This window comes from Pseudonaja textilis, chromosome 7, assembly GCF_049901715.1.
Source record: "Pseudonaja textilis isolate UNSWEBS1 chromosome 7, rPseTex1.2, whole genome shotgun sequence".
In the NCBI taxonomy this organism is placed as follows: Eukaryota; Metazoa; Chordata; class Lepidosauria; order Squamata; family Elapidae; genus Pseudonaja; species Pseudonaja textilis.
The window spans coordinates 47,518,141-47,662,319 of record NC_141996.1 but is presented as its reverse complement, the minus strand read 5'-3'; the positions used below and the strand labels follow the sequence as shown (position 1 = coordinate 47,662,319).

Genomic DNA, 144,179 nt, shown 5'->3' with positions numbered 1-144,179 from the left:
AAAATATTTGTTTCTTTCACTGCTTCTCGTGCATTTGCGACAACAACTTATATTTGGGACAAATTCTATTTTACTAATAACTAAAATTTGTGATACATGATATGAAGTAAAATGACCCTTCCTTTTATAAACCATTATAACATTGCAGAACAATCAGACATTAAGAATAATGTTACATTCTGGGTATTATCAATATTATAAAGCACAAGTGATGTGTTGCCTATACTTGTAGAAACAGTATATATATAATCTGGAAGATATTAAAACAGCAGCTTTACTGTTTCCAAAAATGCATTTAACATTTTCTCAAGTTAGATGTGCCTGTGAACTTCGGGATACAACAACTCATAATTCTAAATTACTTGTTATTGTTGAAATTAATATCACAGTCAACAATCATATCAGGTTTGGGCTCAATAGATTTTTTCTTTTTTTTACCTCAACAAAACATAAATATAACTGGCATTATTCATTTATTACTGCTGGTACTAGAGAGATAAATGAAACCTTGCTGAAAATTAATGTATTAACTTTAAATACATATTCAGAAAATATTTTTTGTAGAATTTTTCTCTTTGGATAGACATTTTATCAGCCCTGGATGGAGACATATTAATAGATTTTCTGTTTGTATATTGCAGTAATAAGAAATTTAATTAAAAACCATGGCTAATAAAAGTGCAGGAAAGCTAGAAACAATAGCCATAAAATAGCAGTTAACTTTTAATCAGATGATGAATCAAAGAAGGAAATGAAAAGTCTTAAATAACTTTAAAATGAAATGACTTTGTACAGAATACTAAATTTTTTGCAAAATGATGGTCTGGGTATTTCTTGATATTTTTACATAAATTGAGAAACAGATGTAGTTTGCATATACTTTAGCAGACATACTTTTGTATTAATTACTACCGTGTCATCTGAATTTACATCTGGGAGATACTAAGAACTGATCACCATTCTGCTTAAAAGTTCTGTGGAAATTTCATTTGTCTGCCTATGATTGTAGATAAAATGAGAAAAGGTAAGGGTTTGTACACAGATAACTTTCATTGTCCTAAATCCTCATAGCACTAGCTATCTTTTATTCAAATAAGTGAACTCTTTTCATATTCTTGTAATGAATAGTTAGAGTTCTAAAAGTTTGGAAAACAACTTTCTATGGAAACCACTGCCCTTTCGAATACTCTTCCCCCTTAGGTTTGGCGGGCATCTATCACTTACTCTTCCAAAAAGCACAGAAGATCTGGCTTTTCTCACAAATGCTGGAGTAGAATGAAGTGACTGCATGTCAGAAGTTTGATTTCACACCAAATTTTTTGTTTTTAATGTCTATGAATTTAATAATTTTTAATATTTTTATGTTGTTTTAATTCTTGATTGGAAACTATCCAGAATTTGGTACAAGGTGGGTGAATTATAAATGCAACAAATAAAGGACAGCTAGGTATTCAGGGGATAAGGATGAGAAAAAAAACAATTCTTGCATTCCACTTTAAAGTTTAATTGCTCCTATGCATAGGAAAATACTGAATAGATCTGTATTAAACTTACCATCCTTAAATCTCATAAAAATATAAAGCGGACTTACTAGAGCACTGAGTATATCTCATCAATATAAGAAGCACAATACTAAATCCCAGAATAATGGTATATCCTAGACTAGAGATTAAACAAGTGGATGTGAAAACTAAGCACCCTAGAAAATGAAAGAGGGAAATCAAAGAGAAACTATGCCACCTATCAAGGGTAAGGTGCCCTGAGATCAAAATATTTTTGTCTTCATGCTTTTAAAAATGTATGACCTTTATTTTGAAAAAGGAAAAAAAAAAGACTTTTAGGACTATATCTTCAATTCCTGATCAAGAATGTGCTATGAATTTGAATTAGGCTACACAAACCTTTCTGCTGAAAATTGTTTCTGCACTTCTACTTGCAAGCTACAGTAACAAATGTAGCAGCGAAGGGCAAAGCATGTTTTGGCAGAAAACTGGTATAGAAAATCATACATAACTCATTTCAAATCATCCTTATTTTTTTCTTCAAAATCAATAATACAAAGGCTTTGTTTTGAACTTGTATGTCTTTCATACTAGTACTTATCTTCATTGATATGCTGATACATAACTTTCTTGTTTTGTAACTAATCTAACTGTATTGGGAAATACCTATAGTTCAGTTTTCTGATTCTGATTGCTCTTCTCTTTACATTGTAATTGGTTGCTCTTCTCTGTACTTTTTCTAGAGTCTCAACATCTTTTTTATAATGTGGTGAACAAAACTGGATGCAGTACTCAAGGTGTGGTCTTACTAAGGCTTTATAGAGTGGTATTAGTACTTCCCTTGATCTTGATTGTATCCCTCTGTTAATACAATTTAGGATTGCATTAGCTTTTTTGGCTGCTGCTGCACACTGCTGGCTCATATTTAGCTGGTTGTCCACTAAGACTCCAAGATCCCTCTCACAGTTACTGCTATTGAGCCTGGTTTCACCCAGTCTATATGTGTATTTTTGGTTTTTCTTGCCTAAGTGTAGGACTTTATTTTTCTCTACATTGAATTTCATTTTGTTAGATATGGCCCAGTGTTCTAGTCTGTCAAGATCCATCTGGATCTTGAGCCTATCTTCTTGGGTATTAGCTATTCCTGCCAGCTTAGTATCATCTGCAAATTTGGTAAGTTCCCCTTCTATTCCCTCATCTAAATCGTTAATGAAGATATTGAAGAGTACTGGGCCTAAGACGGAATCTTGTGGCACCCCACTGCTTACATCCCTCCATATAGACTTAGACCCATTAAGGACTACTCATTGAGTACGGTTTGCCAGTCAGTTGCGAATCCATCTAGTGGTGGTGCTATCTATTCCACTTTTTTCTAGATTACTAAGAAGTAGGTTGTGGTCTATTTTATTGAATGCCTTGCTGAAATCTAAATATATTATGTCCACAGTATTTTGCTGGTCTACTATTTAGTCACTGTGTTGAAGAATGAAATAAGATTGGTTTGGCATGATCTGTTCTTAACAAACCTGTGCTGACTGCTAGTTATTACTTGACTTGTTTCTAGATGTTGGCAGATGTTTTTTTATTATCTTTTCCAGTATCTTTCCAGGTATTGATGTTAGGCTGATTGGTCTATAGTTTCCTACGTCTGTTTTTTTTCCTTTTTTGAAGATGGGAACCACATCAGCTCTTTTCCAGTCCTCTGGTAATTCCCCGGTGCTCCAGGATTTTTGAAAATATGGTGCAGTGGTTCTGAAATGACCTCTGCCACCTCCTTTAAAACTCTGGGATGTAATCCATCAGGACCCGGTGATTTGTTTTCATCAAGATCAGACAAGTGTTCTCTTATTATTTGTTTGCTTATTTTAACTTTTATTTCTGGTCTATCTTTTACAGTTATGTTTTTGCTGGGTTGAGCTATAGCTTCTTTTTGTGTGAAGACGGATGCAAAGAATGAGTTAAGCAGTTCTGCTTCCTCTTTGTTGCCTGTTACTTCCTTGCCATCTTCTCTCTTTAGTGGACCAATTGTTTCCTTGATTTTTTTTTCTTGTTATTTATATGTTGGAAGAAACTTTTTTTATTATCTTTGACTTTTGTTGCAAGTCTTTGTTCGTTCTGAACCTTTGCTATCCTGACTTTGTCTTTGCAGATTCTGGCTATCTGCTGATAATTCTGCCTTAGTTGTATGTCCTTCTTTCCATTTTTTGTACTTGTCCTTTTTTTCTTTCAATTTGCCAGAGAGATCTTTGTGCAGCCATGCTGGTTTCTTCTTGGATTTCTTGTTTATTTCTTATTTTATGTTAAGTAAGTTCCTTATTCTTGGACTTAACAAAAGTATTGACAAGATTGCCTGTAGAATCTACAAATTTTAATTCTTCTAGGAAAGCCACTGAATTCAACTGCCTTTTTGGATGCATCAGCCTCCATCCCTGTGGCTATGCTTAGTGGCTGTAAATTCAGTCTTTATAGATAATGGTCTGTTTATGACAATGGGATTGCAACAGGGATATTCTCCATTGAACTCCATCTGAGCCAGGACAACAGACCACACGTGCTGTTCTTGAGTTTAATTTATTTTCATGGGTGCTATAAGCCTCCAAACTGGCCCGGAAAATTAGGTCTAGGAATAAATAGTCTAGCAATTCTAACTCTAATTATGTTTGGTAATTTTAGCCAGGAATCTGTAAGATCAGTTAGATATTCAGCACCTGGCAGAATGCATAGATTCTCCTTTATTTTTGTACAAAGTACAAATATTTAATATAAGGAAAATCTCTGTCTGGAATTCTGGCATTGGTATATTATTGAACAAATGGGATTTTTGACAACTAACATAGATTTTAAGATACAATATTAAAATACATCTCACACTTAATTCATCTCTCTAGTTTGTTATATAAGTCAAGTCAACTTCCTCATCCAGAATGAAATCCTGAATGAGGCCATACCTAATTCCCTATCTAATTATTTGGTTCTGTTGTTGATACTCTCCTTCCTTATTTTAGCTATCTTCTTCAGACTACGAGTATTCTTGCATTATCTCAACCTATCGGCTTCATTTTAGCCATTCACCCTTCCTTAAGAATTTAGCTTCATCCATCTGAGTTCCATACATTGCAGCTGGGAAAACCATAGCCTTGACTACATGCACTTTTGTTCGCAGGGTGATATCTCTGCTTTTTAGCATGCTGTCTAGATTGCCATAGCTTTCCTCCCCAGGAGCAAGCATCTTTCAATTTCTTTGCTGTAGTCCCCATCTGCAGTGATCTGGGAGCCCAGGAAAATAAAATCTGTCACTACCTCCATTTCTTCCCCATCTATTTGCCAGGAATTGAGAGGGCCAGATGCCATGATCTTAGTTTTCTTAATGTTGAGTTTCAAGACAACTTTTGCACTCTCTTTCTTCACCCGCATCAAGAGGCTCTTCAGTTCCTCTTCACTTTCTGTCATTAGAGTGGTATTATCTGAATATCTGAGGTTGTTGATATTTCTCCAGGCAATCTTAATTCCAACTTTTGATTCATCTGCCTTTCTCATGATGTGGTCTGCATATAAGTTAAATAAGCAGGGTGACAGTATACAGCCTTGCCAGACTCCTTTCCCAATTTTGAACCAATCAGTGGTTCTGTGTCCAGTTCTCACTGTTGCTTCTTTAGAAGAATTCTTTATTGGCCAAGTATGATTGGACACACAAGGAATTTGTCTTGGTGCAAATGCTCTCAGTGTACATAAAATAAAAGATACACTCATCAGAGTCAAGAATCATCAGGCACAACACTTAATAATAGTCATAGGGTACAATAAACAATCAAATCATACCACATACTTCTTGACCCCCATATAGATTTCTCAAGAGACAAATAAGATGATATGGTACTCTCATCTCTTTAAGAAGTTGCCATAATTTGAGCATAATGCTGGGAAAGATTGGGGGCAATAGAAGAAAGGGACAACAGAGAATGAGGTGGCTGGATGGAGTCATTGAAGCAGTAAGCATAAGCTTAAAATGGACTCCAGGAGATGGTAGAGGACAGGAAGGCCTGGAGGAACATTGTCCATAGGGTCATGATGGGTTATACATGACTTTGCAACTAATAACAACAACAACAAAAATCCAAGTTCCAAACTGAATTTATATGCTATTTTAGTGCAATTTCTGAGTTTATGAACTCAGAACTCATACACTAATTCAGTGTTATCAGAGGCACCTCTCATGATTAACAAGAAGGAACTATTCTTTCTTTCTTTCTTTCTTTCTTTCTTTCTTTCTTTCTTTCTTTCTTTCTTTCTTTCTTTCTTTCTTTCTTTCTTTCTTCCTTCCTTCCTTCCTTCCTTCCTTCCTTCCTTCCTTCCTTCCTTCCTTCCTTTCTAGATTTGTATGGCCACCCATCTTAAACAACTCTGGGCAACTCACCAAAAAACAGAAACTATAAAGCATAGTTGTAAAACAGTAAAACAATCTAACAAACAGTAAAACAATCTAACAAAAACACAAAAAAATCTGCAGTTTAATCACCCTCTTAGGATAGCAAGCTCCAATCCCTCATTCCATTCTTTCTACTCTATTCTTTTAAACTCAGATTGGAATGCTATTTCAATTTTGTTTTCTATTGTTTGCTCACACCCCTAGGAAATAAAGTAGCATCAGGGAAAGAAATGCCAAATATAAGTATTGTAATAACCTTTACAAAGAATCTCAATAACCTTTATTTAAAATCTGCCTGGTTTTCTGATTTTCTGGTTCTATTTCAACATGTTATCTAAAAGCTAGGAGCTATCTTACAATGAAACTTTCATCCCAGACTTAATGCATGTTTGCTTGTTTTTGAAGTTACTTATTTACACACACACACACACACAAACATTCTATGTAAAATTATTTTGCTTAATGAAGTGATGATTTGCAGAATTTCCTGCAGATATGTTTTCTTTATTTCTGCTAGACTAAATGAGCATCTATAGGAAGGTATCAGATATCATTGCATGTGGTCATAGCTTTTGTGTCTTTATAATATATAGTACCCACACTGCTGCTAGAATGGCTATGACAGGGGCACATCAAGTATAAAACTAATCATTAGTTTATTGGCAATCCTAAAAAATAAATCAAGGGTCTGGAAGAGAGATTATCATGGTGAAGTTAAAAATGGTACAATTGTTTCAAGTTTAATTTTTTCGTCTATGGGCGAAAAAGGGATTGGGAAGCTCTGTGCCTAATTAAAATACCATCCTTCTAGCTGTAAGCATGTAAAAGAGCAGAAGGATAAGGAGGAGACTGTGATTCCTGATCTCTCACCAGCTTTTGATAGTGTCAAATATGGGATGGAAACCAGTTCCACCATAGCCCTCTGGTGACCAGGTACCCCCATCAGCTGCCATAGGGAGGTCAGCTGTGTTCATACTGACAGGTAGTTGGAATTAGCTTCTGATCCTACTGCTTTTTTTCCTGCCCCAGTCATTCTGTTTCTCTGTTTCGGTAAGGAAATATCTCTGAAAGGCTGACTCAATGGGTATGGATTGTCCAAGTATTACTATTATCATGATAAAGTTTAAAAAGCAGCATTCTAAAAAGCATCAGAATATTCTTAACAAGTCTGTTATTCTAAACAACACTGAGAGCGTAATGTGTTATTTATTATTTGGGTAAAATGGTAGCCTTTCTATAACAGTTGGCAGCGAATCAATGTTCTCTGCATCACCGTGATAAAGTTGAACAATTGCACTGATGCCAAAAAGACCTGTATACTGTAAGATCCTTTTCTTCATGCTTATGTTCTTTTTTAACTATTGGTAGAAAAAGCCAATTTAATTGAATATTAATTTTGAATTAATTATGTAAATTTGAAAATGTTGCTACTTCTTATAAATAAAGAATTAAGAGATGATCAAAGGATTCTCGCTTTTCTTCTCACTATGTCTTGTATTCAGGTTTTTTCCTTACATTTTTTTTTCTTTTTACTGTATAATTATCAGTTTATCTGAAGTAGCCCTTTTCCCATGTACTCTTGTGTGAGTGAACCAAAAGGCTTTTTTAGTTCATCCACCTCACAATCCATAGTATTTGTTCATAAATGTATAACAGTCTGGACAGTTACAAAATTGGCTATACATTGAGATATGTACTGGTGGATCATTGTGGTTTTGGGGATTGGGGGCTAAGCATTTCTTCCAAAGTAATATCTGGGTATTCATGGGTTAATCATGGATAAATGCATTTGGGATAGTCAGATTTTTCTGGATTAATCTTATTTTTACACCTGAGAGTCAATGCATCTGGCAACTCATTTAGGGAAAGGACAATTATTAATCACCTCCCATTATTTTAGTTATGATGTATGAAGTCTTTCACACTTGTGAGATTTCAAAAGTATTTAAAGCTGATGCTTCCCTCTTACCAATTTAAAGTCTATTACAAACAGCTCCCCTGAGGAATACCACCTGTGTTCATTTAACAGCTCATGGTCACTCCAAAATTAATTAACGCTCTGCTAATTTTTCCTTTGTTTTCTACAAAGGAGAGTTTCCATCTGATGATATTCAGATGCAGTGCCCTTCAACGTACTAAGATGCATTTATTTTGAATATTTCTTTTTAGAATTTAATCGCATGATTAGGAAACGAACATCACTATATATTTTCTCTGGCTCTCCGTTGAAATATGTATCCCATGCATACATAAATATTCCCTTTTTGTGTAAATAACATTATGTGCTCTTCAGAAAAGAAATAAGAAGTACTAAAACAAATAAATGAAAGGTGTGAGATAAGAAAAAGAGAAGAATACATAAAATTGATTTATGCCAGTGTCATTCACAATACCTCTCCAGGCCTTTCTGTCCTTGCAAATTACCTTGCTTTGAACATATTCACACAGAACATTGCTTCACAGTGTGTCTTTTTTCCTTTAAACACCTCACTTCTGTTCTTTTCAGAATCTTATCAATTCCACTCAACTATGAATTTCTCTATCTTCCTTTCCATTTAATTCATTCACTCTTCCTTCATATACTTGTTTTGCAATTCAGTACTAATTCCTATTCCCTACAAGTCCATATCAAGTTAGATTACTTTTTTTTTGCACTGTTTACTAATTTTGCTTTTATCAAAAACATATTTATATATGTTTGAGACAGCATGATTTGGTAGAAACATGCGGGAAGGAGATTATTTTTTAAAACCTTCAAACAAAGAATTCAGTTAATTTTTGTTAAGGAACTTAAAATAGGTTGAAAACAGACTCCCTTAATATTTGAATTCAAGTTCATGTCCTCCTTAAGGTTTGATTTTGTAAGAAATAGAATTTTGTTTTAAAAAATGAAAATCATACAAAAGCAACTGCTTACGGTTTCTTTTCAAAATAAAATGAAAATAGTGATTTACATATAACTGACTTATTATAATGGACTCTGTAATATTAGGCATTAGTAAAGTAAGAGATAAAAGTAGATTTAGTAATACTTTTTTAGAATCTGTTCATAGAATAACAGAATTGGAAGGGACCTTGGAGGTCATCTAGTCCAACCCACTGCTCAGCAGGAGAATCTATTCCAAATATTAACCTCTATCTAGGATCAATCTCACAGCCTCCTGATTGTGAGGCAAGAACTCCACCTCAAAACATCTACAGTTATTACACTTTCACAACCTATTTGTGGTAAGTAGTTGGCAGAAAATACTATGCACAAAGAGGCAAATAATATGAACTTAATCTTGCTTAATCCTTTTGCAACTGTTTCCTTATTGCACTTAAATTAGACTGATTGGTGCAGTCTAGAACTTTCATATCTTATAGATAAATTGAATGTTTTTCATCTAATCTGTAATTGATCCCGATTCTTTTATCACTAGAGACAAAATTCCTCGAATAAATATATGCAGTCAGTACTAGGTTGCAAAATAAAAAATTCAAACTCTTTGCTGTCATTGGGTAGATATATGATTCTTTTCAACCAGACAATATAGGACTATTAAGAGGTTCATATTTTTCCCCCAGAAAACAGAGACTATGTCTTGTGGTTTTGAAATATAATACAGCAGTATTTAGAATAGAAAAGACTGTAACTTTATAAATTTCACAAATTTTAGGGCACATCATCATGCTTTGTGATATAAGGCATTGGAGAAATGACATTTTCTATTCTAAGGTTGCTTTTTAACCATTTTTCATTGGTCTCTTTCAATTCTGTGCATACCTTTAAATAGCCAGATTCTTGCTTCACTGAGGTATAGCTGGGAAATATTTTTTATTGTTCATCCTTTTGCCTTAAAATAGCTTCATTTGGGATTAATACTGTCAAACAGTTTCACTATCTTCATGGCTTTCGGCCCATAAACTTTAATCTTTCCTTAACTATTCCAACAATGTTGCTGGAACATTTCTGCTATTTTCAAATTCTTTAATTAAACTGTCTAATATACTGTATTATAGATTTATTGTGACTTTTGCCTCTGAAACAGAGCAAAATCTATGAATTAATTACTTTTCCTGAATGCTGTTCATTGTAAACTGTCTCCAATCTTGTCTGAACTCAGATAAGAGAGGAACTGGCAAGACAGTGGCCACCAAGGAGGTTAGTAGACAGAGAGCAATTAATTAATGATAGATGAAGTCAGTGGTGGAATTCAATTTTTTTTACTATCGGTTTCTGTAGACATGGCTTCGTGGGCATGGCAGGGGAAGCATACTGTAAAATCTTCAGTCAGAGGTATTATTTGCTGGATCTCTGAACTTCTTAAAATTTCTGCTACCGATTCTCCAGAACTGGTCAGAACCTGCTGAACACCACCCCTGGATGAGGTGTGCCACAGATTGAATAAACAAATCTTTAAACAGAAGATTGTTTTGTTGTGGGGATATCCTGGATCTTGTGCTGTAATCTCCTGGGTTGTTTGTTTTGTAGTGATCTTTCTTCCATTAGCCTCTTGTGTTTTAACGGCTTGGGTAATGGATTATGTGATGGGCTTACAAGTTCTTTTGTTGTGGTATCCTGGGTCCTGCATTGTAATCTTCTGGGTCATTTGTGTTTTGATCTCTTTTCCATTAGCCTCCTGTGTTGTAACGGCTTGGGTAATGGGTTGTGTGATGACCTTGTGAGATTTATTGCTGTGATATTCTTGGTCTTGTGCTGTGATATCCTGGGTCATTTGCTGTGTTGCAACTTCTTGAGTTCTTGTGGTGTAATTTCCTGAGTTTTCTGATGTGATATCCTGAGTGGGTGGCCGTGATGTAGCATTCTGGGTTTTAGTCTGGCTTTGAGTTTGGGGTCTAGGTCTGTGTTCTTGGCGTGTGTCAGCTTGTTTGGTTTTGGGGCCGGGGTGTGCGACAGCTGGCGAAGCAGCCGTGGTTTAGTTTCTGAATGGTGGTTATCCTTTGTTTATAGGATGGGCTTAGGCCTGGGTCTGATGAGAGGGATTGGCAGTGGTGTCCAGTGTTGTTTCGGGTCTGGTATTGGCTTTCGTGGCTGGGACTCGTTTGTTGGTGAGGGCTAGCTTCCAGATATCTGGTAGGCAGGAGGTATTGTCCCGTCTATTTATTTTATGGGGGTGTTTCTCTATCTCTAAGATATTCTCTATCTTAATTTCAAAGGAACCAAATTAATATCCAACATTGAACACTCCAGCAAGAGAATAATCAGGGAAGCCATCGTGATAGAGAAACAGCTTTGTGCTTGTGTGAGCAAAGCATGATCGGAGCTGCTGTCTCTCTATATATACTGGTGGGGAGGTTGGCTGTGTTGTCATTTCTTGATTGGTTGATGGAGTTGATGTTTGCAGATTGGCTGGCTTTTTCATAAGAATGTGTGGCTGAGGTATTGGCTGTGTGTCTATCAACCTCCTGTGTTGTAACGACCTGGATAATGGGCTGTGTGATGACAACAAGTTCTATTGTTGTGACATCCTGGGTCTTGTGCTGTAATCTCCTGGGTCGTTGGCTGTGTTGCAACATCCTGAGGTTTTGTGGTGTAACATCCTGAGTTCCGTGATGTGATATCCTGAGCAGGTGGCTGTGATGTGACATTCCGGGTTTTGGTATGGCTCCACAAGCATGAAGTCAAAAGCACCAGCCTGAAGATGGCGAGTGGGACCTCGTCGAATCGTTGCCAAGATACTCTCAATCTTACACAGGAAAAGACCCGAACACACCAAGACCTGCATTCCTATACCTGTAAAAATCTACGAATATATATATATATGAATACTACTTTTAGATGCTTTGCTATAATTAAAATAAAATAGTACTGTTTTGTTGGATTTAATATAGGTCTACATAGTCTCCAAAGTAGCAATCCATAATAATGTGCATTATCTGCTTAACTGCTGGCCTTTTAATGCCAGCAATGCATAATTTCTGAATGATCCAGTTACAGACACCATGAGCACTACAGTTTGTCTGTTGTTTCAAATATTTATATATATGCAAAAATACCTAAGGACCGGCATCTGAAATTTTCAGTATGGGCTAATGGCCTACATTCACTTACCATAGATCATTATATAAAAAATGTATAAGAACCTGAGTGCATAATTATCTATTTTGTAAAAGGGGAAGTAAGACTCAAACTTGGGTCCTATTCCAGACACACCCCTCTCAAGATACTTTTGTAGTGCATAGGGTATAAAATCTGAAAAGGGAAATTTATACACATGCAGCAACAGATTTTCCTTACAATAAGGAGTTCCTAATTACACTACACCAACCATATGGAAATGGTGAGTTGTACAACTGCAGCAGTGTTCTTCAATGTTTGCCATTACACATCCCTTAAGTATAATATTAATGTAAACACCTTCCCTAAAAACCCAAACACTGTATTTGCTTACGTTGCGACAAATAGAATGTTTTGATTTTACTGTATTTATATAAATTTATTTAATAAAGTATTTTTACAAAAAACAATCCAAACACCAAAATGAAGACAAATAAGCAATAAAAAAAACAATAAAATGAAACTTTGGGGAAGGCGGATTTATTGAGATGATGCAGTTAAAAGGTTCTTCATGCTTCCTCTCAAATTCTTTCTGCACTTCCCCAGAGGAGGTACATGGATTTCACAGTTTGGAAAACCCTGATCTGTAGTCTTATATATTTGTAGATCTTCTTTTTCATATATCTCTAATATTTGGCTTTTGAGAATTATGGAGAATGTGATACCTGTTCCATTTATTTTATTTCATTTCCATATGTATAAGGAGATCTTTAAAAAAAGTCTCAGTATTTCTTTCCTATAATATGCAGTATATAAGGTCAAAAGGGGGGATAGTTTAATATTATATATAATAGCTCTGTAATGACTTAGTATATTATATATAACAGCTCTACTATAATACAATTATCAGCCATAATTGTCTGATGCTGAGTTATTTTGAGTCCAACCATGTAACTAATGACAACCCACTAAATACTATTTCTCCTCAATCAAAAACAAGTCACAACACCCTCTCTTCAGTATGCTGAAACAATTCTTTCTTTCTTAAATATTTACTTAAATACAAGCCAAAAAGTGCATTAACTAAAACTTAGTGAAAAGATTGAAAAATAATTGACTGGATTTTTCACATCTGATAAATTTACTTCATTTTAAATATTTTTAGATCAGCCTACTTTACTTATTATGGTTCAGATATTTTTTACAATGTATCACTTCTATCAAGTGAAGTAACAGAATGATGGCTACAGAATAGAATCCTCAAAGCACTTTACTTACTTTAATGTCTTCTCAAGATCCAAAGAAAATATTTTCATTTCTCCAAGTTTTTAAAACCTGGTTGTAGCATTTAGTTTTACTATTTTCACTCTTTTCTGTCTATGCCTAAGGTCTTTTTTTATAAGAAGAGAGTGACATTCAGGATAATCATGTCTTTTGAGAATGAAGAACATCTCAGTTCAATGGCTTTCCAGATGTTGGATTACCATTCTCATCCGCTTGGACTTTTAACCATCCATGAATAATAAAAGTTAAAAACTAGAAATATTTGAAGACCACACTATTATCTACACTGTGCACTAAAGATATAGCAATAAATGTTAATCACATAGTTGAAAACACACATAGGCACAGACAGTAGGGCAGGGGTGGGTTTCTACCAGTTCTGTCCACCTCTGTAGAACTGGTAGTTCTGCATACATAGAACCAGTTCTATGTCTGCTGATGTTTTTGCCCACCTGCCCACCCTGGCTCTTAACTGATCTTTATTTCCTGAATTTTCAACTTCAGCTGCCGAACGAGGCACAGCTGCAGTTAAAAATGCAGGAAAAGAGGGCTGTTTCAAAGGATGCTTCTCTGCACGCAGTGTGCTGATGACAATTTACAGGTGCTCACTCGCAGCGTGCAGGGAAGCACATCATAAATCACAGAACCTCGTAAATCCCCAACTTGTAGTTAACACTGTCATACCCCACCCCTGCAGTAGGTACAAATTAGGGTATCTGTTCTGGAAAAACAGAAGATTATATCAGACAATAGCTATTAAAAGTCCGTTTGGTTATTTGGCTTGAGCTTTCCTTTCTGCAGCATTTCTATGAAATATGTGCTTCAATATATTTGAATTCTCCTCAGGAGCTCCTATGTCTAGCATGAGTAAAACAATAGAGAATTTCACCAATGTGCTTGCTTCTGCACATTTTACTCTGACTTTTTTTCCATTTTGTGCTGGAAACATTGCACTCAGTCTCATAGAATTTAAAAGTATCATCACTAATCCATTTTGCACCCATATTTGCAAAAGCTCACATTTTCATCTATGTAAAAAATGACACCTACTAAGTCTTTCAGTACTCCATACATATTTAAGAGTTGCTAGTTTTTTTTCCCTCTTGTCAAGTCAAAATCTTAATTACTGCAGTGTGCGTCTTTAATGAGCTTCATTACAGCTGCTTTTTTTTTTTACCAAAAAAGAAACATAATAATATTATGTAAGTATTTATGTGATTTTGTCCAGAAATCTGTGTAAGATTCTGACAAGCAAAAAAAAAAAAGCCACCTTCATAAAAGTAATAAGTACAACACAAAATCCTTCAAAGTAGATATGATGATATTTGGTTAATACTGGTTGGAAAAAGTGGCTACAGTAGTCACATGTTAGTGGAATGAGAATAAATAAATCAATTCAGTGATCTTAAGGTAATTTGAAAATTCCGTGATTTTTCTGGTTTTGTGGATGTTTCAACATTGCCATCAGGTTTCTTTCCATTTGTGGACAGAGCTGTTCTCTTTTGTAAACTGAATTAGTTGAAAAGTGTACTTTATTGATGGGACTTCTGAAACATGCTGCTATAGAGCAGCAGCTCCCAATCCTTTGGGCACCGGGGATCAGTTCCATGGAGAGAGATTTTTCTGTGGATTGGAGGGGGCATGGTTTAATGTGCTGCCTGCATCTGGCAGATGGGGCTTCTCTTGTTTGCACAGCCCAGTTTCTGGCATGCCACGGACCAATGCAGGTCCATTGATCAGGGATGGGGACCCCTGCTATAGAGAAGGAAAATCAGTTGCCTCCATCCTTGTGTGAACAAAAGTGCTCCTTGCAAATCACCTGAAGACAGAGCCCAATATAATTTCATCATTTTAAAGTGATATAGCAGATTATGGAATAAACAATTTTGAAATAAATTACAGTATGCATTAATATTGTGTAGACAATTTAGTCAATCAGTGCTTCTCTGGTGTTTCCAATATTCCAATATTTTATGTACTGACCTAGCATCTAGTAGCTGCTTAGGTCTGGATGAGAAGGAATAGAGTTCAGCTCAATCCTGATAAAACTGAATGGCTCTGGCTGGTTCCACTGTTGGCTCTGGATTTTCTTCCTCTTCAGAATAACAGAGTTGGAAGGGACCGTGGAGGTCTTAGTCCAATTCCCTGCTCAAGCAGGAAACCCTATACTATGTCAGGCAAATGGCTGTCCAATCTCTTCTTAAAAAACTCCAATGTTGGAGCAGCACAATTTCTGCAGACAATTCGTTCTACTGATTAATTGTTTAAACTGTCATGGAAATTTCTCCTTAATTCTAGGTTATTTTTCTCCTTGATTAGTTTCATCCATTGCTCCTTTTCCGGCCTTCAGGTGCTTTGGAAAATAGGCTTGACCCTTTAGGTATTGGAACGCGGCTATCATGTCACCTCTAGTCTTTTTTTTCATTAAACTAAACATACTCAATTCCGGCAACTGTTCTTTATATGTTTTAGTCTTCATGTGCCTAATCATCTTTCAACATCTTTTTGTATCACAGTGACCAAAATTGGATGCAATATTCCAAGCAGGTCTTACCAAGACATTATAAAGTGCTATTAGCAAATCATGTGATCTTGATTCTATTCTCTGTTAATGTGGCCTATGTTGGCTTTTTGGGCAGATGCAACACACTGCTGACTCATAATTAAAGACTTTTTCAAGACCTGTTTATGTCCAATTGAGAAAATAAAATGAACATTTCAAACAGTACCAAATTTCTTGGACAATCCATAATTATACAATTTTTCCTATATATTTTAAGGAAGATAATACAAACTGAAATGCCTTTAAAGTGGGCATCAGTGTTTGCCCTAGTAAATGGAAGATTAAGGAAAACCTTAATGACAGTCTTCAAATACCTGAAAAAGTATTACACCATGTGTGTGTGTGTGAATTTATTCTACTCTGTTGCTTCATAGAACAGAATGCATGAAACCTATTGGAGATAAATTTTGGCTAAATATTAAGAAAATACAAACAATAATAATTAGTCCTGGAACATTTCTTTCTTTCTTTTTTTTGTCAAGTTTTTATTTTATTTTATATTGTTTATACATATCAGTGCGTGAACAATGTGATACCTGGATATCATACATTTTGATACCAATAAACATATTATTATTCATAGTTATTACATTTCATTTTCATTGTTTCATATTGTTTAAACATATCTAATACTACGTCATCCAACTTCCAAACTTCCCTCTTATTATTACATATATCTTATTATATTGTTGTTCCCCTATATATATATATATATATATATATATATATATATATATATATATATATATTGTTGTTATTAATATTTATATTATTATTAATTTTATGATTTCACTACTAATCATATTATTTTGGCATAGTAATAATACCATCATTCATTCTCTAATTTTCCAATTAATGCTTAGTTCTAACCAGTCTATATAATTCTAATATTAATACACATGTTTTCATTTAAATATGTTCTTAAAGAATCTTTTTTTCTTTCCCCTCTCTTTATTCTATCCATCGTCTCTTGACCTCATCAATACATTAAGTCTTAACCTTTTTTTAAAAATTTGCCTCCCATACTCTTCTCTTGGATCTTTATCTAAGTCTGCATTCTGGTTGTTCAATCCAACTTTTTCTCCCTTCCCTACCCTTTCCATAGTCTAATTTTAAAGCTATCGGTTCTAACCCCCATCTTCTTTCCCAAATTATCTTCCTGCTTCTCCCATTCTCTTTTTAAATCTTTTAAATTATTTCCCTCCTGTTTGAATTCTTTGATCATTATTAGTTTTGTTGATATCTCTTCTTTGTTGTCCTCTTTTTGCTGTTTTCTCAGTTCTGCTTTTTCTTCCATTCCTTTTGCTGGTTCCTTCCTTTCCTAAAAATCCTGATCTTTAATCGTTGTCCCTTGTATAATATTTTCCAGTTTTTGGTCTATGCCATCAAATAGTTCCACCATCACCTTGTGTTGTTTCCGTATAAAATCCTTAATGCTATGGAACATCAGCTCCATCTTGATTAAATTTCCATTCATTTCCGCCTTGTGTTGCATATTTTATTTTAGTAGATCCCACTTTTATCCAAAGGTCCAGGAACCATTTTTTCAAAGCTGAGTTTATACAAATCATAATTCTATGTGTCTCATAAATAATAAGTCAAATCCATTTAAATAGACCAGAGGGTTATCCAAACTTCCTTAAATCACTTTTATAGATTCAATCATATGGCATAGCATTCAGGGTCTTTTAATTGAGAATCTTATTTAAATATTCAAGTCTCCTGTGATCTTAGGATAGGTGAATGTAATCCACTAAGTGCTTTCACAGTTCTTCAACAGGGTTGTATATTTTTTCCTCTTGTCAGCAGATGATATTCTCTACTTCGCAATATTGTTACTGGGATGTCTGATCTTAGTCATTAATAATTATTTCAAATTATGATTCAAGTACAAAAGCAGTATTAATATTTTAAATCCATAATTCCAGCAATTTAAAATGCCTTCTCAGTACCATGTCTTTTCCCTTTGAGAGTCCAATTTTCTGTGTTTTTAAAGAATAAATTGTTTCCTGTCTCTTTAAGTCTCCTCTTCCTTCCAGTGTTAATCTCTTAATCTCTTTCCAAAGTGCTTGGTCACAGTTTGCAAATAGTTCGAGGAAGTTAGTTCCCCTGAATTTCTTTGGGGTTAAAATTTGAATAAAAAGAATTATTCTCACCCAGTTCACACACTCTTCACCAAAATCTGCTCCTGCACTGTGCTTAGATTGTCATCTGCTTCCCAGCTTCTTGGCAGCCATCTTAGACTGCCTTTTCTATAATAATTCTGTGATACTACTTTAAAAACCAATCTACTTTTTTTCCTTAGTGCATAGAGTTTATAGAACACTGAATCTATAGTGCCTGCCCAGTTCAAAATAGCCCACCATTGAAATGTTCCAGGACAGGAGATGGGGTGGAGCTTCCCAGCATTAGCAGTCACAGAGAACGGAGATTCCTGTGCTGGCTTCTCCCTATTTGTGGGCTCCAAAAGAAACTAAAGCTGCCTTGTAGGGCAGTGAAGCTAAGGAGGAGCACTCTGTGAGATCACAGGAGAGATCACAACTCTCCTGCTGAACCCTGGGGCTTTTTTTCTCTCTTTGCCATGACGAGGAGAAAATACTGTTTTAAACACAGTGTAGTATCAGCAGTGATCTTATACGATTAGTGATCTTATACATTTTAATCCTCATTGAACTTCTACAGCTGAGTTTATACTTGATGTAGTTATGCAGTAATGGTGTCATTTATAATTACATCACAATTTTAAGATTCCTGGCATATTGGCTCACAATGAAATTTGGTAAAATAAGATTTTTGTATTATTCCTTTCTATTCCCACCCAATTTTTGAATGGCTCTTTTAAAAAAGGTTACACATGGGTCTGAAAAGATTATTAAACTCTACTGGCAGATTTAAAGAGGCAGATTTTTACCTTCAAGTTCTTAGTGCATCACTCTATTATAATTAAATTTTGTTTGGCACTATTGCCTTGCTTATTTAAAAAAAATGTTGTGGAAGGTGACCTATGCCCACTTTTTTTTAATGGATATCATTTGGATTGGGTTATTGCATTGGGGAATTGCTTCATTTAAAATAATTGGCTGTTAGGAAGTTCCTTGGGCTTTATACATAATACCTATGTCAAAAAATGAGAATTAAACTGATTTTTCAGCCAAGTAAGTCTTTGTACAATCTTAAAAGAATGCAGTGCAAAATAATATACATTCTTAACCCAACCACATTTAATCCTTGCTTGAACAAATTATTTAGAATAATTTCTAGACAGAGTATACACATATATTTATATTGTATTCTATAGTGCCTCACATATTTATACTATGGTATAGTGCACAAGGAAATATAAAGTGTGTGTTTGTGTATGTTTGTATGACATATATAGTTAGTAGATGTTTTGCCTCTTGTTTTTCAGCAGGATTGTCCATCTTTTGTATAGTTAAAGCATTGCTTCCCTATTTATAGTTAAAATTTATCACTGACATATAAACACATACAAACACAATTTATAAATTCAAATGTAACATAACAACTGGTATTAAATCTTCACAATAATGTAATCTTAGCCTTCTTATATGCCGTATGTCATATATGACCAGAGTCATAAAAGTGGAAACTAAGGATTCTTATTGACGTCTATTTTATGTGAACAGATCATTGTAAAAGGTTAAATTTTAGGCAAATTTATTTTTTTCTTTTTGTCTTATCAGTCTAAAATTAAGTGTTTTAGCTGAGCATGTTTTAAGATTACTCCATGAAATATTCTTAGCAACGGTACACAATTGGTTTGCCATTCCATTATCCTGGATGCTGAGTTGTATTCATTTATTTTTAAAATGCCATTGTAGTCCTGGGGATTTTTCCGAATTCAGAATTCAAGCATTAGTTAGTTGTGACTTTACTTTTTCTTTTTTGTGGCAGAAAGGGGAGAAATTGCCCAAAATGCTGCTATCTGCTATGAAAATACTAACCTTTTAATTTGTTTAGTGGGTTATACATCTCATTTTGAAATTGAATATTACAAAGGTACTAAGAATACATTTGAAATAGTACATTAAATGCACATAATAATCTCCATGTACATTTGAGAATGATGTCTCTTTAAGAAAAATGCTTCATAAACTGCACATAATACATTAGGTTAATTTTTGTGGTAAATATTTAAGAAGAGAAATATGATAGAAATTGGAATCTTTCTGCATTGATATTCTAGTATGACACTAAAACTCAACAGAATTCATTAAGGACAGTTTTATTGTTAAATATGTTTGCTAGTTGCATGAAATAAATTGGTAAATGCTAATACATTTCATCTATCATTAATGTACATAGTCCAATCTGCCTGCTTTTTAATAGACTAATATCCCTTAGGTTCTGTGGAAATTGCCAGTTTAAAAGCTTGTAGAAATGTTTTACTAAAAATTGTTCCATTTAGTTCACATGCACAAAAACAGTTTTCTAGAGACAAATACAATAAAAAGATTATCTGTTCCATTAACATTAGAGGAGGCAATTATCACTGGGTCCAAAAGAGTTTTGAAAGGAAGTAATTATATTTGGAGTTGGGTGGATTGCTCTCTTTCCAATAAGGCACTTTTACATTTTACTGGCATCCAATAATGGGGGAAAAAAAATCTAGACAATTGCTGTTCTCTGCAGTATACTAAAATATTTTGATATTATCTTTGACTCCCCTCTCCCAAGATTGATTAGTTTGCCCAACCATGCAGTCTTCATTCTTTTAATATTTTATACCCTACTTTGAAAATGTCTATTTTGGGGGCATTTCATGCTTCATAAACTTTGCTTTCTAATGTCCTTTCTTTGCTTTTTATAGTGTTATCCTGTAAACACAGTTGTTTTCAGAAAGATTTATTCTCAGGCATGTGATTATATGATGCAGCATTCAGCATTATCTTAACCTTTTCTGAGTGAGGTTAAATAGAGGTACAGGAGTCACTCCATCGGGGAATAAAAGATGGCTGCTGCACAATTCAATTTCTAGCTGCCATAGAAAATTCTGTATGTATAACTATTGATTGTGCTATTTCTGCAGTGATATTCCCCATATATTGTATTTTAGAGTGAGAGATGCATATATAAGCAAGGCAGTTTTAAATCTTGTGGACTCCTCATCCGCCCCTAATAGGAGGCATCACCAAGGCTTGTAATATAAAGCTTTAATTTGCCTTAATTATCTGGCATGAGTTATTTCTTTTGCAGACAGTTAGAATCCCATTAATCATAACTTTTACTTTAATAAATGGAACATCATTAAACATCATATTACATTTTTGTATGTACTCTTAAATTATCATATTGAAATGGTCATGCGACAGTGCAAGTCATGGAATAAAATATTTAAATTACATAAAGATTCAAAAAATACAAAAATGTCTTCCTGTGTTTTTAATTATTCAGGAAGTTTGTGAACTCTTCTTTAAGGATATTTGAGCCCCAATTTGTTGTGGACTCTCCCAAACAGGGACTTCAACAGAATGAATTAAATCCCAAATCTATGATTCTATAACTCCTTTTTAATCTTTAATTATATCAATTAAATTATTGCTTCTTCCTATTATGTCTTGTTTATATATTCAGAGATGATGCCGGAAAACCAACACCTAAACCAATGGTTTAATTAAACCTAGTTTGCCCGTATAGCATGGCAGGAGGAAGGCCATGATAAACCACTTCTGAAAATGTTATTGAGAAATCTGCATGAACCTGTCCAAGCAATTGCTAGGAGTGAAGACTGATTTGAAATTTGAGAGCAGATTTGATGTGGTAGTTCAAAGCATAAGACAAAAAAATCAGGAAAGAGTAAGGTTTCACCCACCACTAGACATGAATGATTTTCACCCACCTTCTCTCTCTCTCAACTATAGGAAGCAGGCAATAATAAACAACTACTGAATCAATTGCCAAGCAGTTTGTGACAGTTTTTTTTTTCTGGTTTTGAGTGTTCCATTAAGATCTCATTGGATCTTATCAGGATTTATTTATATATTTTTTCATTTTCTAAAGGATTATATTTCCTCCAATATTTTAAACTTTAAAGTAATTTAAAGAATAGAAATGACATATGTAAGGGCAATATATGCTACTAATTATTGAAACTATTGGTAAGCAGTATAAGTAGAATGAGCATATTTTATTGAAAAAATAAAGAACAAAGTTGAAAAAGAGGCAACTTTAGAAAAGGTTAATAAGGATAGAAAACAAATTAATTGAAAAGGAGAATTCAAGATCAGATCTATGACAATAAATAAGTTAAATACATCTAAAGGATAGCTATGAAATAAAGTACTGTACTTTATAATAAAGGTCATATGGTTTTTTTAAGTATAAGCTACTGTATGTACAATAACTATTTATTATATTATCTGGTGTACACTACATGTTTCATTTCATATTTTACATAATTACACTCATTGCAAATAAAATGTAATTTTCCTGATGCCTCCCCCAAGATGGCTGCTGAGAGCTAGGATAATTGCTTTCTCCTGTCAATGATCTGCTGATTTAGCTGCCAAAGCTGGTTCTTTGGTAGTGCTGCTCCCTGGATCTGAATGGGAGCACTTAGGAATGACCCAAGATGACATTTGGACACCATGGATCCACCCAGGAAGAGGATTCTTGAACATTTTGACTACCACCTTCTTGACTTCTTTGACTTTTATAGGAATTTATCATACATAGAGAGACACGTAACAAAAATAAGTACTGTATATCTGTGGGTACAGATGATGCTCCCAATCTCTTTTGTACATGAAGGAGTCATTGAAGTCTGGAAGTAATCTTAAGATATGAGGACTACTATTTGTTTTATTATAGCAAACCATATAGATTAGGCTTGGTATATTTAAAGCCAAAGAACAAAAAATATAAGGCAGAAGCCAAAATGCTTTACTGAACAAAGGAAAACAAAAGAATATGTGATTGCAAACATAACACAGAAGGGAAATGTTCATAGGCAAGACAGTAAAACAAGAGAGGAAATTGAACAACAGAGTGCAGATACAAAATAGAATTTCATAACCTCCAGCTGTTGGGAAACACATTCTTTTTAAAAGCAACAGTAATATTGCCCTAAATTATTCTGGCTCTATTGGTGCTCCTAGAATGACCCTGGTGCGCATCCCTAAAATAGATGTCAGAGTTTAGCTAATATCCCATTGCAATTATTAATATGTCTTTCTTTGTGAGTTCTTTCCTGAGCAGGTGGTTGGCCTTAGAGTTAAAATGAAAATACTCTTGATCTGCATGAAAAGCATATCAAAGTTGGAAATTCAAAGACTCATAGTTTCTATATTTAAGGTTTTACCAAGCTATGCTATGCCCCCAAAAAGCTAAATTAGGCATTTTACATAATACAGAGAAAAAGAAGAGCACATTGTCTAAGTCTCCTTTCTGTTGTAATTGTCTTCTATAATAGAACAGCAGAATTGCATATACTATAACACTATTTGATATTTTTATCATACTTATTTAGTGGATTAGTAAGACTTTTTAATCTCAAAAGACTCATAATATACTAGTTATAATTTAATGCTTTTAAAGGTATTACAATCAATTTTTCAGTGTATCTGAATATGCCAGTTAACAATAAATCCATGACTTCATAATGTTTCTAAAGTAATGATAACTAGATATAGATATCCCCAGAGAGATTTGGATGACCTCTACACTAATAGCCTTCCATAAGGCACTTAAGAACTGGCTATTCCCACAGGCATTTGGGCTGAAAGATTAATGGGTCTGCTAATTGGTTGGTTTGCCAATTGATTTATTGTTACTTTGAAAAATTGGGAATATTTTTTTTGATCCTAAATCCTGTTCATTGTTTTATGTTTGATTTTTAACATTTTGTACACCATTCAGAAGCATTGTTAGATGAGCAGTCATAGAAATTATTTAAATAAACAAAGAAATAAATAAAAGTTCATAAAAAGTAAGTTTTCTTAGTAGTGGAAGTCATGGTAGAATACTGGAAACACAAACAAAAAGGAAAATAATTGTTAGATTCATAATTGTATTCTAAAAGTGGAACTAAGTTCACTAAATTCAACAACATTTATACTTTGGAATTTCATTCCAAACTACCAAAGAGATTAATACTGTATTGGTTCTTTTGCTCTTTGACCTTTCTTCCATTCACAGACTTATAGATATTCAAATTGGGTTATTTATTTATTTAATTTATATTGCCGCCTATTTGTCCATGGCAACTCGAGGCGGCTTACACAATATAAAACCCTATTTAAAACAAAAATAAAAACAAAAACTAACAAAAAGAATCAAATAAATTAACTAGAAAGTATTATTTTTTTCAATACAAATTAAAATTATACTTAAATCCCTTTGAAGCAACATCACTTGGGTACAGAGGGGAAATATATGAACTACATTTTAAGATTATGTTTCTTGGTAGAATGGTAATCTCTTGTGTATCAAAGCTCCTGGATTTTGTGACTCCATTTTGATATACAGATAGTCCTCAAATTACAATTGGGACGGGAATTTCAGTTGCTAAATAATATGGTTGTTAGCGTTCTGTTGGGACAACCCAATGGACTTCAAAAACTCCCTCCAGCCATATTCCACACTGCCAGTGGTCATTAAACAAGTCATCAGAAGACTGGATCCAATTTTATATCCATTTTACCATGGTTGCTAAGATAATCATGTGGTCTTTAAGTAAAATATATGGTTGGTAAGTGACCCCAACTTCCCCAATTGACTTTGCTTGTTGGAAGCCAGCTGGGAAGGTAATAAACTATGATCACATGACTGCAAAATGCTGCAAACATTATAAATGCGAGCTGATTGCCAAGTGTCCAAATAAACATACATTGCTATGATTGCTGTGATCATGGAAGTGATGCAATGGTTGTAACCAATGGTGGGCTGCTGCCATTTCAGACTGGTTTGGGCGAGCCAGTAATTCCAACAATCAGCTGCCCCCCCCCCACTCCTGACCTATCCTGTTCTTTATTTCCTGCTTTCTAGCTCATCTCAATCATGTGGCATAGCTGATTTCCCCACCTTTGCTGTTCTACTTACTATTGCTGACTTGGAAGGTAAGCAGCTGAGCTTTTAAATGCTCCATTTTCAGTGCTGCATGCAAGTGCCTTTGGTGTGCATGTGTTCACTGAACTGGTTGTTAAACCGGTTGCAGCCCACCAGTGGTTGTAACTTCAAGGATGGATCATAAGTAACTTTTTCTGTGGTCATCAAAACTTTGAACCATTGGCAAATGAAGGTTGTAAAATGAGGACTACCTATATGTGATAATAGCTATAATAGCTGTTATAGCTGGGTATTCTTTGGAAGTATTCATTCACTCTGTTTCCTTTTATTGGTAATTTTGATTTAAACACAACCAATGTTTACAAGACTATTTATATTAAAGTGACAACATTTCTTTTACAATGAACCTCAGAAAGCTTTATAGAAGCATGAAGAAGCTAATCTTTTCCTTAATAGAAAATGAAAATTGCCTGCTTGCTCTAATTTAGGTCAGAGCTAAGAATAATTTCCTTTCATCTACTTTCTAAAGGTTTGGTTACCAAGGATACATTGCAGATCCCAATAATCTGGATTTTGTTTTTTTCTTTTGAAAATATTTCAAAGCGTTCAGTGTACATTGCCTTTGGGCCACCCAGACAAAATGAATATTGATTTCTATTAACACTTTTTAAATCTAGAGCCTAAAGTCTATAAGGATGAATACAGATTTTAAAAGTCAAAACATCAGTTCCAGAGAATTCTTGTATAAATAAGAATCTGGCCTCAAAACTGATTATCAGTAGTTTCTCTTTGCTGCTACAGATGTTTGCAGCAGCCCAGGTTTGTAACCCCAAATAAATATACTCTTTCATAACTTGAAATAAAAATTCTATCTCTCCCAGTGCAGCAGTCTATCTGATTATAGTAATTACTAGCATAATGTTCTAAAGTAGTGTTTTTCAAATTTGGCAAGTTTAAGATGTGTGGACTTCAACTCTTTGTTGGCAGAATAATTTTGGAAGTCCACACATCTTAAAACTGCCAAGTTTGAGAAACACTGCTCTAAAAGAACTGCCAAATTAATATAATTTCCTTAGGTAGCATATTCTGGTTTTGAATGTGATTTTTGAAGGTACAGTGGAAGAAGGGCATGCTTCTGGTATAAGCGGGTGTTGCTATTAAACTAGAGTTCAAATGATTTAACATTTAAAGTGTGTTTGGTTAAATAAGCATTACTGAAGCATTAGTTGTATGCATGTTTGTATTTATTAAACAAATTTATGCAGTTGCCGAACTCCCACACAGTGAGTCTTGGTGGCATACAATATTAAAAATCCACAGTTAAAAATCCACTCCACCCTATGGTGACAATGACAAAATAAAAGATCATTCAATAGTTACAAATAGGATTCACAAACTGGCTGCCAAAACATGTCTTCAAAGCCCCATGGAAAAGCAACAAGGTGGGGGTAAATTTTACCTCCAGATAATAATGTTCCAAAAGGAGGCACCATACAGAAGATCTATTTTCTAGGCCTCCTAAGTGTGCTTCCTTGATGGTTGGCACCTGGAAAGTGTCCCTTTTTCCTGCTCTGGTGGGCTGGGTAGGTGTAATTTTGAAGAGGCAATCCATCAAATAACCTGTACTCTAAGCCATGTAGAGCTTTAAAGCTTTAAAACCAACACCTTGAACTGCACCCAGAAACAAATTGGCAACAAATATAGATCCCACAAGAGAGGGGACACATGTGCAAAACTGGAGTTGCATAAAACTATGGACCACTGCATTTTGAGCCAACTGAAGATTCTAAATGCTTTTTGAGAGCAGCGCCAGGTAGAGAATAGGCAAAATGGAAAATGACCTGGCATATGCCCATTGGTCCAGTAGTGAACATAACTGGCACACATCACACGGTTTTACAAAGGCCGTCTGAGCCTTGATTGCCACTTTTCCTTGAGCAGCAGCTGTAAGTCCTGGAGAACTCTCCAAATTATGTACAGGGTCTGTCTGGGACAGTGCAACTCCATGTGTGAGCAAAGATGGTAATTCTTCAAGAACCCCATCCCTGAACCCAAAGCACCTCAGTTTTAAGCTGTTGCTTCCATTAGAGACTTCAGTAATTTCCAGGCACTGCAAAACAGCAGTTCTAGCATTGCTTAACTCACCACAGCAGATATATACAACTGACTACCATCAATATATTGATGATATCTCAGTCTATGGTGACAGATGATTTCACCCAGCAGTTTCATGTAGATGTTAAACAGGAGTGGAAAAGCATTGATCCTTGAATGACCCCCAAAAGAAGGGGTTGGGAGTCAGACTTTTCGCTCCCAATCAACACCAACTGGGATTGGCCTTGAAGAAAGGAGATAAACCAGGACAACATTGTGCTTCTCATTCCCAGTCCCGAACCTGTTCCAGAAGAATATTGTGGTCAATGATATTGAAAGCCATTGAGAGGTCAAGTAGAACAAGGATGGATTCACTACTTTGTCCTGTTCATATCAGATAATATCAGAAGTGTGACCAATGCCATTTCTGTCCCATATCCAGGATCTGGGTCCAGATAATCCATTTCTTCCATGATCCTCTGCAGCTGCAACAGGACCACCTTCTGAACAACCTTAAAAAGTTGGGACAAACCCTCTCCATTCCCCTTGTATCTGCCTTTGCATTATGAAAACTTTTCATTCTGAGGCCCAGTTAAGTTGATAAATAAAATTATTGTCTAATTGAAATTGAATGACTTACTTTGGACTGTAATCACATTCACTTAGAAAGATTAATATGAGACAAGAAATGAAAAACTATCATTTTTGCACATTAGCAAAAACAGATGTATCTGATCTGCAATTCTAAAAGATGTCCAGAAAGCAGTGTAAAAGTAAGGATTTTCCATATCTATTTTCCCTCATCTAGTGGTCACCTAAATGAACCAAACTGTTCTACTCATTCAGATAAGAACATAGGAGCCATTTTAAACAGAGATGACTATGATGCGATAGAACATTACATATTATGTTTCTAATAAAAGTTGAATGAAAGTCAGACCAGCATATGTTATTGAAGTTTCTCAATATGTACCTATTTATAGTTTTTTTTGTTAAGTAATTTGGTGAAAAAGCAGCCATTCATAGGAAAATATATTCCTTTTTTTGTATTAAGTTTTTATTTTATTTTATAACATGGAAAAATTTCAATTGAACAGTATGTTGTCTGGGTACAAATCATTTTAGGAAATAATTACAGTATTTACAACAATATTCATTGTATTAATATCAATTATATTAATGTTAATAACCATAATAATCATACTATTTGTTTAACAAAGTTAACATAAATTCCTTATATCACCAATCCTTTCATATATTTCCATTTCCAGCTCCTGTTTTTAGTCAGCTAACCATTGATAAAATAAGTCCCAAGTCAGTTTCTTCCTTTTCCTTAATTGTGTTAGCTTATCCATTTCTGCACATTCTAATATTTTTCTAATCACATCTTCATCTGTTGGAATCTCTTCACTTTTCCATTGTTGTGCAAATACTATTCTTGCTGCAGCCAATACATGTAAAACCAGATATACATAGAATTACACAAGAAAATTATTGAATTGGAATATCTGTGAGGTAGGAGATTTTAACGCAATTGCAGATGCAGAATTGGACTATAAAAGACAAATTCCTTGTGTCCAGTCACACTTGGCCAATAAAGAATTCTATTCTATTCTATTCTATTCTATTCTAAAAGTAGTAAAGTAAGCAAAAAAGCTAGAAAAACACTTCCAAAAACGGTTTTTAAAATACTCATTTTATTCAAATAGGCATATGTCCTGGTCAATATTAGATATGATATGGATGTCACTGGAGTTAAAGTCAAATGTGCAAGAAATAGAAATAGAAGCAAGCACTTGGGCAGATCATAATCCAATTGGAGTTAAGTGGAAAGGACAAAAGAGAAAATGGAAATGGATGTTGAAGCAAGCAATATTAAAAGACAAGGAATTTATATAAATTATGGAAAAAGAAATGGTCTTTTTTTTCAAAGAGAACAGAAAAGAGGGAACTTCATTACAAAATGTATAGAACATAGCTAAGGCATATATTTGGGAACTAGTTATAACATATGTAGGGGGAAAAACAAGAAAAAGAAACAAAATCAAAAGATGTTAGCAGAAGAACACAGGAGAAAGGGATTTGAAACCAGAGACATTTTTGTTGGGCATTTTACAGACAGCTATAACAAAGGGAACATAGATTCCTTTATGATAGGTCCCTCTAGAAACATAGGTAAATGTTGGAGTTTGAATCATAGTAACTTAATTATATGCTAAATGACTTCAGTGCATTATGACTTGGAGAAATATAATTAGAATGATTTAGGAAATAAAATTTTTAATTAAGGATCCTTAACCATAGAGGATTTTCTTTGTTTTCTTTGTTTTGTCTTCCTAAAAATATATTATTTCACTGATGCTTCCTTCTATCAAGTCAGAGATAAATTGGATGTTAAACTACTCCAAGTGACTTCCTGTAATATGTGCTTAATATTATGAAAAGCAATAATTGGCTAGCAATATTTAGGGACTGAGAAAGCTAAAACATGTCTTACAATTTGGTTTTCAGAATGCCATAGCTTGTAGCTTAATTATATTATTTTATAAGCAATGGTGAGGTTATTAGCATAGGGCTTGGAAAATCTATCATTTATCCAGAAAAACAAAATCAATCAAAGTAGATATTTTTAGGCATGAAAGTTTTGGACCAAATTATGAGCTATTTAAAACAAAACAAACAAAACATCAATACTATAATGCATCACACCTCTGATACTTAACATACATCATTCTTTTTAGGAAAGAAATGTATTACTTCCTTTCTGCCAAGTGGTCTGAAGCCCAATACCTCTGTCACTACAATGACCTCGATGTAAGTGGTTTATTGTTTGGTGTATTGAGAAATAGGTGATTTTCTTTTGGATAGCTTTCTTTAGATTCAAATCCAGAAACTGTAAGGTTGGTCTAATAAAGTCTGTCTACCCTTTCTCACTGATTTTACAGATAGAAGGAAAAGGGAAATGCAATCATTTGGGTGACAGTTATCCATTGTGCTTTCTTTGACCAATTGAATGTCAAATTAAACATTTTAGTTGTTTTTCTTTCAATTGGTTTCCCAGTGATGTATCTTCTGTTTTTGTGCTCAGTAACTTGTCTTCTGTCCTTCAGGAGTCCAACTTCCTGAAACTGTCTTCAAAATAACTTCCTTTATTGCTGTCTGCTGCTGCTGCTGATACTCTGTTTTCATACTTGAGAGTAGACATTTATCATTACTGCATATCTACATATTTGGAGTATTGTTCTATGAATAGCTTATTCATGTTTTATGTTCATCAAAAACTACAAAGAGTATAAATGAGTTCTAAAGGGTAATGAAAGAGCAGAAATCACTCATAAATAACGTGATGCTAAATGCAAAATAAAGTATCCTGCTCTAAACCTCAAAAGCAGGCAACTTATTCTGTTAATTGTACTTGGCAAGTCATCCCAAGAGTTTTTAATACATGGTGGCTGCTTTATTTCCTTCAGTTATACAAACATTCAAAATTAAGCTTGGATTGAACTTATTTTGAGCCTGCTGATAGCTTCAGTATAAATATTCTATATTTACATCATGTATATGCATGAAAATGAAAACTATTGGCAGCTTATTACAGCTTTGAATGAATACCTTAAAATGATGTCAGAGGGTCACTTTTTAAAAGTCTCCTACACACAAATATACACAAACAAATAAACATCTGGTTCTTTCATCAATTGTGGGGTTGAGATATAAATAGAATTAAGAAATCACCAAATCATTACAGCTATCTGGTCCAACTGAGCAGCAAAGAAGAATATGTTGTTGGTCCCAAGAAAAAAGGTCTTCTTTGTGGTGACTTCCTCCCTATGCAATATTATTTTCCCATGGATAAGAATGGTTTTACAATAGGTCCTACAAAACATGGTTCTATAAGCTTGGGAACCCTAGGTCGATATCTAACTTATCAAATGGTTGGTTTCACTGCAGCCCTCTGGGCCTTGGGTGGAGGTGGGGGGTGGAAGGCTTATGTATCTTTGTATTTTTAATTTTGTAACCTGTTCAGACTCACTATGTGTGAGTTGGGAGGCCATATTCATTTGCTAGGTAAATACATTTAGATTTTCTTCATGAGAATTAGTACAGATACAGTAGTTGCATATGTATTGCTTACAGGAACATCTCTGTATTTGGAGGGTACAATCACTTGGATGTATATGTATTGCATTGGTCCATGTTTAAATGTTTCTATTATCCATTCATTTTATTCTGAAGTACTTTTGAATTGATAAAAGCACAGGGAAGCACAGAGTGGGATGGCACGGCTATTTATGGTATGATAAGGTTAAAGTAAATGTTGATTTCAACAATCACTTTGTTAGACATGTCATCCTAAGTGTTTGGAATAAGTAATAAGGTTCTCTGTGAAAATGCCCCTTTGGGTATCACTCCAGAAATCTTTTTAATTAAAGAAATGGTGGCAAGGCCGTATTGGTGGACTTATGGTCAAATAATATCTTTTAATTATGGAGACTATCCTCAAAAGTAAAGAGGAATTGGAATTAGAAGAATGTGTTTGCCATTGGTTTATATATTTACAAAGGAAAAAAAAGATTTAAATTAAATTTTAAAAAGCTATGGATTTGATTTTGTAAAAAATGAATAGGAAATCCTATTGTATGGTACTGATGAACATATTATTGGTAAGGTTTGTAAATTGCTACTGAAATTGAACTTGGAGAATGACTATGTAAAACATTGCACGATTCAGTGGGCAAAGAATTTTGGATATATTATATTGCTTGAACTGTGGGAAGACATGTTGACAAAAGGTTTAACATTTACATTAAATTATAATTTAAAAGAAAAAAAATTATAAGATGAGATACCATTGGTATTTAACAGTGGGCAAATTGTTAAGAATGTATAAAGATGCCTCAAATGAATGTTGGAAAGGTAACTGTAAAGAAGAAACTTTTTACCATTTTTGGTGGACATGTGACAAAGCAAAGACATATTGGAGTAGGATTCACATCTTAATTCAGAAGATTCTTAAAGTAATATAAAGTTTGTTATATTATGTTATGCATATGCTGGCAGCAGCAATAATAATCTATACACAAATAATGGAAGGATCCTTTGATTCCCAGTCGACAAATGACTTCAGAAGTTGATTGAGTTAGCAGAGATGGTTACATCCATTGCTTTGATTAAAGAAAAGAACACAGTTAATTTTGTTTTTTCTTGGAAATGTCTTTTGGACTTTGGGGCTTGAGGTAGAAAAATGAAATTTTGATTTTAGGTTTTGCTAATTAAATAGGTTTGGTGTTATAATAATGGCTAATATATATTATCACAAAAAAGTAAAAATGGTTATTATCTTAATCCACTGTGCCAAAAGGAATCGGGAGTCAATGCTTTCCTTTTTCTTTTTCCCTTTACCCTACACTGTTTTATTTTCCCTTCCCTTCCCCCTTTTCCCCAATATCTTCATTTTTCTGATAAACTAATAAAAAACTAATAAAAATGAATTCATATCCATCTGTCTCTGCTAGACAAAAGAAGAATTTATTCTTTATTAAATGAAATGTTATTTCAGAAAATTTTTCTTTATAGACCCCTGTTTTTAAACATGGTAATATTTGTTTTTCCCAGTTTCTTCTCATAAAAAAAATGGGTTCTTTTTTTTTTAGAAGAATTTTTATTTTTTAAGACAAACATACACATACAAAACATAAAAACATAAAACCATCTTCCATTTTATATGCATACAGTGTGTCAGTTGGTTACAAATCTTTTGTGCTATCCTTTTGTAGTCATTACAGTTTATATCAATTTTCACATTGTCAAACTAACATATGTTTATATATTTATCAGTTATTAATCATCCATGACTAAACTATTTATTCCATCATTTTATATGAGATGTTCCAAATTTTATCTTAAAATTTATGTTATACTTTCAACCAATGGTTATATATGTCTATGTTATGTTTTATATCAATCTATTAAATTTCTATCACAGAATTCTCTAGTCTGATACATTACCATGTCTTTTTGTCCAACCATTGATAAAACAAATCCCATATCATATAAAATTGTGTATCTTCTTTTTCTCTAATTCAAATGTCAATTTACTCATTTCAGCACAGTCCATAATTTTCTTAATAACTTCCTCCTGCATAGGTATTTTATCATTTTTCCAATTCTTAGCAAATACCATCCTAGCCACTGTTAAAACATTTACAATCAAATATTTCAGCTCTTTGTTGTATATTTCTGGTATAATTCCCAATAAAAAGATCTCTGGTTTAAAGTCTATATGTTGTTTTATCATTTTTTCCAACCATGTGTGGATTTTAGTCCAATATTTTTTTTGCGTCCGAGCATGTCCACCACATATGGCAATATGAACCAGGTATTTGATGACATTTCCAGCATTTATCCAATTTATTCTTAAACATTCTCGCAAGTCTCATCGGGGGTAGATGCCACCTGTAAAACATCTCATACAATTTTTTTTTATATGCAGTTGACATTGTCATTTTATAATTTTGAGACCATAATTTTTGCCATTTCTCTAAATCAATCCCATATCCAAAAATTTTCCCCAAGCAATCATTGTTTCTTTAACTTGTTCCTCCTCCAGTTTAAATTCTAATAAGTGTCCATAAAGTTTTTAAATTGCCTTTTCATCAGTACCCATCAAAATCTTATCTAAATCAGTCAACTTATCATAAATACCTTATGTTTTAACATCTTTGTCAAATCTAGATTGTATTTGCAAATATGAAAACCAGTTCATTTTTACACCTTGTTCTTCTAACCCTTGCATAGATTTAAGTTCACCCTTTTCATTCAATATCTCACCATATCTAACTGTTTGTTCCTTTTTATATATTATTGGATAAGAAAAAGCTTCAATGATAAATATCCATAATGGAATTTTTAAATAGTATTGTCTTTTTATCCTCTCCCAGTTCAAAAACAATGCTTCTCGGATGTAATGTCTTATAAAATACCCCTGTGTTTTAGTTCCCTTGTATCAAAGGAAGGCTTGCCTTCCCAACAGCAAGCCATGCCCTTCTAAGGTCAATAATCTGCTTTTCCTTAATGTTATCCATTCCTTTACCCACATCAGATTTGTCATTTGGTAATAAAACTCCAAATTGGGCAATGCAAACCCTCCTCTTATTCTTGCATCTTCTAACAGTTTTAGTTTTATTCCTGCTTTTTTGCCCTTTTCAGCACAATTCTATTTAAGTCTTCCAAAAACTCTTTCTCTAGTCAGATTGGAATTGTCTGCAATAGATATAAAATTCTAGGCAATACATTCATCTTAATTGTAGATATTCTCCCAAACAATGATAATTGTAAATTTCCCCATTTTATCAAATCTGTCGCAATCTGCTGTTTGAGTTTAAGATAATTCTCCTCCTTCAGTGTGCTACATCTTGGTGTAATGTATATCCCTAAATACTTAACCTTGTTTATGACCTGTATTTCTAAAACTCCTTCCAACTGTTTCTTTCGTCTTGCTAACATATTCTTTGTTAATATCTTTGTTTTATCTTTATTTATTTTCAAACCTGCTACTTTTCCATATTCTTCTATTTTTTCTATTAATTTAGATGCTGTTTCCAATAGGTCTTCTAATATGAATGCCAGGTCATCTGCAAAGGCTTGCAATTTATACTCTTGATTTTCATTCCTTTTATTTCTTTGTCTTCTCTAATATTCCTATTCAACACTTCCAATGTTAACACAAACAGCAGGGATGACAGTGGACAACCTTGCCTTCTCCCTTTTCTTATATCTATAGATTCTGTTAGTTCTCCATTTACTATAACCTTTGCAGTTTGTTCATGGTATATCGTTTCAATAGCTTGAAAATTCTTTTTTACCAAAGTCCATTCGTATCAATTGAAATAAGATGAATTGCCAACTCACATTGTCAAAGGCTTTTTGTGCATCTAAAAACATCAAGGCCATTTGCTTTTCAGGATGCGCCTCATAGTATTCCAGAGTATCCAAAATAATTCTCACATTGTCTTTGATTTGTCTCTTTGGCAGAAATCCACTTTGGTCAATATGGATAAAATTATTTAAATATCTTTTTAGTCTTTCTGCCAAAATTGAAGCAAAAATGTTATAGACTGAATTTAATAGGGATATAGGTCTGTAATTTTTAAATTGCTGCAAGTCTGTATCCTTCTTTGGTATAAGTGCTTCTGTCCATGTTTTGGGTATTCTTTTCTTTAGCATAACTTCGTTCATAACTTCTAATAGGTGAAGATTCAATATTTCCTGAAAAGTCTTGTAAAATTCTGCTGGTAAGCCATCAGGACCTGATGCTTTTCCAACATTCTGTTTTTTAAAGGCTTCTGTTAATTCCGTCATTGTTATATTCCCTTCCAGCATTGTTTCAATATCTTTAGGTATCTGAGGTAAATTCCCTTTCTGCAAATATTGCTTAACTTTTTCTTCTTGAATATTCTCTTGAAAGTACAATTTTCTATCATAATCTTGTATAATTTTTTTCTTCTCATTTTCATAGCAAACATGTCCTTCTTCATTTATTAATTAGCTAATCCTTCTTGATTCTCTTTCCTTTCTCAGTTTATAAGCTAGCCATCTGCCTGGTTTATTTGCATCTTCAAAGTAATTCTGTTTAGAATTTTTAATTTTTTGTGCTAGTTCCTCTTTTTCCATTAGTCCCATTTTAGGTTTAATTATATACATTTTAATTTTAATGTCTTTTTTGTGGGGACTTCTGTAGATCATTTTCCAATCTTTTATAATCACCTGCCAATGTTTTGAAAGTCTTTTTGTTTTATATGTCTTTTCCTTGTATAGTCTATTATCAAGCCTCTTGTATAGGCCCTCATCATGTCCCAGAGGTTTTGTAGAGATGTATCCTCTTTTCTATTTTCTTTAAAAAGAAAGCAAGTTCTTTCTCTATTTTCTGTTTAAAGTCTTTTTCTTTTAATATTGTATTATTTAAGTTCCATCTAGATCTCCTCTTATATCCTTTCCAAATAACTGTCACTGGATTATGGTATGCCCAGGTGCTTGTTTCTATTTCAATCTCTTGTATGTTGGCCAGTAATTCTGCTCACATCCATATCATATCTATTCTGGACCATGATGCATGTCTGTTTGAGTAAAAAGTGTATTGCTTACTTTCCATATTTCTCTCTCTCCATGCGTCTTTTAAGTTAAATTCTTCTGTTATTTGAAATAAATATTTTGGTAGTATGTTTCTAGCTTTCTTTGTTGATTTCTGTGTTTTATAGTCCAACTGATCATTAACTATTCAATTAAGATTTCTCATCATACAAATATTAACATAGTCCAATTCAATTATTTTCATATGTAATTTCCTGTAAAATTCTTCTTGGTTATCATTCGGAGCATAGATTGCAATTAAAAGTGTTTTAACATTATTGTCCATTATTTCCACCATCAAAATCCTTCCATCGTCATCTGTGCAAATTAGTTCTGCCAAAATTGTGCCTTTAATATATAAAACCACACCTCTTTTTTTTATTGTGCCAGCAACATAAATAATTTCCCTATTTTTTTTTTGTTTTAATATATATTCATGTTGTTTTTTAATATGTGCTTCTTGTAGGTAAATTATATCAAATTTTAATTTCTCTAATTTGTGAAATACTTTCCTTCTTTTAGTAGTCAAATTAAGTCCATTTATGTTAATCGTAGTGAGTTTTCTTTCATCCATGTTAGGCTTTGTGAAGGAGTTTTATTGCTCTAGTACATCTTAATTCTCATTGCTCTCTGGGTACACCACCTACTGCACCTGCTTTTTTTTCTTTTTCAATTACTGCTATACAGTCCTCTTGGAATTCAGTTAATGTCTCTTCCTTTCTTGCTTCTTCCTCCTTTCTTGTGAAATATTCTAAGCTTTTTAGCTCAGCTTTTTCAACTGTGTCAATTATATGTCTTTGTTCCTGCCAGGTGAACAAGAGGCCTTCTGGCATCAGCCATCTGTAGTTTATTCCTCTTTTAAGTAACTCTTTGGTCAAGAATAAGTATTGTCTTCTCATCTCTCTTACTCTTCTTGGTACCTATTTCAGCACCACAATTCCTTTATCTTTATATTTTAAAGTTTTTTTCTCTTGCCACCTGAAGTATCTGTGTCTTGATAATCTTTTTGGTGAATCTAACATGAACTTCTCTTGGTAGTCTGTTTCTCATTGCATATCTTGTATAGACACGGAACACTTCATCCATCCCATCCATCATCTTCTCTTCCAATCCATCCCATCCATCCATCGTCTATCTCTAATGCTTCTGCCAATATTTCTGTCATTGTTTCAGCAAGATTTTCACCTTTTCCTTCTTCTACATTTTGAAATCTTAAGTAGAATTCTGATCAATCAATTTACCATCCTAATGGTTCACACCTACCCTTCTCAACATCGCTCAATCGAGTATCAATATCTCCAATTTTCTTGTCCCTTTGTGCGTCTTCTTCATTTTTTAAAAATCTGTCTTCATATTTCATCATCATCTGTTGAATATTTTCTACTTTCTCGTCTGTCTTTTCAGTTCTTTGCTCAATATTCTCCATTCTCTTTTCAATCTTCTAAATTCCTTGCATAATCATCTGTAATGTCACTTCCTTCTCTTTCTCCTGTTGTAAGATTGTCTGTATTGACCATTGTCCTCCAGATGGTGAAGAGACTATTGGTATTGAGGAAGTTGGGGCTATTTCTTTATGCTCATCTTGTAGTGCTTATCTGTAAAGATAGAGAAAAAAGAGAAAAGAAAAAAAGGAAGGAAAAAAAGGAACGCAGGCAGGCAATTGCCACTCTGAAAAATAAAAAGGGAAAAAGAAAAATCTTCAGGCACTTATGTACCTTAATCCAATTATTTCTCTTAATAAGAGAGAGAAAAGGAAGAGGACAAAAAAAGTAAAAGTATTACATTCTAATTCCTGGAATAGAAGGTTGAGATCCAAATATAAAAATCCAGTTGCGGGGAGGGAGTAAAAAAGGAGGTGAAAAATAACCAAATGTGAAGCCAGCCACTGCTACTGAGTATCCAAGGCTCTTTAATAAATCAACTCAAAGTTTCTAGTTCCAGTGTTTTCAAGGTCTCTTCAATCTTCTTTCTTTCAACTTTAACTCCAGGCTCTAATTATTTATAGTTTCACAGATGGGCACCTGCGTAAACAATCTGCCATTCTCATCTCACTATCTTTTCCAGTGCAAAGCTCAGAGTCCTTGAGTATAGCACAAATACATAAAAAAGAAGAGAAAAAGAAACAATATATCCAAGCCTCTAGATGGCAGTGCTACTTTTTCCCTTCAGTTTCACTCCTCCCTCATGTATCCGATACCAGGGACAAAAAGAGAAAATGAAATCCTTCCTTTTTTTAAAAAAATAAATAAATCTCAAATCAAAAAGAAGAATCTTAATCAAAACAGACTTTCAAAAAATTGTTGAGAAAATAAGAACAAAAATAGAAAATTTAAAAGAAACCAGTCCAGTTTAAAATTCAGAAGTGTTACAAAATTCAAAGTTCTAATAAAAAGACTTTCACTTTAAGTAGCTTTATTTTGCCACTTAAACTCTTTTCTCTTCACTTTTAATTTCACTTTAAGTCTTTCAGGGTGTTTTCTTCAAGCAATAATAAGTAAAAGTTTATCTCACCAAACTGACACACTTTCTTTCAATCTCTTCCTTTCCGGAGCTGTCCCAGCTTCAGCAGCTTGAATGGCTGCCACTCCGCCACTGGCAAAAGGGCTTTTCCTGAATCAACAAGGGATTTTGCGATGTCTCTGGGATCAACAGAATGTGCCCTTATCGATCACCATCTCTACGGATGGTTTAGGTCCATCAGGACCATCCAGCAGTGGAGGTATCGATGGTGATCTTGGAGGATCAAGATCATGCACCAGCAGATAAACACAAAAAGAAAGGTATTGCAATCTATGTGAGAGATGACTTAAAAGCGGAGTTAATCTGGGCGGACCCTGAAGGAAGAACTCTGGTGGTACAAATCTCGATTAATGGCATTACACTCTTACTGGTAGTAATCTATGCCCCAAATGATGACCAAGGTAAATTTTTTAAACATCTCCACCAAAAAATAACAGAATTTGAAAATGGTAATATTATCCTGATTGGCGATTTTAACTCTATTGCTGACTACCGGAAGGATCATAGTGATAGGAGTAAGAACAAAAAAGGAAATAGAGAATTCTCTAAGCCATGTAAGGATATGTTGAATGAAATGAATCTGGTAGATATCTGGAGAAAATTAAATCCCAAAAAAGAACAATTTACTTATTATTCTAACCCACACAAAATTTGGACAAGAATAGATATGGCTTGGATAAACGGTGAATTAATTAATGAAATCAAAGATAGCGAAATCTTACCAAATGACTGGGCTGACCACAACCCAATTCAAATAACCTGGAGAGGTAGAAGAAAACCAAAGAAAAGATGGACTTTTAACACTCATTTAATAAAAGAAGAAGAATATACTAATAAACTGAAAGAAGAACTGAACTTCTTCTTAAAGGAAAATAATAATGATCTAACTTCGAAACAAAATATATGGGACACATTAAAGGCATTTATAATAGGAATAACAATCTCTTACAATGCTATGAGAAATAAAAGAAAGTATGCCCAACAAAGTAACTTACAACAAGAAATTAAGGATTTAGAAACCCAACTACAAAAGAACCCCAAAAACCAAAGAATACAGAACCAGTTAATAACAACTAAACACAAACTAAATTTACTGGAACAAGAAAAATTGGAGATTAGTCTGAAAATGACTAAACAAATCTACTTTGAGCATGCAAACAAGCCAGGGAGATGGTTAGCCCACAAACTTAAGAAAACGAAAGAAAAAAGATTGATACACCAATTAATGGACGAGGGGGGCAATATGCAAGAGGAGATAGAGAAGAAAAAAGAGATCACTTTTAATTACTTCGGGAAATTATACAAAAAAGAAGAAGTCTCTGAGGATAAAATAATGAAATACCTGGAGGAAGCGAATGATAAAGCAATTGGAGAGGAAGAGATAGAATTATTAAACCAAAATATAACATGGTCCGAACTGAAGTCAGCAATAGAGAAGCAAAGTAACAATAAAGCACCAGGACCGGACGGGATACCGGTAGAACTTTACAAAATTATCATAGAACAAATTGGACCACTGATGCTGGATGTATTTAATGAGGTACTCTTAGCAGCCAAGATGCCGGACTCATGGAGGGGAGCCTTAATTTCGCTGATCCCGAAGAAGGACCTAGACCACAGACTTATTAATAATTATAGACCAATTTCACTCCTGAATGCAGATTACAAATTATTCTCTTCTATAATAGCCAATAGATTAAAACAGGTTTTAAACACTTATATCCATGAAGATCAAAATGGATTTCTCCCATTTCGACAAATTAAGAATAATTTAAGAACAGTGATAGACATTTCAGAATACTATGAAGTCCACCCGGAAAAACAATTTTCATTTATGTTCTTGGATGCTGAAAAAGCATTTGACAATTTAAATTGGCATTTCTTAATTCAAAAAATATATAATATGAATCTTGGCACCAGATTTGAAAATGTCATCACTACAATTTACCACACTCAACAGGCAAACATTCTAATAAATGGGGATCAAACTGGCCCAATAAAAATAGAAAAAGGGGTAAGACAGGGTTGCCCTCTCTCCCCTCTGCTTTTCATATTCGCCCTAGAATCTCTTCTGACGTACATTAGGCAAAATTTGAGAATTAGAGGTCTGAGGATCAAATCAGAAGAATATAAAGTACAGGCTTTCGCTGATGATTTGGTTTTTTTCTGGAGGAGCCCATAGAAAAAGGACACAACTTATTAGAAGAACTAGAACGATTTGGAGAAGTCGCGGGATTTAAAATAAACAGGGGAAAAACAAAATTAATGACTAAAAATTTAACAGGAGACCAGAATAAAGAGCTAGAGACAACAATGGGAATACAGGTGACAAAAAAAATTAAATACTTAGGAATTTGGCTAACTCCACAAAGCAAATCATTAAAAGAAAACAATTATGACAAACTTCTCCAACAATCTAAGAAAGATTTAGATTTCTGGAGCAATTTACAACTTTCCTTATTGGGCAGGATTGCTTTGATTAAGATGAATATTCTGCCAAAATTTCTATATTTATTCCAGACAATTCTAATCAAACTAAATAAATTTTTTTTTATGGAACTAAACAAGATAACGTTGAATTTCATTTGGCAGGGGAAAAAAGCTAGGATTAACGTAAAAGCCCTACAAGATTCGAAAAGCAGAGGAGGGTTAGCCTTGCCAAACTGGGAAATATATCATACGGCAGCCACCCTACTATGGATAAAGGATTGGGTGAACCTAACCAACAAAAGAACACTAGTATTAGAAGGCCACGATATGCAGAAAGGATGGCATGCCTTTCTGTGGGAATCTGGGAAACCCAGGCAATCATATTTCCATAGGCATCTTATCAGGGACTCTTTATTAACTAATTGGAAAAAAGTACGTAAAAAACTTTATCTAAAAATACCGATTTGGCTATCTCCAATGGAAGCGATAGTACACCCTAATAATTTGGATATAACCAAAATGATTAAGTACGAAAATTTATTAGACCCACAAGGAAAGTTGAAAACGCGACAAGAATTACAAGAGCGAGGATTTATAATTGATCAGTGGGTGTACCTTCAAATTCATAGTAAATACAAACAAGACATTAAGGAATTTGGAATCTACAATAAATTACAGACTCTAGACAAAATTCTATTAGGACCAATTAAAAAAAATATATCTAAATTTTACAAATATTTATTAGAAACAGAACTAGAACAAGAAATTGTCAAGGGAAATATGATTGCGTGGAGCAGAAATGTGGGTCGGAGCATTACCCTAGCAGAATGGGAAAAGATCTGGAACAGGAACATTAAGATCACGAAATCAGCAGCTTATAAAGAAAACTTATATAAAATGTTTTATAGATGGCACCTGCCCCCTTCGAGATTGGCGAAGATGCACCCCAACACGAGCCCCAAGTGTTGGAAATGTCAATACATAGAAGGTACCTTCTTCCACATGTGGTGGTCATGCAAGGAAACCCAGAAGTACTGGCAAAAAATTAGGCACTGGCTAGAGGAAATAACCATGGAACAAATTGAGTACAAACCAGAGTCCTTCCTTCTAGGAATTTTTGATAAACAAATATCCAAAAAGTCGAAGTATATTACAATCCATATCTTAACCGCGGCCAGACTGGCATTTGCCCAGTGCTGGAAACTACCCTCTATCCCCCCTGAACTTATGGTTATTCAGAAAATTTTACAATGCGCCGAAATGGACAAACTAACAAAAGCATTAAAAGATAAAGAATCTTCAACCTATTATAGCAATTGGAATCCTTTGTACATTTGGCTTAATCAAAGATAGATCACCTCTAAGAAAATTAAGGCCGAGGCCTCTGAAGCAGAGATAAAGAAAAGCACTGCCGACGATAGTTTTGAAGAAGAAAAGACCTTACAGACAGTCACAAAAATATGGTTTTATTATAATTGTTTTCCCTACTTTTGTTTTCCCTACTCCCCCCCACCCCTTCCCTTCCCTTTCCCTCATCCCTCTCTCAAGCTTTCCTCTCTTTCCCTCTTGGCCTATGCCAAGACCTGTTCGTCTTTTTGTTGTATATAATTTGTAGCTGTGTTGTTGTTTTTTTTAAAAAGTAAAACTAATAAAGTTTATTTTTTTAAAAAAAAGATCATGCGTCCTACCACCGTGACACCAGCTCCGCCCTCCTGGGTTCTGTTCCATTTTGTTTTTGGAGAATTATCCTGCTGATTAAAGCACAGACAGACAACCATTTTCCAAAAAAGTTTCTAACAGTCTGTATCTATTAATGGGTGTATAATATAGACCAAGAATACTTCTGTAGGGGCTATATTTGAGCAACACTAGTACTTACGTTATGGAGATGAACTCTTCTCTGCAATCTTGTGCTGTTGGAAAAACTTTTTTGGACAAAAGAAAAAAAAATGAAGTTTCTGAACCATAAAAGAACCTGCCTAGCACACATTATCTAAAGTGATTGGTAGTAGCTTTTCTCCTTGTTGTTGATGTCTGAATTTCAGCCAGGGGAAACCAAGAACCAAAGCTAACTCTCTAAAAATTGCCAGTTGCCAGTTGCCAAAAGATGTCCCAACACAGGAAAAAAGCATTGCAAAAGTGCTATGTAGATGAGCTCAAAGTATTTGGTTTTTCTCCTTCCTTTTTTTGTTATCTTTTAGAAGTAGGTAGGTTTTCTAATACATTCTTTGCAATTGCCTCAAATATATTCCAGCCATATTTCTATTTTTTAAAGTAAATATAAATTAATGGTAAATAACATTATTGTAAAGTATTAATTAGGGAAAGTCAAATTCTGCTACTCAGGAAAACCAATCTACCTTAAAACTATTATGGCATATTATGGAAGGCACTACTGAAAACAAAGGGAACATAACTCTCAGATTTGATCACCCTGGGATATTTGAATTTTTTACCCATGATATCATAAATGGACACTTTGAAGCTATCTACTCAGTTGCATATTCATCAATTTATATTATTTAAAATATTACTTTATTTTAGCTACATTTTATTTCTACCTATAGATCAACTCTACTGGTCATTTATTTCCAAATTACAAAGTGCCATTGTGGTGTTTTATCAAATGGATATAAAACAATTGTACCTTGGGGGCTATTTGTTAGTTTTAGTTTTCTAAAATAAACTATTTTCCTAATAAGTTACCACCATTTTGTAAAGTAATCAACTGTAATATTTGTACTATTGTATTGTACAATACATGGCGCAACTGCACTGGATCAGTTAGCTTTTTGCGTACTAGGTTCAGAATTGTGTCTTCAGAGAACACAATCAATCTAAGCTATCAGGAGGACATGATCTTCAACAATTGCACAGATTGTGAGTATCCAAATTATAACTCATTGGCTCTTTGTGTTCATCCCTCTTTTCCAATATAAACTGCCCAAGGATATCACCTTGCTTTCTTAATGTGGTAACTAGAGAGTGGTTTGTATTTTAATCAGGGGGAACTGTTAGAGATGTGTCTTAATATTCTACTGTTCTGAGGAGATTGCATGTTCAAATAAGTGTAGATTAATAGAGAACAGAAAAACAGTTAAGTCAAGGTAACAGAATCGTTCAGTCTGCCTTCATTTATTCATATACTTTTGCTTGCCTCCAGCTTATTATGGTAAATTTATGGATATGGATATCTCTAGTTGTAAACCTTTTCGGGGTCATCATTTCTCTTCCCTATTCCTGATGCTACTCATGCATAACCTACAGCACTTACAGCAGCAAGGCACAATCCTTACTTATGCATTGGTTTCAAGTATAACAGATGAAATTCTTTATAATAGTTAGTTATCATTTACTTGCATTCATAAGTCACACTTACAAAGTAATGACACTTTACAAATCCAAAGCCACTGTTCAATTGTCTTCAGAATTATCAAAGTCATAAAAATTATCTCAGACATAAATGTAAAAAGAGTAAGGGATACAAAATCATACAATAATTATTCTTTCTCTCCTGCTAGTAGCTTTTTTTAAAATATCAGCACCTTTTGTTTCTTTACAAAATTCTAGGTTTCTCTCCAGAGGCCATTTTCCCCAAGTTTTGACTGATTTTTCTGATTTGAGCTGTCTTTAAGGATTGACCCTCATAAATGCAATCATACTTTCAAATCATTGGGATTGTTTCTAAAGAGTTTTGCTTACAATTTAATAAAGATATCTTACTACAGCCGGTATATATTATCTTTTCCATTATGATTTGTTTATATTCTCTACATCTTTTCTGTTTATATACTGTACTCTGTTTACCTTCTCCACATCCTAATGTTATCTCTTCCATTTTGCCCATGGTATTGAAGTTTCTGGAATAGGCAATAGAATTAAGGGGGGAAAAGAATAAACCTTAGCTTTGAGTAACTATAACACTGTACTCTTCACAAAATTCTAAACAACACAAAGAAAAAAAGATCATGGTTTTAGATTCATATGTTGTTACTATCGTTATAAGTGAAAATATTATAACATTGTTCAAATATTAAATTCTAACTAAATATACATTCTTGTACATATGTAATTAGAAAACAATAGTAAGTATCCAGTTTAGCCAGGTATTCAAATGCCCCTTGCAGGTACTCTTTCAAGACACAAGACAGCATGGTGTATTTAAGAACACTAGTTAATTGCAAATCACTTTAAAAGGATCAGTGATTTTGTACTTGCAATGACCATTAGTTGAGTTTTGTTTGCAGCAGAAAAAAATATGTGGAAACAGATTTATTTATTTACTTACTTACTTACTTACTTACTTACTTACTTACTTACTTATTGTTCTTTGAAACTGTTCACATAAGAAGAACAAATGTATAACTTATCCAGTATTTATTCTGATTGACCTCAGTAGACATGTATTTAATTACAATGCTGAATACTTATTAAACATATCTAAACTCTGCAGATGTTATTTCTAAGAAGACAAATAATGTCCTTAATCTGTTACATGCAATAAAGCATTCTTTATTATATTGTAATCAATATTCAGAATACTATATTGTATGTAGCAGATGCCTTAGTCATCTTTATAATATATTCTATCAATAAGTTCTGTGTTGAGTGACAGAAGGATATGCGCCTGATAGATTAAAAATCATAGTTATTGACTTTTACCTACATAATAAATACATTTATTGTTTGAAATTCACATCTGATTCTTAACAATACTTTCCTATTTTCTATATCATGATTTATGGAAATTATCTTTCTTATTAAAATGCTATATCCATACTAATAGGATTTACTCTGCAATAATACAAAGAGAAATTAATTTTAGGAATGTAAATGTTTTCTTTGAATAATGGAATCCTTGATTGCCAGTATGATTGTTTTTAAATTAAAAATTAAAAAGAAACTCTTGCAATCAAATCACAGCATAACCAAACCTCACTCAATTCATCTTGTTTGCTTGAATGACATAATTTGATGTTATATAAGAACCAATTGCTAATTATTTTATTGAATATTACATCTACAATCTTCTTTTTCAGGTGGATCATATTGGTATTATTAAAGCAGTGTTGCTGGTGCTTGTCCCTCCCCCTTCATTTCTCTAAAAACATTAAGGTGGTTGGATAACCTGGCATGGACATAGCCTGGTTATCCAGCTTCTGTCCTCTGGAACATCTTGCCTTCTGATGGCCCCAACCTCCTATGCTTTTGTAAGGCCTTAAAGACCTTGTTCTGCCAATTGGCCTAGGTTCCAAAGGAGGAATAGCACAGTGGAGGAGGTTGATTAACAACAGATCCCACCTTCCCAAATTCCATCCCTGCCCTCTACATGTGTTCTTATAGTTTAATCTTTGATTTTAATTTATTTATATTTTAATGTACCCATTGATTCTTAACTCTTGATGAATGTATCTTTTCTTTTACGTACACTGAAAGCATTTGCACCAAGACAAATACCTTGTGTCCAATCACACTTGGCCAATAAAGAATTCTATTCTATTCTATTTATTATTGTAAGCTGCCCAGAGTTACCAATAAATTTTATAAATTAAATTACATTAATAAAATAAAATAAAACAAAATATAGGAAGAATTACATAGCTAGCATAGTATGTAGGAACCCTTTTATTTCACTTTCTGCTAATAATGTGGCAGAATTGTTGTCAGTAATGCAGTATTTTACAATCTTACATAGCATGTGTGTGTGTGTGTGAGAGAGAGTGTGTGTGTGTATCAGAAGTATGGGATGTATTTGGCAGGTACATAAGTCCTTACTGAATGTGATAGCATAGCCATAAGTTTCTTTGTTAAAAGAATTCATACCATTTAGTTCTGAGAAAATATTCCATGTTTAGCACTTCTGCCAACCTTCATTTCAGAACTGAGGTATTTTTCCAGAAACTAAATCATCACTTCAGCATCTTGGAAGAAAGCCCAGGCCAGGTAATAGACATATGTCAAGATTATCAATATCAAGGAATTCTTCAGCTGTGTCATAATATCCCAGTCATTTAGAAATTTAATTGCCAAATCAGCTGTTCTTTAATATGTAACACAGGTTTATGCGGCTCTGGACATAATGTTTTATGTCTTGTTTATTTTACTTGAAATCAGCATTGTTCAGTTTTTATTCATCTGAACATAAATGGCATGCACATATTTGGAATTCTTACATTACTGTCAGCAGGTGGCATGTTGTATGTGATGAGTTGTGTAAAAGATACAAGGAAATGCTTACATTTTTCACTGGACTATTACAGCTATTATTACTATGGTGGTGGTGTTGCTTCCATTGGAAAGCTGTTTAAGCACAGTGGGAATTTTGACACATGTATTGCTTATGAATTCCTGTTGCAATCTCAGAAATGAACCAGCAAGAGTAAGATGACATAAAAATACGGAAGAGATTATTTAAGGAAATAGGGGGTGGTAATGAAGGTTTATTGCTATTGGCATCTATGTATCTTAGTGATGTTTGTAAAATTGTGAATTCCAGGATGATTTTGACATGATCTAGAAAGTGTAAAATCTTCCTCTTTTGACATATACATTGAAAAGAACAAATATGATCTTATACTGGCTATAAATGCATTGTTCTTTATACCTTAGGAGTATGATATATTGTTCAATTTGGCACTCCATTGGGTAGGAAAATTGTAGGGTAACAATACAAAATAAAAGTAGCATCTTCAATTCTATCCAGTTTTGGAGTTCTCTTGACTTGCCTTTAACATGCAAACAGGTGTTGTAGACTTCTGCACTACAACTGATATTACTAGGGGATCTCATGAATTCTGTTTCCAGAGACGATCTTAAAGTATATGAAGATCCATATCAGTGAAAGTAAGTTCCAATAAAAATGGAATATGGAATTCCTATCTACCAGAATATTATTCATTTCCTGCTTTCATAAAAAACTCTAACTCGATGGATAAGACAATTGTTTTTGAATCACCAAGATCTAGGGTGAGGGAGAAGAACACAGATATATGAGAGGGAAGGAGAGAGGGAGGCATGAATAGTTTTAAATAGTTTTAAACTATTCAAGACCTCCGTATGTATAGTACATAAGGGAGAATAGTAAAGCAGGAAGTATATAAGTTAATTTTTAAAGTTAATAGCATTTAAATAATATTTCTTTTATTGAATTACACGTAGTAATAAAATATTACTGGATTGTACAAGCTGTTCAGAATTTGTCTACCTTACAAATTGATATCTAGAATAGGTGGCTTATACAGCCTTATACTCTTGAAAGCAATGAATGCAAGGATGGCATAAATATTTACTATAGAAGATATAGTGAAGAACAACTTGTTTGATGACCAATTTCACTATCATGAAAAGGGTGCAAAATATTTCCTTAAATAAACCTTTCTGTTGCCTTTAGGATAATTGAGGAGACACTGCTATAGTGTCTTCTTTATATGTACAATTCACTGAATGAATTCACTTTTCACTAATGGGAAGTTGTGGAAATTGGATAAGGTCAAATTGTTGTGCTACATTCACTTTATACTAGTCTGGGCAATTCTTGATTGCTGTAAAACACTTAATGTTAAGTAGCAAAGAAACTTCCAAGCACTGAAAGCTGTAGGGTTCATCTCTGTAAAGATGGATATCCAATAGAATTGAAAGGATTAGTCCTATTTTAAAGAAGAAATCTTAATCAAGAACAAAATATTAATAAATGCACTCTAGCCACTAGCTTCTTATAATATTCTAGCATTTGAGGTTCATTAAGACACATGTAAAATAGCACTTAAAAACGTAAATGCAGGTATCTTAAAAATGAATGATTTCCAGAAAGGGAAAGTAAGAGAAAAGGGTCAGTTGAGATCTATAAAAATATTATGCCAATGACTTAGCTCAAAGAGTTTAGCTGCATGCATGTAATTGCATCTTTTAGTTCAAAAAATCTTTAAAACAGCAAGTGCAATCCTCTGGGCATTGGATTAAATAAATAGATCATTTCTTCTACAGGGAATACTGCTGTTATAGTAACAGCAAGTGAATCATTTTCTGCATGTGTGCACTTTTCCCATAACAGCCTTAAACAAAACTCTGCTATCTTTCTAGTCATTCATTCCTTTCTTAAAAACATTTACACCTGTGGATGAAACCCTCTCAAGTTTTTCTTCCCTCCCCAATATGTGACTGAAAATATTTCTACTCCACTATTATGTTAGATTTTAAAAAAGGCTTTTAGGTGTTGTGGCTCAGAGGTTTGAGCCTGCTTTGTCAGAGGTCGAGGACTTGGTAAATGAGGAAGGGGAGGATTTGGCTCTGAGGTTTGAGCCTGCTTTGTTGGAGGATTTGGAATTGCCTTCCTCCCCTGGACTGTCCTCCTCGGCAGGATCTTCCCCCCTGATTGTGCCTCAGGTGTCGGCAGATAATCAGGAGAACGTATCAGAGCCTCTGAATGAGGATCAAGCCGAGGAATGCTGGCTTGATGCGAGGCAACAGCATAGGCAAAAGTGTAAGTTGCAACATAACAGGAAAGGACGAATTAGAGACTGAGATGAGGGACTGACACGCCCCACAGAGAATAAAAGTGGGTGTGTTTGCTCTGAGAATTTGTTCAGGACAACGTGTTAATTTATGAGAGAAGCTTCGAAAGACTCTGTGTGTGGCGATAGCCTGTGATTTATGTTCTTGCTTTATTATCGGACTTGGCAGACAGCTTGTGTGAGACTGCCAAGGACTTGCCTGGCCAAAGGAATTTAACCCTGTCATTACTGGTCTTGTCTGCTTGTGTATATTCCTTTGGAAACTTGGACTTCTCACTTAGTTGGCTCAGGTGAGACATAACATTTAGGTATCAAGTAATATATTCCTATACAGAATATCTGATACAGATATCTAGTTAGGTCTTTTGTTGTATATCTGAAGCAATATATTTAAAAATTGAGAAGTGAAATTGTAATGTGATATAATGTAGCACTCTTCAGCAAGTTGTATATTGTGTAATACCACCTCCCACCCATAAAAAAGTTGACGAATCATTACCATTGCCAGCATTGGCATTGTGTTTATTGTGGATCTACATTTATTCTGTTTCTGAATGATTGTTATTGAGATAAATTCATCCTAAGGAAACATGTAAGTGTGTGCTGAAGGGTGGGGGGAGAGAGGGAGGGAGAGAGGGAGAGGGAGAGAGAGAATTTAAGAAAATTATCTTTGCTGTTAGGTTTCTTCAGGCAGTTCTTTAGGAAATATTTCAGTGGCAGTGATTGTTCAGCACCTCGCCAACTTCTGACCACAAGGGGCAGTGGAGTATTGAGTTGAATATTTATTCAGTATACAGTATATTCTTTCTATTTAACTCTGTCCTCCCTTGCTGCTCTCAGGTCACTTATTCTTTGTTTCCAGGTACACCTGCATGGAACAGGTGCTCTCTGATTTTCCTCCTGTAAGGGATAGGTGCTAGCTGCTGAAATAAATCTCATTTCTGTTATAGTTATATATTCTGCTTCATTAATCATTGCTCTAGTGAAAGCTTACATGCAGAAACAGAACATTCTATTTCTGACTATGAAGATAAGAATGACCTGAAACTGTTCACCCTCTGCACTCTACATCTTATCTAAACTTTTATTTTATAGTATCTCAATTACCAAACTTCAGATTTGTATCTTTTATATCCTTGCAGGTGCAAATACTTCAGGAATTCTCAACAAATACTAATGTTTATGCAAAGACTTTATCGCTGCAGTTCATATTTATAACAGTGTTCTGAAATGCTTTCCATGATGTGCTGAATATGTTATCAAATTGGGATATACAGAGGTCATCTACCACCTGGATGAAATGCAGGCTGTAATTATATCTGCAAAATTAATCCCTATGTATATGTATTCATATTCATGCTGTAAAATGTTTTTAATGTTGGTAATCATGATTAATATGGCCAGTGTACTGGTGACTTCAGGTTTTTAAAATGCATGCAATTCCAGGTCTGTTACACTTAGAAATAAAGATATTAATTTGTATTTCATATAATATAATTATATTAACTTCCCTTAATGTACAATTTTGTTTACAACAAAACATATGGCATGGCATTTAGATGCAACTTTTCTTAAAATATGCTTTTTGAGACCCAATTGCTTCTAACATATTGCTCTTCATTAATAACATCACCAACTCTGCTTCTGAGAGTATTTATTATGGAATCTGGTATAAAATCTTTATGAAAGATTGTATTAACATCACACAGTAGGAAGTTCAAGCATTTTTTTTCTGTCTTATATGTTGTAAGAAAGATAATGTGGATGATATACAAAATGAAAAATGAACAATTTTCATGGATAATTCTGGTGGTGTACAGAATTCAACAATTTCTTGTTATTTTTTTTAATTAGCCTGAAGTATCTTCAAAATGCAGGAGATCAAGATCCTGCTGATAACTACCACTTGTCATTTTCACTTTTCATTTCTGTTTCTGCCAGTGATAGAGATTCTGAGGAAAATACTAAAAATGATTTGGCTTTCTTGTTGGAGGGATTACACTAAGTTGTATGCTTAGTGACAGATATTAGTATATCACAATTGTAGACAAATAGTTTTAATACTTCTACCAACAAGAAATACACTAATGCATATCAAATATCATAATGTAATTTATTAGTAATATTCTGCTCGAATATTATTTTATTGAAAGAGTGTGGTATCAAGATTTATAAGAATGTAATAAAAAGGGGGAAATGATAAAACACCACAACAAAATAATACAAATAGAAAGATATAATTATTTATGGCAAGTTATTAACATTGAATATGATTATTTTTATCAGTGCAGTCTCTTATTTGTAAATAATTAGTGCAACAATTATTCAGAGATAAGTGCTAACAGTTCAGCATGGATAGGATTTTAACTGAAAGCTGCTATACTGTTGTCGTGTACTTGGAAGTCCCATTGAAATCAGTAGCTTTTATTCTGAGAAGCCATGGAGAATTTGTATTGGATTATGCTGTGGAAATGTATTGGACTGCACTATTAATTAAATGTCCATTCCAGTATTCCAGATATCATTTTCAATTATGCAAATCACGTAACCAAGACATAGATTCAGTAAACCTTACAGCATTTTTGTCATGTCATACAGTTAGCTGCCAGTGGTTATTATTTCAGAGTCTTGTATGCAGCAAGCCTGTTAACTAATCTTTCTTTTTCAGACATTATTTTTCAGTTTGCAAATTATATATTCAGCGAAAACATTTCCCCTTCTACCTGAATTTACATATGTTGTTCTGCTATCTGCAGTGATGCTTGTTCTAATATCCCCTTACAATTCAATTATGTCTTTAAACAATTTCTCATTAGGTTTCTGGGAAAATATAAATTCATTGGCCAAACCTGTGCCTATACTGATATGAATGCCAGGGTAGGAAAAGAAATCTATTTTTTTCTCTATTGAGCTTGTATTAAGCAGAAAAAACTTTTCCATCCAATTAAATGCGTATGCTTTCCTCCCCATCATATTTTTTTATTACTTTCATTTAAGTTTGTACTGAAACTATTCTTTTGTGGGGCCGTAAAGCTGATGGAGGGGAGGTTTGGGGGGTTTGTATATATGTATGTGGTATGTGTGTTTGTGTGTGAATATGTTGGGGCAAAATTTGATGAAATTTTTAGAACACATGGTTTACATTTATTTATATGTGACAGATTATTTTGCCACAATTGTCTTTTCAGCTCCATGCCTCTTTTGTCCCATATCCCTCTAGACTTTCTGACCCACTGCTGATGAGAGGAAAAAACCCTCACTATTATGATCTTTAATGAACGCATTGCAAGAACTTTGAGAAAATACAATTACGATTATATTCCAAGTGGATATTCTGAAATTATATGCAACCATGTCGATGCTTCCTTTTACTTTGAATATGCACTAGACAACCTTTGTTTCTCAAACAGAAGAAATATATAGGGAAACTTTCAAAATATGAGTGACATTCATAGATCAGTAAATTTTCTTAAACTCTAATCTAAGTATGTACATGAATATAGTAATATATACCAGTATATGGTTTTACTGTTTTTAAAGTTATATGCTGTGCAGGTCACCTTGTGGTGAGATGGGTGGCAAAGAAATTTAATAAATAAAAGTAAAGAAGGATTAAAATTCCTTGATGATCACTTCCTGTACAGTAGTTTCCCTTGGATTGTGTCTTTGAATGGTTTCTGAACCTCAGACAGATCACAAATTAATGAGCAGTACAGAAGCTGCCTAATCTGTTTTAGTATCATTAACTATCCTTCCTTTGGATTGAAACCCTCTTCAACAGCTACAAGAACTGCCTACAAAAACATGAATATGGCTGAAAGCAAGTTTATTATAAATGCTATTCATATATTTTAGCATCATCTGTGTTGCTATAGATCTGTTATGCTATCTAACTAGCTTTTATATATTATACATTTAAGTTCTTTCTACATTTGAGCCAAAATTAAGTTTCAAAAAAAGTCACAGAAAGGGCAATCTTTTATTGTAAATTTGAGGCACTTCAGATGACATAATTTTTAATTTTGTTATAAGATAAAGGAACCAAGTATATTCTTATATCAAATGAAAAAAAAAAGCCTCTTTAATGTTAAGTGCCCGTAGAATTAAATGTTTAATAGGATTTGACTTGATGCATCACACTGCAGCAAAATCAGCTTGCTCATCCACTTAAAGTCCTATTATTATTAAAGAGAGCAAAGAATTTATGGTAGAGATTTTTCCTTTAAAAAAAAGAAAAGAAAAAGATTTACCAGTTACTCATGCAGAACAACCCATTTTCTGTGGGCTTAAAATGAAAGCTATTTATCTTTTCTCTTCTACCCAAATCATATATCACAGATTGTGAGACACAAACAGAAGAACCATTTGATAAAACATTTGTAGGATTTTCTCACAGTAACAAAAAGGCCCTTGTATAGTAATACAGATTGTAAGCAGAGATAAAAGTAATCTTGTAGCATGAAGAAATTATGCAAAATGAGAGCAGACTGGCAAAAAATACCACTCTTATGCTAAATATAGTAAAATGATTTCTATGAGCCAAGAAATGTTCAACAAAATGTAGATCTATCTTATTATATACATTTATTCTTAAAATAATATTTTTTAATATATGTAAAGAAAATATATCAGTTTCACAGGGAAAACCTTTAAACATTTCTGAACATCCAAAATCTGACTGCAATGAAGTGGTAGCATATGTGTGAATGAAAATGATATGTGTTTATCCGTTCTGTATGAATCTGTTACATTAACTAAGTTAATGAATAACTACATTAACTATTTTTAGCTATATAAATAGAACCAATACAAGAAAACAGCTATCTTAGCACTTACCTACCAACAGTATTACTTTCTGAGACTTTTTGTAACAATGGCACAGCTTTATACTTTTCTTCAACTTTTGCTAATTTTGTTGAACTCTGCTCTCAAATAAAAGTCATTTGAACTTCACATCCATCTTGCCATTTATTGGCATCTTTCTACCTACTACTACAGAAAAGAATATCACTATTCCTTCAAATTAAGGAATAATTCCCTTCTTATGGAGCAGGAGTTGATTTAGGTTTGTCTTGACAAAGACCTGCACTCTATCAAAGTTTCTTGATATTCCATTTCAAACTGACTGAAGATCTTTTGGACTCCTCGCAATTTGTGGCAAGTGCTGTCAAAAGTCATGAAATAAATTTATCTGAAGGATCACAGAAGAGCACTATATGGAGGCAGCTACATTAAATTCCTAAAGTTAAATAATGGAGTCTGATACAACATTGCTGGACAATTTACCCTGGTGGCATATCCTATTGCAGTGAAAATACAAAAGTCTCAGTTTCAGACTATGTGTACTGTTTATAGTCACTTCAGGAACATTTTGGATTTGACCTAGCAGTAGATTCTGATTAGCAACCACCTCATTTTACAAATTGAGAGATTGCTTAAAGAAAAGTTGGCCAAACTCCAGGTAGTGATCTTATTCCATCTGGTTGGAATTCTGTACTTATTCAGCCCACCTTCGTCATTATCATTCCACAGTTCCTCACTACAATCCCATGATACCAACCATCCATAGCCCTTCTTCATATTTAACAACTTCTCGGGGCCACTTCTTCATCACATTACAAGCATTCGCTTCATTTTTTTTCACTCAAAGTTACCCCCAACACTTGCATACCAGACGGGAAGCGAGCCTCAGTAAATGCCTTCACGATAGGTACAATTACATGCAAAATATTTCCTGATCCCCTTCCAGCAAAGATTTAAAATCTTCTACTCCACTACCTTCCACCCACCAAAACTGAAAGCAATGATATGCATGAAGATAGACAAGGGTAGAAAAAATAGTACTATGGCATCATTTGGCTAGTCCTGCCTCTTTTCTATGAGTCATAGTGTTTCATACAATTTTGATGTGGAACTTTAGTGCAATACCATGATTCTGCTTTTGTCATTGTAATTAAAAGCAGAGATTTTGCAGGTACTTTCTATTAATTATCAAAATGTTCTCATTACTGTGCCCTGTCATATTCATACAAATAGCTCAGTAAATCTGGTTTATCATCAGAGATGGTTAAATTATATTGCTGTTATTTTAAAACATATACATATTTGGTTTCACTCAGTTTTTGTCATGTTTTGATACACACTTTAACTGTGTTTAAACAAATATTTAAAAATAGTCATTTAAAACTCTCTAACCAACCTTCCCCCTCCTACACATTAAAGAGATTTAATAGATTACAAATTCTGAAACTCTGAATCAAACAAAGAAAGTTATACCCTAACTTTTTTAGTGATAGCCAATGGTGCCACTTAGCCATTTACCCACAGGAAGAAAAATATTGTCAGTTGAATTAGAGTTATACTAATTCAGTTATGTCCTTCAGGGATAGAAGAAAAATAAATCCTTCAGCTCTGGAGTGAGCACAACAAGCAATCTGTCCATGGCATTATCTGTGCCAAGTAGTTGCTAAAAGTGATCCCATTTATCAAAGGAACTACTTACAAGATTCACAGGAAAATCTAAGCAAAGTTGCTGCCCAGGATAAGTATCTAGAGATTTAGTTTTGTGCTTAAACAAAACAAATAAATAAAGGCATTAAACCCCAAGTAAAATGATAAATTTTGTTCAGTATCAAAGAAAACAGAAACTGCAAATACAAGTAGTTCTCGAGTTACGACCACAAATCAGTCCAAAATTTCCATTGCTAAGCAAGACAGTTGTTAAATGCCTCAGTTTATGACCTTTCTTTCCACAGTAAATTGTTGCAGTTGCTAATAACATGGTTAAGCAAATCTGACTTGCCCATTGACTTTGCTTGTCAGAAGGTCACAAAAGGTCATCACGTGACTCCACAACATTACCACTGTCATAAATAAGAGCCTGTTGCCAAGGATTTGATCATGTGACCATTAAGATGCTGCAATGATCGGAGAGGGCAGAGCTGGCATCACGATGATACGGCATGTGATCTTGGAGGTCTGAGATCGCTGCCAATATCTTTGCTCCTGGACAGTCCAAACGGATCTAAACCATCCCAAAGAGATGGTGAATATAAAGAGCACACCCTGCCAATCCTAGGGATACCGCAAAGTCCCTGGTAGATCTAGGAGAAGCTCTTTTTGCCAGCGGCAAAGAGGCAGCCATTAAAGCTGCTGAAGTTGGGACAGCTCTGAAACGGAAGAGAATAGAAAGAGAAAGTGTGTCTCAATTGAACAAGAATCCAAATGTTTTTAAAACTCACCTGCTCATTTAGATAGGTATTTCTGGGCCACTGTACTTCACATACTTAAGACACCTTGAGTAGAATTGGAACAAGCTTACAGTTCCCAACAGTTCAAGAATTTAATTTAAGATATGTTGTCACTGTATTCAAATATAGCACAAGTAAATAGAGAAAGGTGGTGTCATCATATATGATTAGGTATGCTCATTCAACATCTACAAAAATGCTCACTTGTATTCAGCTAAATGCATAATGTCCATCCTTGTTTACTAGGACCCATATAAAGGATTTATGTGTGTTCAAGTGAACTTGAATATATAGATTTGTAAACATCATTCTCAAGCATTCCTTTGCAGTACAGTTTAATCTACTCTGAAACAAACTAATAAAAAATATCCTATAAACATAAAACTTTATTTTCATTATGTCCTAACTGAAACTACTATTCAGTTTGCCCTCTCATTAGAAATAATAGAACATAGTTATAACATATCTAACCATTCCTGATTATTTGATTTCCATTTTTATGTAGTTCTCTGTCTTCAGTTTTTTTTTTAGTTTGAGCCAGTTTAGGAAGCAGATATCACAAGATGTTTATCTGTGGTGCATGTGTCCACCTTCAAGTCAGTTTTTGACACCTGGAGACAAATTAGCTACTGTAGTTTTCATTGCAAGTTTGCAAGGTTTTTTTGGAAATTATTTACCATTATTTTCTTCTTAGGACTGAGAGAAAGTCACTGGCCCAAATCCAACTAGAACTCACAGTCTTTGGTTTCTAGCCTGATGTTTCAACCACAAACTGCAACTGGCTCTCATCATGACAACTACTAGAATGTTAATCACAACATGACAGGTTTTCATCTTTCTTCTTGGACAATCTTGAATTTCTTTCTCACACTTTCTTGTTTTCCTGGTTAAGCTCATATTTTATCCTTTTCTATACGCCACACCCCTAGAACGCTTCGGATATATTCTTGCATCCCTTACAAAATAAATAATTATATGCATGTAATTTGCATATAATTAGACATATACACAATAATTTTGAAACTTCTAATCCCAAGTTTTCTCACCTCCTGGAATATTGTCTCGCACTCCCAGGGGATGCGAACACCCCAGGTTGGGAACCCCTGATTTAGACAATGTATATAGGTGTTGCTCACTCATAGCAACTCTAGGTGCCTTACAAACAATAAAAAACACAGTATAGAAAAAATAAAACTAAAAGCAAAAACTAAACATAAAACATAATACAACCTCCCCCGCAACAATACAGAATCAAATAAGGCATTTGATTCGCTCCATCCCACTCTAGGTTCCTCAGGTCCACTGACAAAAGCAAGGCTTCAGGGCCATATGAAAGAGTGTCAAAGTGGGGGTCAGTCGAATTTCTGAAGGGATGATATTCCAAAGGGAGGGAGCCACCGCAGAAAAGGCCATTCTTCTGGGTTCCATGGAATGTACCTTAATGGTTGCCACAAATTTTCTTCAATATTATTTTATTTATTTTATTTTATTTATTTGATTTGCCAATCGCTTACAAGATAATAGGTATAAGTATAAACATAGTTATGAATACATGAAATGGATACATATAAGAAAAAAAAAAAGAAACAATAGGACAGGGATGGTAGGCATGTTGGTGCGCTTATGCACGCCCCCTACAGACCTCTTAGGAAAGAGGTGAGGTCAATAGTAGACAGTCTAAGGTTAAAGTTTTGGGGGTTTGAGGAAGAAACCACAGAATCAGGTAGGGTATTCCAGACATTGACCACTCTGAAGTCATATTTCCTGCAATCAAGTTTGGTGCGGTTTATCTTGAGTTTGTATTTATTGTGTGCTCCTGTATTGTTATGGTTGAAGCTGAAGTATTCATTGACAGGTATGACATTGCAATGTATGATTTTATATACTATACTTAGATTGGACCGAAGGCGGTGTATTTCTAGGTTTTCTAGGTCTAGAATTTCAAGTCTGGTGGCATAAGATATTCTGCAACAAGTATAGGAGTGGAGAACTCTTTTTGTGAAATATTTCTGGACTTTCTGTATTCCTTTACATACAGGTGTTAGTGTTTAACAGCTTCAGGATTCAAGGGCAATTAATACACATCAGGATAAATAAGCTAAGCAAGAATGGGTAATTGTAACCAAAGATTACAGAATATTACAGAATATAGGATACTTCTTTATTCTTTCTGTTCATTAGGAAACCCAAGAGTTACGTGGATGAACCCATAAAATATATGTTGCACATGTTCAGAATCCAGTTTATACTGGTGTTCATGTGTACTGATTGTTTTTACTTTTCAGTATACATTAATCACACCTCATAATTATCTGGTGATGATCTGTTATCAATAGTTAGTGTTTATATCCCACATCTCTTTATCACTTGAGCTAAGTATCTTTCAGTCAGAGATACTATCCTTGGTTTGTGTTCAACTATTCTTTCCTCTCCAGATTATCATCTTCAAGGTACTTCTAAGAAATATATTTTAGGTAAACATAATAACATACTATGTTGTATAATGATTTAAATTACAAAATATTATCTCAGAAAGAGAGATTACTCTACCTTGTTTTATTGTTCTATTTTTCTGGAAGAATTTCAGTAGAAGAGGTCCATAGAACAAATTAACTCTTGTATTTTACTCATGGAATGCATGGGGTGAACAACACAACAATTGAAAAGGCACCTAGGTGGTTTAAAAATGAGAATAATTAAGAGACTAAAGATGAAGATACATGAAAAAAGATTACAGGTCTAGACATGTTTTATCTTTTGAAGAGAATATTAAGAAGAAATATGAGAGTATATTTTAAATATATAAAAAGACATCAGAAGCAAATTAACACCTATAACCTAGCATACTATAGGGTTAAACACAGAATAATAGACTTAAATTATAGGAAGGCAGATTCCAATTAAATGTTAACAAAAAACCTTCCTAACAGCAAGAGAAGTTCAACAACAAATCTAATTATCAAAAGAATGAGTAGGTTCCCCTTCATTGGACCTGTTCAAGCACAAATTACACAGCCATCAGTCAGTTTTTTTAAAAAAATTCAGATTTCTTCATTCAACTCTGTAGCTTAAATGCCCCCATCCAAAATTATGATTCTATGATTTTATGTTATGAACAAAATAAGTTATATATGCTGCTGTATTTATGAACCTTATTGAACAATGTTTCAATTTTAGATGGTGTTTTCCCATAAGTTTCAGGCCATCCATATAAAGCAGGTAAGTAGTTTAGTAGATTTTTTTTAATGTTTGATAGCCATTGACCTGACCTTTTCACTGCAATGACCATTGCATAGATTTCATAGATGGTGATAGTAAGTCTGCTTGAAAGACTCCTCTCTTGATATTAACTTTTACTGATCTATCCCCATTGATCAGCAAATGTGTCTTCCATTGTGTTATTAACACCAAGCTATATTCAGGATGGTTTTCCTTTTCTTGTGGTTTTCCAAAATCTTCTTGTCAATTAGGACTGATGTTTTGTTCCTCTGCAGTCTTCTTTCTGCTCAGGTTGTTTTGAACTAGATGCTGTTGGACTAAACCAGCTAACATACCATTTAGCAATTTGAACATTGCTGGTAATCAGGCAATTGGTCTGGAGTTGTCTGATGATGCCCATTTTGTGGGATATTTCAGGTAGGCTTTGCCAGATGTTAACCAATTTTCAATTTCACTTCCTTGCTAAACTGCTTGGCAATGAATGGCTGTAGACCAATCAGATATGAACCAAAAACCATGTAGTTCATCTTCACCTGGTGCTGACCAATTCTTGAACTTCCTTTCCCTTTTCTCTTCCATTTCTGCTGTTAGTACAAGTTCTTTTATTTCAGCTGCTTCTTTTTCCTTATCTATCTCCTTTATCCAAGCTGCATTCTTGTGGTATTTCTTTGAGTTGTCCCATGTAGCTGTGCCCAGAACTGCACTGTTTATTCTTTGTTGAGTGCTGACTGGTTCACTGCAGTGTTTTCACTGATGGATTGGTAGAAACATTTCTAGTTCAACTGAAATTTGAGCTTCTGTCTATGGTGTGCAGTTTGAGTTTCATATCTGATTATCTTTTTGGCTATGGCTGTTATTTGCTGCTTTATTATTCCCAGTGCTTCCCTAATCTTCTTTTCTTCTAAGTGATATTTGTGGATTGGGTATTCTGTTGATTTTGTATTGTTCTAAATGTTCATTTATTCTTTGTTTCAATTCCTCTTCATTTTTATTAGAAGGCTTTGTTCTTTCTGAGAATAAAGGAGAGGACTGGTTTGAGAACGAGGACCAGTGACTGGTTTGGGAACGAAAATGATTCAATAGCTATGCTGGTTTCTCTACTCCCAACTCCCCCAAGTTTGTATCTACAATTACAGCTACTTCTGGCAAGGTTTTGATTTCTTTGCCCTATGTAGACCTCTGCAGTTCTTCCAATTTTACATTGTGTGTATTTTATTTTGTACTGTAAAGCAGTGTTGATCTGCTAGCCTCTGTTCTATTATTTCTGATTCTGGATGTTGTTGTTTCCAGAACTGGTGCATTCTTTTCAGATATTCTATACTTGTTGGACTTCAGTTTTATTTGATTTCAGCCTTTATATATTTGTGGCAGATAATTTTTCTTTTAGTAGTCAGGCAGAGGCTGACCTTGGTTGTTCAGCCAACAGTCCTGAATGTAGCCCATTTGTGGTCCAGTAATTCCAACACTTAGCATGATCCTTATTGACGCAGACAATGACCAATCTCAATGTTTTTTAAATTACATCTCACCATATTGTTTATGAAAGAGACATTCTTCTTCTGGCTCTTCTAACCAGGAGGAGTCTAACATGATTCTCATCTTCCTCACAGATAGTAGAAGAAGAATAGAAGAAAATTTGAAAAAATACAGGAAAATTCACTTGCTGGATCCAGGTTAATTATCCCTTTAAATGTCAGATTTTGGATAACAGAAGGAATGGCATCATATCCAGAATTCCAATGTGAATGAGAGAAGACATAAAAACAAGAGGTGTAAAGAAGAAACAAAAGTCTTTGGAATCTGTTAGGATATGTGCAGAGTAACCCTTGTATAAAAAGGATATGCACACGGAAACGGTTTATGAGAACAGTTATGAATAAATATACAGCCACACATAGTTGAACAAGTTGTGTTAATGTTTACTTGAAGAAATAGCACAGTCCAATAAACAGTCCATGTCATACACGTTTTTTATCAGTCCAGAAATATCCAGTTATAAAGTCTTCTTACCTGTTTCACATCTTTTACAGCAGACAAATATCAAACCATAATACAACAGATAACCTTTAATATCAACAGCATATCAAAATAAACAGAGTTAGTCAGTATTGGTCCATAGTCAGTCAGTATAAGTATCAAGAGAGATCATCAGTGAGAAAGAGAATTAAACCATGATCTATTACTCCCTCTTATGGCAACTTGTAGCATAGTCAACCAACCAGAACACAGCATAATACATTACAGTATTTTTCCTTAAAGCTACAAACATACATATTTGTAGTTTATATATTGTCAACCCAACTACGTTATTTACATATACATAACATTTTCCTAACTGTTCTCATAAACCATTTTCCATGTGCATATCCTTTTTATACAAGGGTTACTCTACACATATCCTAACAAAACCAGAAGTATGTATGTGTGGGGGGAGAGCTGAAGATAAAAGATAGGAGCAAGATATAAACAAGAGAAAGTATAAGGCTTTATAAAGGATTATGGACCATTCATTGGCAGCACAAATGGAAGTTTCATCTGTAATGGAATTGGCTACTAGTTTTCAGATAAATAATAGCTTTGGTGATCAAGAGGAAGGAACTAAATTGAATGCTTGGCCAAAAAGCAATAAGCAGCTAAAAGAAAAGAAATTGTTGTATGAAATTTTCTACAATACAAATTACAGTGAAAATGTTTACAAAAAGGGAAGGACAATTGTCCTTTTGGACAGGAAAAAAAAAAGAGAAGAGAAAGGAAGACAATAGCAACATTGATCTTTCTTGCTCAGCCTTGCCAGCCTTCAAGTCTTACTTCTGAAGTGCTCAGCATTTAAAGTGGGATATCTCTATAAATAAGTAACAAAATCACAATAGCTCTAGTAATGCATTTTAGATCACACTGTACACCTTTAGTATTAGCAGAATTCTATTGTCTCCAATGATAGCATATTTTTCTTAACAACTCATTATCCCAATAATTGCCTGCAAAGCAAATCTCCAAGTGATAACAAGCCCCATGTAGACAATATTATTGTAGCCTGTGTGAGGTGATTAAAACATTATGAGCCATGGTGGTGCAGTGGTTAGAGTGCAGTACTGCAGGCTACTTCTACTGACTGCAAGCTGCCTGCAATTTGGCAGTTCAAATCTCACCAGGCTCAAGGTTGACTCAGCTTTCCATCCTTCCAAGGTGGGTAAAATGAGGACCCAGATTGTTGGGGGCAATATGCTGACTCTGTAACTGCTTAGAAAGCACTGTAAAGCACCGTGAAGCAGTATATAAATCTAAGTTTTATTGCTTGCTATTACTATTAGTGTAGGACTCCCATTCAAGTAACAATACATTTTTCTTTATTCTAGACAAAAGTCAAAATTGCAGATTATTTACCCACAGTATATATTTAACCTGTATACAATCTAGATGAAAAACAGGGCTAAATGGGAAGTGCTTCTGTTTTTTTATAAAAGATCTTTCCTTGTTGTCTATCCTTCTATGAGAGCAAATGAGGAGTAATTCAATTAATTGTCCGTCTTAATTTTATTTTGCCTAGATACCAAAGATAATCCCAGAGCATGTGAACTGTTGTTCTGGTTATTACTACTATAATATAAAACTGATTTTAATTAGTTATTCATGATATTTAAGATAGCTATTCCTTAACAAATTGTCCAAATGAGGAGTGGACAGGGAGACAATAAAGAATTTAATTCTGCAAAACAAAAAATGAAAACAACAAACTTGAGAAAACCTTTTCTTCCTAGTCATACATTTTGTATTTCTTTCAGGCAAATTATGGTGAATTTAAATTGGAATTCTATCATGTATCATTGCCTTTTCAAAATTAGTTTTCCATTTAGATTTCTCTCATCATCTCACCACTGATCACAATATATATTTAGAGGGGAAGAGCAAAAATAACTAGCAAATCCTCAGCAGGCTGAATAAAGATTGATTAATAGTGGCAACAATGTTTTCATAAAATACTTCAGCACTAACAACAGCTTATAACTTTTAGCCACTTTGTCTAATTGTAAAGGTAATAAGAATTCTATTTAAGTGTGGAATACTATAATAAAAATGTTGGAAATTATAAAATAATCTCATAAAATTAGATATAGAACACTGGACCAAGTTTTATTTTTGTCTGGCTTTTACTGTAAATAACAAGTCTGAATTATTAAGAATATTGTTATCTAAATATTATTTCACAGAATAAACTTATTTGGGACTTGCATCACAAAACACCTTTTTAAAGGACATTTGTCTAACAATTAACCCAACATATTTTTAATGCTGCTAAGTGTTTAAATTCTTTTGTTTAACTCCATTCCAGTCCTTGTTCTTATGGATTATCTATAATAACATGTAGGTATGGAATCCAAAGATAAATCTTACAATAATGGCAACATGTCACAGAAAGAAAAGAATTGTGATTTGTTATTCAAACTCTGTTTGAATTTGTTCCATGATTATTTAGGCCAGGGAACCTAAACCTCCTACATTTCCCAGAATTCCTTGTAATGAATCATGTTACTTGGGAATGTTTTGAGTTGCAATACTACTGGAGGGACATAGTTTACTACAACTTCTCTTACTTAAAGAGAAGTCTAGATAATTTCTTCTACCTAATTTAATGCTGCAAAACTCTTTCCTTTTCTGTTAGCTATTTTATAGTATAATTCTAATATTGTTGTGTTAGAAATAGAATATTTTTGCACTAAAATATAGAGTTGCATTATGTGTTATATATGTCTTTTCATACAAACTTCCATGATTTATCTATGGACAGGAACTTATCTTCCTTCTTCTTTTTTATATCCCAAGGCTATAATTAAAATGCTGAAGATAAAAACTTAGGTTTTGTACATCTTTGTACAGTGTACATTTATTCTAATGGGAAGAAAAATATTTAACAGCCTAAAATCGTATGCAAACGCTCCATTCAGTTTAATCTTCTCTATTTCCACACCAGTTAAAATCACCAGGATCTGCAATAAATTACTAAATGTAATATGTATTTGAACCTGAATAAAATTGGCTGATTAGAGGGAACAAATATTTTATCTTCACCACCGTGGCGTCTGCAGGAGATAGCAGGAAGATTGTAGTGATACACGCAATATTATATAACAAAGCAAGCCACACCTGAAAAGGGGCAGAAGAGTAAAGAACAGTAAAGATTACTAAGTTTGGATTGTGCCTTGGTTTTGTTTATCAAAATTATATGTTTTTTCAATTGGTACCAGATCCATTTCTTTTGGTAATGAATTAATTCAAAGACAAGATTTGTTAGCTCTGCTGAGAACTTGAACTTCCTTTCCAAGAGAAAAAGCTATTAAGTAGAATGTTATATTATTAATGTGTTTATGCCATGTTTTGGTATATTTATTGTAAGCCCATTAATGAAACTGCCATGAATAATCAGGCAGATTTATAGAACTTGAATGTTGTTTACAACTGGATTATTGTACGGCTGTGGAAATACTACAGTATATTTTACTAACTATACATTTGGAATATATTTAACGATTTTTCACCATTTCAGAAAACAGTACAATTCTGAAGATCAATGGCTTTGGGTTTTTAATATCTCTTTGTTTTTCTTAAAACAATCTTATCAGTTTTTATCAATGTACAATCTGCTTCAATAATTATATAGAAACATTATGATGAGGTGTATTTAAGCTTTTCAGAATATAGCCAAGATATATGGACCATTAAAACAAAGTTACTTAAGGATATATATGATTACCAACTTAAGAAAATGTCTCTCTGGCTATATACAACTATAACAAGTATAATAAACACTCCAAGCATAGCCCAAAACCATAACAGCAAAACAGATAATCAGGAAATCCATCACATATCAAAACTCACAGGATAAGCACATCAACATGCAGCCAATGGGAACAACCAGGTCTTCACAACCTTTCAATAGACTAGCAGTATCAGACCTAGTCAAATTTGTGAAAGATGTCTGCAGAGCAGATACTAATATGGAGAAGATACACCTCATAGAAATGTAGGAGACATATTGTAGTGGAATGTGTAAATTACCTTAGGGAATGAGGGGAAGAGATGTTGCCTAGGAAACAATCAGACAAGAGAGGCAGGAGCTCCCAGAGGCTTAATGTTCAGAGAAAGAAATTAAGGAAGGATTTGTCCTAAAAATTAGTTTATCTTGTATGTTTTCCAACTAGTTTACAGTGCAGTGGGGTTGGTGGGCTGCAGTGGTGGAATGCTACCGGTTTGGACTGGTTCAACTGAACCAGTAGTTTTAAAAAAAAAGCCTCTGATGATCTGAAAGTAGAAAGAACAGATAAATGCAGGATCAGCCTTCCCACCTGCCCCTGAGTGTTTCTCTTCTTTATCTTCTCGGCTGATTGGCACTGAAGGCCGCAGCTGATGTGGGGAAAGCTGTGTGCCCATTAGGTGCACTTGCAGATACACACGATCACTGAACTGGTAGTGGAACAGATAGGATCCCACAGCTGCTGATACAAATATAGTAAGTAATAAAGTTGAGTTTATTGGGTTTATAATAAATGGGTTTTATTATGGATCAGGAAATGAGAGGCTAGACCAGAGCATTAACAAGGAATGGCTTTATTCAATGGAATAAAGGGCTGTCGCGTCTGCATACTAACAAGCAGACATGCTCAGCGAACAGCTGCTGGCTCGACCTAGCAGCCGGCTTTTATAGCCGGCTGTCGAAGGGAGCCAGCCAATGGGAGCTGTAAACGCCCCCGTAATATAGACGGACCTGGTTGGGAACTTTGGTCAGTTCCAAAGACATAACACCCCTTCCCCCCAGATGCGAACATGAATAGTCTTTTAAATATGCAGGCGGTCTGTGCTGGCGCCCGGACCGGCGCAGTTCTGGTGAGTCACTGAGTGGCACAGAGTTCAGAGAATCAGGATTGGTGGGTGCTGGAGAGCGGGGTTGCTCTGGGACCTGCTCAGGCATCTGTGAATAGTCTCTGCCACCGGGTTGGCTTGTAGTACAGTCATTGTCCAACAACCCGGTGGCATAGCTGGCTGGCAAAGCAGATGTCTCTGGCGGACGGTCCCGGTCTACCGTCCATTCCCCTCGCTCGGTCGGTGGTGACAGGCCCATCAGATGGTCCTCGATCAGATTCTGGTGTGGTGACTGGAGATCTACCGGAGTACATGGTTCAGCGTTGGCATGACCCCTCTGGCGCTTCCTTATCTGATCCAGATGTCTCCGCCAAACTCGCCCGTCCTCCAGTTGAACTTGGTACGATCTCGGACCGGTGATGGCCACGACTCTCCCGGGTACCCATAGCGGATCACCGGTGTAGTTCCTGACAAACACTGGGTCCTGCAACACAAAATCTCTGACCCTGCCGTCAGACCCGATAGGAGTGTCAGGGCAATAATGGGGATGCAGCCTGTCTAGCACAGTTCTCAGGCGTCTGCCCATTAGGAGCTCGGCAGGAGACTTGTTTGTAACCGTACAGGTGGTCGTGTGTTGGCTTCAAGAGAAAACGGGAGAGCCTAGAGTGCCAGTCCTCTTGATTGAATCTGGCCAACGCCTCCTTTGTTGACCTAACGGCTCTCTCTGCCAACCCGTTGCTGGCAGGATGAAAGGGGGCTGTTAAGATGTGACGGATGCCCAGGTTGGTGACATAACAGCTGAATTCTGTAGACGTAAATTGGGGGCCATTGTCCGAGACTAGGGTGTCAGGCAGCCCGTGTGTTACAAATAAACAGGTCAGGGCTTGGGCAACTGCCCGGGTGGTGGTCGTGGGTAGTAGGGCCACATCGATCCACTTGGAATACGAGTCCACGACCACCAAGAAGGTCTTGCCGTGCATTGGCCCGGCCAAGTCAATGTGTAGCCGTGACCACGGTGCATTGGCACTCTCCCACTTGGTTGGGGTGGTGATTGGCGGTGCTGGCCTGGATTCCTGACAGGGTCGGTAAGAGCTTACCCATTTGGCAATCTCGTCATCCATGCCTGGCCACCAGACGTAACTCCGAGCCAACGCCTTCATCCGGACGATGCCTGGGTGACCTTCGTGCAGCGCCTTCAGGACCGGTGTGCGCAGGGAGTTTGGAATGATGACTCTGGTCCCCCACAATAGGCAGCCCTGTAAACTAGAAAGCTCTTGCTGGCGGGTTTTAAATGGTGTGAATTCAGTTGTGAAATTAGTGACCGGCCACCCCCTCCGTACCCAGTCCAGAACCTGGGCGATTGTTTTGTCTTTTTTGGAGTGAAAGGCGATGTCGCCTGAGGTGACAGGAAGGTTGAGCTCGCTGACATCGAAGATGGCATGGACCGGAGCCGGGTCCTCCACAGGGGTTGGCAGCGGGCAGCGGCTGAGGGCGTCGGCGTGGCTTAGGTTTTTTCCCGGGCGGTGAATGAGTTTGTACGAGTAGGCTGCCAGGAACAAGGTCCATCTTGTCATCCTGGGTGACAAGACTTGGGGTGTTTGTTTGTCCCCCGACAGTAGCCCCAGAAGCGGCTTGTGGTCAGTGATGAGTTCGAATTTGTGACCAAAAAGAAATTCGTGGAATTTTTTTACTGCAGCAACTGCGGCTAGGGCCTCTTTATCAATTTGGCTGTAATTACGCTCGGTTGGTGAAAAGGTTCTGGAAAAGAAAGTGATTGGTGCCTCGGAGCCGTTGGGGAGTCTGTGGCTTAAGACAGCCCCAATCCCGAAGGGGGATGCGTCTGCTGCTAAGACTAAAGGGAGGCGCTGGTCGAATTGGATAAGGACAGCGTCTGAGGTGAGCAGCGATTTGACTGCTTTAAAGGCATAATCCTCTTTGGGTCCCCAATGCCATGGTGCATTTTTGTCTAGAAGTCTGTGTAACGGTTCGGCTACTGACGCTTTGTGGGGTAGGAACGAAGCGTAGAAATTTAATAAGCCTAGGAAAGCTTGTAATTCAGACTTTGTGGAAGGCGTGGGTGCCTCGTGAATTGCTTTGACTTTAGATTCCACCGGGTGGATGCCAGAGGCGTCTATTCTATACCCAAAAAAGTCCACCTGTTTAGTGGCGATGGCACACTTCTCCCTTTTTAGCTTGAGGCCATGCTGTCTGAACTTGTCTAAAACCGCTCTGACTCTTTGGAAAAGTTGGGGTCTGTCCCTGGCTGAGACCAATATGTCATCAAAATAAGGAACCACGCCAGGGAGGCCTTGGAGTATTCGTTCCATTAATGACTGAAAAATGCCTGGGGCAATACTAACGCCAAATTGGAGACGTCGGCACCTAAATGCCCCTCTGTGAGTGACAATAGTTTGTAAATCGGCCGTTTGACTGTCAACAGGAAACTGCTGATAAGCCAATTTGGCGAAAATGGTGCCAGGCTCAAATGTGTGGAGTAAGTGCTGAATTACCAGGACTGGGTAAGCGCTAACCTGTAGGTAGCAATTAATTGTGGTCTTATAATCAGAACAAATTCTTAAACTGCCATCCTTCTAAGGGGTGTGACAATTGGGGTCTCCCACTTAGCAAAATCCGTGGGTTCAATCACCCCCTGTTTGAGTAATTTGTCCAGTTCTGCGTCCAGTTTAGGGCGTAGCGCAAATGGTACTCTACGCGGTTTTAAACGGATGGGAACTGCTTGGGGATCCACTGAAAAAGAAATGGGCGTGCCATTGTAACAGCCTAATTCGTTGCTGAACACATCAGTGTAGTCTGCAAATAGGGAGTCAATATCGGGAGTTGAGACAGCATGGACTCCCATTAAGCTAAGACCAAGATAGGGGAACCAATCCAACCCCAACAGGCTAGGGAGGGCACCGTCAACAACCACTAAAGGCAGATGGCCTTTAAAGGATTTGAATTTAACGAGGAACTTGCCTTTTCCGAGTAGTGGAATATTCTTTCCTTGATAGTCCCTCAAGGTGAGGTGGCTCTTCTGGAGTTGGCTCCTAGACAGGCTGGGCCGGATTTTCTTAAGAGTGTTCCACGAGATGATCGAGAGCGCTGACCCGGTATCGACTTCCATGAGACAAGGTTTACCTTCTAAATGAATAGAAAGTGTGATTTTATTAGGTGTCAGAAAAGTGTGATTAGCTTGGTAGCACATATAACAGTTTTTTACTTGCCTTGATGGCTCCGGAGGAGAGTAAGAGGACGAAGACCTCTGTGGTGCCACGTGTGCCGCCTGGCAGGCTCTGGCGATGTGCCCTTTTTTGCTGCAGTTGTTGCAGGTAGCGTTTCTAAACCTGCAAGACGTTCGGGCATGGGGGCCCCCGCAGGACAGGCATAACAGGATGTGGTTTGGTGCGTTGCTGTTCCCGCGCCTTGCCCCTACCTGTGATTGCCTCAAGGGTTTGAGACGATGAACATCCGAATGTTCAGTAGGGTCTTCTTCACTCACTGCTTCCTTGGAGTGGACAGTGGCAGAACTGGGCTTGGGGGTGGTCCCTTGGATTTCAGCGGCTGACTGGGTCGCTAGTTCTGCGGCTAAGGCTTCTTCAACCGCTTGGGAGAGGTTGAGATCTTTTCTGGCCAGCAAACACCTCTGTAGTCTTAAGTCTTTGACTCCACAAACGAGTTGATCGAGTAACATGTCGTCCAGGTAATTTTTGAACTCGCAGTGGAGAGCTGCTGTCCTCAGGGCGGCCATGTATTGATTTATGGATTCCCCATCTGCTTGCTTCCTCATCTGGAAGGCAAAACGTCTCGCGATCTGCGACGGTTTAGGGGAGTAATGATTTGGTAGTGTTTCCAGCAGCTCTGGCCATGGAACGCTCTTGATTTCTCGTGGAGCAAGGAGGGCTGTTGCGGTATCGAAGACTGCAGCCCCGCAGTAGCTGAGGAAGTATGACTTTATTCGGTGCTCCGCTGCATCAGCCAGACCGATGGCATCAATGTAGTGATTGAAGCGGTTTCTATAAGAGTCCCACTTCTCTTCATCTGGCTTAAAAGGCGGAAATGCTGGGTTAGCGTTCATATTGGCGCCTCAGTCAATGGTAGACTGCCCTCTCTCTGGGTATACGAGGCCCAATAAGTGCTCACGTGAGCGCAGGCGGCTGTGGGTGCAGCGATTCACCTGGCTCAATGATTTCAGCTCTGTACTAGTGAGCGTTAGAGGCTCTTGCTGTAACGCTGTGATTATTCAGCACTCTTTTGAATCTCACGCTCCCGGAGAGCGTTGGCGGATGCACTGACAGAGATTCAAATTTCGCGCTCTCTGGGCGCGTTGGCGGCTGTGGACACAGCGCTGCGCTTCACTTGAGTTTCGAATTCAAACGACAGCAGTTTGAATTTCGTGCTCTTTTTCTCGAGCGGGGCGGCTGTAGCTTCAGCGCCTGACTTCACTCTCACTCTGTAGCTTTCTGTGAGAGCGGCTACAGACGCTTCACTTTCACTTAGCTAACTAGCGAACTGACCGAGCTCTCTGCTTCGTGGCTGCGGTTCAGTTGCTTATCGTGACTTCAGCTCAATGGAATGCTTCTGGTTAGCCATCCCACCTTCGTCGCCAGTATTATGGATCAGGAAATGAGAGGCTAGACCAGAGCATTAACAAGGAATGGCTTTATTCAATGGAATAAAGGGCTGTCGCGTCTGCATACTAACAAGCAGACATGCTCAGCGAACAGCGGCTGGCTCGACCTAGCAGCCGGCTTTTATAGCCGGCTGTCGAAGGGAGCCAGCCAATGGGAGCTGTAAATGCCCCCGTAGTATAGACGGGCCTGGTTGGGAACTTTGGTCAGTTCCAAAGACATAACAGGTTTATTTGATTTTATTATAACCCTCACTTGGGTAGTGGTTAGATTGCCACCTTTTGATCATGGTTGTTGTTATTTTGTCATGTTGTAGTCAGTCTGTGCAATTTTCTTGTGGCATCTTACTAGAGCCACTGTTTTTTCACCTTATTTGCAGAGACAGCATTTTTTTCTTTGTGTTTTCTTCTCAATTCTTGTTTTGTAAGCATTTGTTTCTTAAGGGTTGATACTGTACATTTAGAATTAGCCCATCTGTCTCTTGGATTATCAGTAATCTTGTACCTACTGGCCATTGTTGCCTAGTTGGCAACTAAGTCTTGTAGCTGAGCCTTGTAGTCCTTTTGTTAACAGATATTCAAGAATGCCAATACTTAGTACGATCCTTGTTGATTAGGATGATGATCAATCCAATATGGTTTCTACAAATTACCTCTCACCACATTGCTTATGGGAGAGACACTATTTGCTTGGCTCCTCCTCTGATGAGACCTGACCAATAAGGTTGAACCTCTGGCATAGCTCTTATCTTCTTCAGAGCATACAAGTCCCACAATCAAATTAAGATAGTGCCTCATTAGGGTTATTAATATTATCTATATCATTTTCGTTACCGTTATCATTACTAATTTTACATATGTAGCCTAGCCAGCCAGATCTACAGTCTGAAATTCCAAGAATAAATACACAATTTTAACACCATCTCTGTTGTATAAAATTCAAGTAATTAAAAAGTGCATTACGTTAATTAAAAAGTATCTCATCAATGATATGGAAGTATAGTGAACTGTACATCATGGTTTCGGTTCGATCTAAGTATAATATATAAAATTATATATTGCAATGTCCTACCTATCAATTAATACTTCAGCTTCAACCAAAACAATACAAGAGCACAAAATAGATACAAACTAAAGATAAACCACACCAAACTTGATTGCAGGAAATACGACTTCAGCAACAGAGTAGTCAATGTCTGGAATACTCTACCTGACTCTGTGGTTTCTTCCCCAAACCCCAACATTAGACTGTCTACTATTGACCTCACTGCTTTCCTAAGAGGTCTGTAGAGAGCATGCATAAGTGCACCAAAATGTGCCTACCGTCCCTGTCCTATTGTTTCTTTTTTTTCTTATTCATATCCATTTCATGTATTTATAACCATGTTTATACTTATACCTGTTATCTAATAATTGTTTGACAGAATAAATAAATAAAAATAAATAAATCTATTCATCTACTATCCATATATTTATCTTCAAAGTTATTGCAAGAAGTTACTCAGCACAGACTTCACTTAAGAGCATATTTCCTGATGTTCCCAAGATAAAGAAAGGAGCATGACTGATCTTTTATTTCCCATGCTGGATATTCTGGGTTTAATCCCTGCTGTGTTCAGTTTCAGTAACAGTATAGAGAATATTGAACTAACTGATTTAATATGTTTGCTTCCTATGTTCGTACTCTTTATTTCCCTAAAAGTCTATAATGTGAGAAAGTTTATGAAAAAGAGATACTGAATAAAAATTCTAATTAAATCTTAAGATTGATGGTTTGTTTTTTTATTATGGAATGTAACACTTAACCAAAAAACACACATACAATAAAAATGCAATAGCACATGCTATAAGCATAAATTGCAATAATCTCCTGATTATCAGGTTTCATTTTTAAAAATAGCTAATCTCTTTCACTGATACTGGGAATGGTGTACAAGGCAGCCAGATTAAAGAATCAAACAAATGATGAATAGATATTTTAAACCTCTTTCTCTTAAATTATAATGGCACAACCATAAATGATCAAATTTATCTAAGTGTTGTATTTACACATAATCTTTCATCATAATCTTTGTCCACAGATTCTTTTTTTGTTGTATTAATTAGGTTTCTATGTCATCTATCATACCAAAAATAAATTGGTATAATTATATCATAGTTTATAATCACAAGAACCTTATTAAGTAAACCTAGTGGATAAATTAAAGTCACCCAGAAAATTACCTGAAGATGGAATGTAAACTTAAGATGCAGGACAGAATCACAGAGACAGAGTTCATTAACATTTCTTTCAATGTCCCCCATGGAATGATAGATAGTTGATAGATAATAGATAGATAGATAGATTATCTATCTATCTATCTATCTATCTATCTATCTATCTATCTATCTATCTATCTATCTATCTATCTATTGAGAGAGACAGCAGATGCATATACAGACAGATACATGCATACTTACTATATTTATTTAAAATGTGTATATTTATCATTTATAAATATCTATCTATCCATCTATCCATCTATCCATCTATCCATCTATCTATCTATCTATCTATCTATCTATCTATCTATCTATCTATCTATCTATCTATCTACACATTCATTCATACATAGTCCCCAGAAGTTAACAATTTATCAATTTCTTCGTTTTTCACACACTGTTGATAACACTATTTTAAATTAATAAAATCTAAGAGCACATGAATCAGGGTCTTATACATACTTATATAAGAGAGAGAGAAAGAAAGAGAGAGAGAGAGGGAGGGAGGGAGGAAAAAGAAAAAAATATATTCAGGAACAGAATCAATTTTTATTTTAGAGCTCCAGATTTATTGAAAAGTTTATTTTTGCTAATTCCTAAATGTTCCAGTCCCTAATTTAAAATATTGCTTTCTTGACTGCTTACTGAATTGCTGTGATGTCTGCTTGGGTTACCATTTAATTAAAATGAATCTATTGATCCAGAATCTAATTAATTCCCCGCTTGGCTAATTAACTGGTTAACTAATTGTCTGACTGATATATACTTATTGCCTATTAAATTACTTATCCAGGTTTCTTCTTACTTAATTTAGTAGTTACCTCATTGGTCTATTGAATCTCTTGCTGATCATTTGGTTTATGTGTTATTGAATTGATTTTCCACAAACCTAATTGGTTAACTTTGTATGGGTTTATTCCACAGCCTAACCCTAATTCAGCCACTATGCACACTAAGAGGTACAAATTCTACATAAATTTGGCATTTCCCATTAATTACATAACCATTGCCTTTTTGTCTTCATTTGCTTACTCATCTAACCTATTGTCTATTTAAATACGTGTTTTACCTAGCAATGCCTAAAAAAGGAATAATTATTTTTTCAAACTATTAAAATTTCCATCAGCCTTAATTAAAAAAAAACTATGAAATCTACTATCAAACAAATGAAGATAACTAAACTCCATATTTATTGTATTGAGCATGGCAATTAAATGAACAGTGTAGTCTGTTCTTGAGTCAAGCATACAGAACAGAATATATCCCTGCTTCTGGTTTCGCATGTGATTTATTTCTATTGAATTCTTATACAAAGACAATAAGAAGAGGTAGATGTGTGGTTTAGAAAGGTGAAAAATTGGTAAATTTAAAAAACAAACATGAAAAGAATAGGGAAAGGGGGAATATATTATAATATATACAGAAAAAACTCAGTTTTAAACTACAACATTAAATCTTGTCTACCAAGACAAAATAATAAATTATTAATAATTTGCAAATAAGTGTTAGAAGTTTAAAATTTTTGGCCTGTTTCACCAGTGGTGAGAAAATAATATTGTTGCAATATATTTACCAGTATTGAACTAGGTGGGATAATATATGTGTGTGTGTTTGTATCTTTCTGTTAACGCACATTTTAAAATGCCTTGTTTGGTTTTTATTTTTCCCCTATAAAAAACCTTTTTTGGTTTTACATTTTAACTTTCTTTGTATAAGAATAAAATTCTTGTATTAAAAAAGAAAAATATTGTTCAGTCTTTACGTCAATCAATATTCAGTCAAATAGAGAAATACATATAATGAAACCACAGTGGTACTCTTTTTCAATTCCAGAATAATGGCTTTTTTTGCTGTGCCCATACTCAGTAATTATATAATTCATCATATAATGATGATCACAGGTGTTTGTCATATACAATCACTTTCACATCTTTAAACTCTAGCATTATTTTCAAAATCATATTATACATGTATGTACATTAAACTGAAACATGATAATAATGGGACAAGTCCATATGGTATGCATACGTGCCTCACCATCATGTTATACTTTCATCACATTGAAACTAATATTCTCAATCCTTTAAAAAATCTCTGGTGCAACCAATAAACATAAAAGATTATCTTTTTCTAAATTAATATCTTCTTAAGATCATAGACTTAAGGTTAAGTATAACTGTTATTATTTTAAAGTATTAACTGATATGTTACTACGGTATGCTCCACATTTAAGTTCTTGTTAACAGATAATATCTGTAGTAAATTATCCATAGCTATGTTTTAAGATTAATGGCAATAGAAATATTTTCAATAAATATGTGCCTCAGCAATTTATTTTATTTTTAAAAGTACTGAACTGATAGTAATCCAAATAACTCGGGAATAGCATCAAAACAAATAATTCTGAAATAGCATCTCCTTTTCCAGTTATTATTCAATATCATTAATTGATGATGTGCCACAAATTCTTAATATTAGTTAATTAAAGTTATTACATTTCTAGCAGATTTAATTTTCTATTAATATAAGTTTTATTAAGCAATTCCTTTAAAGGAATTTTCTCATATCTTTCTACATCATTCCTATTAAAAATAAAACAGAAATATTAAAAATAAAAATAAATCAACAACAAATATACCCAGCGTTTGAGTTGCTTGATTTAAGTAACTGAGTAAGTAATTTTATTTTGGAAGAACATGTCTTTTTCATTATATGCTATAACATGTTAAGACAAACAAGCAAACAAAAAAATCCTGCTATACATAGAAACCAATGTATTATCAGTTAAATGATTTATACATTTTTTTAAAATGTAAAGAAAAAAAATTATAAAGGTCCCATATAAAAATAAATAAAATACAAGCAAAAGAATGGAAAGGGAGGATTGAAAGCAATAAAAAGAAAAACAAATAAAAAAAACAATTTAAAAACTAAACAAAACCTGAAACTTCCAGGTGAAATGTACCAAAATACAGAAGAGGACTTTCCCCTATAAGCAATGAAACTCATCTCCAATATAAATATATTGTATATATCAGTAAGTTACTTTTTTTCTTGGAATGATCTCAAATAAATTTCTTTGCAGCCTCTGTATCACTTACCAATATCCTGGGGTAAACAAAAATTATTAGTAAAAAAAGGGAGGGAAACAAAAAAAATATTTTCTTTTTCAACAAGTTGTCAACCTAGTTTATTGAATAGCTTCCATTCCTGAAGATGGCAATTTGTCAAAATCATTACCTTATTACATTCCATTATAAACATTCTACTTGCTAAGATACATTTGCTGAGTGGAAATGAAAACTAATCCATAAACACATTTTGATTTCAAATGTATAGCCTGGCTTTTGTTAGAGAGAAATTATGTGTAAAATTCTCTACAAGGATGTTTAGGTACTGCAATTGTACAGCATTAAATATATATGTCAAAACTGAACATTATTTTTATAATGAAATCCTGTTAATGGATCTCTTATCTCTTATTTACTTTTCACATGCATGGTATATTGTTTATTAAGATTTTCAAGCAAATTGAAAATACTAATAAAGGTTTTAATCTGCATAAAATCAATCATTCATGAACCCTGGTGGCACAGTGGTTAGAATGCAACATTTCAGGCAAACTGCCCTCAGTCTGGAGTTTGATCCTGACAGGGCTTGTTTGACTCAGTCTTCTATGGTCTGTAAAATGACGACCCAGATTCTTGGGAACTGTTCCGTACTAGCAGGCTTGAAAGCCTGCGTTCCTATTGGTCCGGAAAAGCCGAGCCCTGATTGGAAGATATGGTACTCTCTGATTGGCTCATATAGAGCTTGCCGCGATTGTCTAATACCAAGCGTGGCAAGCTCAAAAGCCTGTCATTGGCTGCCTAGCCGGGGCCAAGCTCTATAAAAAGAGCAGCCTCGGCTAGGGGTTTTTGTCTCAGTATCTGATTGCTAATAAAGAGCTGTTTGTTCACTACCATGAGTCTCGTCTCTCCTTGGGACCCACCACCCAGACTTAACAGGAACAATATGTTAACACTATAAACTGTCCAGACAGTGCACTATGGTATGATATATAAATCTAAGTGCTATCACTCTTGATATTACTATCATTCAAACAGGTTATAAATCTTGAAAAGACCGATGATAGTGCTAAGGCCTCTTACAAGAGTAAGAAAGTCCACATAATTTTATTTGTTACTTTCTTTTTCTCTGTTATTTACTCTTGTCCTGAAGTTTGATTAGTCCATCCAACAAAACATCCTCCCTCAAAGGAAGAGAGAATCTAGTTTTTTCTATGATCTAGATTTTGGACCTATAATTAATAATGTGAAAAAGACACAAGGCAATAAACAAAGACAGCTAGAGGCAGCTGGAGTTTTCCAGTTTCCATTTAAACATTAAATCAGTCAAAAGATTAGTAGATAGCCCTTCACTTGGGAAAGAATCAAGCTTGTAAAACAATCTGTCACCATACTAGCTGTTTCATAATATAAAGGCTGCCAACAAGAAGATGTTTGAAAACAGGACAAGACAGAATATGCAAATGGTTTAAGAATGCAAATATATATCTAATAGTACCTAAAGTAAATAAAATGTATTGTTGGAAGAAATATCCAGGTCCAGTTCCAAACCAGGAGAAAGGCACTGGAAATAAAATGGAGACTGGAGGCTGATTGGAAAGAATGGTTCCCTTTATTGATGAAGCAGAACCACCAACCACATGTGACTCTGGAACAGCAGACAAAATAGAGTGGAGAATGGGTGGGTTTTTATATCTTCTGATTCCTATGGGGTAATGTAGGGGTCATAGCTGGCTCTATAGGCAAAAGAGAAAATGGAAATCCTAGGTGTTTGTCTGAGCTAATTTTGTCAACCTTTTGTTTGTTGCTTATCTGAGTTTCTTTCTTGACCCAGTCTTTCTGAATGGATTACCAAATATGCATTTCTAAAAGCTGGCATCCTCAGTTTCTGCTTGGGCCAAGGAAATTTGGGGCTGGTTTCTGCCTCCCTTAAGATTTTTCCCATTTCTCATTTAGGGGAAATATTACATCCTGCCTTTTAAATATTTCCCAAAACATTTCATTCTGGGAGACTTCCTACTCTGTGTGTGTGTGTGTGTGTGTGTGTGTGTGTGTTATTCAGCTTTGTTCGGGTGTTTTCCCACATCATTATAGTTGTGCTTTTAAAGTTGTAGCAACGTTTCGGCAGAATCTCATCTGCCATCATCAGGCTTCTGTATTGTTTTTCGTCTGTGAGTCAGACTTTTATAGTTGTTTCAGTTTTAAATTTGGGGCTAGCCTACTGCTGTTCCAGAATGGTTTTTTCTTAATCCTGATTGGTTGGGAGTCTTGGTCTGTGTTTATTGGTCTGTGTTCTGCTTGATTGGTGTTTCTAATATCTTCTGTCTGTTTTGTGGCTTTTTTTGTGTCTTGATTGGCTGGCAACATTGTGTTACTTTATTGGAGACTTTCAGTGCAGCTTGGCTCCGAGTAAATGGATGGCTATCATTTATTAGGTAGCTAGGTTTCATCTGGGTGCCTGGTTGGGGTGTGTTTGAGCTGGAGGTATCAGGGGGGATCTGTTTGTGCCCAGGTGTTTGCCTGGCTAGTGGTGTGGAGATTTTTTGTTTGTGAGTGCAGGCTTTCAAATGATTGACAGTCTGGTGGAATCATCTCTTCTATTCATGCTTTCAGGTCTTTTTTCAATCTCTATGGCTTCTCTGATAATTCTGTGGCTGGGGTTTTCTATAGTGGCTAGGGTTTTGGTGCCATTGAAGTTGATGCTATGACCTGTGGCTTTCATGTGTTGGACTAGTGAGGAAGTGGAAGTGTGGAAGTGTGAAAATCTGGAAGTGTGTTCCAGTTTTTTTACTGCATTTTTGTATTCATCCAGGCGGGTACTTATTCTTCTATTGGTCTGTCCAATGTATATGGCAGGGCATGATGCACAGGGGACTTTGTATATGTCTTGGTTTTCTAGGTCAATTTTATCTTTGGAGTTTCTAAGGATGGCTGCTATTTTTCTGTCTGTTTTGAAGGCAGTCTTGATGTGATGCCTGTGTAGTATCTTACTGATTTTGTCTGTAGTACCTCTTATGTAGGGCAGGACAGCTGTTCCATAGATCTGTTCATCTTCTAGGTCTCCATTATGTCTCAGTGTGTTTTTGTGGATCAAGCCGGTGATTTTGCTTTTGTGGAAGCCATTGGCTGTCAGTACTTTAGTCAGGGTGCATAGTTCAGTCTTTATGTGTGTCTTGTCTGCCAGGGGTTTGGTTCGAGCAATTCGTGTTTTGGCCACGGAGTTTATCTGTGCAGGGTGGTGGTGGGATTGGGCGTTGAGGTAGCATTTGGTGTGTGTTTTCTTCTGGTATATGGTGTGTCCTAGTGTGCCATCTGTTTTTTTGTAGATTAGTACATCTAGGAATGGTAGTTGTTTGTTTGTTTCCATTTCCATGGTGAACTTGATTTTGGGGTGTGTGCTGTTTAGGTGTGTTAGGAAATTGTTTAGGTTTTCTTTTCCATGGGGCCAGATCACAAATGTGTCATCGATGTATCTTAACCATAGTTTGGGTTTGTGGGTGGCATTAGCCAGGGCTCTGGATTCAAATTCTTCCATGAACAGGTTTGCAATGACAGGTGACAGTGATGATCCCATAGGGGCTCCTTCAATTTGCTTGTATCTTTGTCCTTTGTATATGAAATATGTGTTGGTTAAGCAGTGTTCTGTTAGTTCCATGAGGTGTTTAGTTGGTTGGTATTTATTTTTGATGATTTCAAGAGTTTCTTTTATCGGGACTTGAGTGAATAGTGAAACCACGTCGAAACTTACAAGCAGATCTTCTTGTTCCATGTGTAGATCTTTGATTATTTCCAAGAAGTGGTATGAGTTTTGTACATGTGAAGCTGCTGTTTCAGCATGGGGCTGTAGCTGTTTTGCTAAGTGTTTAGCTAGGTTTTATAGTGGTGCTCCTCTGGAGCTGACTACGGGTCCGAGAGGTATGCCTTCTTTGTGTATTTTTGGGAGGCCGTATAGTTTGGGGCATCTGGAAGATTTTTCTCTTGGGATGATCGTCTGTTGAATCTCTTTGCTCATGTGGCTGGTTATAATTTTCTTCTTGGTTAATTTTTCCAGATATGTGGTTGGGTCCGTGTTTATGGGTTTGTATGTGGAGTCTTGGACTAGGTCTATCAATTTTGTTTTGTAGTCTTTTCTATCCATTACTACCATGGCATTCCCTTTGTCTGCTGGAAGTATGATTATGCTGCTATCCTTTTTTAGGGCTTGCAGTGCTTTTAGTTCTTCTTTGTGCAAGTTGCTTTTGGGTGGTTTGCTTGTGCATAGGATGTTAGTAACTTGGTGTCTTATTCTATCAGCTTCATCTGTATTTAATTTAGTTAGGCTGGATTCTACTGCACATATGATAGATTCTGTGGGGATTTTTGGGGGTGCTATAGCATAATTGAATCCTTTGGTTAGGACATCTGTTTCTGTTTTGGTGAGTTCTCTGTTGGAAACATTATATATTAATTGTTTCAGGTGTTGTGAGTTGTTGGGGGCTTTCTTGTCTTTAATCTCTTCAAGTGTTTGTCATTTTTGTAAGTGGTTTCAGTACCCACGAAAACTTAAGAAAACACACACACACACACACACACACACACACACACACAAACATATACATATACATATACATATATATATATATATATGCACTACTTAACCTGAAAGAAGACACCAGCATAATAATCCTACCAGCAGACAAAGGCAACGCGACAGTGGTTATGAACACATCTGACTACCAAACCAAGTTAACCAACCTACTCCAAGACCCGCATACAAACCCCTAAAGACAGACCCCACCACCTACCTAGAAAAAACTACCAAATCCAAAATAAAAACCTCCCCCATCAGTGAAGAAATCCAGCAAAGAATCATACCCAGAGAAAAATCATCCAGATGCCCCAAGCTTTATGGTCTCCCCAAGATACACAAAGAAGGAACCCCACTCAGACCAATAGTCAGCTCCATAGGCTCACCTCTACAAAACCTGGCCAAATTTCTCGCCAAACAACTACAACCCTATGCAGAATCCATCAACTCACATGTAAGAAACTCATTCCAGTTCATCGAAATCATAAAAAACAAAACTTACAACCCAGCGACCTACTAGTAAGCTTCGATGTCATATCCTCTTCACCCAAATACCAATAAAAAGAAGCCTTGACAGCCATCCAAAACAAATACAACCCCCAAGCACATCCTAGATCTGACCAACCACTGCCTATCAATACATACTTCACCTACAATGGACAAAAATACAAACAAATAGAAGGAGCACCCATGGGATCACCCCTCTCACCTGTCATCGCAAACCTCTACATGGAACACTTTGAAACACAAGCTCTAGAAAAATACGACCACAAACCCAAACTCTGGCTCAGATACGTAGATGACACCTTCATAATCTGGCCACATGGGAAGAAAAACTAAACAAGTTCCTCACACACCTCAACAGCCTACACCCCAAGATACAATTCACCATGGAAACAGAAACCAACAATCAACTTCCCTTCCTAGATGTCTTGGTATACAAAAGATCCAATGGCTCCCTAGGACACACCATCTACCAAAAGAAAACACATACAAACCGCTATCTACATGCACTCTCACACCACCACCCAGCACAGATCAATTCCGTAGCCAAAACACTCATCTCCAGAACAAAATGCTTAGCCGATGAACAACACCAAAAGCCGAACTACACACCCTCACCAACGTACTTACAGCCAATGGATTCCAAAGACACAAGATTACCCACCTAATCCAAAAAGAAACCCCAACCAAAATCCAAGACAGAGAACAAGAAAACGGCAAAGCCCTCCTCCCATATATAAAGGCACTACAGACAGAATCAGCAAGATCCTCCAAAAACACAATATTAAAACAGCATTCTGCACAAACAGAAAAATATCCACCATCCTAAGAAACCCCAAAGACAGAGTCGAATTAGAAAACCAAGGGTATACGAAATCCCTGCACTGCCTGCCCTGCCACATACATTGGACAGACTAACAGAAGAATTAGTGCACGCATTGAAGAACATAAGAACTCAATCAAAAAAGAAGAAACGACCTCTTCCCTGGTCCAACACCTCAAAGCCACAGGACATAAAATTAACTTTAAAAATACCAGAACTATTGCCAAAACCGAACACTTCAACAGCAGAATAATCAGAGAAGCCATAGAAATAGAAAAACGCCCACACAGCATGAACAAGCGAGATGACACCTCCCGCCTCCCAGCCATTTGGAAACCCGCCCTCATGAACAGACGAATACCTGCAACCTCACCACTGCCCACTCCAAACCCCTCCGAGCCATACATGAAGCAAGCCGACACCAACTATGGAGATGCAGCGCGACCTCGAACTGCAAGAAATCCAGCCAATCAGAACACGGCCAACCCCCCAACCAATCAAAACACAGCCAGGCCCCCCACCAATGAGAAGACACCCCCACCCAATCAGAACACAGCCAAGCCCCCACCCATTCAAATCCCACCCCCACTGACAGTTAGAAAGAAAAAAGCAGCTGCAACCTCACATCACTCTGAAAAGCAAGAGCCAAAGACAGAGGCCTGATGATGATGAATGAGACTTCATCGAAACGTTGCCTAGACACTTTGAATCTTACGCGGGAGAAAACCCGAACAACCAAAGATCTATATATATATATATATATATTTAAATTTGGGGCTAGCCTACTGCTGTTCCAGAATGGTTTTTTCTTAATCCTGATTGGTTGGGAGTCTTGGTCTGTGTTTATTAGTCTTGGAATTTGCTGTGTTCTGCTTGATTGGTGTTTCTAATATCTTCTGTCTGTTTTGTGGCTTTTGTTGTCTTGACTGGCTGGCAACATTGTGTTCCTGTACTGGAGGCTTTTAGTGCAGCATGGGAAAATACCCGAACAAAGCTGAATACCATACATGTAAGTACCCGTGAAAACTTAAGAAAACAAATATTAGACCTCTACAGGGAGGAAATAAACAGCCAGACCAAAACCTTTGAGGCGTGGGAAAATACCCGAATAAAGCTGAATACCATATATATATATATATATATATATATATATATATATATATTTTCTGAGGTTCTCGCGGGTATTTGTATGTGGATCTTTGGTTGTTCGGGTTTTCTCCCGCGTAAGATTCGAAGTATCTAGGCAACGTTTCGATGAAGTCTCATTCATCATCTTCAGGCTTCTGTCTCCAGCTCTGTGCCTTTGAGAAAAAAAAAAAAAAAACATGACTGAAACATGGCTGCATATAGCCAAACATGTCTAGTATGTTTCCTTGATGTTGCCTTCATTTTGTGTTTCCACCCCAAGTAAGAGTGCTCCTTAGTTGTACAGTTGTACAGAGTGTACAGTTTGATTTCCTCTATTATTTTAGCATCTTTAAGGGGCAGATTCAAGGTATATAAAATCTTTGAAATTTTATTACCCATGACCTTGTAAGAAAGTCATGTGACTAACAGTCACTGGGAATAAAGGTAATAAAGGCAGAATAGGCATTGTAATGAGGGTAGCTAATTTCATGCCAGTGTAATTTCTGCTAGGTGGACAACAGCTTAACTCAATAGTGGGGTAAAATTTCCATTTAGGTTTTAATCTCATCACAAAATTACCTTTCTCTTTCATGCACAGCAAGAGTTGCCTTAATGTTCACCTGTATTTTCCTTCTTTTGATATGTGAATGGAAGCACTTGCAGAATTCAGTAAATAATCACATCTCTGTATACTTTTGCAAATGTCACAGATTTTTCTTAAATAAGAAAGAGAAGGAAGATTAAAAAATGCATAAGAGGCTTGAGCACTTCCAAGTGTTAAACATCAGTAGCCAAAGATCCAATTTATCACATGAATCCCTGGGAAAGCTTTGTTTGCATATTAATTGTACCAAACTTCTTAATTCTTGGAGTTAATGCAGTAAAGTATTAGCTGTAGGTATTTATGTAGTGTATTTCAGCATGACTTGGAGTAATTATGTTGAGTGTGATTATTTAAAAGTTTAGTTTATCTTAATAGCAGTATCTTAATTGGCCAGAATGACCTTTTGCATGATTCATATTGGCCACAGCCTTTGTCTTAGGTCATATTCTGGAATCAAAATGCAATATCACCTCAGTTGAAACCAATCCTATGAAAAAAAAATCTTGCTACTTATATTATTCCATATTTTTAATCTGTCCCAATCTCTATGGTATAACATGACATGGTTTAAAATATTATGGAGATTTCATACTAATTAAACAGAAACAATAAGTTTATGCAGGAGTGTTTGTGGGTGTATGCCTCAATGGAAATTAAAATAACAAAACAGAAACAATGTAATACAGCAGTTATAAACTGGGAAACTTTTAAAAGCTAAATGTTCTTATATGGGTGCAAAATATTTCGTAATAATTCACAGATCTCTTCAACCAAATACAACTAATATTGTTTGATTTCCAAGAAAATAGATTTGGCAATCTCCTTATGCTTATTCAGCACAAATAATTTGTTTTCTGTCTCTTGAGGAAAAAGTAGTGATAAACTGAAGAACCACCCAGAAATATCTAAGCACTACAGTATTAACAAAAACAAGCGGTCAAATGTAATTGCTCCTGGTGCCATAAATTTGGTCCCTAGAGTTAGTTGGACTAAAATATTGAGAAAAAGCGATCTAACACTGAGCAATAAGATTGTTGGGGTTCCTCATAAAATATGTTAGTCTACACAGGTTTAACTTTCTCAAAGACATTTTCCTTGCAGTTCAGAGTTCCTAGCAAGTCCATTCAAAGGAGCAGCTTTATTTTTCTGAGAGGAACTACAACAAAGAAAAACCAATTGGTCTTTTACTGGTTTTTTTTCCAGTTGTAATCTGTTTGTTTAATAGGTTTTCTTTATTAGAAAGGGAATAAGCAATGAGAAGGGACATTTATTGCAGCATAGTTTAGATGAGGCCATTGACTTGCTTTATTTTTGGATCATTAAGTTTATTATTATTGTTATCCGTTTCTGTATTAACTTTAAGTAGGCACAGCTCTCTATTCTGAACCTTTACTTTTATTCAATAACTTGCACTGAGTAGAGTTTCATGCCATGTAACCAAGACATATAGGCTATAAGTTTCATTCAGGTAACAACAGAGCAAACCTATTGACATTGTAAGCACATTTCAAAAGATGTCACCAGAAAATTGTTGCTCAGCAATATTGAAGATTAAATATTTTCTAAAGAATTAATAATCTTGTAATGTTCTGTAGAGTTATTGTTGATTCCTGTAACTATATAGATAAAGGCTCTCTGAACAGTCCCTATATGGATACTTATCCATAGGAATATTTTATCAATACTACTTGTAATTATTTGAAGTATACAGATCATTTCCAGAATCATGGAAATTGGTATGATTAGAAAATCAAAATTAAAATTGATATGTAGAGACAATTCAATTTTGATACAAAGATTCTAGGATTACCTAATGTTTCTCTCATATTTCATACATAAGAACTAAATTCACCTATTATTATTTGGAATAGATTTTTAAAAGGTAACATATTGAATTCTATATTGAAATAGCCATGACAACAGAATATTATTTTGTACTGAAAGACTTCATATAATGATTCTGATCTGACAAATCATCTCTCTCTCTCTCTCTCTCATTCTCTCTCTCTCTCTGTGTGTGTGTGTGTGTGTGTGTTTGCATATGCATGCATACATGCATATATGCATACAAACATATTCTGTATTCTTTCACACCTTTGATATGATGGCTTCTGATGAACAAAATTGTTTCCTAGTATGATTTGATTGCTTATTGTAGCCTATGACTTAAGTGTTGTGCCTTATGATTCTTGACTCTTGACAAATGCACCTTTTCTCTTATGTACACTTAAAGCATATACACCAAAACAAATTCCTTGTGTGTCCAATCACACTTGGCCAACAAAGAATTCTATTCTATTCTATTCTATTCTATTCTATTCTATTCTATTCTATTCTATGAACAAAATGAATTAATAGTTATAGGATTCTCCAAAATCAAATTTTTGAAAGAGCTACAAAATATTACAGTTACTATTATAATATGATATAGGGAAATATATGTAACATCTCACTCTTTGCATTATTTATAACAGATAATAGTAAAATATACTTGAATGGAATTTTCTGCTCCCTTTTTATGAAGTCTAGCATACATGATGATAGTCATGAAGTATGGTATCAAGGTTTTTCTGGAATTTATAAGTATCACCTGAGTTTTTAATTAAATGCGGATGCTGAAATTTAGATTACATCTACAGATACAGTATATCAAACAAAGATTGAAATACACTACCATAAATTATCTATCCTGTTCAATTTGTTCCATAAATAGGCAAACATTAAGATCATATCAGGCTGCTAATTGATATATTAGAAATGATAAACTACATTAGGAGTTTTGTTCTTAAATGTTGACAAGGCTTTTGATATGATACAGATTAAAGTTTTGAAACACATTTTGGTAAAATATGGAATTCTTCCTTTAAAAAAAAACTGATTAAATGTGGTCTTATCAAAGGGAATGTTACAGTGATTAGAAAAAGAACTATTACTTTACCTATTAACATATCTTTTGGAGTTTAACCTTAACATTAAATAATGTTTTTATAAAGTTCTTTATAAGAAAAGGAATTTCCTGAGCTCTAAAATCAATCAGTGTGAAGCTCTGAGATCAGAAGGTGTAGAGACCTTGGGAGAACCGCAATGACCAACATGAATACATTTGGAAGAGTGAAGATATAAGACTGCCAACCAAATCCAGATTAGTCAATGCAACTTTTTTTCCAATTGCTAATTATGACTGTAAAACTTGGACTGGAGGATGGCAGTCCACATTTAAATTTTCTAAAAACCAACTTTTGACTTTTTAACTTGAACACGCTGACACAGTAGCTTCAGAAGTCCCAAATTACTTTTTTTTATTATAAAATGTTTTATAACATTCTAAACAGCCACTGGTTCTGTCCTTCTCATGAGCAGTTTATTCTCAGATACTAGAGAAACTAGATAAGCAATGTTTGTGGAGAGACTTCAATTTTTTCTAGATATGTTTTAAATATACATTAAAAACTGGATTGAAAAAGAGGTAAGCATGGTTTTAAAATTTGAGGAAGAAATATCAACCCACACTATGCTGATAACACTAATCTAATGGCCAATGATGCAAAAGACATTCATGGTCTAGTAATAAAAGTCAAGAAATATAATGAAAAATGGACTAAAATTAAATATAAAAAGACCAAACTTATGACCATGAGTACAACTACCAGCTTTAGAATTGCTAATGAAGATATTGAAGTAGTAGATAGCTTTTGCCTTTTAGGATCAACATCAACAGTAAAGAAACAAGAAGTCAAGAAATATGCTGCAGGCTAACACTTGGTAGAGAAGCTATGAAGACTTTGGAAAAGATATTCAAATGTTGTCTATATCTATAATACAAAGATTTAAAAAGTGCAAGTAGTGGTATTCCCTGTAATTCTATATGTCAGCAAAAGTTGGACTTTCAAGAAGCAGAAGAGGAAGAAACTTTTGAATTTGGTGTTGGAGTTTGTGTTGGAGAGAATACTATGGACAGCCAAGAGAACAAACAAACAGATGTTTGATTAGCTAGTTTGATAACATTATGCAAAATGACCAGACTCAAATTATCGCAGTTTGGTAAGTTTGAAAAGACTTGGCTTTCTAGAAAAGAATCTAAGGCTGGAAAAGGTGGAGGGAATTTTTAAAAATATTTTTAGTCATTCTGTATCCATAATTGTTGTGTACACCTCTGTTTTTCTATGACCTTGTTAGACATGAACAAATCACATTATTTTCATAGACTATTTTCATTGATTAAATCAGCTAATTTCTCAAGAAGATATGGTTATCCTTGATTACAACAAATCATCAGGCTATATCTCTGGGTTTGGAATTTTTACTGAGTATAAGGGATAAACCATAGAATTTAAAGATTTACCTTAAAGTTCTGCTTATTCCTGCTGCTGCTGCCTCTGCTACAACAGCAAAGACTTTCGAAGTGAACTCATTAATTTAAAGACTCTGCAGAAAGCTGTACAAAATGCCACCACATAATAATCAATACCAACAAGACAATTTGTCTTTTGCATCATTTGGTGAAGTATTGTGTGTTCTCAAGGTGGACATCAAGATAACAGGGTCTAAAATAAAGCAGGACTCTTACTGTAATTGGCATGTTGAATGGGATGTGGAGAAGCTCACAAACCTATTTTAAAAAGCTTTCCCCACATTTCATTTCAATGATCGATTCCCTTTTGACTATTACTGGAGAAAAGATGCTTAATAATATGCACACTTCAATAGAGTCATTATAAGTAAATGTCCTATGTCTTTGTTTTTGTTTTGTTTTTGCTTTTTTGCTAGAGTGCACAGTAAATAATCAGGTATATGCTAGTCAGAAAAGATGAAAACAGGCTATTTGTTAAACAGCTTTTGAATTGGTGCTGCCCATTAAATGTATATATGTTTCTTTTCAAGTGTTCATTTTAAAAGAATTGAGTGCTTCTATTATGCATAAAAACAGTAATAAAAAATAGCATGGCTACTCAACAGCTGGTGACCGTCTTTACTGGCAATGGATCCACTGCAATCTGTTTGTTCTGTTAGGCTGATATTTGCCATCAAAGCAAAGCAGTTTCCGAAATGCTTCCTTCATCTGACTTTGGTGAGCATTAGGAATGCACTACTGGACAAAATGCAACAAATTAAACTATGTCCTTGACATATATAGACTCAATGTCTCCAATGTGCAGCATATTAATTTGATCATTTGTATTCAGCAATATTTCCAGCTCATATTTCCATAGTTGTAGAACTTTTAAAACTGAAGAAATGATTTTAAAAAAAAATATAGGAGATTTTTTTTTATGAATATAGGAAATACAGTCTATCAAATGCCAAACAACTACTTCCTCTGAATTTAGGAAGAATTATAAAACCTTCCTGGTTAAGAAGATGTGCAAATTGCTGCAAGCAGATAGTCATATTCCTTTTGAAATAGTTAAGGAAAAAAAGGGTTGAACTATTAATCACTTCAGGAATAAGCAGCAACATGTTTGTAGGCACTATGGCAACTGCAATATCCATAGCTAATATCCACTAACCACTAAAATCATTTTTAATATATGGCACAACATTTCAGAATTTTTTGTGATAGTATGTGAGATTTGGGATACCGTATTGCCAATCTTATGATTGTATACATAATTGTGAAAATTTGTATTTTTTTATCATCTGAGAAAAGTTGACTACACCTTTATTACATGAAATAGGCAGCATATAATTCAATTTGGATTTTTTTAAAGTTAAAGCAAATGTATGAGGAGTTCAAGACTGAGACCCTAATACCGAGCTATTAATTGTTTTACTATGTCCTCTATCTGTGTCCTTGAAATAGCAACAGTAGAAATTTATTCATCATCATCAGTGACAACAAAGACAATGACAACAAGCCTTTGGGGAAATTTGAAAGGGGGGGAAACATACCAGAGAAGGCATGGATTAAACAGGCATACAAATTGTAGGCCCAGTCTGTGTTCTATAAGCAAAACCTGTAGTTTAAATCTAGGGGTAACACCACAGGTTTATAAACTGTTTCTGAAGAACAATAAATGTAGTTTTATGGCTGGATTTTCATGCTGTCATCTGGTTCTTGAGATGGGAGTTAAAAATTCCAGCATAAATCGTACTGCACCAATTAATGAGCCTTATTCTGTCTGTAGAATGAAGCTGGCAAGTAGTGTTATTTTTATCATTTTAATGTAGGACAAGTTAAGGATAGTGACTAATGGATTTCTCTGATTTAACTAACTCTTCCTACTTCCATCAACCTGTGAGTGGAAAATATAACCTGTAACTGCATTCCATAATATGGAAAATACAATCACTTTGACTATTCCTGAGCACTCCTTCTGTCCATTGGCTGTCAAAGAACATAAGTATTGTAAAGTGCTGTGGGGCTGAATAGGACAACTTATCATATTATATCATAACTGCTGCTTTTAAATGTGAGATCAGCTTGCAATAAAGCTAGCCTTATTGACGATTTGATCCTCGAGGAGAAGGCTGATCTGGCTTGTATAACTGAAACTTGGCTGAGCACAGAGGGAGGTGTTCCTCTTGCAGAAATGTGCAGAAATTGGTCTCAAGGGATCAGGTGGGATTGCTGCTGCTATATGAGCCTCCCTGCTGCATGGCAGCTTCCCTATCTGGGCTCCTGGACCTCACTGCAGGACTGGCAGTGGAATTCCCCAGGCTTATAGTTCTGGGGGATTTCAACCTGGCTTCTCAGGGTCAGAGGTAGCCTGAGATTTTATAGAAAACTTCCATGGGCCTGTCCCAGATTATCCAGAACCTGACTAGTAATAGTGGTCACACTCCCAATTTGGTGTTCTGCAGATAATCACCCAGCGACCCTCTTTAAGGTGAGCCATCTCCTCTTAGGGAAGGAGGAGATTGAGGTCCACCTGAAGGGAACGCGCTGAGGAATTTGCGGGTTTTCTGGAAGACAAAATCTCTCGACTTGGTTCCCAGTTAGATGCTGCCGTGGTTGCTGATCTGATGGAAGCCTCTGAGGCAGGTTCTTGCCCTGTTATCTGGGAATGGTTTGACCCTATTGCTCTTGAGGAAGTGGACAGGATCCTAGGGAGTATGTGCATGAGCACCTGTATTTTAGATCCATGTCATTCCTGGCTTGTGAAAGCTTCCCAGGAGGTGACAGATGGGTGGACTCTGGCAGTGATTAATGCTTCTCTACAGGAGGGGATGGTGCCCCAGCACTTTAAGGAGGCTGTGGTCCGCCCACTTAAGAAGCCATCACTGGACTCCACCTGGTTGGATAATTTCCGACCTGTCTCCAAGCTTCCCTTTTGGGGGAAGGTTGTTGAGAAGGTGGTCATGCATCAGCTCCAGAGGTTTCTGGATGAAACAGATTATCTCGACCCCTACCAGTCAGGATTCAGGCCTGGTTTTGGACAGAAACAGTATTGGTTACACTTTTAGATGATCTCTGGCAGGAGCAGGATGGAGGTAGTGCATCCATCTTTGCTCTTCTTGACCTCTTGGCAGCTTTTAATAACATTGACCATGGGATTCTCCTGGGACGGCTTCAGGGGATGGGAGTGGAGGGCCTTGTGCTGTCTTGGTTCACTTCCTTCCTCTGCAGCTGCTCTCAGTCAGTGCTGATAGGAGGGGACAGATCCAACTCTCGCCCACTGCTTTACAAGGTTCTGCAGAGCTTGGTATTCTCTCCGCTCCTCTTCAACATTTATATGAAACCACTGGGTAAGATCATCCATCACCAGGGACTGAGGTATCACCAATATGCTGATGATACTTAGCTGTATGTCTTGGCCCGTGGTGAGTTAAGTGTTGCTGTGTCTTCCCTCTCGCAATGCCTGGAGGCTGTTAGGGGCTGGATGGGGAGCAACAGGTTGAAACTAAACCCATGCAAGACTGAGTGGCTCTGGGTGTGGGGTTCGTTGGTTCAGGGAGAATTACCACCTTTAGTCTTGGATGTTCGAAGAGCAGATGGTGGTCCTGGCCAGGAGAGCCTTTGCGCAACTGCGAGTTGTTCACCAGTTACACCCTTTCCTGGATCAGTGGTCCCTACTCACAGTCACTCATGCCCTGGGCACTTCCCGTCTTGATTATTGCAACACTCTCTACATGGGACTGCCCTTGAAGAGCATCTGGAAGCTCCAGTTGGTGCAAAATGCAGCTTCCCGCATGGTTTTATGCAGACCATGGTGTGCGCATGTATCACTTTTCCTGCAGGAACTGCATTGGCTGCCAATTTGATTCCAGGTGCAATTCAAGGTGCTCATTGTCACCTTTAAAGGCCTTCATAGCTTGGGTCTGGGTTATCTGAGGAAACATCTCTTGCCAGTGACATCTACCTGACCTGACTAGAGTGAGGAGGCAGGGAATGCTGTAGGTCCCACCCTTGAGGGAGGTACACCTTGTGGGACCTAGAAGAAAGGCCTTCTCTGTGATGGCTCCATCTGTCTGGAACGTCATTCCCCCAGAGATTAGAATGGGCCCCTCATTAATACTAATCTGAAAGGCACAAGACCTGGTTTTGCCAGTGGGCCTGGGGAACCCAGAGCGGGATGGAACCCATCAAATGGCTAGTGTGACTCGCTATCGTCGGGGTGGGGGGTGGGAGTTGTTGTTGATTTTTCCCCAAATTTTGTTCTATTGTACTTTACTAATTTATTTGATTCTTTTTGTTAGTTCTTATTGTTTTTATTTTTATTTTTTTGTTTTAAATATGATTTTACATTGTATAAGCCATCTTGAATCACCATGGATGAATAGGCGGAAATATAAATCAAATAAATAAATAAAATTTTCACTCCTTCCATTTCCACTGCTGCCACCATCACTGAGTTGCAACAGCCACTCCGGCAGCTGAGCCAAGCTATGGTCTACTTGGAGTTCAGGCTGTTTGGCAGTGGCAATGGTGGGCAGGGCAGGGCAATGGAGAGGCAGCACAGGTTGACAAAGTCCCATTTTCACACACCTCACTGTCACTGCTGAGTTCCCATAGCTCCTGGAGCTCCCAGAGGTCAGTGTGGCAGTGTATGAAAATGGGACACACCGGGCCACTGCAGTCTTCCCACCACCTTCCCTGTCCATGTCACCACTGCCAAATGGCCCAAATGCTGAATGGCTCTCCCTCCAGCTACCCACACTGAGTTATCCCCATGGTGAATTGGCTGTGTTGGTTTATCCTATGATGACTTGGCAACATTGAGCTGGCAGAGGTGACTTTGTGGTAGCGAGTTGGTGGTGATGAGCTGGCTGCACCAAGGTAACTGCACCACTCTGAACCTGCCAAATTGTCCTAGACCTTCTGTGGTGAATACTTCCCCTTATTTCAGCCCATGCCCCTCTGTCATGCTTGGTCAATGTCAGGAGTAGCTAGGAAGTACAAAAGAATTGTGCAAGGAATGAATGCTGGCTGTGGTAGACAAAATAGTACTGCTGCCCCTACCCCTCAAATAAAACAAACAGTCAAAGGTGTGGTCATATAAAATCCCTTGTTGACTGAACCATTGACTTGTGACAGAAACAACAACACACAGCTGCCAAAATCCACTTTTTAAAGTCTATAAACAGACTTGTGATTTCAAATATTTCTACCTAGTTTGTTTCAGTTTAAAGAATTATATAATGTCAAAAATTATCAGGTTGCTTATTCATTTATTCATTCATTCTGGCAAGCCTGTTCTTCCAAAAGAAGAGAATATATTTACTTCAGAGTTGAACTGCAAAGCCCCAGGGACTCTGTGAGATATGTTGAGCTAGGGACAGCACATATATAGGCATAAACCACAACCAATAAAAGTAGATTGTTGCAACTGATTTCCTAGTGCAGAGATGAACACCAAATTGGGTTAGGTTGCCCCTGAGAACTGACATTATCCCCATGTTGTTGTTTTTCCAAAGTGAGATCATGTTAGATTAGACTGTCTAAGCTCTTAGGCCATCAGTGGGACATCTTATAAGAGTTCTACTAGGAAAGCATTTGTCATCAATAATTCTTTGACTTTCTTTATGATACATCTTATACTAGGAAATAAAGTACTATCAGAGTTGAAATAAGCTCCATCTTTCTTACATTTCCAGAGTTTATAATGTATGTCTTTCTCCATCTTCTATTTTTATACAGTTGGGTTTATCTATTTAAATGTTTCATATATTAATAATGGACTATGACTCAAACAGTGGTGGGATTCAAATATTTTTACACCGGTTCGGTGGGTGTGGCTTGGTGGGTGCGCTTTGTGTGCATGCGCACACTTTGCATGCATGTGCCTGCCAAGTGCACACTTTGTGCAGGCACAGAGGCATTCTAACTCACCTCCTGCAAGCCTGCACGATCCCAGTCGCTTCAGCAGCTGCCGTGAGGCACTCTTCTGTGCTGTACAAAGCAGCTGCACTTCAAATTCAGAGGACAAAGGTGAGTATGGGAGCCTGGGCAGGCAGGTGGGCCCAACAGCAAAGTGGCGGAGAGAACCAGTTCTGTCTCCGCTGCTCATCGCTGCTACCAGCTCTGCAGAACTAGGCTGAACTGGAAGAATACCACCACTGGACTCAAAGTATTTTTACAGCAGTTTTGCATATTACTGAGAATTGTTATGAACATCAATGGCATATAAATTTTCTAAAAAGATCCGTTTTATATTATCATCTAGCTCCTTTAGGAATATAGGAATAAGTATAGCTTTCCAAAGTATATTAGGGAACATTTGGCATGATTTCTTTGTAAGCAAGCTTTATCGGACACAATACGTAGAGGAATTCCTCCATTCAGTTGGCTTGATTTATCTGATCACTTTTCACACATATAATCTTGCCTATGGGGATTCATTCTATTCCATGTGTGAAAGAAGCTTGATTTTTCAATGAGTTATCATGTCTACAGATGTGCACATCCCTCATGTAAGTAAAAAATAATGTTTATTTCTGTTGCATTAATAAGCTTCTCAATCACACAGAAGGAGGATGAGAAGGAAGCAGATTCTTAATCAAATTAACTTCTTTAAGGAAGTTTGTTAACTTCTTCATAGGGAATGTATAATATTCCATGCAATAATATTAATAAAAAACAGATTGTAAGGAAGAAAATAATGAATACTTAACATAGGTATGCAATGTGCATTATGATCTAAAACAGTCTTTTTAGAATAAGATTATTAGTTAGGTAGCAAAATCAAAAAGCTGGGATAAAACTGTATATGATTTTTTTAGAAGAAAACAAAGTTATCTAGGAATCTGTTTTACACATGAAATTTTGGGGAAAAACCTCCCCACCTACAAAGTAGAGATATAAAAGAAAGAAAAAATACAACCCTTTTTATGAGGATGCAGTTGAATTATTTTGCAGGTGTGAATACAGAAAAGCAGTTTATTTTAGTATAAAGCAGAGCTGCTAAGATCAAGAAGCAATCTCAACTCTTTGTCTCCCATTTGTTTACTCTAATACATAACTAATGAAATATTTCTTCAAGCAATGCACAATAAACTATAAAAATTATTGCCACAAGTTGTTGTAATGGCTGTCAGCATAAGTATTTTTTAAATACTGGTTCATGCAGAAAAGAGCTGCTAGAATGATTACTAGCTGTCATATCTAAGAAAAGAATCCTCTGTACCAGGTGCTGGAAACCAATGGAAGATAAACATGATTAAAGTTACTATATTTTATAAGTAAGCTTCTCTGTATCATTTATAGAGTTAGCATAACTGGAATGAAAGTATGATAGTCTGGAAGATTACTAGTTGACGGGAAGATGTTAAGAGCTTTCTGTATTTCTTTGTTGGCTTGTAGTAGTCATCTATATTTTTGTAACCCAAATGCAGTAGCCCTACTGATTCCAGATAATTTGGAATTTATATTGCATTATATATACACTAATAATGATTTTGTGTGATGCTTTGGGAAAATAAAAACATTGCTTTTGATTTAAAAATCTGCTGCAGTATGGCAACAAGAATGTGCTTGATGTTAATCATGCTATGTCACACTGTGATTTATATATTGCTTGCTTAATATACATACATTCTCGTGAAATGGCTTCTTTGGAGAATTAAATACAGCTTGATCTGTACAATATTCTTGGATTCCAAGTATGGCTTACTGTGATGTAGGGATAGGAATGCTTAGTTTGTTAGCACCTCATCAAATCTCAAGGGTCCAGAATGGCAAACCACAGGAGTGAGAAAATATCCAGCCTTTGGCCAAATACAGCATCCCAAATAATTTCAGAACATCTCACAAATCATCTTCAGAAAGAATGGAGCTAACCCTTTTGGAATTGAGGTTAGTTAAGATATAAGATGGATATCTTACATTAGGAAAGGAGTAAATCACCATATTACTCCAGGTATGTCACACACATACCCCTGAAAAATATAAGCCAATTTTACTTTTTGAGGGGAGATTTTGTGAAGGAAAATTTAAGCTTTATTTGTTTATTTTATATCTGGTATTTTCTTGCTCTGGTAACTATTAATCATTTCTCTTTATTTACAAAAAAGCACCCCAAATCTCAAACATGGACTGAAAGGTTTGGATCCTGCCATTCTTCTGGCTTCATGACCATCTGGCCATTTTGCCAGCTTATGCGTTGCCTTACACAAGACTGTCATATAAGTATCATCCCTAATCATAAAAATATTGGTTATCCCTAAAATAACATCCCTGGAATTACAGGGTTCATAAACCCATGAAGACATAATGTAGTTAGCTAGAATCTAGAATAGCACATGAACCTATTTATAAAGCATTGTTTATGGTTAAGCTTGGTGTGTGACTTATTCAACAACATGAAGCTTAGCAAATAATTGCTTTGTACAATTTGTGAAAACAGATTAATCACACACATACACTGAGAGAAAGAGACACAGAGAGTTTTGAGTTAATGGCTGGGATTTGCAAAAAGAGGAGTATTTAAATGAGTAGATTATGCAAAGTGAGAGCAATTGTTCCTTTCCCAGAAAGAGCATAATAATATATCTACTTTGCTGTGGTCCTTTTTATGTCACCCAGCAACTCCAAATAAATTATTACACAGGAATGTATTTTTCCACAGAAGAAGATGGAATATTGCTCACTTCTGACTTAATGAGCTTCTGTTGGCGATATACAGATTTCAATTCCACAAATTTTCAACAAAGGCCATGACAGTTGAGGAATTTGGGGATTTAAGTCCATACATCTGGAAGTAAGGTTGGGAAGTTTAGGCTATAATATTGTTTATGGACAGCAAACATTTGGGTTCCATCTAATGCCAATAAATATTTGCTTAAACATGGATGAGCCAAATGTGCCCTTTTTGCTGTTGTTTTTGCTCATTTTTACAATTAGTGTTCATCATAAAGAATAATTTTCCTGTTGAAAAATCTACACTCTCTTGTTTTTATTACTTCAAAGCTTAGGTTATTTAATTTGGGCTGGGGGCTGGTTCTACTGTATGTGACCTACAAATTACCAGGCAACTGCTACATAGCAGCATCTATATTTACTGCCATCTAGTGTTTGTTTTTGTTTCGCAGGCCAGATTAACTAGTTGTGGTAGTAAAGTAAAATAGTATAGGGGTTTGTGTTTGTGTTTTTACCCAGCAGGGATGTGTTGGCTACTCATATTAATACTTCCAGTTTAAATAAGTAAATTAATAAAATGAATTATGACTATAATCTTATAGCTGCTTTCTTTCATTTTTGTTTTACTCCAAACTGCCTAAGCACCTGTAATGAGTGACAAGCTTTGACATAAGAAGAAAAGATGATATTTTGCATGGCTCAAATGAAGAACAGGACTCTCTGGGTTCTGAGTTATAGACAACTTTAGGAAACAATGCTAATAGGACACATTCTACTGTGGTATACAATTATTTTTCTATTCCATAAAATATCATATGCCATCATATTCCAAATGATAGCGATTTCATGTACAAAATAAACTATTGATTCTTGGAGCAGTAGGAAGGAAACCAAAAGAAAAGCCTTTTCCCCGAGGTATACACACTTCACAATGTAATTGCAGTTAAAAAAAATCACGAGGAGCAGAGGTTAGAAGATGAAATTGTTTAGTGCTTCATGACTACACAGCCTTTTGTCTCATACACTAACATTTCTTCACACCTGCATTGATTTTTCTTATTCTTTTTCCTAAAGCTGATAATTTACATGCCTAAGCAACCAGCTTTAGTTCCACAACCAGCTTCACCCTATAGAAACTTGATTGTTTGGGTGCTTAACCCTATTTCAGGTCTCAGCAAACCAATTTTGCTGTGTCTCAATGTGCAGTATTTGCTTGTGCTCAATGAACTCTACAATGCACAATACAAACTAGGGAAACATTTGCTGGTTTTGTTTTTCTTTATTATTATTTTGCTGAAAGGGCTTTTCTCACTTTAAAGTGGTTGATGTGTTTGGCATTTTTCATTTATATTTTGGAGTTGACTGTACATTTATAATCCTTTCAATGATAAGTACTTTTCTCAGACTCAGTAATAACAAAAATAAGTTTGAAATATTCATTGTCATTGCAATTTCTTTTAGAAAAACTAGAGGTTCTAAAATAGGAGTAGCTAAAAATGGATTGTATCTATGTTCTGATGGTAAATAGAACAGTCCCAAACAAAGAAAAACATGAAAGATAAAATTATTGCATTATTAACCAAGACTATATCTGATTCCATGAAGCTGTGGGTGAAGCCTGCAAAAACTTTTCCAGAATTATAATTTTGAATCTGATAAGGAAATGATTAAATCATATTCACATGCATTTAATGAATGTGGGTGATTCACTTAACAACCAGAGCAGAACTGATATCATACGTCTGGTGTGATCATGTGCTTAATGGGCACATCACTTAATGGCAGAGTTCCCAGTCACAATTGGGCTTAAGTGAGGACCATTTGAACATTCTTAAAACCTTTATATATTGTACACTGCCTATAATCCTTTGAGATTACGGTGAGTTAGAGTTAGAAAACCAAAGCCAGAAAGAATGTTCCTTCCATTGGAAAATAACTATAAGCTCTATAGAGCTCCACTACCTCTAATGGGAAATTGGCTTGAGAGCAGATTTTCTTTCACTATTTCTAAATTTCAAATACACTGGCTTAGCTGTGTATTTGGCTTAGCTGTCAAAATGTGACAAAAGTGTGGGATCACTGAAGTGCAAAATAATATGCATGTTTTATGCATATTCTTTATCTGGGAGTAGAAGATTTTTTAAAAACACCCGGGACCAACATAAAACTTGAAACATCCTTTATGGTATAAGTTCATAATATTTTAAAGACATAAGTTGGAAGATCTGCTATGTCTGCACTTCCAACTACCACATTGCAGTGAATAAATCAAATGTCCCTTTAATTCTATATATATAGTTTCAAATGAGAGCTGGAATTCATTTCTGCCAGATATTTGAAAATAGAATGCCCACATTTGTTCCTGGAAATCTATGACGGAATCCTTTTTCAATCATTAATTGCCAGTTGAACTAATATAAAACTGGCAACCTGAGCTAGATGAACCAATAATCTGTCCCTATAAGAGGGAATCTTTATTTGATTTTTCTGAATTTCCTACATGATATTTATGAAAGAAAGGGTTGTCGTGTCAAAGAAATAAAGTATATATTCTAATTCTCTTTGAGTGTTACCTTGCTGTTCCCAGTTGGCTTAGGGCATTACTCAGAAGCTAGACTGTGTAAATGTTTAGTGTCCATGTGCACAGGGGCATTTGGAGAGTAATAAAGAATAGTGAAACATGCTGATGAAATATTAATTGTCATTGAACACCTTCGTCTAGGGTAAGTTTCTGTATAAATTAGAGTCTTGCACAGAAAATGGTTTGATACACTTTTGCACTGTAAGTAATTATAAATGATTAAAGTGAAATGAGAACATAATTAATAAAGGTTAAATAGAGCTCAGAAATTTCTGTCTCCATCTTTTCACATGCACATGAAATGTTAATGATCTATCTATGCATTAGCCTATTCCTTTTTTCTGGCTTGTTCTTACTGCCTCATTATACAGTTTCTACATTAAAGCATCCTGGATAATTTCCTCCTCTTTGAAAAAATACTACACTAATTGTTTCACATTAAATAGGTGTTATCATATGAAAATAGGCTTATTTAATTTTCATGACTCTTGGCTTGAAAACTTGAAATCCCAAAAGCCAAAGGCTGTCCATACCAAGAAGAATAACCTGTAGAGATTCTCAGTCATCCAGGTCATGGTTGTCCCAAAGATACTTTTCCAGAAGGCAACTGGGCTTTCTTTCTTTTTCTTTTGAAGACATTTTGCTTCTCATCCAAGAAGCTTCTTCAGCTCTGACAGGATAGCAGGGATCCTTCTATTCCCCACTATTCTGTCAGAGCTGAAGAAGCTTCTTGGATGAAAAATGAAACATCTTCAAAAGAAAAAAACAAGAAAGTCCAGTTGCCTCCTGAAAAATCACCTTTGGGACAAGAAGAATAATCTATTATTTCATAGTCAATGAGAATGATTTTTTATTCTTTTTGTTGAGCCATCTGAGAGACATTAAAATGAAAAATAGGTATCCCTTAAGAAATTATAGTCAAGCTCCAAAATGGCTGAATGACTGATAGACCAAACTCTATTAACTTACTTATATTGCCCTTTGCTAGAAACATAGCTAAGAGTTCCATAACCTTTTGGTTTTACATGGAGAGTTTCAAGTACTCTTTCCTCATCTGTATTGCATGAAAGTTTCTTGACATGTTGTACCCTTGAGTTTACATGATATTGTACTATATGTCCAATGTATGCAGCTGTTTATGGAATCAAAATAGAAGAAAAATGAATATGACAGGCATAGAGGTTTGATAAGTATGATCACTTTGCAAAAAAGTGCTGTATTTAACTTTGTGCTTTGCATTAGTTATGTCAGCTTTTGTTTGCTTAGGAATTCACTGAAAATCAAATTAGGCCAGAAGTGCCCAAACTTTTACATGCAACTATAAGCATGGGTGTTTTTTTTTTAGTTTCTTGGCTATATTTAAATAATAAAAGTTTAATCAAGAAAAGTGTCAATAAATATTTGATTTTGCGGCAAATATTTTTTTACTTATTAATAGAATTTATAGGCCACCCAATTTCCATCAGCTCTGGCTTACAATTAAAAATAAAAAAGAAAGTGAAAAACAAAGTCATGAATAGCTCCCAAAACAATATGAAATCCAAGATGCTCTATCAGTGGCTCTAGCTTAGCTCTGCCTCAGACTTGGGAGAATAATCAAGTTTAATAGCTTATTAGAGGTCATCAGGGTAGAAGCCACTGTATCACAGGGTGGGGGTGGGGGTGGGGGACTTTTATACTATAAACAGATACCATGACAACCAAGATCCAACAAGATGATACTTCTTAAGTGATAAAACCCATGCATACACACTCTGATTCACATTGGATGGCGAGCAATAACTAAAGACAAGAAGTCCCTCAAATAATCAAGCTCTATGATATGAAGGACTTTATAGATGATAGCCAGATGTACCCAGAAGCCAACTTGTAACTAGTAAAACTACGCAGCAATGGGGGAGGGGTGTCAAAAGGGCATATCAAAGTATGTCCAACATACTGTACCACTGCATTTTGGACAACTGTAACTTTTAAGTAGTCTTCAAGTCACTCAACACAGAGCATATTACTTTACAGTAATGTATTTGTGAGGTCATTAGAGGATGAATGACTGTCTGAAGGACTTCTCAGTCTATGAAAGGGAATGGCTAGTGTATTAGGTTCTCTTGTTCACAGTTACCTGATTTTTAAGTAACAGTTATGATTCCAAGATGATCCCCAAGTTGAATAGAATAACAGAGTTGGAGGGGACCTTGGAGGTCTTATAGTCCAACCCTCTGCCTAGGCAGGAAACCTTACACCACTTCAGACAAATGGTTATCCAACATCTTTTAAAAAACTTCCAGTGTTGGAGCATTCACAACTTCTGGAGGCAAGTTGTTCCACTGATTAATTGTTCTAACTGTCTGGAAATTTCTCCTTAGTTCTAAGTTGCTTCTCTCTTTGATTAGTTTCCACTCATTGCTTCTTGTCCTGCTCTCAGGTGCTTTGGATAATAGCTGGACTCTCTCACATTTGTGACAGCCCCTGAGGTATTGGAACATTGCTATCATGTCTCCCCTAGTCCTTCTGTTCATTAGACTAGACATATTCAGTTCCTGCAACCGTTCTTCATATGTTTTAGCCACCAGTCCCCTAATCATCATGATGCTCTTCTCTGCACTCTTTCTACAATCTCAACATCTTTTTTACATCATGGTGACCAAAACTGAATGCAGTATTTCAATTGTGGCCCTTACCAAGGCATTATAAAGTGGTATTAACACTTCATGTGATCTTGATTCTATCTCTCTGTTTATGCAGCCAGTGTTGAATGCTAGTGTTGAATGGGGAACTACAACCCCATCCAAAACCAAGGATAGAACTGAGGGGGATGGTACAACCACTTAATCTTTTCAATATTAAGCCTCAAGCTGTTCTTTCCAAGTTATGATTGCACAGGATTTCAACAGTGTCACATGGACAGTCTAGGACCAAGCTACATAATGTTGCTGTTGTACAACCTCCCTGCTGCACAACAATTTCCCTGACTAAGCTCCTTGACTCCATTTCTTGGTTGGTAGTGGAATTCTCTAGACTTATAGTCTAGATAGATTTCAATTTACCTTCTCTAGGAGTAGGGGCTTGGGAGTACATGGCCACTATAGACTGACAGTGAATTGAGAATATGTAATCAATCAATCAACATAAATATTTTAATAAATAATAATTGAATGAAGGTTAAAAGTTTGATCAGGACATATGCTGCAAATTTATTCATGTTTACATGAAAGTTAATCTCATGGAACTCATCATAAGATTTTGCCACTAATCCTTTAATAATTGCTTTGGCTCATTTTCTATTAACATTTCTCTCTCTAAGGAGTAGATGACTTAGCAAAAAAACAAGCTTAAAAACGGAATTCAAATTAAGAAATACCTAATATTTTGTGTTGTTTGAGAAGTCTGTACCATTATGTGTATATTCTTCTATTATTTCACCATCCTTTGACTAATGAGTGAATCTGCTAGAAGCATAGAAAACTATTTTTTGCTAGGTGAGAGAACATTATATATGTGGTACAAGCATATCTAATTCAAGCCTAAATAATACTACCTTGTAATAGTCATGCTTGGATAGTTTTCAGTGTTTCTTCATCTAGACAGAGTGGAAAGTATAGATTTTCTTTTTATAAGAACTAAGTATAAATGAATGTTTAAAGTACAAGGTCTATTTTGTCATATATCCCATGGCTTCAAAGCAAAATTCTTAATAGGAAAATAGCTCATTACAATAAATACATGAAGACTAACAAAAGAGGTCTAAAACATTATGAATTATATTTTTAATTGAAATGCCAATACATTAATAACTCATTAAATAATTTAGTTAACTAAACTAGCAACTGACTCCAAGTGACCTAAGCAGAAATAGCACTTTATCAAGTTGTTAAAATATTTAAGATTATCCTGGTTAAACATTTATTTTGCAGAACCATATAGTCTGGGTATAAAGGAAAAGGGTATTATATGTTTTAATATAGAGTATGGTTAAGAAAAATGTTGAAACATGATGACAATTTGACAAAAGAAGCCATATTTGATCCCCCCCCCCAAAAAAAAAAAAAAAAAAAAAACTTAGACCATAAACAAGAGAGATTTGTTAGAAGATCGCTTTTGGCTAAATGAACAGAGAAAGTTCATATTTGACTGAAATGTAGCTTTTTGCAGGCTTGCTCTGCAAATAATTTTTTTTTTAGGAATTACAAAAAAATCCCTAATGAACTATATGAACACTAATTCTCAAAACAGATGGTCATAAACCAACAGTGTGTGACAGCAGCCAAAAAAGTTTACACAATCCTTGATTATATAAACAGAGGCATAGAATCAAGATCACATTAAGGATTAGTACCACTTTATAAAGCTTTAGTAAGATCACACCTGAAACAAAGCATCCAGTTTTGGTCAGCACATTGCAAAAAGATGTTGAGACTTTGGGAAAAATGCAAAGAAGGGTAACTAAGATAATTATGGGCCTGAAGGCAAAAATGTATGAAGAACGGTTGCAGGAATTGGGTATGGCCAGTCTAGAGAAAAGAAGGACTGGGGGGACATGACAGCTCTATTCCAGTATTTGAGGGGCTGCCACAAAGAAGGGGGGTGGTCAACTTATTTTCTAAAGCATCAGAAGGCAAGGCAAGAAACAATGGATGGAAACTAATCAAGGAGAGAAGCAACCTGGAATTAAGGAGAAACTTCCGAACAGTGAGGACAATTAACCAGTGGAACAGCTTGCCTTCAGAAGTTTTGGTGCTTCATCACTGGAGGTTTTAAAGAAAAGAATGGACAGCCACCCACCTGGAATGGTATAGGGTCTCCTGCTTGAGCAGGGGGTTGGACTAGAAGACCTCTACAGTCCCTTCCAGCTCTATTCTGATTGAAATAATGAGATATACAGCAGTTCTCATTTGTAACAGTCCCTATGAACATACACATGCATGGAAATACAGCAGCATTGCTGCATGATTAAAGCAATAATTTGTCAATGACTTGATGGATAAAAGTACCAAGAGACATGCAAAACATGATCTTCCATGACCAAGGATTGCTCAGTCACAGCTTGGTCCCTCCCTAAATTGTTTTCTTAAGATTAATAGCATTTCTAAAGTCTTTCTTGAGAACAACATTTTTGCTTATAAATGGGTGAAAAGGGGAGCTTAGAGCAGTGATCTCTCTCCCCTCCTCTTGTGTGTGGATATGTATACAGACCATAAAAGCTTTTTAATTCTGTAACATGCTATTTTGTTTGCTATTTTTTTTGCCTGCTCATTCTCTTACTATCTTTCCTACATTGGGAAATCTTTTTTGAAATTTGGGAGCTAGAGTTTTTGTATTAATTAATACGTTAGATAACTTTCTTGTTTACACAAATTGGTAAAGTGTGTTGACATGGACCTCTAATTAGCATTTACTAAAAAAGACAGCTACCCTGGAGCTGCGGCCCATTAAATTTAAACAATTATATTGTGCACTCTTGCCTGTGACATTTGCAGTTGTAGGGGACAAAAGCCCATAGAGTAGGGGGGAAATATATATCTATCTTTTATCACTGCCAAGAAAATACTTGAGAAATTTCACCTGTTCATTTGCATCCTTGAGATTTTTGTTGAAATTACAGTATTGCCACCTTTCTCGTTCTCAATTTTTCAACACAGTTTTCTTTTGATATGGCTTGAGGGAAAATCAATAAACTAAATATAGTTTTCAATTCAAATTAAATATATAGTGAGACAAATATATACAGCTAATCCTTGACTTACAACCACAATTGGACCTGGAATAAATCGTTGAAATCATTAAGCAGTTCAGCATATGATCTGACTTGATTTTACACTTCAAACTTGGTTATGTGACTGTGGGACACTGTATATACAAGAGAAAAGAATAATTTTTTATATTGAATTCTATGTTTGGTATGCTAGGAATAATATAGAAGCAAGTTGAATGAAGTAGAAATCGAGTACTTAAAAGTGTTTGCATTTACAGCAAGATATGTATGTGTTGTTGTTTTTTCATAAAGAAAAAGTAGAGCCAAAATGCATATTCAATTTTATTTGTTTTAAATCTGGAAGTATAATAGGGACATATATTATAGTTATATATTTGAAAACAAATATGATTGCAAAAACATCACATAGAAGAAACCAGATATCTAAATTAACTATATAATGCAGAATGGAACATCTGATGTTTTAATAAAGTTCATTGATTATATTTAAAATATTGCACTTTAGATATCATCTAAATCTCATTTAGATATCATCAGCATAAAACTATATTTATATACATTACAACTGTAATATAATTTATTTGGAAAAATGATTTTTTATAATTGATAGTATTTTATTATTAAAACCTAGTTAAGCCAATCAAAACATTCCTATCATATCCCAACAACTAAAGTCTACTAAGTTTTCTTTTTTTTTTTTTAGAAAAAACTTTATTAATTTTACTTTTAAAAAAACAACAACACAGCTACAAATTATATACAACAAAAAGACAAACAGGTCTTGTCATAGGCCAAGAGGGAAAGAGAGGAAGGCTTGAGAGAGGAAAGAGGGAAAGGGAAGGGAAGGGGGGGAAAGAGTAGGGAAAACAATTATAATAAAACCATATTTTTGTGACTGTCTGTAAGGTCCTTTCTTCTTCAAAACTATCGTCGGCGGTGCTTTTCTTTATCTCTGCTTCAGAGGCCCTTGGCCTTAATTTTCCTAGAGGTGATCTATCTTTGGTTTAGCCAAATATACAAAGGATTCCAATTGCTATAATAGGTTGAGGATTCTTTATTTTTTAATGCTTGGGTTAGTTTGTCCATTTCGGCGCATTGTAAAATTTTCTGAATAACCATAAGTTCAGGGGGGATAGAGGGTAGTTTCCAGCACTGAGCAAATGCCAGTCTGGCCGCGGTTAAGATATGGATTGTAATATACTTCGATTTTTTGGATATTTGTTTATCAAAAATTCCTAGAAGGAAGGACTCTGGTTTGTACTCAATTTGTTCCTTGGTTATTTCCTCTAGCCAGTGCCTAATTTTTTGCCAGTACTTCTGGGTTTCCTTGCATGACCATCACATGTGGAAGAAGGTACCTTCTATGTTTTGACATTTCCAACATTTGGGGCTCGTGTTGGGGTGCATCTTCGCCAATCTCGAAGGGGGCAGGTGCCATCTATAAAACATTTTATATAAGTTTTCTTTATAAGCTGCTGATTTCGTGATCTTAATGTTCCTGTTCCAGATCTTTTCCCATTCTGCTAGGGTAATGCTCCGACCCACATTTCTGCTCCATGCAAAGTCTACTAAGTTTTCTAAGCAATCTTCTATTACTTGATTGTGAAAGTTACATATTTTTAATTTAACATTTTAACACTTTCACAAGTTATTTCCACAAATGGTTCCTGTTAAGAGATCTAGGCCTGTGTGCTAAGGTTCATCCTAGGAGTTATCCATTTACTAATTGTTATAATTAGGGTTAAGAGCAGATATTTATTATATGTTATTTGTGAGGTAATTTTTTAAAATCAGTGCTGTAATGGAAGGGATATGTTTCCTGAGCAGTAATATCTTTATGTTCAATTTATTTCCTGTTGAAATCCTATGACAGTAATCAGCTTAATGGAAACTGGACAAGTAAAAGTTTAGAGCACAGATACATTACAGAAAATGAAGGAAGACAATACTTATTGATAAATTAATTGAATATGGCATGTGGTGGATGTTTTTTTCCAAAATCCAGTGCTTAATCATTATTGTATCTTAATTCCTGTTCAGGAGAATGGAAATGATGGCTGCTAAGTTCTTCCTACGAAAGATACATAAACTCAACCCTCTTATAACCCAGCTTGAAAACATTAGCAATAATCATAACTGCCTTTCCTGTGCTTTGGTTTACCCAAAGGTAATGAAGCTGGCCCTTGTTCTAGGTTCTGAAGACTGGACAGTCTATTAAGCCCAGTTAAGTCAATGGCCCAGAAGTTCATCAATCCCGTAATATTGGAAACTGTTGGGAGTTCTTTAATTATCCTATTATAACTTGATTTATACATGGATGCTTTCTGCTTTCTAATAAATCTGTCATATTATATTTATATCAAATATAATCTTGAATTTATAGTGATCACTCCCAAAATCATGAATAGGGAGAAAATAATTACAAACTTAGGCAAAAATATTAAACTATGAATACTTTGTCAGCCTACAGTTTCCAATTAAAGCAGAAAACAATAAATCTACTATGATATATCCTTAAAAAGGGGGTGGTGGTTGGAGCACCAAGACAAAAGCTTTAAATCACCAAGAACTTCTCATTAAAATTAAACAAATGCAAATTCAAACATTATATATATATTTGTTTTCTTAAGTTTTCGCGGATATTTATATGTATCATATTTAGCTTTGTTCAGGTATTTTCCCATGTCATTATAGTTGTGCTTTTAAAGTTGTAGCAATGTTTCGGCAGAATCTCATCCGCCATCATCAGGCTTCTGTATAGTGTTCGTCACTATACACTATACAGATGAACACAATACAGAAGCTTGATGATGGCAGATGAGATTCTGCCAAAACATTGCTACAACTTTAAAAGCACAACTATAATGACGTGGGAAAATACCCGAACAAAGCTGAATAACATACATATAAATACCCGTGAAAAATTAAGAAAACAAACACACACACACACACACACACATATGTATGTATGTACGTATGTACGTATGTATGTATGTATGTATGTATGGCATTCAGCTTTGTTTGGGTATTTTCCCATGTCATTGTAGTTGTGCTTTTAAAGTTGTAGCAACGTTTCGGCAGAATCTCATCTGCCATCATCAGGCTTCTGTATTGTGTTCGTCTGTGAATCAGACTTTCACAGCTGTTTCTGTTTTAAATTTGGGGCTAGCCTACTGCTGTGCCAGAATGGTTTTTTCTTCATCCTGATTGGTTGGGAGTCTTGGTCTGTGTTTATTGGTCTTGGAGTTTGCTGTGTTCTGCTTGATTGGTGTTTCTAATATCTTCTGTCTGTTTTGTAGCTTTTTTTGTCTTGATTGGCTGGCAACATTGTGTTTCCTGTATTGGAGGATTTTAGTGCGGCTTGGCTCTGAATAAATGGATGGCTATCATTTATTAGGAAGCTAGGTTTCATCTGGGTGCCTGGTTGGGGTGTGTTTGAGCTGGAGGTATCAGGGGTGATCTGTTTGTGCCCTGTTTGTGCCCTGTTTTGCTTGGCTTGTGGTGTGGAGATTTTTTTGTTTGTGAGTGCAGACTTCCAAATAATTGACAATCTGGTGAAATCATCTCTTCATGCTTTCAGGTCTTTTTTCAATCTGTATGGCTTCTCTGATAATTCTGTGGCTGGTGTTTTCTATAGTGGCTAGGGTTTTGGTGCCATTGAAGTCGATGCTATGACCTGTTCATGTGTTGGACTAGTGAGGAAGTGTGTTCCAGCTTTTTTACTGCATTTTTGTGTTCATCCAGGTGGGTACTTATTCTTCTATTGGACTGTCTGATGTATGTGGCAGGGCATGATGCATAGGGGACTTCATATATGCCTTGGTTTTCCAGGTCAATTTTATCCTTGGGGTTTCTTAGGATGACTGCTATGTTTCTGTCTGTTTTGAAGGCAGTCTTGATGTGATGCCTTTGTAGTATCTGACTGATTTTGTCTGTAGAACCTCTGAAGGACAGCTGTTCCATAGGTCTGTTCATCCTCTAAGTCTCTATTATGTCTCAGTGTGTTTTAGTGGATCAGGCCAGTGATTTTGTGGAAGATCTGGAAACTAGTCCTTATCGACAAATGAGTCCCAGCCACGAAAACCCAAAAAAACACACGACACCACCACCAATCCCCCTCACCAGACTCAAACCCAAACCTATCCCATAGACAAAAGGCAACCACCATCCAGAAACCAGACCATTGTTGCATCACCAGTTGCCACACACCCCGACCCCCAAACTAAGCAAACTGACACATGCCATGAACCTCAAACTTGCAGCCAAACTAAAACCCAGAATGTTACATCACAGCCATCTGCTCAGGATATCACATCACGGAACTCAGGAGGTTACACCACAAAACCTCAGGATGTTGCAACACAAACAACGACCCAGGAGATTACAGCACAAGACCCAGGAGGTCACAACAATAGAACTCAGAAGGTCATCACACAGCCCATTACCCAGCCCATTACCCAGCCAATTACCCAACCCATTATTCAACCCATTACCCAGCCTGTTACCCAGCCACACAGCCCATTACCCAGCCTGTTACAACACAGGAGGGTGATAGACACACAGCCAGCACCTCAGCCACACAGGTTCTTACGAAAAAGCCAACCAATCTACAAACATTAACTCCATCAACCAATCAAGAAATAACAACACAGCCAACCAACCTGCTTACAATAGAGCCAGTAAAACACACCTCCCCACCAGTATTTATAGAGAGACAGCAGCTACGATCACGCTTTGCTCGCACAAACACAAAGCCAAAAGCACCAGCCTGAAAATGATGAGTGGGACCTCGTCGAAATGTCACCAAGATACTCTCAATCTTACACAGGAAAAGACCCGAACACGCCCAAATATAATATAATCAACATATAGGTATAATAATCATTGTTTCTCATACATATATCATTTTCACATAAAAATATATCATCAAGCATATATGTACCCATACCTTCCTCTTTCTAACATAGAAAGAGAAAGACAAATATGAAATAGAGAAAGATAAAAGGCAGAAACTGGATTCTTTACTTTCTAAAATGACCTTGTTAAATTGTGTTTTCTTCCTCTGAAAATATAAAGTCATTGTGATGCTTCCACATATTCTCATTATTCTGAGAAGTATTCTGGAAAATTAATGGAAGGTCACTGTAAGCCACAAAAATATTGGATTTCATCTAATTAGTCCAAACTTGTGGTTTTTCTCTCTAAACTTAAAAAAATTATTAGCTTCCCCTGCTTCTTCTTTGGCATATTAAAAACTTCAAATTTAATTTGCTTATATTATCTGTAGATGCAATACATTTAGACTTGAGTAAGGCTTTTGACAAAGTTGACCAGAGTCTACATCATGATAACATAGAACTATGTATGTACCCAGTATCAGATTGATTTATAGTTGTTTGAAAAATTGTACCTAGCATAGTTTTCAGTGGATATATATCTGTATGAAGAGAAATATGCAGTGGGCTACTTCACAGAATTGTCCTAGGCCCAGTGTTAACATTTTCATAAATGCTTAGATGATGGATTAAAAGAGATGCTCATTCAATTTGCTGAGGAAACAAAGCTGGGATGGGGTCTTGAAGATTCAAAATGATGTTGATGGATTTGAATATTGGACCCTATCCAATAGCTCATTGATGAGAAATGTAATTTTATTTACGTAAGAAAAGCTGGATACAAAGATAGCAATAGCACTTAGAATTATATACCCCACAGTGCTTTATAGCCCTCTCTAAGCAGTTTACAGAGTCAGCATATTGCCCCCAACAATCTGGGCCCTCATTTTACCAACCTCAGAAGGATGGAAAGCTGAATCTACTTTGAGTTGATCAGGATCAAACCTCTGGCAGTAAGCTAAATTAGCCTGCAATATTGTGTTCTAATCACTGTGTTATGACATTCCTATACTTGGCTCAGCTGTAGTAACTGGATTTCTTGATTTTGCGTGTGTGCTTGCACATGCCACTGAGTCATTGTTTATCCTGGTGATTTCCTGAACAAATTTCTGCAATTTTCTGGGCAATATTTTGGAAGTAGTCTGCTATTGTTTGTTTTGTAAGGCTGAAGGTAGTCACCCAACTGGTTTTGTGTCTGGTCAGTCTTTTGGTTTCTAGCCTAGTGCTTCCACTACTACATCAAACAGATAATGCACAGATTAAACATGAACCAGCAGAGAACAGAACAGAACAGAATAGAATAAATACTTTATTGGCCAAGTGTGATAGACACACAAGGAATATGTCACCAATTGATAAACGCTCAGGGTACATGCAAAACAACAAGGTAATCATAATATCAAAGTAATAATAATTGTATTAATAATACCAATAAGAGAAGTTAGTGGAACAAATGAAAATGATAAAAGTAATACATGAGTAAATATACTTAGATATAAGATAGTATTGTGAGAATTAAATTTTCAGCAAAGTGATGGCAAGTATTTGTATTTAGGAAAACAGGTATTTGTATTTAGTTGTTTTGGCATACAGTGCCCTTTAGTAGTGTAGGAGGAGTTGAAAGTTTATGTCCAAGATGTGACGAGTCTGTAAATATTTTCTAAAGTGTGCTGCAGTTGCCAAAAAGCCATGTAATCTTTTGTGGCATCAGCAAATATGGTGTTGGGAACATGACATGTGATGTATCTGCTCTACACAACAATAATCAGAATACACCTGGAATAGCAGGTGTAGTAATGATTGCTGCAATACAAGAAGGATGCTGAGAAACTGGAAAAGGTACAGATAAGAGTGGCAAAACATCAAAAGGGAGCTGATTTGATTAAGCTTAATCTCACCAGTTAAATAAAGAAAATTTACCACTTGAAGCTATGTTCTCCAACAAATTTAACCAGGTGGCTATAAAGGCTGTGAAGTACTTTACAAATTAATTACTTCTTTCCTGCATCAGAGTATATTACACACATTAGGCCTATGTGAATCAACCTTGTTTAGTCAAACTGGAAATTCAACTTTCAAAGAGGGCCTGATTTCATTCAAGATTCAGTGGCAATATAATTTAATTCAAACCACTTCAAGGTTTAAGTTACAATTTAATTGATTTATTCAGCTTTAAAATCAAGTGTAGAATAGTAAGTTGGCTAGAATGCAGAAACTTTAAAACTAGTTGATCCCATGGTACCTCACAAAATCTAGTGATCATGGGCAGTATAATTATGCAAGGCTCAATGGTCATGATTCTTAACCATGCCCAGGAAATGATAAGAATTCTTTTCTAGAAAGGACCAAACTTGTCAACTCTCACACCAATCTTCCCAGCTTCTATTTACAGTCAGTGATTAGAAGCAGCAAAACCATTCCATTTCTGCCCTGAGGGCCCCAAGATTCAAATCCCTCCCATCTATTGGTGTTCGATAGTTCCTAAAGACATGGTTCTTCATCCATGCCTTTGGCCACCATGATTGAAACCAATTTTTTCTTTTTCTGTATTCCTCTCTATATTCGCTATTTTTGATCTTTTTTATTTTTATTTTATACGTTTTGTGTTAAACGTTTTTAACAATTTGTGAACCACCTGGAGGTTGCTGGGTGATTTGCACATATATATGTATTAAATTATTATAGGAATAATAGTAGTAGTACTATGAATAATACTACTATTGATATTGCTATTACTTCCTTCCCACAAGGCACACCAAAGAATTTTCCTCAATGTCAAACAAGCCTGGAATCCCAGAAAAACTAGTGCAAAAGTAAAATTTTACTATTTAGACATTTATTTTTTTAAAGTATTATTTCTGTAAAACTAGGATATCTTGTGTATTTGTAGAGTGCCACTTTTTAACAGAATTTTTGTTGGATATTAAGAGATTGCTGTGTTTTTTTCTTGTTCCTAAAAAGAACAGCAGAAAAGTATTTTTAATAAAAAAAATGTTAAAATCTGTGACTAAAGCACCAGGTTAATGTCTTCTAAATTGCTTATCTATATTATTTTCACCTCATTCTACCATAAAATGAGGCAGCTGCAGGTGTTCCACTGCTTTCCCATTATTGCCTAGGGATTAAACTTCCTTTCAAATTGGATCTCAAAGTGACTCAAATTGAATATGTTTGGTCTCACACTGCAAGCTTAAATAAAGTCCTGCTCATTTTAACTCTTCATTTTATACTGAATCTGAGCTGATTTCTCAGTTCATTAAGATCTATTTAATAAATGCTCTCTATAATCTTACAGGTGGTTACAAACAGCAAAATAAGTAGCATTCCAGCAATATATGGGTATTTGTAGGTTGTTGCTGGTTGTTGGGATTTTGAGAAAAGCTTAAAGTATAAATTTTAATGATGATCTAGCAGGTGGTATAGCCAGCTGACCTTAACTGATCTTTAAAAAGTAAAGACTGATAAATACTGGAATAGAAGACTATCACGAAATTGCAATGTTGTAAGCCAGTGGCTCCTGATTTTTTGGGCACCAGGTACCGGTTCTGTGAAGAGAGGTTTTTCCATGGACTGGAGAGGGCATGGTTTCATAGTCTGCCTACATCCCACAGATGAGGCTTCACTTGTTTGCATGGCTTGGTTGCTAGCATTCTGGGGACTGTCCACCGATTGAGGGTTGTAGGACATATTGGGAAAAAAACAAGAAAAACAAGAAAAAAGTTCCAAAAATAAATAGCAAACTAGTTCCATAATACTGCCAAGAAAACTAGATAGCCATGTCTGTATAAACACAAGGAGCTGAGCAATCTTGTTGTATTCATGTTCAACTGTAGGAAAATATATATAATTATTAATTAACTTGAAACATGAGTTATTGAAATTTGCCAAAGTATATGGTTTTTTGAAATGGCTCCTACAGTTCCAGCATGTGAGGAAATGACTTTGCTGAATGCAGTTGTATATAGAATGCAGTTGTAAAACAAGTTCAGTTCTGTGGTACATTTAATGGGCCCTCCTAGAGCAAGAAAAGAAAGACTTTGTGGTTCAGGTCTCTGTAATTACTTTTAGTGATCAAAGATTAAATAGGCTTTTAGCTTTTATATTATTAATAAAAACATTGGATAATATTTTCTAATTCATTTTGAGATAATTCAAGAATAAAGTTCAACATATGTGTTAAGCAAATATATTTTATTGAAACAAAACAAGAAATTAATTCACTATCATGTAAAGTTAAGATAAATGCACATTTATGGACCTTTTACTAGCTGACTACCACTAATGCCTATATTAACTCAACTGACTCTGCAGGTTTTAAATAGTTGTGCAATTGCAACAATAAATATTCAAAAGGCTTTCAACATAATTATTTCAGCATTAATAAATGAAATAAAATTAAATAGGAATCATGAGTTGCAATTTTATTACTTTGTTCTGACTCAAATATTAGAAGGAAACCCAAATGGAAAAAGAAAGAATACTCTAAATTTGTCCATACACCTTAAAGTTGCTGAGGTTTGAGAAACACTGATTTAAATGAAATCAGTTTTTCAGGAATCATGTAATAACTGTGATAATGTCATAATACAACACATCAAAATAAACAATGTGAATTATATAAACCTCAAGAAAATGGAATTTTTGCTGATATATGCTTAATAAAATACAAAATTTCTCTTTTAAGCTAAAGTGGTAATGGTTGAGATATTAGTATTTTATGGAGAATGCTTTTCCTATTAAATCATAATGAGAATAGTTAGAAGTTATCATTAGGCACAATGGTTGGATGTGTAATTGACTTGAAGCAACACATAAGCAGATGCAGCCTAATATGGTGTGAGGTGAAATGGATTTTCTAATTTGATGAGGCTTATGGCTATAAAATTTAAGGTGTTGATAATGACACAACAATAGAGGATCTTACTGAAGTAAAACCATCATATTCTGGATGCACAAAGCCAGATGTTTCAGGAATAACAGTAGGTAACAACAATTGAAACTATCTCAACAAAATCTAGACTTCTGAACTGTAACTCTATAACCCTTACATATGAGATTTATGTAATTAAAAAGCAGAAGCTGGTGATACGGATACTGGTGCTTGTTCATGAATACATGAATAGATGGATGTATGCAATTATAGCTAAAGACTGTCATAATCAACTGATCATTCTCAAAGTGTCCAAGTAGAATTAGACTTCAAAACTGTGATATGAACAGGTTTTTTATCTATTGTGAGTTAAGATGCTCGATCATAGGAGTGGTGTGTACACCTAGTTGAGCGTTTGGATGAAATGGGGACATTTAAATCAAATAAACAAATATGGATTAAAAGAATTTGGGGGGGAAATCAGATTACTTAGTGCATAGATTTCCAAAACATCTATGCACTAGAATCAACTATATGCTGATTCTAGTTTCTCTCTGAAACTAGACTAAACTCTCTGTTTTCAATTTATTTTACAGAGTGCTTTATTTTGGAAAAAAATATAGTTAAAAGAAAGAAAAAAGAAAAGTTTATTTTTTGTCAAATTCTAATGCAGCTTAGTAAATGATAAACTTAGAGGGAAATCAAAACAACAGATTTTAATTTGTTCCAATATATGTATTTGAAGTTATGGAGAATTACTGTTTTGTAAGTGACATTATAGTGGCAAGCTGTATAACTTGCTAATAATACATTCACAATGAGCATGCAACTTTTTCATTTTTTTTTTCATCCTAACCTTAGAACAATTACAATGATGGCTTGAGCTTGCATGTATGTGTATATGCATACTTTGAAATTAGCTATCTAGCTAGCTAGTTAGTTGTAAATGGGATTCAAGGTTATTGCAGTGCATGTGAATTGAAAATTGGCAGCATAATAGGCTAAAAGGCTTACTGGTGTCTTGGAGAATGATAAATGCAGACTTAATTTAAGCACTAAGAAAATGTCCTGAAGTAGACAACTTTCTGTGATGCTGAAATAGTCGGGGGGTTCGGGGGTGTTTGGTTTTTTTTTTTTGGGTTTTTTTGTTTTGTTTGTTTTTTTTGGGGGGGGGGGGGTTGCCTTTTGGGGGGGGGGGGGCGGGGGTTTGGGGGTTGTGGTTGGGGGTGGGGGGGGTTTTTTTTGTTTTTGGGGGGGGGGGTGGGTTTGGGCGGGGGGGGTTTGGGGGGGGGGGGGGGGGGGGGGGGGGGGTTTGGGGGGGTTTTTTGGGGGGGTGGGGGGGTGGGGGGGGGTTTTTTTTGCTTTTGGGGGGGGGGCCCTTGGGGGTTTTTGGGCGGGCCCCCCCTTTGTTTTTGGGTTTTTCTTGTTTTTTCCCCTTTTTGTTTTTGGGTTTTTTTTTTTTTTTTTTTTTTGTGTGTGGGGTTTTTTTTTTTTTTGGGTTTTGGTGGTGGGGTTTGGGGGGGGGGGGTTTTTTTTGGGGGGGGGGGGTTGTTTGTTTTTGTTTTTTTGGTTGGGGGGGGGTTTTTTTTTTTTTTTTTTTTTGTGGTTTTTGTTTTGTTTTGGTTTGGGTTGGGGGGGGTGGTTTTTTCGTTTTTTTTTTTTTTTTTGGGGGGGGGGTTTTGGGGGTTGGTGGTTGTTTGGTTTTTTTGGGGGGGGGGGGGGGGGGGTGGGTTTTGGTTTTTTTTGGGGTGTTTTTGGTGTGTTTTGTTGGGGTTTTTTTTTTTTTTTTTTTTTTTTTTTTGTTTTTGGGGGTGGGTTTTTTTTTTTTTTTTTTTTTTTTTTTTTTTTTTTTTTTTTTGGGGGGGTGGGGGGGGGGGGGGGGGGGGGGGGGGGGTGGGGGGCCTTATCTTGCTGTGTTATCCTTTCTGTACATTAAGAAAATACAATTTTATAGGTGCAGATGGTATAAAATAAGGAGAAAGTGATACAACTGTTATTAAATTCTATATTGTGATATATATTTATGAAATAATGATTATTATTTCAGCATTTTTCAGCATACAGATTTCAGCATTTTTTAACTGTATTATAGAAAAGTTGAAAATAAAATTAACATTTCTTTGCTAGGCCTGGTAGGGAAACCTTTACCTGCTAGAAAGTAAAGTTAGGAAACTATATTATATTAATAAATGTTACCTATTATATTGTAATTAAATTATTTTAAATATCTCTACATACTGTTTATTGTTATTTAAGCAAAATTTTTACATACGAAACCTTAACAATTGATAAAATATTTCCTTTATTTTTGTATTATAAGAATACAACATTGTTTGAATAAAAAGCCTGCTATGAAAATAGGAACCTATAAGCATATTTAAAACGTTATATGAAAACATTTATTAACTGATAGAAATTAAATGTAATTAAGCATAAATGGTTAGAAACAAATCCAAGAGGCAAAGAATAATGAATAATCTCCTACACTGTATTTATAATTAGATATGGAATAGCTTTCCATAAACTTTAGAATTTAAATTCCTTGAACAAGAATCTATGACTGTTGAATAAACTATCCACTTTATATGAATATTCAGAAGAATATCCTATTTTCTTTTCAGAACAAATAACAGAATTTTTAGTCCAAATTTTTCTTGATAAATAGAAAACAGATAGAAGTGGAGTTGCCAAAATGTAACACTGATTTGGCATATGGGAAAATTATTATGAAGACCCAAATTATCGCAACAATGTTACAAAGATATTTGCAAGATGTTTATGGGAAAATGAAATGAAGATTTATCTAGAAGTAAAAGCAGTCTGTAATGATATATATCAACATTCTTAGTTTCATGCCTGAAACCTGATGGTTGTCATAATATTATGAACTTGATTACTATATTTCAGCCATCATTGTTTAACCAAAATAATTAAGTTATCCTTAAAAAATGTTGAAAATAGTACATAATTAAAATAATAAATGAACCCATGATTTCAGGCACCTACTCTGGCAATGCAAATTGATTCAGAAATAAAAAGTAATTACTGAATTTGCATTTCATGCACTTTTTAATTTAAAGTATGGTGTGCATTTCACTCTCAAGATTTCAAAACCACTGACATTTATTTGAAAATCCAAGAGAACAATAAAGTGGGACAAAAAGGAAATAATCTGTCATGCAAGAACCATTGTTTTCCAAATTGTTGCTGAAATGGGAGCTTACTTTTCCCTTTATTATTTATTTTGAAGCGGGGGAAGAACAGGGATGAAATATATCTTTCATATAAAAATATCTAAAACATTATTCTGTTACTATGAGCAAGCCATATTAAGAAATACCTGTAGCTTCCTGTAGAGAGTCATATTAAGAAACGTTTGTAACTTCCTATATTCCAACTGTACTGAGGAACTAAAGCTCACCACATAGCTGTAAACAAGGGCGAAATGTGGAAAAAAAACCAAATGGTGTAAGATAACTGGAAACTCTGAAATGTACTCTGAAATGAACTTTGAAATGAACTTTTTATTTCCTCTATTATAATCCATATGAAGAAACATGTAATAGAAATATGTATAACCGTCCTTATTAGGTGAATAGTGTTAAGAATAACGCCCAGATTCTAGTTGATGTCATTTTGGATATAAAAGCAATGTTTCAGGAATAGATGGGGGTTCAGAATTTGTCATGTGAATGCTCTGAACGCTTTGCGCAAAATAAACACCTGTACTCTCCAACCTTTTGTGGTCTTGTGTCCTGATTTGGAAACGGGATTTGCTGCATCAATTTAGCTTTATTTAAATTTCCCTGTCTCCTACTCTGCAGAACAGTCCAAGAAAGAAGATAGTAAGAGTTATGACACTCTCTTTGTTTTCCCATATTCTCAAATTATTTCTTTGTACCACTACAGCCAATCAAGAACATTCATTTACTACCAAACTCTCCAGACTAAACTAATATGCTCATGTGTGGAGAGATGTCCAGCATCCTGTGATCCAGAGATAAATAAAGACAATTGAAGTTCATTTGAAATGTAAATCTTATTGATATTTACCAAAGACTCATCTCTCCTTAGGAGTTAACTTATCTTTACTGCATTCAAGATCTCGTACTCTTTATGTGCTCTTCATGCAAAATGGATATTTGGATTTCTCTATTTACTAATCTCTAGAATGTGAGTATTGGCAAGGGGAGCAATTGACTTTGCATGCATCATTTTGACATCACTCCAACTTCTCCCAAAGCCTATGATCTAGTCCTCATGGCATTGGTGGTTAAAAAAAAGCTTATTTACATTCTGTTCATTCCTGTTTTCCAATTCAGAAAAGTATGAACATTTCCAGCCACTAAATTAAGCTCTGAAAATTGATGACTGAATATACAGGTAAGATTTGGGTTGTAATGTGAATTTTTCTTGCTCTATCTGCCAGTTGTCATACAATATGTACAATACTAGATGGTTACAATGAAATGGAATGTCTGATATTTTCATGTTTGGATAACAGATATTACAATATTTTATTGGATGATTTACAAAACTTTAAAAATGTTTTTAGTGTTCTATGCATAGAGTAATAATGGAATGTGCCATAATCTCCGAGAAAACCCACACTATATAATTATAAATGCCGACATTAATGTTTCTCTCTAGGTAAATTCATCATTTGTTTTATGTTTAATGGCCTCATTTGTAAAAGCAATAAAATGCCTTCTATGCCAGAAATTGACTATGATGTCTTAATTCAGAAGCTTTAAAAAAATTTCTGAGAACATTCAAACTGCTAGTTCATTTTTTAAAGTACAATTTCAATGAAAATATGAAAGTATTATGATGTTGCAATCCTATTAACCATCTTATGACTAAAATATTATCTAGGGACTTCAAATCCATATAGTACCCCTAAAAAGGTTTGGAATGTAATCACTGTTTATTTTGTGTTAACATTTTGTCTAGAGACAGAGCCTCTGTTATGGTACCAAATAGATAAATAAAGATAAAAAAAATCTAACACCCTTAAATTTCAAAATAGTGCCAGTTTATAATATAAGAACAAGAGATTGAAGATTGTGGTGGGTGGGGATTCAGATATAGGAATATGTAAATGAGCATTCTTTGACCACTAATAAATCAAACGTTTATTGTCAATGCACAACATGTATACAATGAAATCGAAATGAGACTCCCTTGGTGCAGCTCCACCACAAAAAAACCATAAAATACACCTCAATAACTCAATAAATGAAAGAAATAGAATCCCTAAACCCAAATAAGTAATAACTAACACACATTCCCATATACCTAAGTATGTAATATTATATTATATTACACTGGTATGAACATGTTGTATGTCATGCCCCTGGTGGAGACTGACTCCGAGGGAAAGGAGGAACAGCTGACAGGGAGTGGAAGTGTGGGATGTAGATTACTCTTTCTCAACTTTGCAATTTCAATTCCTAAAATTTTTTAGCCGGCATGGCTTTCCCTTTTGAAGTCACTTTGTGAAGCAATATATGGGCCTCCTGCTTCGAAGAACCAAGTGAAACAACCAAGATCTTCATATTCTTCTGCTTTACAGACTCCTTCAGCCTTCTTCTACCACCTGACCTGAAACAGTATGAGGTCCCTTGAATTGCTTTGTGGACAACAGTTGCATACTTCTTTGCAGTGACAAAGAAAATAACTATATCTTCACAGCTGCATTACTTTGCACAAATCTAATAGAAACACCACTAATATCAAAGGCTAATCAAAGTCTATTATCAAAGGCAATCAAAATCTATCAAACCCATATCTCTCTTAAATGTTGACTATAAAATATTTATGTCCATAATGGCAGAAAGATTAAAAAAAAAACCCTGAACCAGATCATTTATAGTGACCAAAACGGATTCTTACTGAATAGACAAATAAAAAATAATACCAGAATGGTAATGAATATAATAGAATACTATGAAGCAAACCAGGAAAAACAATTGGCAATGGTCTTCCTCGATGTGCAAAAGGCATTCGACATTGTAAGCTGGCAGTTTAGAATACAACAATTAAAAAGTAAGCAATTTGGAAATAAATTTATCAAAGTGATTTTGACAATTTATATGACACAGATGGCCAGTGTAATACTGAATGGTGATAGAACGAAAACATTTCCACTGTCACCCCTTCTCTTCATCCTTACCTTAGAAAACGTATTGGAAAACATTAGGAAAAATAAAAAAATCAAAGGAGCATTATAAGGTATAGGGATTTGCCGATGATATAGTATTTTTTCTGGAAGATCTAGAGGATACAGGAGTAAAATTAATAAAGGAAATAGAGGAATTCAGCAAGGTGACAGGCCTTAAGATACATAAAAACAAAACAAAATTATTGACTAAAAATTTAAAAGATAAGCAAAAAAAGAATTAGAAGGAAAATTGGGAATGCAAAGTGTGAAAAAGGTAAAATATTTAGGCATTTGGTTAACAGCAAGATGTTCTTCAATCAAAAAAGATAATTACGACAAATTAATAATACAAATTAAAAAAGAATTAGAAATGTGGGGGAGGAGGGGGGAGCTGGCATCATGATGATACAGCATGCGATCTTGGAAGTCTGAGATCTCTGCCGATACCTTTGCTCCTGGACAGTCCAATTGGATATAAACCATTCTGAAGAGACGGTGAATGTAAAGAGCGCATCCTGTCGATCCCAGGGATATCGCAAAGTCCCTGGTAGATCCAGGAGAAGCTCTTTTTGCCAGTGGCAAAGAGGCAGCCATTAAAGCTGCTGAAGTTGGGACAGCTCCGAAACGAAAGAGAACTGAAAGAGAGAGTGTGCCGGTTTGGTGAGAACTTTTTCTTTATTCTATGATTTGAAAGGACACCCTAAGGAAAAGAAAGAATCTGTAAAAGTTTTGACAGAAGTGATTAAGTGGTGACAGGAATGTCAAAGTACTATTTTTTTTTATTTCTTTTATTGCTGGATTTTCTACACATGATCTTATATTTTGAAACTGGATTGATTTTTTTTCTTCTTTCATCTATTTTCTTTCTTTCATCTATTCTTTTTCTCCTTTTTGATTTTATAATATTTTAAGCCAGAGACTCCCTTTTATTTATATTTTTCAATATCTTTTTCTTTTTTTAATTAATTCTTATTATATTCTGCTTGAAAAAGGAGGGGGAAAGTGAAAGTAAAAGAAACTTTGTAACACTGCCAACTAGAGGCTTGGAAATATTCTATTTCTCTTTTGACCAGACAAAGCTGAGAAAGAACTGAGACTTCTTTTCAAGGACATTGCCTGTTTGATAAGATAGAGGGAACAGCATGGGAGAGTATTATTGCAGGTGCTCTTCTCGGTTTCTATCAACATCTAGAGTCTGGTGTTGAAGTTTATAGAAAAAAAAGGTGATAAGACTCTGGAGAAGAGAGTTATAACAAGAGCCTTGGATAATTAAACAAAGTGCAGTGTGCTCTTTTTATTTTTTCTAAGCTGTGCTACCCTTCCTCATCAGTTTATTTTTTGTTATAGGTATTTGGATTTTTGGCTCTTTAGAACTTGTCTTTGTTTTTTTTTTTTCTTGTCTTTGGAAGTTAAATTTCTATCCTTGCTTTTTATTTTTTTAAAGGAAAAGCTTTAGAATTCCTTTCACTTTCTTTTTAAGGGAGTAGCCTTTTTCTCTCTCTCTCTCCCTTCCTGGTATTTTTGTCTTTCCATTTTTTGTCTTTCCTTTTTTTTTTTCTGGCCTTCTTTTTTTTCTCTTATGCATCCTTTTATATTTGAGACCTCTTAATTGGATTAAGGTGTTGAAGAACCTGAAGAATTTTTCCTTTCTTTTTTTAGCTTTTTATTCTTCACTTTTCCATCTTTTTTAGGATTTTATCACTTTTTCTTTTTTTGTGTGTGTTTATGGTCTTTTCCTTCATTTTTGAATTTTTACTGTTATTTAACCAATTGATTGGATTACGGTATACAAGAAGCTGAATATTTATTATTATTATTATTATTACTATTTGGCTTCTTTTTTCCTACTATTTTTATTTGGAACTGCAATTGGTTATTTCACAGTTGGATTAAGGTCTAGAAGAACCTGAAGATTTTGAATTGCTTGAAATGAGTAGGAAATTAACAGCTCCTGGTTCTTGAACTTCTACTTCTTCCTCTCCACCATCTGGAGGACAACGTTCAATACAGACAATGTTAAGGCAAGAAAAAGAACAAGAAAAAGTGACCCTGCAGATGATTATGCAAGGAATTCAAAATATCCAGACAAGATCAGAGAATATTGAAAAGAGAATAGAGAACATTGAACAAAGAACAGGGAAAACTGATGAAAAAGTGGAGAACATCCAACAAATGATGATGAAGTATGATGAGAGACTCCAAAAAATTGAAGAGGAAGATAAAGAAAGAGACAAGAAGATTGGAGACATCGATAACAGATTAACTGTGGTTGAGCAAGATAAAAGTGGTATGCTGAGATGGGAGATGGACAGATCAGAATTTTATCTTAGATTCCAAAACATAGAGGAAGAAAAAGGACAAAATCTAGCTGAGATAATGATAGAAATATTGTCTGAAGCTTTGGAAATAACTGAAGAGAAGATGATGGATGAAATAGATGAGGTCTATCGAGTCTTCACAAGATATGCAATGAGAAATAGCTTACCAAGAGAAGTTCACACCAGATTTACAAATAAAGCCATTAAGATGCAAATATTGCAAGTGGCAAGAGAGAAAACATTGAAATACAAAGACAAGGAGATTGTGGTCTTGAAACAAGTGCTCAGAAGAGTGAGAGAGATGAGAAGAGAATACCGATTCTTGACTAAATTGCTACTTAAAAAAGAGGTGAATTATAGATGGCTGATTCCAGAAGGTTTAATGTTCACATGGCAAGAACAGAGATATAGAATTGACTCAGTTGAGAAAGGTGAATCATTTTACACAGAATTTTTCAGAGGGAAAGAGGAAGAGACAAAAAAAGAAATTTCACTAATTGAATTCCAATGACGACTGAAAAAGAAGAAGGTGTAGTAGGTGGAAAGGAGGAAGCCAAAGAACAACGTGAACCAAGATCCACGAGAGCTGTCAAACCTAACTACAAAATATAACCATGGAAGAGAAAAAATTGATTACAATTAATATAAATGGACTTAATTCAGCGGTTAAAAGAAGGAAAACCTTCCATAAATTAGAGAAATTAAAATTTCATATAATCTGCCTACAAGAAGTACGTATTAAAAAGCAGTATGAACAATTGTTGATACAGCCAAAATTAGGGAAAATATTTACTTCCTTGACACAATGCAAGAGAAGAGGAGTGGTTTTATATATTAAAGAGACCATCCCAGAGAAATTGATTTATACTGATGACGATGGAAGAATACTAATGATGGAAATAATGGACAATAATACGAAAACACTCCTGATTGCAATCTATGCCCTGAATGACAATCAAGAAGAATTTTATAAAAAATTACATATGAAAATAATTGAACTGGACTATGCTAATATAGTTATGATGGAAGATTTTAATGGAATAGTAGACAATAAACAGAAAACAATAAAGCAAAACAGAAAGACTCTCCCTAAGTCCATCTACCATTTTTTAAAATGGTAGATGAAATAAACTTAAAAGATACATGGAGAGAAAGAAATGCTAAAACTAAACAATACACCTTCTACTCAAATAGACATTAATCATGGTCCAGAATAGATATGATATGAATGTCAACAGAATTGTTAACTAATATTCAAGAAATAAATATTGAAACAAGTACTTGGGCAGATCACAATCCAACGACAATTAAATGGAAAGGACAAAGAAGAAGATCTAGATAGATGTTAAATAAAACTATTTTAAAGGAAAAAGACTTCACACAGTGAATGGAGAAAGAACTGCCCCTTTTCTTTAGAGAAAACAAAAAAGAAGATACATCAATCCAGAATATATGGGATACAATGAAGGCATATGCCAGAGGCTTGAAAATAGACTATACAAGGAAAAGAAATACTATGAAAAGATTAGCCTCTGAGGCATTAGAGGATGAGTATAAAGGAATTAAAAAAGAGCTACAGAAAATGCCACAGAAAAAGGACATTAAGTTAAAAATGGATATAGTCAAACATAAAATGGGTCTAATAGAAAAAGAAGAATTAGCACAGAAAATTAGACGTGCCAAACAGAACTACTTTGAAGATTCAAATAAACCAGGTAGATGGCTAGCATACAAATTGAGAAAGGAGAAAGAATCAAAGAAAATATTGCAATTAATAGATGACCAAGGCCAAGTTTGCTATGGTAGTAAAGAGAAGAAGGAAATCATTCGAGACTCTTATGGTAAACTATACACACAAGAGAATATTGATGAGGAAAGAGTTAAACAGTACTTACAGAATGCTAATTTACCCCAGATACCTAAAGAGATTGAAACAATGTTATAAAGCAATATAACTCAAGAAGCAAAATAATGGAAAGGCACCAGGCCCAGATGGACTTCCGGCAGAATTTTATAAAACATTACAAGAATCATTGAATCTTCCATTGCTAGAAGTTATGAATGAAGTTATGTTAAAGAAGAAGATACCTAAATCATGGTCAGAAGCCTATATTACACTTATTCCAAAAGAGGAGGCCGATCCATTACAAATCAAGAACTATAGACCTATTTCTCTACTAAACGCAGATTATAAAATTTTTGCTTCAATATTGGCAAAAAGACTTAAAAAATATTTAAATAATTTTATCCATCCTGATCAAAATGGATTTCTGCCAAAGAGACAAATTAAAGACAATATGAGAGTAATCTTAGACACTTTGGAATACTACGAGGCACATCCTGAAAAACAAATGGCTCTGATATTTCTAGATGCACAGAAGGCAGTTGATAATGTGAATTGGCGATTAAAGTTATTACTGCTGGAACAGATGGGCTTTGCTAGAAAATTTATTCAAGCAACAGAAGATATATATCATAAGCAAACGGCAAAGGTAATGATAGAGGGAGAACTGTCAGACTCTATCAATATAAGAAAAGGAACAAGACAGGAGTGCCCACTATCACCTTTGTTGTTTGTGTTAACTTTGGACGTGCTAAACAGAAATATTAGAGATGAAAAGAATATAAAAGGAATGAAAATCAAAAAGGAAGAATTTAAGCTGCAAGCATTTGCAGATGATCTGGTTTTCATCTTAGAAGACCCACTAGGAACAGCATCAAAATTGATAGAAAAGATAGAGACATATGGAAAGGTGGCTGGTTTGAAAATAAATAAAGATAAGACAAAGATCTTGACAAAGAATATGCTATCAAGACAAAAGGAAGAACTGGCAGACCTATTGAAAATTTAGGTCATGAATAAGATCAAGTACTTGGGGATATACTTGAAAGCAAGATGCAGTACACTAAAAGAGAATAATTATATCAAACTTAAACAGCAGATAGTGCTAGATTTGACGAAATGGGAAAATTTACAACTGTCATTAATAGGGAGAATATCAACAATCAAGATGAATATATTACCCAGAATTTTATATTTGTTTCAAACAATTCCAATTAGGCTTGGAAAAGATTACTTTGAAGATTTAAATAAAATTGTGTTGAAATATATATGGCAAGGTAAGAAAGTGAGAATAAAGTTAAAACTTTTGCAAGATGCTAGAATTAGAGGAGGATTTGGTTTGCCTAATTGGGAGTTGTATTATCAAGCTACAAATTTGATGTGGGTTAAGGAATGGATAACATTAAGAAATACTAGATTGTTGACATTAGAAGGACATGATCTGTTGTTGGGGTGGCATACTTTTTTATGGTATAAACAAACTAAAACACAGGGGTATTTTAGAAAACATTATAGACGGGAGTCTCTGTGGTTAAACTGGGAGAAGATTAAAAGACAATGTTATTTGAAAATTCCAGTCTGGCTATTGACTATTGAAGCATTTTCTTATCCTATAATATACAAAAAGGAACAAACAGTTAGATATGGTGAAATATTGAATGAAAAGGGTGAACTTAAATCTATTCAAAAACTAGAGGAACAAGGTATAAAGATGAATTGGTTTTCATATGCGCAAATACATTCAAGGTATTATAAAGATTCTAAAACACAAGGTTTCTATGATAAACTGACTGACTTAGATAAGATTTTGACAGGTACTTATGAAAAGGTGATTAAAAAATTGTATGGATATTTATTAGAAATTAAACTAGAAGAAGAACAAGTTAAAGAAACTATGCTTGGGGGAAGAATTTTGGATATGGGATTGATCTAGAGAAATGGCAAAAATTGTGGTCTCAAAATTATAAAATGACAATGTCAACAGCATATAAAGAAAATCTGTATAAGATGTTTTACAGGTGGCATTTTCCCCCAACAAGAATAGCAAGAATGTTCAAGAACAAATCTGAAAAATGTTGGAAATGTCATCAGACACCTGGCTCATATTACCACATGTGGTGGACTTGTGTGGATGCCAAAAAATACTGGACTAAAATCCACACGTGGTTGGAAAAAATGACAAAAAAACATATAGATTTGAAACCAGAGATATTTTTATTGGGAATTTTACCTGAAATATATAGTAAATACTTGAAATACCTGATTGTAAATGTATTAACAATGGCTAGAATTGTATTTGCTAAAAACTGGAAAAATGAGAAAACACCATCACAGGAGAAAATTACTAAGAAAATATTGGAATGTGCTGAAATGAGTAGATTGACATTTGAAATTAGAGAACAAGATGATAAACAATTTTATAAAATTTGGGATCTATTCTATCAATGGTTAGACAATAAAATATAGTAATGAAATATGTAGACTTTTAGAAAATAATAAATATATAAAGATGTATTCTTTTCTTATTATATCTACAAAATGATTCTAGGATAGATTTGGGATGATAATATGAACTGTCATAAAACAAATCAAGTAAAATATGATTATTTCATAAAACATGAATGAATAAAAGTATAGTCAAATGATTGATTAATAATATTAATGTATTTAATTTTTAATTGAAAATATGAGATTATATACAACGTAATTGTAATTGAAGACTACGAAATGGAAGCACAAAAAAATTTGTAAGCCAACCGGCACACTGTATGTATATGTATGGAAGATGGCTTGATGTTTTTATGTTTTGTTTGTTTATGTTTGTTTTAAAAACCAATAAAATTAAAAAAAAAGAAATGTGGGGGAAATTACACCTATCATTACTGGGAAAAATTGCGGCAATTAAAACGTCTACTTTACCAAAAATACTATATCTTTTTCAAACTGTACCAATAAGATTGGATAAAACCTTTTTTGAAGAATTAGATCGAATAATAATTAAATTTGTTTGGGATGGGAAAAAAGCCAGGATAAAAATGAAATTGTTACAGGACAAAAGAGAAAGGGGAGGCTTTGGACTCCCTGACTGGGATATGTATTACCAGGCTGCAACTATGGTATGGATTAAAGATTGGATCAACCTGGAAAATAGAAGAGTATTGTTGATAGAGGGTCACTACTTGCAGAGAGGGTGGCATTGTTTTCTATGGGATGGGAAATGTAAACAGAATACATATTTTCAGAGACATATGATTAGAGATTCATTAATTTGGATGTGGAACAAGATTAAAAAGAACCATTATACTAAAATACCGAACTGGTTGTCAACTATGGAAGCACAAATCTACCCAAACGCAATGGATCTGGGAGAAAAGAAGATTTATAAAGACTTATTAGATACACAAGGAAGATTAAAAATGAGACAAGAATTACACCAACAAAATATAAAAATAGATTGGTGGCTATACATGCAAATTCAGGTGAGATACAAAAAGGACAAAGAACAATTTGGTTTCTTCATGGAAAAGCATCAATTAGATAAAATTCTACAAGAAATGGAAAAGAAAATGATCTCAAGAACATATAACCTTCTACTAGATTTTAAATGGAAGAGGAGGTGGTCAAAGAGACGATGGTGGAATGAGCGAAAAATGTTGGCCATAATATAGACCTGGAAAATTGGGAGAGAATGTGGGTATTAAATTATACATTAATTACATCTACAGCATACAGGGAAGATCAATATAAAATGTTCTACAGGTGGCACGTTCCTCTCGCTAGACTGGCAAAAATGTTTAACTCAGACCCAACTGTTGGAAATGTGGAAAAGAAAAAGGCACTTATTTCCATACCTGGTGGACATGCCAGGAGGTGAAAAAATATTGGAATACAATTAGACAATGGCTAAAAGAAATCACAAATCAGGAAATTGAATTTAATCCGGAAACTTTTTTATTAGGTATAATAACACAAAATTCAATAAACAGATAGACATATCATATTAACATATTAACAGCTGCAAGGATTTCGTATGCACAACTCTGGAAAGAAAAAGGGGTTCCATCAGAAGGCATGGTTATAAAAAAATAATAGATTGTATAGAGATGGACAGGCTAACAATGAAAATAAAAGACAGAGAAGATTCAATTTACTATAGGGCCTGGGATGCCTGGTATGAATGGTTTAGAAATAAAAATAAAATAAAATGGCAATTAGGAAAAGAATGAGGGAATATGTAAATATGTAAATGTTATGACTCCCCTTCGAAATTCAACAAACAAAACGGAAAGCAGTCGCTTCACAACTAAATCAAACGTGAAAAAGTCTTAATAAATAACGGCTGGCAGAAACCACAGCATAAGTCTTACTCTGTCCGGCAAACCAGTCCTGGCAATAAATCCTCAACCTCAGAGCTCTTTGCTGTAACGTCCTCACTCAAATAGACATTTTGTTCCTGGCGAAAATGCACCAGCCCAGCTGTGTCCTTTTATACCCATTAAGGCAACGTGCTAATTTACTGACTTGCTCTTCTCATTTTCTTCAGCTGATTTTGCCTTTTCAACCGTCTTCTATTTTTTACATTTAACCACAAATTTTCCAAGTTTTCATCTCCACTAGAAGACTCTCTCAAAACTTCCCTGTCAGCCATTCCCGGCTGTTGATCAGATAAAGAACCAGAGGAGATCAAAGGTCCTGACAATTCTAATACATCAGGTCTGTCGTCCTTTGTCACGTCCACCTCCTCATCCTGATTATCAGTCCAATCAGAAAGCCAGGCTGGTTCAAATTGTTCTGACATAACCTCTTCACTTGAACTCATATCAATCACAGGAGCTGAATCCAAGCCCGGAGCCACAACATGTAAATATACCATAGAGAAGATTGATGTGTAAGGATAAAAGATATTGACTTATAGCAAGAGTAAGATGTAATGGTAAAGGAATAAGTAAATACATATACTGTAAGGAGATACAAAAGATGTCTTGATGTTGATAACAATGTATAAAGTTTTATTTTATGTTTTTTTTAAATTTGAAATGTTTATTTTCACAGAAGGCAACCATATAACAAAATCACAAGCAGAATGTTAAACATATTCTCATTCTTGTTTCTCAATAAACAGTATTATCAATCCACACATGTATGAATTTGTTTAATTCCCTTTTAACAAAGAACACTTTCACTATTACCTTGTAGGATCAAATCCTACATTTGAAGAACAATGTGAAGAAATATTTTGTTTTATTTATGTATTCTGCTTCATAGTATAAAACTAGATTTTTTAATTTTTTATTAAACTTCTTTTGCCATCCATTTTTGCCTAGGCAATTTATGAAAAGTGTTGGGAAGCACCCAGACTGGCAGGGGGGAGGGATCAAATGCAGAGTTAGCCTGAAAATCACTGCACAACCACAAAATGGATAACACTGACTCACTTCTTAGCTTAAGCCTTATCTAATTGTTTTCAAGAATGGGCTGCCAAACTGGGGATATTCCATATTATACATGGAAAAGGTAGACTTCAGAAAGAATAATTTCAACCAGTCTGGCTTCCATAAAAGACCTGATACATTGCATGGGTCAGACGGAGGGCTAAGAAAATATTTGCAGACCCCTCACATAATCCTGGACATAAACTCTTTTAATTCATAAACTCCTTCAGGATGGCACTATTGGGCATTGCATGCTAAGGCACCTAGACACAGGGACAGTTTTTCCCTCATGCCATCACTCTGCTGAACACCTAATGTCTATGCATATTAACCCATATAATGGGGTTGTAGTATTATTATTAATCTTTCTCATTATCTTCTTTACTTCCCCCTTTTATTGGTATTATTATGCTTCATTGAACAGTCAGCCAGATGTTCAGACTGGATTTGACATTTTTGTCTCCCTATCAATTCAAGTCCTTCCTCTCTGTTGCTTTGCATGCACACTGAGTGCTTCTGTACCAGAGACAAATTTCGTACGTCCAATCACATTTGGCTATATAAAGTATTCAATTCAATATAATAAAGGGGTTAGCTTGAATTATGCATGTTGAAGCTAACATGGGTCTGGTTGTTCATTCCTAACAATAAGAGATGAATAAATAACTCTTTGTCTAATCTCTCCATATTATTTATAAGTTCGTACTTTTATCATGATACTATTTACTTTCCTTAAAAAAAAATCTAAAAATTGTAACCTTTCCCCAAGGGAATTGTGGTAGCTCTTTGCTGATTTTGTTTATACTTTCTGGGTTTACTTATAATTTATTTTATTGTTGCTTCAGTTAGGTTTTTTTTCTTCATTATTGTAGTAATTATGTTTACTATTGTAGTAATTACATTTACACTCAATAGAACAAAATAAATCAAAACATTTAGAAATACAAATGTCTAAATAATACAATATTAATCAATAATAAGCAGATGTAAAAGTATGAATATTACATTTCAATAGTTTACTAATTGTATCTTTTGTTTGATAGTCACCATCAAAAACATAGCTGTCACAAAAGATGCTATATAAATCTATCAGATGGCAAGAACCTGGTATAGACATTTTTAAGAGTTGTCTGACAACATTTTCTCTATGTAAAATCTTATAAAAAGAAAATGAAGTCAGATTAAATGAAAAAAAAACAAATGCAACAAGTTTAACATGCGTAATAGTGCAATGCAAACTGAAGCTGAACAGATTATTTAATTGTTTTAACTGATAAAGAAAATACGATAAGGCAAATGACAAAAAAAATGGAAACTATTTAATAAAGTAAATCAAAAAGAAATACAATACTTTATTGGCCATGTGATTGGACACACAAGGAATTTGTCTCCGGCGCATAGGTTCTCAATGTGCATACAACAACAAAGTAATATAATAATAAGATACCAATAGGAGAAGGTAGTAGAAAATATGAGAAGGATAAAGGTAATACAACCATACTTTGTGGGTAAATATCCTTAGACATAAGGCAGTACTGTGGGAATCAGGTGGTAGCGCAAGGGAAAAAGCTTTCCTTGTGTCTAGTTGTTTTGGCATCCAACTCAGGGGAGGAGTTGAAACAGTTTATGTCCAGGATGTGAGGGGTCTGTAGATATTTTCTTAGCCCACTTTCTGCCTCAAGCACTATACAGGTCCTCAATGGAAGGCAGGTTGCTTACAATTGTTTTTTTCTGCAATCCTAACTATCCATTGATGTCTGTATCTGTCTTGTTTGGTTGCTGTACCAAACAAGATAGTTATAGAAGTACAAATGATAGACCCAGTAATTTCTCTGTAGAACTGTGTCAACAGCTCCTGGGAAAGTCTGAACTTTCTGAGTTGATGCAGAAATAAACATTCTTTGTTGTGCCTTTTTAATGATGGTTCTAATGTTAGGTGTTCATTTCAAATCTTGGAAGATTATAGAACCCCAAAACTGGAAGAAATTTACTGTTGATACTGTGTTCTCTAACATTGTAAGAGGCGGTGGAATAGGAAGCCTATATATAAGAGAATAATATCTAAATCAGAAGACAAATGCATAAAATCAAATCTTCCTCTGACATCAGTTACAGGGAAATTCATCTATTACATGCTCAGTGCTGAACTGTGATGTTTGATAAATATTTTGGTAGTTAAAACTTATTACAAATACATTAATCCTATCAATTATCTAAAACTGATAAGTCTTTTAAACCAAAGTAAGTACAATTTCAAATATTTTAGTCAGTTGCTAAGCAAATATCACCAGTAAGATTATTATATAGTACATATAGTATTTGTTCAATGATTATATCAAAGTCAGAGCAATTATCACACTTCCTGTTATTACTGATGAAATTTTGGTTTTAAAAGTTCATTATAAAAGCTTTGTTCTAAGAATATACAAATTGTTTTAAAAAGCCTACAGTGGATGGTTGTAAATTAGAAGTGGAAGGCTGAATATTACAATATACATGCAATAAATGGTATATATTCAAGATTTTTATAATGGAAAAATTATAGACATAGAAATAGGCCTATTTCCAATATAAAAAGAAAATACTATAATAACATACATATGTGATATATATATTATGAATCTACATTCAGATAAATATATCACCTCACAAATGAAGCAAATGTATGTTTTCCAGGATAATGTTGCAGGATCCAATCTGAGCCAATCATTGGGACCAGACATTTAATCTGTTAAGAATCTGATTCAGGTACAAGAATTGCACCTTGATTTATTTTTCAGTTATAAATTCTATAATCAATTCAATTCATCAATATCTCAAACCCATTTAAATAATTTAAATGACCAGTTTTTGTACAAATGTGATAGAATAATAGAGTTGTGAATGTACCAAAATCTGGTCAAAATAATGTCACTTAAACATTTTTACAAATAAGTTCCTCAAACAAAGTAGGATGGACCAAAACTTTATGTTTTGTGTATCACATAATTTAAACATTTTTGACTTAATTTCCTTACAGGCATCATGGGTTATAAATGGCATTCACTTGGTGGAATTGTTCAACTAAATTCACTAGGGATACAAAGGCTGCTAGACTGTAGTTTTGCTAAGATTACACCAGTTTCCCACTGGACTGAAATTTCTTGCTTGGAACATTGTGGTTTATCAGCATTAATTTATGCTACTGGGTAATAAAATAAATGCTTACAGAAATATATATTTCTGCAGCCTCTGTTGGCTTAAAACATATTGGAAATGTATTAAAAGATACATTTGCATGCATAATCAAATGCTAGCTTATATATACAAAGAGCACATTGGAAGATAAAACCTTACAAAAGCTCTAGTTCGCACTTCAGATCTTCAAATATAATACATTTAACATTTCCCTGAATGATTGTAGTAATATTTAACATATAACCATATATTCATACCATTTTGAAATGCTTGAAATAGTTTTAAGATGTCCATAATTTAAAATAAAACTTTTGTAGCACTTTATGAATTCTTAGCAGTTTTGTAGATAATAGCGGTGTCATTGTTTTAAAATTGTTGTAAACAGAATTGTTTAGAGATACTGTTGCATTGAATAATAAATGTTTTTATATTGCAGTGATTATGGAGAATTGGTGCAAAGAAAATTATTAGCTGGTAAGCCAAACTGCACCATACAGGAAATAGATCTTGGAAATTATTATATGGATTTGTGAAGAGATATGATGTGATTCCTAGGCTTCCTAACTAGTCCCAGTCCTAGCCCATAATCATGAAGGCAAGAACAGAGGAAGGAAAGTTTTGGGAAGGAAGGAGAGAAATAGTTCAGAAATATGGAGCCCAATTTTAGATGAAACAAGGCAGCTGAGGGAAAGAAGAAAAGAACAAACTTGGCAGAAAGAGTGTTTATGGGCTAAGGGAAAAGAAAAAAGATAGAAAAGTTTAACAGATTGATTGGTGTAAATTTAACCAGCAAAACCGTTGCCCAATGGATTTGATTTGGGGTGAATTGTGATGTGAGAGTCTAGTGAAAGACAGTCAGAAAGAGGAAAACTGGAGATCCAGTGCAAAAGGAAAATGCTGAGACAAGAATGACAGTAGAATTGATTCATGGGACACTGTACTAAGAATATTACATTACACAATATTTACCAACAAAGAATGTAGATTTGAACTACTTGTACCAAATGCTGAGGAAATTCATCACCATTGATATCAGTATTGTTGTCTTGTTTTTGTTGTCATTGTATATATGGATATTCACGGGACATTGCTGATTTCATCAAAGCATCATGGCACCATTGTGCTACAAGATCCATCTCTTTCACAAATGCATGTGATGTCACAAAGCAAATACAACCCCCCCCCCCCAAACCCTGAACTCATGGCAGTTCATGGCAGTTCATTGCTGTGTTTCTCATTCTGCTTTTCTTCACCCACCCTACATAGATGTCCTTACTGTATGTGCCTATTATGTTCTGTATTTATTTAGAAATATTCAGAAATAATTTTTTTTTGAAAGTTCAGAAAGATATAAAATTGTCCATTAGAGTCTCCAATCTGGTAACAGTTTTGGCAGCAAGTTTGTTTAAAATGAATTGGGTAGAAGCTGGATGTATCTTGCTGGCAGATGTCCACGGGAATCAGCAATTTGAATTCTGGTGTAATCATTAGATTTAAGAGCGACACACAGGTTACATATGATTGGCTTTTCCACAATATTTTTAGTCATCTTGAACACATTCTACTAAATGTTTTTATTATTAATCTATATGCAGTGAAAGAGATTCTGAAATCTTGTGAGGGAAAATATGCACATTTTAAGATGAGGTGGAGAGATATTTAAACTGCATTTTGAATTGAGTTTATTTTGTAGCACCAGATAAACAAATTTACAAATTTGTTTCTGGGGAAATTTACATAAAGATGGGGCTTTAGCCCTTTAGGAAACAAATTAGCAATGCTTGAAGTGATCAGCAAATATCAATGGTTTCTGCAAGAGTATGTATCAAAAACATGGTGGCTCTTATTGCATGATCAAAGCCACATCCTTTTCTATGTGAATTACAAACTCTAATCAGGCTTTTAGCTCAACTCTAAGGGACATATATTAAAAAGCTTTGATCCTAAAATAATTAGCTTACAAAACTTTTCAAAATGTCAGGGGGTGTCTACCCTTTTGAAAAATGTGAAGTATGTAAAAGTGAAGCAGGAGTAAGGAAAGATATATAGTAAATTGCTGGGTAAGAAAAGATATATAGTAAATTGATATAAGCTGTGGTATAATAGGTTTGGAAAATGAAGTCAGGCAAATATCATTAAAGTCAAATTATCAGGTAATATTATGAACAATAAAACCTGACATCAAAATTAAAATGTAATGCTCTTATGCCCTGAACCTTTCCTATATGACTGATGGATTGAATGTGATATATTTGCCATCATGTCTTTCAAGAAATAGTTTCCAGCTAATTCATAACAAATAAACTTCAATTAATTCAATCAATCATCTTTCATGAACACAATGCTAAGAATATACATATATACATGTACTGAGAGACAATTACATTGTGGCATTGAAAATTAGACTATTTAGTTGTATGGAGTACAAATCAGAAAAGTGTCTGAACAATGCCACTTGTATTTTTTCTCTTCCTGTCTTTCTGCAATCAGTAGAAGTTAAGAAAAGATATGATGTTACCCCAAAATCTGAAAAGATCCTTTTTACAAGATTTTTGAAATCCCACAGGTAGATTGTAGATTTCCAGCCCTGTATTATTGAGTTTGAAGTCTGAGGTTTAATAGCATAGCCAAACAGACCATTTTATGACAGTTTATAAATAAGAAGATAGCAGAAGTTATAGTTTCATGCCTGAACACATTGTATAATAGACTGCTGGTAAATAATTAATGCATTTGATTAAGTTTGTTGTGACTCAGTGTTGAATTTCTATGCGTCTCTCTCAGTTCATAATCTCTTAACTGGATCTGCCTTAGAGTTTGCTGTCTCATGGGAAAGAAGCCGATCACTCACTTTCACCAAATACACTGCTCAAAAAAAATAAAGGAACACAAAAATAAGACATCCTAGATCTGAATGAATGAAATATTCTTATTAAATATTTTGTTCATTACATAGTTGAATGTACTGACAACAAAATCACACAAAAATTATCAATGGAAATCAAATTAGCAACCCACGGAGGTCTGGATTTGGAGTTACACTCAAAATTGGAAAAAAATACTACAGGCTGATCCAACTTTGATGTAATATCCTTAAAACAAGTCAAAATGAGGCTCAGTAGTGTGTGTGGCCTCCACATGCCTGTATGACCTCCCTACAATGCCTGGGCATGCTCCTGATGAGGTGGCGGATGGTCTCCTGAGGGATCTCCTCCCACACCTGGACTAAAGCATCCCCCAACAGTCTGTGGTGCAATGTGGCGTTGGTGGATGGAGCGAGACATGATGTCCCAGATGTGCTCAATTGGATTCAGGTCTGGGGAACGGGCAGGCCAGCCCAAAGCATCAATGCCTTCGTCTTGCAGGAACTGCTGACACACTCCAGCCACATGAGGTCTAGCATTGTCTTGAATTAGGAGGAACCCAGGGCCAACCGCACCAGCATATGGTCCCACAAGGGGTCTGAGAATCTCATCTCGGTACCTAATGGCAGTCAGGCTACCTCTGGTGAGCACATGGAGGGCTGTACGGCCTCCTAAAGAAATGGCACCCCACACCATTACTGACCCACTGCCAAACCAGTCATGCTGGAGGATGTTGCAGGCAGCAGAACGTTCTCTACAGCATCTCCAGACCCTGTCACATCTGTCACATGTGCTCAGTGTGAACCTGCTTTCATCTGTGAAGAGCACAGGGTGCCAGTGGCGAATTTGCCAATCTTGGTGTTCTCTGGCAAATATCAAACATCCTGCATGGTGTTGGGCTGTAAGCACAACCCCCACCTGTGGACGTTGGGCCCTCATACCACCCTCATGGAGTCTGTTTCTGACCATTTGAGCAGCCACATGCACATTTGTGGCTCACTGGAGGTCATTTTGCAGGGCTCTGGCAGTGCTCCTCCTGTTCTTCCTTGCACAAAGGGAGAGGTAGCAGTCCTGATTCTGGGTTGTTGCCCTCCTACGGCCTCCTCCATGTCTCCTGATGCACTGGCTTGTCTCCTGGTAGCGCCTCCATGCTCTGGACACTACGCTGACAGACACAGCAAACCTTCTTGCCACAGCTCGCATTGATGTGCCATCCTGGATGACCTGCATTACCTGAGCCACTTGTGTGGGTTGTAGACTCCGTCTCATGCTACCACTAGAGTGAAAGCAGCATTCAAAAGTGACCAAACCATTAGCCAGAAAGCATAGGAACTGAGAAGTGGTCTGTGGTCACCACCTGCAGAACCACTCCTTTATTAGGGATATCTTGCTACCTGCCTATGCTTTCCAATTTCACAGCATGTGAAATTGATTGTCAATCAGTATTGCTACCTAAGTGGACAGCTTGATTTCACAGAAGTGTGATTGACTTGGAGTTACATTGTGTTGTTTAAGTGTTCCCTTTATTTTTTTGAGCAGTGCATATAGAATCTTATAAATAAAATAAAATATAAAGCTAACTAGGATATTCTTCACCATCAGATATTGTGATGTTCATTTTGTCTTTTTTGAGTCTTCTGGCAGTTCATGTTATTGTGAAAGGGCTAACTACGCATAATATTCTCACTATTCATGTGGTGCATTTTTTATGTTTCTCTTACTCTTCTCTTACTCACTTTTCTCTAATCTTATTAAAATAGTGGACAGTCTTGAGAAATGTCTAGAGATTGTTTTTATGTATCTTTTTCCATTGTAACTTAAGAACAGTAACATGTTTTCATTTATATCTCTATTTTTACTAAAGGATATGTAATACAAATAATGTAAATGTACAAAATAATATTTGGAAAGTCTTTTCCATGACATAGTGTCTCCTTTTTCAACAGATTATATACCTGATCTTACTCTCTCCTTTCATTTTACACTATTAGTTATTATACCAATCTTTTTTATATGAATATTGTTACACTCTAGATTCATTACTACAAAGAATATGCAGACCAGATAATAAAGAATATGACACAGGCCACAGTGGAGCTAATCTTTTCTAGAATTGAATTTTATGCTGTTTTAATAAAAAATAACCTCAACCGTGTGAATCAGGAGGAGTATTTACAGCTACAATTTATATTTCTAATCAACACAACATTTTTTGGTGTTATAAAAGGTACCAATTAATTACCTGGATGTAAGTGATTTAACTCATGCTTCTTAGTGCATTCTGGGTATCCCCTCCCCACAAAACAATGCTGAGTTTCTTCAACACGGGAACAGCTTGCCAATGACAGATGGTTAGACATAATTTCATATTTTAAGAAATTGAATCTTATTTATTACCTGCCATACATAACAAAAGAGTGTGTAAGGTTTGGTTGGATGTATAATTAGATAATGATCCATTGCTGTGTAAATTTATGTCAATGAGTTATCACCCAACTTTGTAACCTTTTTGCAGTAGCTGTTAAGCAAATACGGTGGTTCTAAAGTGAATATCATGGTTGTTAAGCAAATCCATTGTCCACATTGGCCATTTTTTGTGGAAACCAAAAGCTAATGCCAGTTTTTGGCAAAAAATATATATATTGTAAGTTGTGGTCCTGTGACCACAGAACATCAGAAACAACCATGAATGCAGGCTGGTTGCTGAGCACCAAAAACACAATCATGTGAATAAATGGAGCAGTTGTAAGAACTTTAAATCCTCATCATAAGTCACTTTTGAGGATACATTATAACTTTGCATAAGTTGTGGACTACCTGTAAATGTGATATTTTATGAATTAATCAAAAAAGCAATATATTGGAATGATAAAAATGTCCAATTATTGATAAACATGTATCATTTTAAAAGATATATACCTTCCCTTAATCTTCATGCTTGTAACAAATGAATTTCTTACATTGTATTTTATGAACAGAATGAAGATTCATGGATGAATCAAGGTTGATGTCAGGGTTCCAAGTTACACACCCAATGGAATCAAAACTCCAAGGAAGGCATATTCCTCAAAATATTGATTTATTAGGTATGTCATATTGGCACCTCTGGGGAAACCTGACTCTAAACTCCCCTCGAGTTTTCCCCTTAGTTAAAAGTAGAATTCTCTTTCCCCCTGCCCATGCAACTCATCATATGGTCCAATCAGGCCACAGTTCAAGTGTCACTTGGTCACAGATCCCACCTCTTCACACCTGGTGGGAAAGTTCTCAGTTCTCATAAGAAAGAATGCTATTATGGCCACAATCGTCCAGTTATCTCTTCCTCCCCCATCCCATTCCCACAGCTCGACTAACACTCTGTGCAGCCCTGGAAGTGCCAGAGAGGGGAATAGAAAAATGGTTCCAGGGCTGACAGTTGTGGTACTTAAATATAAATATTCTTGCAGAATCTGATTTTCAACAATATAAAGGGTTTTTTTTAAAGAAGAGAACATTTGGATGGAATCCAGTATCCTTCCTTTTTATATAACGCTTACTAACTGTATTTATTGTATATAATATTTAGTAATGTCTCTTTTTAAAATAGAGCAATGTTTTTGCATATTAATTCATAATGTACATATTTGTGCACAGCTTTATATTATATGATTGGTAATATTAAATGATTTTCCAAGAGACTCTGTCTAACGTGCTGTTCTGGATTGAAACTTAGTTTTAATTTATAATACACCATTGCTAAAATAAGTATTTGCCAAATAGGTTAACCCTGCATTCTAAAGATAAAATGTTATCCAATTAAATAGTGGTTCTCTTCAGATAATTACCATCATTATGTATGAACAAATCTAAATTCATTTGTTGAATTCTGCACTGTTTTCAGATAATATTCTGTCAAGTTTTAATTTTTATTCATATTTTACTTTAATGTGCTATATTCTAATATATTTAATATATTTTAAATACGTTTCACTGAGTAGCCTAAAATTTACCAAACTGCTGTAATTTAACAATTTGGATATAATACATAATTATCAGTTTAGTATATAATAATAATTTTTGAACTCAAGCCAATGATGTCTTTTGATTATCCAATGCCAATGGTTCTAATATTAAATTAAATGGAAATGAATATAAAGATCATTTCTTATTAGTTCCATGAGACACTACAATAAGTGAGAAAGTCATTTCTCATTATAATATTTCTGGCTGAAGGATTAGGATAGTACATTTTAATACCAAAAATAAAAAAAAATAAGAAATTCACTTCTGGCCTGAAATATCTACTGTAATATATATTGGTACTTGAGGGAGGCCCTTCGGGTTCTTTGAGCACCATTTTTAAAAGGATGAGAATGTTATTGTAGCATAACTGGATATTACAGTAAGACCAATATTACATTTATCTATCAACTAGCTAAGAATTGAGATCTAAAAAATAATTAGGAAATGAAACTTGTATTTGATTCATTTTGTAAGTTTGCATTTAAAAATAGAATAATCTTCCCATAGAAAATCTAGATATTACATACATCCAAAAACCCAAGTATTCAAAGATGAGTCACGATCTATATATAACAACTAAATTTAGATAGATTTTCCTATCTCTGTTATAGGATTATGAAATAAAAACATCAAATTCATTAAAATCTTCAGCCATAATTATCTGACAGCAAAGGTAAGCTAAAAAGGCAATCAGTAAATTATCTGTATTACTTTAATAGATAACAAGTGTGATTATTAAAATATTTAAACATAAACAGTTTTTAAAAATCTTCTGGAACCCTTATTTTTTGTTCTCCAAATTCTAAAGATTTATTCATCAAAGTGACAACATGTTAGCAGTTTTTTTAAATTTCTATTAATGTGTACTTGATGAACTCAAACTTTTTCCATATGGAAGGAAATGAGTTCCTTGTTATTAAAAACAAGTAAACATTTCAGAATTTAAACTGCCTTAGGAAGTGTCTGTCTCCTCTCAATCAAACATATAAGGTCTTTTACATTAGGCAAAGCTGTTAGATGTGACAAAAGTGAAAAACAAAGCCTTATACTTATATAGCATACATACTTATGAGGAGATACTGGCATGGACCATCTATATCCATATACTAATATAAGCCAAAATACAATTGTTGGAAGTGAAAAACTGGCTAAGATAAAATCTAATTACTAAGTTAGTCTAAAGAAAACCAAGAACAGATTGTCCATCACTAATTACTTTGCTAATTATAGGGAAAGTCTTCCTGTTCTCTCAGAAATGCTTTAAGGACAATTATTCAACAAGATTAATAAATTATTCATCAAATTCTGGTTATTTATAGTTACTCAAATACTTGCTCCAATGAACTGCTCTCTTTCTCAGGACATATCATCAGCCATATCTCAAATAAACTTATCAAAATAAGTACTGCTTAAGTTACTTAATGATTAATGAACTAATCAATTCATACTTCTTTAATTTACTTTAAACACTTTGTAGGAGTGGATAAATAATAAACTTAAATCAGATGCTCAAGCATGTACCTTGTGATTCTGTTTAAGGGGACTTACTGTGAAATTTCATTGATGAAAGAGGTCACATACAAACCAACACTGACAGGCAAGCCACTATATATAAACAGAGAACAAACTCCGATCCCTTCTAACACTAATGAGATTACATAGTTAGGTAATGAAACATCTGCAAAAAAACTCAACCAAGCTCAGAGAGCATTAAGGACTCTAATAAGTCAGTGTTTCCCATTCAACAACTCTATTTCATTTATTTAAAGGAAAATATACAGGTGGTACATTGCAATCTTCTAGTTTTACAGTCCTTCTAAAGAGCATTTCATCAATTTAAGTATATTGCTATTTCTACCTAGCCTTTTACAGTTGGACCAATCAAGAAAATATTTGAGGATTGCAACTACTGTACATAGATATAGTTATACGTAAAATATAAATAAAGCTATGCTTGATGGGCAAGGTTTTTTTGTTCTGCTACTGCATTCTGTGTAGCTTAAGATTATCTTTGTTCAGGCCTACATTGAATTGACTGAGCAGTGAAAAGCTTGCAAGAATTCAGATACAGAGAGCTTTTAACTTCATGTCCATGAACTTAAAAAACAAAACAAAGCAAAACAAACAAACAAACAAACAGCCAAGCCAGTGATATTTTTTTTCCATGTGTGTATCCTGAAGCACATGAACAGTTCACAAAGCCGATTCAATTCAGATTCAGTAGACCCCTGTCAACAAAAATACAAAATAAAACTTGCTTGCTCCTACTCATCACATGTTTTTCAGTTCAGTTCTATTTCTTGTCACTAATGGACTGACTACATCAAACTTTTTTTGTTTTCTTTTTTAAATCAATCTTTACATAAAAGAGGTTTTCCATTTTTCTTTTAAATATATGCCTTAAAATTTTGGCTCTTATTGTTGTTTATTTAAGTTTATTGCTTTTTTACCAACCTAAAACAATATATTATACAAAAAGGTTACTGTTTCCTTACATTGTGAATCTGGATGTACTGAAAATATCAGTAGAACATTACTGAGCATTGTAAAAATGCATATTATATTTTTAATGATAAATGGCTGGTTCAGTTGTGAATCTGCTGAGCAATTAAACTGTTTGCTTAGTTTTTATTTAGATATCTTCACATAAAGAATGGGTTTTATTGCTTCTGCCACACAATGTAATTATTCATGTATACACTTTCATGAATGCAGACCTTATAAATGTGAGTCTAATCAATATAAAACACTAACAAATGAAGCAGATCTCCCAGCTTTTTAAGAAGCAATCTATGCAACCATGAAGATAAGTGAACACGCTTTTTCAAATATAATTATTTCTCCTTCGTGTTAAAAATTCACTTGCAGGCAATTTACATCATTCTTGTTAGTTTCTCCCATTAATAATTTTATTAT

At 35.1% G+C, this 144,179-nt stretch overlaps 1 long non-coding RNA gene across 1 annotated transcript; it reads left to right on the top strand.

Moving 5' to 3' along the window:
• Positions 1-24,785: 24,785 nt before the first annotated feature.
• Positions 24,786-140,748, top strand: LOC148125329 (uncharacterized). The gene is made up of 3 exons (XR_015744428.1): positions 24,786-24,853; positions 140,240-140,347; positions 140,708-140,748. It is a non-coding gene; the product is annotated as an uncharacterized LOC148125329 (long non-coding RNA).
• Positions 140,749-144,179: the final 3,431 nt, after the last annotated feature.